This window comes from Palaemon carinicauda, chromosome 5 (assembly GCF_036898095.1).
Source record: "Palaemon carinicauda isolate YSFRI2023 chromosome 5, ASM3689809v2, whole genome shotgun sequence".
NCBI lineage: Eukaryota > Metazoa > Arthropoda > Malacostraca > Decapoda > Palaemonidae > Palaemon > Palaemon carinicauda.
The window spans coordinates 180,200,055-180,342,554 of NC_090729.1; the positions used below are offsets into that span (position 1 = coordinate 180,200,055).

The window sequence follows — 142,500 nt, forward strand, 5'->3', positions numbered from 1 at the left end:
TTCCAAACATCTTATGTACAAAAAACAAAACGCTAATAGTTTCGAAGTAAATAAACCGCAAACCTTTAAAGTTAAGCAATTGCAACAGAACATGAAGGTATAAATCGTGATAAAATTTTGCAAATATTAGTAAAAATGTCTGGGAGAAAAAATAACATACTGCAGCTGTTGGCAACATCATCGCAACAGGATTTTTTTTTCTTTTTTTTTTTTGTAAATCCACGGGAAGGATAAAAACATTTAATGTTATTTAAAATTCACGTGCAATTTAAAAGAGTAAACAGACAATTCACGTGTCTTGTTCTATTACAGTTATTGGTTAATTATCAAAAGGAACTGCGCGTCTCAATGCCATGGTCAATGACATGTGATTTTGTCAAGCAATGCTAAGAATATACTGTATATATATTTACCTTCGAGAGAGAGAGAGAGAGAGAGAGAGAGAGAGAGAGAGAGAGAGAGAGAGAGAGAGAGAGAGAGAGAGAGAGAGAGAGAGAGAGAGAGAGCAGGATGAAAGAAACCATGAAACGATTTTCACTTCGTAAAAACCCAAACTTCTTCAATCGACACGAATATATAAACAAGTTAAATTTCTTTGACACTACTGTCACCCAACTGACGCATCCCTGCACCTGCTTATCCTCGGTCTAACTGACGGAAACACTACCCTTAAATAACAGAATTGTCGCTAATATGTCCAATTCGCTGACGTCAAGTTAATATTTTTTCATAGGGAGCAAATTTTAATGGTACGGGTGACTTAACACACTGTTATTTATCACTCCAGAAATATTATACAGTAGGAAGCAGCCGAAGGGAAGTTCCATCAGGACGACATGGCTATCTCATACGTCAAAATCCCTTTTTTTTTAGCCCAGGTTCGAAGACTTACATGTTCTATAGCTGATGATGTTATTGGCTCTGATGGACTAACCAAATGGGGGTTAGAAGAATATAAGATGATGAAGAGGAGGCGAGAGAACGGGAGATGGAAAGGAAGAACTTAAAGAAAGAATAATTGGATCTGTCTCTTTTAAATTAGACAGGTTATAAAAACAAAATAAAAAATGTCAAAGCAGGGATAGAGTTTAGAAGCTTGACAGCAGAAGGAAAGCCAAAACATAAATGAAAAAAAAAAAATACGAAAGACTAAAGACAGCAGCAGTAGCCCGGGCAAAACACGAAGCTCTATTAACGGGAACAGCTGGTTTCATACAAACGCCAGCCATTATTGCTCACACAGTTTTGTAAATACAAGACAAGTTGACTCTTAGCATTGCTGCCTTTCTCTTACAGATCTTATGTCGTTTCAGAACTTCGTGGTTTGGAAATAAAATTGCTATTTTTATGCCCTTAAACTCATGGATATGTAGGATAACTATGGGGTAAACCATTGATAAATAAAAAAAAAAAAACAATAAATGTGGGCAAAAACAAATCCACTAGAAAAAAAGGCTCACAAATAAAAATTATAATTATGACCAATGCAAACTCATCGGGTTTATCGCCAAAAATTTATAAGTATAATTTTACCTTTCCTAAAAATTGGCGGGAAAACAAAATATCGAAAAAAAATCTATTAAGAACTAAATTTGTGCCGTATGCTAACATATTAGAAGATTTGTTAACTTAACCCATCAGATCAATTGAAATCTCGACAAGACTGAATTCCATAATTGTTCACAGCGCAGTTCCGAGACACGTGCATAAGAAAACAAGTCAACATTATTACCAACTCTGTTAATTCAACAAAACTCTTGTGTCAAAGTCAACCATTACTTTATTCATAAAATGTTCTTTAATATTCTTTGAGAAAAAAAAATATATGGTCTTGGTTCTGGGGTCATTTATAATTTATTTCATCAAATTAAAATTGAACCAGATACTAATTGTTAAGCTATATATGCAACAATATTTTACCATGGAGCAATAAGAAAGACCAGAGAGAGAGAGAGAGAGAGAGAGAGAGAGAGAGAGAGAGAGAGAGAGAGAGAGAGAGAGAGAGAGAGAGAGAGACTATGTTATCATGGGGCAATAAGAAAAACCTGAGAGAGAGAGAGAGAGAGAGAGAGAGAGAGAGAGAGAGAGAGAGAGAGAGAGAGAGACTTCGTGGTTATAACTTATACTTAAATGTCAATGTTTCAATATAAAAAAATAACGCTATGGCATTAATATTTCTAACATCCAAGATTGCGTATCAAAAATCATGATAGCCAGGAGACAAGTAGAGAAAAGTTCAGGATTTTGTGTCTAGAAAAATTCAGGATTTTGTGTCTAACGACTTAACGATGATGTATCAGGTGGTAATCTACAAAGTTGTGTATAAACAATCATATCTTACAGTTGAAAACAATAAATGTCATATGCTCCGGAGTGTCGATATTATACATAACGATCCAGTTATTGAAATATTTTCTTGGGGAAGAAATAAACTCGAAAGCAATATCACACTCGTAGAAACTGTCAGTACTATGTATATATTTCTACCCAGAAGCAACTGCCTTTAATTGCGTTCTAAATACATAATGTATAGTTCACAGACCTTACAAACAAGTCGTCCTTTCAGTCAAAGAATTCGGGTGAGGTTACCAAACGTCCTCAGGAGTCTCGAGCTTGGACGCACACGTCTTTCCTAGAGGAACACTGATCCACAACTAAACTGAAGTCACGTGACTCACGAGTTAAAGTCAGGTCAGGGTTGCCAGGTTTTCTAAGTGAGAAAAGGACAACTTCTGATCAACTGCAGCTTTAAAAGGCCAACCCATTAGTAAAAAAAAAGGCCAAAAGTATAGCATTAAAGGCCAACCTTTTTATAATATTGCTAAATTCTAACCAATTTAAAAAAGGCCAAATTTGAAGTTTTTAGCCTAAAAAAGGCCAACCTGGCAGCCCTGAGTCAGGTTGCAACGCAGTGGCAGGTATGCATGCATACGCCCTTCTGCATTGGGGAGGGTTTTCGAAAATAATAAGTTAGTTTTTATTGCAATTGACATTTTTGAAGGAAGATTATTGAATTTCGCAAACAGCATCGCTTTTGGAATGATTTCGTTATAATTTACTACGAAACCAATGAATCACATGGTAGGCTACAGTAATTGACATAGCCTATTGGTATAACCAAGGCTGTTTATTGCAGAACTAGATATCATATTCATATTATATATATATATATATATATATATATATATATATATATATATATATATATATATATATATATATATATATATATATATATATATATATATATATATATATATATATATATATATATATATACACATATATACATATATATATATATATATATATATATATATATATATACACATATATACATATATATATATATATATATATATATATATATATATATATATATATATATATATATATATATATATATGGTGTGTGTGTTGTTTACATTACTTCAGTAGTCCTATAGAAAGGAATATTCGTAATAGGCCATGAAGTTCGTAATACTCTATGCAAGTTAAGAGGCGATACTAAAATTGGAATACACACACTAAAAAAAAAAAAAAAAAAAAAATCCATACAGAAAAAAACTGTGGTAGATAATTTAGTTTACTTGAACTACCCACTCAACTCCAAAAATACACTTTGGAGAAATATTTTGGTTTCCAACTAAAACTACTGAATCATGAATTTTGAATAAAAAAATATATCTTAAAATTTAGAAAATAAGATCCATATAATGAATTTTGATAGTCTTTTGATATGATTCATTTGCTAAGATTTTTTTTTTTTTTTTTTGCAAATCGGCTTGTAATTTTATACCTAAACTACTTGGTTTTATTTGTTTTAAATACGAAATAAAGTTAAATCCTTAAAATCATATGCTAATTTGCTTCAGTTTTGCTACTGCCCTACAGTTATTATTAACAATAGATTACTATTAAATAACTCCGAAATGTTCGTTATTTAAGATGACTAAGGATGCAGACATGACATTAATTCTGCCTTAAATTTTCACAATAAGAAAAATGCATTTGATATATGAATGTGGACTATATGGCCCAGAGCTTGGAACGGGGAGGTATCTTACTTTTAGATTGCTTTACCTTAAACACGGGCTCTTGCTTTGACAGACCGTAGTAAGCGGAGGTTAATTAGCATTTAGTTAGAATGGAAGTAGAAAACCAGAAAATAAATTTAAAGAGGAGCTGTCTTGATTTCCAAGTATTTTTTTTCAGAATCTACGTCATTTTGCTCATTTATCATCATTGTGCTAAGCTACAACCCTACTTGGAAAAGTAGGATGCTATAAGCCCCAGGACTCCAACAGGGAAAATAGCCCTGTGAGGAAAAGAAATAAGGAAACAGAATAGCGTGCTTAAGTGTAATGTACCCCCAAGCAAGAGAACTCTTACCCCAAGACCGTGGAAGATCATAATACATAAGAGGCTGTGGCAATGGCAGTCATCACGGGTTCATTAGCCTCTGACATATTGAAAAAAAAAATTTAGCTAATGTTTTCATTACTTACCTTGATTAGGCTACATGATTGTGAAGTATCCAATCTTCAGAATTAGCTTAACTGTATTGTAATTGTAGTCATATAGAACATATTTGAATTAATTAATGAAATTGGGCTATATAATCCAGTACTGGGGCCTATGGGGGCATTCTACACCCAGGTGCTACGGGGGGATAACCAAAGTTACTAATGGCACTGGCCTACACACCACCCCACTAGAGAACCGATTTATTCTGCTAAATAGAAGTTTCAAAAGTTCCAAAATAAATGTTTATGTCAGCTTACATTATGGCCCTCCCTGTTTTATCAAAATAGTTTAACTGAAGTGGCTAACCAAATCGATTTCACAACGCAAAGCCAAAAGCACTAAATGTTATCAAAGGTTAACTACACAAGTTGAGAACTTTCTGGCTCCAAAACAGTAGTTCTTCTTCTTGTCAATCTCCTTCACAAAATCACAATAGAGCAGAGGCAAATCTAGAAGTGATAACAGATTTTTCGATTGGAAATACTTGGTTAAATTATATATATACACACACACATTTATATATATATATATGTATATATATATATATATATATATATATATATATATATATATATATATATATATATATACATATATATATATATATATATATATATATATATATATATACATTGTATATATATATATATATATATATATATATATATATATATATATATATATATATATATATATATATTATATATATATATATATATATATATATATATATATATATATATATATGTGTGTAAAAAAATTTCTGCCTCTAACAGAGAAGGAAAATTGACAAATCTTACAAATGATAATTACTGAAAGGAATTGGCAAACTGACTGGTTTCCATCATATGTGGAGTGAGTTCTACCAGACCCATGGCCCATGGGTACTATTAGTGTTAGGGGACGGCTACCGATAGCTTTTCAAATTACATCCCTTTCACAAATATCTTCTCTGTAACTTCACAATCCAATAAAGACGAAGGTTTTGCAAAGATAAAGGTGTTATTGACAGAAGCAACATTAGTTTTTGTTCCTTCTTCATGGTTAATGTTCTATTTTTCTTTTTTCAAAGCTGCCATATTTCTTTTACTCATGAGTTCTTATAGCTAACATGTTCAAAACTCAATTCAACCAACATTCTCTTAAGAGCCTGTTATTCAGCTCTCCAATCACCAGTAGGATCTCCATCTTATATCTTTCCTCTCTCAGAAGTTCAAAAGCTAAGGCCATGTTCACATAGGCTAGCTTTGCTCTGAAAACGCTGATCGGTGTGACGTCAGAAATGGGGAGACTAAAAGGGTTCCCGAATGTACTTACAGCATAACGAGCTATCGTGGCTTTCCCTGACAGCAGTATTTCAACTTGTGTCCCATGAATAACACTCTGCCTACCAGTCAGGAACCATATGGTCACTTTGCACATTTCAGCCAATGTCTGTGTGCACATTATTTTAATTATCTAATTAACCAAATACTTCAACTGGTCTTTGATCTACCATAGCTTGCTGTGCCCGCAATTCAATATTATCTTATTGCTCCTCTGTTCCACGTTGAATCACACAGCCACCTACATTCATCATCTGGTTGATAGTCAGATTTCTGGGACACAAGTTGGAATACTGTTGGCTAGAGAGGCCGGGTCCTTGACGGATAAGGATGTCACCTACAAAAATATTACCGTTTAGAACAATTTCATGTAAAATCTTCAAAAATTATCATCTAAAAAAAGACAAACTAAACAAGTGTTTCCAGTTATTTTACCCTTTATGATAAATACTTTAGGTGAGTATGACTATTATGAGAATTTTGAAGTCCAAATACAGTTTAGTACAGCATATTACTACCCTTCATTGTAGTAGTACAGAAATCTACCAGACTACCCATATGGTTGACAACTTAATGACATTTAACCAATCAGGTGACAAGATTTCTTAGGTTCAAATTTATCAATTTCATTTCATACTCTTTTAGTTACACTAGAAGCAATATGTATAATATACTGTAATAATAATTGAATTATTTAAAAACAATGAACAAGTTCATTGATAAATAGCAGCAAACTTTTGTTTTCATTTTTTCAATGGAAAATACTGATGGTTTTAGACTGGACCAACACCTAACATCTGTTCAAAGCTATCAGACTCTCTTCCATCACTTCTCCAGCAACTGATCGACGCTGAGGGCACATGGATTAAATATTAGTAAAGGACTAATGCACCACTAGGGTAAAAGGATGAGTTTAACTTCTGCCATGAAATAGCGCTGTTGGCCGGGATTGAACTTGTGACTACTGTATAACACCACGAGGCAACTTGTTACCTGTCCGTATCCAAATTTACATTATACCCCATGACGATGGGCTGATGCCCAATTCCCTTACCTTGCACTTGAAAGAATTTTACTTTGGAAACTATACTATGTAAGGCACTATGATCTTAAAGATTACAATGCTGTATATGTGACATGTTACTCACATTCACCTTAATCATTGGCATCTAAATGTTTGTAAATCTAGGATGGCCAAGTTTCTCAGTAAACGTGTCAACTTTCCAAGACACCTGGATAACATAATTGTAATATAAAATCAGAAAAACATGAACATAGTCATAATGCACAGATATTGCACCTCGCCTTTACACTAGAACCCTCATATGACATAATATCAATTAACATTAATTTTAATCTCACTCATTACATATGGATATTCAATGTTCAGTACTGTATGCACGAGCCAACACACAAGTACTTGATTTCCAGACCCACATACAAAACTACTAACAACCCATTCACAGATGTGCAGGAAGTCTTCTTGTTCGAACAGTCTATCTAGTAAGGGCTGTGACATTTCCACCAACTGGTCATGGACTATCAGCCACGGCTGTACCATTCAAGGTATACTGCAGGCACTAGTTCCTAATTAAACTGTGCTATGCTGGATTCTGTTCAACTCAACATATTAGGGAATTCTGCTCCATTTGTTCTCAAACTACTTCTTTATTAGGTATTTTCTCTATTTTCATTGTAAACATCGAGAGGTTTCCCACCAGTCTCGCTTGCATTCTTTCATCAGAATTCTGCTTTATCTTCCAAATTCTTACCACAAAAATTATGTATATTATCGCTGAATCTACATTTATGAATAAAAACCGTGAAAAATTCTCAAACTTCATTAAAAATGGCTTCTTGAATGGGATTTCACAAACTGAGTTCAATGACTCAAAGACAAGGTAATATATCTATGCTTTATCTCAAATTCCCTTGTTTTGAGAGTAAATTAATTGAATTTCACTACCAAAGGCTTAGGTTAATTCAAACTTACCAAAGATACTACAAAGTTAGAATTACTGAATAAACCTGAAAACCCTTAGAATTTAGGTTATGGAGTTCAATATCCTTTTTACTTATCAAAACCGTTTGGCCTCATCTGTCCGTTTAGAATATTGGCTCCATAAATCGAGGTGCTTCATTTCTAGTTCCCCTTTAGTCAAATTATCAAAATATAGCCATGGTCTATCTGTTGGAAGTTCTCTTTTTATCTATAGGTGGCAATGTGTTTGATTAGTGGCCACTTTCAGACGTAATCTTGAGCATCTTTCTCTAAGCTAAAGTGGTTTCTCTTCACTGCAGATATCATTGCAGCAACTGCTTGTCTAATGACGTTATGAGAAAGTGCCCTCTGCTCCCATGCAACCTTGTTGATTTCCATATATTTTCTTTCTTTGTGAAAATTAGTAATCCTAATGCTGCACGGTCCAATGTGTTCCTTTCCCCTTACTGAAAAACTGAATACGACTTCTCACTTTTTTTCTCTTGCCATATTTCCTTCACTTTTGGTAGAAAAGTCAATAACACCTCGTAATTCAAACATAAAAATATCTTTTCAGTAAAGTCAATAACTTGGCCTTTCCAGTGGTCCAAACATCATAATACCTGAAAAGGAAAATTATAAAATAATACAATTACTTTGGGATTTATAGTAGCATTTGCTTCTTTAAGAAATAAACGGAGAAAAAGTGAAAAAAAAATTACCCTCAAATTCCCTAAAATTTCTTCATGTCTACAACCCCCAATGAAACAACTAGAACTGCATTGACTATTTACTTACCCTGAGAAACTGCAGAATATTCATTTCATGTTGATGGTTCATAAAATGCAAAATAAATGGCTTTAATCTTTTTTATATTTATTAAATTTTGAAATTAATGTTCCTCTAGATTTTGAGTCAATATTACAATTTTCACATATGGAGTTATCAACTACCATTTCAATATGATGTTCCTTATTAAAATAGAAAAGTTATATTTCCATACCAAAAAATGTGGTTGTACAATGCTGTACAGTAAATGCTACAGAACATCTTTATACACACACAATTGACATAAGGTAGTAATGACTTCAAGCTGATTGATCGAACATGCATTATGAATGACTTAAAAGTATGAATGCTGTACAATGACTGAGCAGCTGATAGATGAGGGAAACACCAGTGCAAATGAGATTTACAACAAAACACATGAGTATTTATATAATGTTCACAACATCAGCACAACCATGGGTATTTCAAAGGGTTTTGCATTGGCTTATATCTATAATCATTATAAATATATTAAAATCCAATATCATACTGCTACAAATTTAATTTGTTTAGTATACAAGGAAAATGTTATACATTCTATTTTTCAAGTTCAACACACATTTGTATCACTTACAATAATAGCACTACTATCGGATTTCAGGACTGGGGTAGGAGGAGGGGTGATAGGCATTAACCCACAGCTGTCTTCAAAGTCTCTTGGAGATTTAAGATCATCCTCTTCTGTGACAGGATTGAAAAATCTTGAAGCGGGTTGGCTAGATGTTTTAGAAGGGCGTTGGTTTTTTGAGGCTGGAGGAACAGCTTTGCAAGGTGATGATCTGAAGTTAAGATGGGGAGGTTTTGAAGTTCTGGAACCTTTTGATTTTTTTTGCATAGAATGCTCCCCACACTTTACTCTTGGACTTGATACCAATGGAGGGATATGCAAAACAACTCTACTGTCAGCACCATTGCTCAGGCCCAGACTGCCCTGGTTATTCTTCTCGCACGGTTTGCTGTGAATAAAACCCAACCCTGTTTCCTCATTGGACATCTGATCGCTTGCAGGAACTTTGTTATGCAAGGTATACCCACTGCATTCAGGTTCTGTCGACGTGGAAGACACAGATGTTGTCCCGGAATATGTAGGTGAAGTACAATTCACACATGAGGTAGCATAGAAAGACGAGGGAGGTGGCACAGGCCACTGGGTCGACAATGGAGTTGGCAACTGATAGCACGGCATTCCAGCCCTCCAAAAGTGATAGGATGGCACTACCATCCACATATTTTGGTTTGCATATCTATATGAAGACTGACTAACACTATTCACCGGGGAAGAAGTAAAAACAGAACTTGGCCTATACGAATACTGCGATTCATAGTTCACAGGACTACATAAACTGTGTGTGTTACTTAGAACTGTGCTAGTTGTGCTTGTTAAAGTGGCAGTAGTTGTTGTAATACAAGTGGTCACGTTAGTGGAACTTGTGACGTCCACAATTGAAGCCATGGTATCTTTGGTAGAGGTAATTACAACACAAGTCTGGATGGATTTTGAAATTTCTAATGATGCATTGATGGGATTGGTGGGCAAAGGGATAAAAGATACTATCTGTTGATGGGCAGCTGGTAGCGAGGGTGATACCTGAGATCTTACCGCATGATTGGTTTTAAACGTATTAGACTTAGATGTGAGATCATATAATGAAGATGAATTTACAGGCTTACTCTTATTAAGAGATGCTAATGAAGGGATCATAATGAGAGGTGAGGATATGTGTTGAGGAACTACACTTCCTGGTCCTGACACCACCTCCCCAGTGTAATGAAGACTTGAAGAAACATGTCTGGCAGATGGTGAGACACCATAGAAAGGTCCAGAATCTTGACCGAAATGTTCTGCATCAGGAACTTCACTGCTGTACTTTTCTATACCAGGCTTAAGCTCAGGGTGTACAGATATGTGCTTATCACAATCACTGAAGGCCTCTCTTTGAGTTCTGATGGGATCATTTTGAAATACCTGAGGCAAATTATCATTAACACAAACATTATCTTCTTTTCCAATGTGGTTGGTACTGCTGCTGTCTGTAGTGTTGATGGTTGATGTACTAGAAGACATTTTACTTGCACTATCAAAAGACAAATCAAGATCACTTGTCACCGTCAAGGATACTCGTGGGGTGCTGCAAACAGCTTCTTTTTTAACCTGCAAATGTGAAGCACAGTATTAGAAATGCCAGGCACCTTACAAAATTTCAAAGCTCTTTACATAGTTCTTATTACCTCCTATCTTATTTTATTTTTAAATTAAAACCTATCTTTCTTTCTTCTAAAATCAAAACTTTCAAGAAATAAGATGGAACTTCAGAGGTTAAACCTAATTTGGATCAGATGGCTGTTTAAACTCATAGAAGTTCAATTTGCCCCGTGAAAATTAATGTAAATTGGACTAATCCTTTCCGGACCCATAAAATTCACTCTTTATAAATAAAGCAATTTTACAAAATATCTATATGACTTACATGCATAAAATCATAGAGAAAAATACATAGAAATCAAATAGTTAAAATTAAAGAAAATTTTCGAGATGATGGCTTGAGTGGAAGATGGCGAAGGAGAGGTGTCCCTTCTGTAATATCATTAGTAAGTGTCCTAGTGCTTTTCATGTCCCTGTCTTTTTGTTGCTACTGCTTGAGCCACTAGATCTGTCTCACTGAAATCCTGACTCAAGGGGTTTGTTTCTACCTTTCTTTGAGAATATACAAAAGGACTCATTGCATTATTAAAAATGTCAATGACCACCCCTGCTACAGCTTTATTGCATGAAAGCTTTTCTACAAACATCTGCTCTTCCCTTATTTTGCTCATATTTCCATTATTACAGATCTAATATCATCAAATACCTCCTACTCCTCAGAAGATATTTCCTCAGTAGATATCTATTGCCACTCCATATGAAGATTTTGTTCCCTTGCATTGAGTGCTGAGCTTTGTGATGTGGTCGTCCACTAACTCATCAAAACCATTGTCTAAACTCACAGAATTTTGTAAGGAGTGTGTGTTTTCAACCACAAGGCTTAGGCTCCAACCCTTAAGAGTTCCCTCTGTGCTAATGAGTCTGGCAACAACTTCCTACATGACAAGCTCTTTGTTCTGGAAGACACTTTACCCCCGAGCTTTGTCTAGAGACTTTTATACTGAAGAACGTTGAAGGGGGTCTTGCAGCATTTGGCATTAATTTCATATTCGAGAAGACTTCAAAGGACTTCTTGGAAAATGCTGATCCATAGGCTGGATCAGAGGAATCATGTTGGGAGAGGAATTTCAGTTATAAAACTGCTCTCTTTCAATTCATCTTTCTAGCCTTAGGTGGTAATTGTTTTTCCTAGAGATGTTTTTTCACTTAGGGCCTTAAAATTTCAAGAACCTACTCTATGAAAAATTGCTTAATTACCCAGACATAACTGTTTGCCCTCCATATGACATTTAAATTGATCTACACAAGTTATTTTTTCTTGAAAACCACAGGGTTTCTAAAGGGTACACAGGTAGTGGCTTAACCCTTCAAGTTCCCACTTGCATTCCCACAAACCAAGAGTTTGACTTTCACAGACTTGTACCAGTGAGGGCTCCTCCTCCGAGGTTTGTAGGGACTGGCATTTTTCTTCGAGAGAGAGAGAGAGAGAGAGAGAGAGAGAGAGAGAGAGAGAGAGAGAGAGAGAGAGAGAGAGAGAGAGAGAATTCATATAACTAATACAGTAATAATAGCTATAAACAAACTATGAAAACTATATGCTATTAACCAAAAAATGAAATATGACAAATTCGAAGATAATTTGTATTTTTCCTAACCATACAAACCATAGAATAGCGCCAACGTTATCCCTGCGTGTCGTAAGAGGCGACTAAAAGGGACGGGACGAGGGGGCTGGGAACCCCCTCTCCTGTAAAAGTATCCTGTGAGACAGCAACAAAGAGATGGAGCTGGGGGGAGAGTGACTGCTCCCCGCACTCTAGTTTTGGGGTGTTTGAATGTGCGTGGATGTAGTACGATAGAGAGTAAAAGATGTGAGATTGGAAGTATGTTTAGAAGTAGAAGGATGGATGTATTGGCCTTGTGTGAGACAAAGATGAAAGGAAAGGGTGAAGTGATGTTTGGCGAAATGTCTGGTAGAGTGTCTGGGATTGAAAGGGGAAGAGCGAGAGAGGGTGTGGCTTTATTGCTGAGTGAATGGATGACAGGTAAAGTAGTGGAATGGAAGGAGATATCATCTAGGTTAATGTGGGTAAGGGTTAGGTTGGGTAGGGAATGTTGGGCGTTTGTCAGTGCGTATGGGCCAGGTAGTGAGAAAAGTGAAGAAGAGCAGAATGAGTTTTGGAATGAATTGACTAGGTGTGTAGAAGGACTGGGTAGAAGGAATTATGTAGTTGTTATGGGTGACTTAAATGCTAGAGTGGGTGCTGGAGAGGTAGAAGGTGTCATTGGGAAGTATGGCGTACCAGGTGAAAATGAGAGTGGTGAGAGACTGGTAGATATGTGTGTTGAACAAGAGATGGTAATAAGTGCTAGCTTTTTTAAGAAGAAAGATAAAAATAAGTATACATGGGTAAGAGTGGCAAATGGAAGAGTAGTAGAAAGGGCATTAATGGATTATGTGTTGATAACTAAAAGAATGTTTGGAAGATTGAAAGACGTGCACGTGTTTAGGGGTATGGCTAACGGTATGTCTGATCATTTTTTGGTGGAAGGAAAATTGGTTGTAGCAAAAGAGTGGGGGAATAAAGTAGGTGGATGTAAAAGGGAGCTAGTGAGGGTTGAAGAGCTAATAAAACCTGGGGTAAAAAGTAAATATCAGGAAAGGTTGAAAATGGCATATGACGAGGTGAGAGTAAGAGAAACTGGTAATTTAGAGGAGGAGTGGAAGTTAGCAAAAGAAAATTTTGTTGGGATTGCAAGTGATGTATGTGGCAAGAAGGTTGTTGGAGGCAGCATGAGGAAGGGCAGTGAATGGTGGAATGAAGGAGTGAAGGTAAAAGTGGAAGAGAAAAAGAGGGCTTTTGAAGAATGGCTGCAGAGTAATAGTATAGAGAAGTATGAAAAATATAGAGAGAAAAAGGTGGAAGTAAAGCGCAAGGTACGTGAGGCAAAGAGGGCAGCTGACCTGAGGTGGGGTCAGGGACTGGGTCAGTCATATAAAGAGAATAAGAAGAAGTTTTGGAAAGAAGTGAAGAGAGTAAGAAAAGCCGGCACAAGAATTGAAGAGACAGTGAAAGATGGAAATGGAAGGTTGTTAAAAGGAGAAGAGGCAAGGAAAAGGTGGGCGGAATAATTTGAAAGTTTGCTGAATGTTGAGGATGATAGGGAGGCAGAGATAATTGCTGTTCCAGGTGTTGAGGTGCCAGTGATGGGAGATGAGAATGAGAGAGAGATTACAATAGAGGAAGTGAGGAGAGCACTAGATGAAACGAGAGTAGGAAAAGCATCTGGTATGGATGGTGTGAAAGCTGAGATGTTGAAGGAAGGGGGTGTGACTGTAATTGAATGGTTGGTGAGATTGTTTAATGTGTGTTTTGTGTTGTCAATGGTACCAGTAGATTGGGTCTGTGCATGTATTGTACCACTATATAAGGGTAAGGGAGATGTGCATGAGTGTTGTAATTCAAGAGGTATTAGTTTGTTGAGTGTAGTTGGAAAAGTGTATGGTAGAGTACTGATTAATAGGATTAAGGATAAAACAGAGAATGCAATCTGGGAAGTACAGGGGGGTTTTAGAAGAGGTAGGGGTTGTATGAATCAGATTTTTACAGTTAGGCAGATATGCGAGAAATATTTAGCAAAAGGTAAGGAGGTGTATGTTGCGTTTATGGATCTGGAGAAAGCATATGATAGAGTTGATAGGGAAGCAATGTGGAATGTGATGAGGTTATATGGAGTTGGTGGAAGGTTGTTGCAAGCAGTGAAAAGTTTCTACAAAGGTAGTAAAGCATGTGTTAGAATAGGAAATGAAGTGAGCGATTGGTTTCCGGTGAGAGTGGGGCTGAGACAGGGATGTGTGATGTCGCCGTGGTTGTTTAACTTGTATGTTGATGGAGTGGTGAGAGAGGTGAATGCTCGAGTGCTTGGACGAGGATTAAAACTGGTAGACGAGAATGATCATGAATGGGAGGTAAATCAGTTGTTGTTTGCGGATGATACTGTACTGGTAGCAGACACAAAAGAGAAGCTTGACCGACTAGTGACAGAATTTGGAAGGGTGTGTGAGAGAAGGAAGTTGAGAGTTAATGTGGGTAAGAGTAAGGTTATGAGATGTACGAGAAGGGAAGGTGGTGCAAGGTTGAATGTCATGTTGAATGGAGAGTTACTTGAGGAGGTGGATCAGTTTAAGTACTTGGGGTCTGTTGTTGCAGCAAATGGTGGAGTGGAAGCAGATGTATGTCAGAGAGTGAATGAAGGTTGCAAAGTGTTGGGAGCAGTTAAGGGAGTAGTAAAAAATAGAGGGTTGGGCATGAATGTAAAGAGAGTTCTATATGAGAAAGTGATTGTACCAACTGTGATGTATGGATCGGAGTTGTGGGGAATGAAAGTGATGGAGAGACAGAAATTGAATGTGTTTGAGATGAAGTGTCTGAGGAGTATGGCTGGTGTATCTCGAGTAGATAGGGTCAGGAACGAGGTGGTGAGGGTGAGAACGGGTGTAAGAAATGAGTTAGCGGCTAGAGTGGATATGAATGTGTTGAGGTGGTTTGGCCATGTTGAGAGAATGGAGAATGGCTGTCTGCTAAAGAAGGTGATGAATGCAAGAGTTGATGGGAGAAGTACAAGAGGAAGGCCAAGGTTTGGGTGGATGGATGGTGTGAAGAAAGCTCTGGGTGATAGGAGGATAGATGTGAGGGAGGCAAGAGAGCGTGCTAGAAATAGGAATGAATGGCGAGCGATTGTGACGCAGTTCCGGTAGGCCCTGCTGCTTCCTCCGGTGCCTTAGATGACCGCGGAGGTAGCAGCAGTAGGGGACTCAGCAGTATGAAGCTTCATCTGTGGTGGAAATGTGGGAGGTTGGGCTGTGGCACCCTAGCAGTACCAGCTGAACTCGGCTGAGTCCCTGGTTAGGCTGGAGGAACATAGAGAGTAGAGGTCCCCTTTTTTGTTTTGTTCTTGTTGATGTCGGCTACCCCCCAAAATTGGGGGAAGTGCCTTTGGTATATGTATGTATGTATACAAACCTTAGCTATCTACATTGGGTTTATCTTTTAGCGCAGCTGAAATGACGAGCCAATAGTTTTAACGAGGGTTAATTACCCCCCCGCTAGTTAGCGGGGGGTAGGGGAAGGGTAGCTTGCTACCCCCCCCCCCCCCCCACACACACATCGGTGACTTGCTTCACTTCACTTAGAGGTAGGACTTGACTTGGGGGTCAGGGATGACGGGCACATATGTGTAAATAGCTAAGGTTTGTATGGTTAGGAAAAATACAAATTATCTTCGAATTTGTCATTTGTTCCGTAACCGAAATACAAACCACGCTATTTACATTGGGTGACTTACCCCTTAGGAAGGGTGGAAAGTCCCCAGCCTTACTGACTTCGGCTTGCCCGGGGGCTCGATCCCTCAGTGAGCAGCACTAGAGAAAGGGAGCCCCTGTACCTCACAAGTTCCTAGCATCGCTAGGAACGAGTGGCCTACATAAGCAGTGTGTGGAGGAGAGTGTGACTCGTCCTATGAAGTTGACCTTGAGACCTTCAGATAGGAATTCTAGGATAGGACGTTCCCAATACCACCTCGTCAGGGTATGGGAAACGCAACAGTATTAAGCTTAATACTAGGAGCACAAAGAAGCATGGGTTACCTGCAGAGGTCGAGGTCAGCTATGGGAGGACCAGGATGCTGCTTCCCCAAGAGAGGGGAGAATGAAGAAAGAAGTAAGGGTCAGACATACTCTTTCATTCACGCAGACTAATACCGGGTAACAACGCCCTCAACCTACTGCTACTTGTCCATAAAGGAGCCTGAGGTTAGACCAGCTGTTGTGCAGCCACCACAGGGCCGATAGAAAACGTATCGAGGCTCCTGTGGGTCACGTCTTGCAGGTAGTGGGCTGTGAAGGTCGTTTGACGCTTCCAGACCCCAGCTTGAAGTACCTGCGTCACAGAGAAGTTTCTCTTGAAGGCCAGGGATGTAGCAATACCCCTGACATCATGGGCCCGAGGGCGACGTGACGGAGGAGGGTCAGGATTCAAGGCATGGTGGATAACCCTTCGAATCCAAGCTGAGATGGTGTTCCTGGTGACCCTCCTCTTAGTCCTGCCTGTGCTCACAAAGAAAGCTCGCACTTGAGGACGGACTGCAGCCGTTCTCTTCAAGTAGTGCCTCAGACACCTCACTGGACATAGTAGCAGCTGGTCTGGGTCGCTTGTTACAGAACAGAGACTCGCGATCCTGAAAGAGTCGAAGCAAGGATCCGGCACTCCAGGATTCTGAGTCTTGGCAACAAACTCAGGGACGAACCTGAACGTTACCTCCCCCTATCCCCTTGAATGGGCGATGTCGTACGAGAGACCATGAAGTTCACTAACCCGCTTGGCCGAAGCCAAAGTGAGTAGGAAAGCCGTCTTCTAAGACAGGTGGCGATTGGAGGCCTAGCATAATGGTTCGAAGGGAGGTCTCTTAAGAGACCTGAGGACTCGAATCACGTTCCAAGGAGGAGGTCTCACTTCCGACTGGGGGCAGGTAAGCTCATAGCTACGTATGAGTAAAGAGAGTTCTAGCGATGAAGAAATATCCACGCCCTTCAGTCTGAAGGCCAAGCTTAAGGCTGAGCGATAGCCTTTCACTGCCGAGACAGAAAGGCGCATTTCTTCCCGCAGATAAACGAGGAAGTCCGCTATTGCTGGAATAGTGGCATCGAGTGGAGAGATACTCCTTCCACGACACCAACCACAAAAGAGACTCCACTTTGCTTGGTAGACTTCCTCAGAGGACCTTCGCAGGTGCCAAGACATTCTCTCCGCAACCTGTTGTGAAAAGCCTCTCTCCGTGAAGAGACGCTGGATAGTCTCCAGGCGTGAAGCCGAAGCGAGGCTACGGCCCTGTGAGGGACGCCGGAGTGGGGTTGTCTGAGAAGCTCGTGTCGTGGAGGAAGCTCCCTCGGGAGCTCCGTCAGGAGCTGCAGAAGGTCCGGAAACCATTCCGCGTGATGCCATAGCGGAGCTACCAGTTGACCGATAGTCTGGTCTTGTTGAGCACCCTTCTCATCAGACAGAACGGTGGGAAGGCGTACACGTCGATGTTGTCCCACCATTGCTGGAAAGCATCTTGCCAGAGTGCCTCGTTGGGACGGCTGCAGAGAGGACTTCTCGAGGTTTACCACGATCCTCAGATCCTGGCAAAGATCCAGAAGCCTGTCTCGGTGCCGAAGAAGGGTCGACTCCGAGTCTGCTAGGATCAGCCAATCGTCCAGATAACGAAGGAGACGAATGCAGTTCCTGTGCGCCCAAGATGAAATCAGGGTGAACACTCTGGTGAACACCTGAGGAGCTGTGGAGAGACCGAAACAGCACCTTGAACTGGTAGATCTTGTCGTCTAGGCAGAATCTCAGGTACTTCCTGGAAGACGGATGGATTGGGATCTGGAAGTACACGTCCTTTAGATCCAGTGTGCACATAAAGTCTTGTGGTCTCACCGCAAATCTGACCGTGTCTACTCTCTCCATGCTGAACCGGGTTTGCTTGACAAACCCGTTCAGAGCCGAGAGGTCGATGACAGGTCTCCAGCCTCCAGACGCCTTCTTTACAAGAAAGAGTCGACAGAAGAAGCCTGGGGAGCCGTCGACGACCTCCTGGAGAGCACCCTTCTTGAGCATAGTCTCGACTTCGGCCTGAAGGGCCCGCCCCTTTGCTGATCCCGTGGCATAGGAGCTCAACGACACTGGATTTGCTGTCAGGGGAGGTTGAGATGTTGTGAACGGGACGCGATAGCCTTGGCCGATCACTGAGACCGTCCAAGCATCGGCCCCGTGTTGCTGCCACCTGCGGACGCAACGCTGAAGGCATCCCCCCCACAGGTGGACACGCAGGGGGACTGCCACCACTAGGGCTTGCGGCCGCGGCCGCCACCCCTAGGAGTCTTGCCTCCCCTGGAGGACTTACCGCCCCTCTTGACCTTGGCTGGAAAGGGCTGGGGCTTAGACACCACCTTCTTAACTGCCGGTGCCTGCTTCGGAGCCTTACGAGGCTGCTGCTGCTGTTGCGGCGGAGCTGGAGGCTTATAGGGCCGAGCTGTAAGGGCCCTATGGAGGAGGGAGTCCGTGCTGGATTTCCTCCACCTCTCAGCCGTTCGCTCCATGTCCTGAGGCTCAAACAGGTTCTCCCCCAGAAGGGAAGCATGTCGGAGCCTACACACATCCACGGCGGGGACCTTCGGATGGAATCTCTCGGACACAGCATCGCGACGCTTCAACACTGAGCTGGCCCACAGGGTGGTAACCTGGTGCGCCAAAAACTCGATGGAGCGGGTGCCCGAGAGCAAGAAGGTCTCTAGGGCCTTCCTATTGGTCTCCTTGGACAAGTCCTCCGAGCGCAATAGGATGCCCAGAGTTCCTAGCCAAAAGTCCAGCCACGAAGTGGCCTCCATGGCACACTTAGCGACCTTCTCATGGCTAAGGATCTCCGCCGCCGAGAACAACACCTGCCGGGCAGAGAGCTTCTCAAGGGGAACTCCCTTCGCCAGCTCCTCCACAGAGTGATGGAGAGGAAGAGCGAGGCTGGACTCACCCAGAATCTCGAAATACCTCCTCTGCTGAAGACGAGGAGGGATGAGCTTGTTCCCGGCAGAGGAACGACTGGAGGAGGCAAGAATCGCGAGCTGAGCGTTGGCCCTAGCTCTGGCACTCTTCAGACCCCGAGACCAGGGCAGAGCCGCACTGGACTTAGGGGCCTTCCTAACATCAAACACTTCATCTAAAATAGTGTCTTTGCCTTCACGGGGGGGCGATGACGGGATCCATAAGCCCGTTAAGTTGCCTTATCAGGCTTAGGACCTGCCAGAAGGCATGTTCGGATTCCTGCTGATCTCCTCCTTGCGGGCTGGCAGCTAAGTCTCCTGTCCCAGGGATCTCTTCCTGGGGTGAAGCGTGGACGTTCCCCCGGGGAGCCACGGGTTCCTGGCGAATCCTCGAAGATGATTTCGGGACGGTCTTGGAGTCCTTGGATTCCCTCCTGGGAGGGATACAGGATCTCAACAAAGAGGTTCGAGGAGCTCCTTCCTCACGAGACGATTCTCCTCCATGAAGCGAAGTCTCCCCCCTTGGTGCCGAGGGGAAGACTACCGCTTCACTGGACTCACCCGAGGACGGAAAGGCCTCATCCACGGGAGAAGGAGAGAGCACTCGAGCAGGAGAAGGGGGCTTCGCGACAGACCTCTTGGGAATCAACTTCGCCCTGTGGGAAGTCACCACGAAGTCCACTCCTCTCTTTCTCTTCAGCGTAGGAGAGACAGCCGTTGGTTTGTTACCCTGGTCGGCGAGTGCTGGCTTCATAACCCTCACTAACGCCCGCGCCAGAGGACCAAACCAAGTCTGTTGCTCCAAGGACACAGAGTCCGAAATCCTCGCTAAAGGGAAAGAGATCGGGCGATCCTTTGGAGTGGACACCACAGTACCTGCCTGAAAAGTAGGTGGGGAAGAATGATGCACTAACCTCTCCTCAGTATCATCCTTGTCCTGCACTACAATCCTGCGTTTGGGTGGAGGCGATCCCGAGCGCTGTCTAGGAACACGCGTTCCTGCTGCTACCACCGGCTGCGAAATTCGCCGCGAACGATGGTCGCGCGAGGGCGAGCGATCGCGCGGGAGCGCAGGTGAGCGGTCGTGCGGGCGAGTGGTCGCGAGGGTGTACAGGTGAACGAGTGCGTGTCCAAGTCGGCGAACGAAAGCGTTGGCGCGATGGCGAAGAAACGCGTTGCCGCGAGGGCGAGGAAGATCGCTGGCGGTGTAAATCAGCAGGCGATCGGTGGTGAGCTGGCGAGTGCTGACGCGCAGGAAGGCGATGGCGCGTTGTCGCATAGTGACGCGTTGGCGAGCTATAGCGCGCAGCAGAATGATCGCGCGATGGCGAGCTAGTAGATGGCGAACCATGTCCCTTCAGAACCTCTGGTCAACGAAGCGTAGGGGAACGCGTATGCGCAGGTTGTAAATCACGCGGGCGATCCGGAGATCGCCGATAAACAGGTGATCGTTGACGCGTAGGAAAACGCTGATGAATAGGCGATACTAGAATCGCCTGTGAACGCTGGCGAGCAGGAGGGCGACGCGTGAGATCCTGTGAAGGAACAGGTGGCGCGGCGCGTTCACGAACAGGAACATCGTAGGCGCGTGAGCAAACATGTGCTTTTGAAACACGCGCTGGAGAACGCGAACGCTGTTGCGTAGACACGGGATGAGAGAGCTCAGGAGACTGATGGCGCACAGGGAGTCCAACAGGAATTGCAGGATGGTCAGAGACCATAGGGCGATGATCCTCAAAAGAGCGCTGACGCTCAGAAGAGCGCTGGCGAGCAGGAGAGCGCCTGTGCGCTAACACTGCAGGAGGGCGAGCAGAAGAATGCTGGCGTGCTAAGCGTTCCTCAGGAACCACAGGATGTAGCATGTCCTCAGGAGAGCGCTGACGAGGAGGGCGAACATCAGGAGAGCGCTGGCGAACAGGTGAGCGCTGACGAGCAGGAGAGCGCCGACGAGCAGGAGAGCGCTGACGAGCAGGAGAGCGCTGACGAGCAGGAGAGCGCCTGTGCGCTAGCACTGCACGTGGAAGGGAAGAATCCCTTTGCCCCGAAGGGACCGTTGCCCGTCGGGTGACGAGTTCCCCAGAAGGTGAAAGTCTAGCAGGAGTTGGAGAAGAGTCTGCAGAGAGGTCCAAGGGAGCAGGAGCTGTAGGCTGAGTACGATGAGGAGAGTCCCCTTCGGAGGAAGAAGAACCAAAAAGGCGTCTATTAACCCCCTTATAAGGGGAAGGGAAGCCCTTGCGACGCAGCGGACGGTGAGCCTTACGGCGGAGGCGGCCACGGGGAAGATCATCAGGACCATCAGTCCTCCGAAGGGGAGTCTCAGTCAAAGCACTACCCTTAGAAGGAAGCTGAGCAGCAGAAGAGCTCGTAGGACTCACTTCCCCCTTCGAAGGATGTACGGAAGGGGGAGGAGAGCCGTCAGCACCATCATCCTCAAATGCACCTGCAGAGGATTGCCCAGCCACGTCGGAGGCCTCTGCCACCACGACGTCGACGATAGACAGTGGGTCTACCTCTGCTACAGCCGGCGACTGCTTAACGGCGGCCCCCAACGAGACAAGGTCAATCAAGGCGACCCTGGAGGGCAGGCCCTTAAGCCCCAGGGAAGCCCAAATCTGTAAGAGATCATCATTAGACAAGGAGTTATCAATGGCCTCCCCCGGAGGAGGAGGGGGAACCGCCCCGCTATGGGAGGCGACGCCCTCTCCCCCCACCCAAGGTCGGGAAACAGAACTAGGGCCTGCGCTACCACTCGGCCGACTCTCCTTAGGAGCCGGTCGAGGAGGAGCTTCGGAGGAGGTTTGGGCGGCGAAAGAAGAATCCCGAGAACCTTCCTCCTTCAAGGCAACCCACGAAGGAGAACGGTCTCTCTTGGACTTCTTCTTACGCCGGCGGCTAAACCTCTCCCACTGGGAGGCAGACCACTCCCTACACTCACAACACGTTTTCTGGTCACACCGTCGGCCCCGACACCGAGGGCAAAGGGTGTGAGGGTCCGTATCTAAGGCCGACATAAAGGTCCCACAAGGGCGGCCGGCAACACCAGGGCACGTACGCATTGGAAGATAATAATAACGAAAGTCAACCTCAAACCAACACACAAGCTGTAGAAAAGAAAAAGTAGAAAAAAGATTAAAGGCTGTCAACGAGGACGATGAACAGACATGTCTGTTCACCGCCGAGCCAAAAGTGAAGTGAAGCAAGTCACCGGTGTGTGTGTGGGGGGGGGGGGGGGAAGAGGTAGCAAGCTACCCTTCCCCTACCCCCCGCTAACTAGCGCGGGGGTAATTAACCCTCGTTAAAACTATTGGCTCGTCATTTCAGCTGCGCTAAAAGGTAAACCCAATGTAAATAGCGTGGTTTGTATTTCGGTTACGGAACAAATTGATAGTTAGAAAATATTGATAAAATATGACTAAGATAATTACAGTATCATGACACAGCATAATAAATCTGGAAATTTAGCATCATAAGATCAGCTTTCATATAGTTTGATTTACAACCTGTCTCTCAGAACCTTACTCGGTCGTAAGTCAACTACTACCCGTGTACACAAACCTCAGTCATTTAAATAGGAGTAAAGAAAAGCATTGCTGACCTAGATGGGTAAATAAAAAAGGAACCGTGTGGGAGGATAGCTGCAGTATAAGAGAGATGGAGTTTACACTGTTCTCCTACATTCTGCCCTGGGGAGGAAGGTTTTGCTACCTTACTAGGGGAGACGGGAAGGACTTTGTGAACCGAGGTAAACAGCCAACGCTCTTACATGATCGATCGCTGAGGGAGGCTGAACAAGAAGCAGAGGGAAGGGTATCAGGAGTAAGGAAGAAGCTGGGATTTCTTTGACTTTGAGGAAGACACTGAAGGTGAAGAACTCCTTTTAGACTTCTTCCTTCTGCCATATCGCTCCTACTAGGAGGATGGCCACTCCCAACACTCGTCACATAGAGAAGCCTTTGTGCAGGAATGTTCTCTGCATGAAGGGCAAGGCCATTGAGGATCAGTCCCCATAATTCACATAAACGTGCTGCTCTGCTATGCCAGGACAAACCTGCAAGTCAATAACCGTAAGGTTCACACTGATCATGATTGAAAAATAAGGGCTTCCAAGCAAGTCAGTTCCAGGAACAACAAAGAGAACATCCGCTCTCAACCCCGGCTGAAATCAAAGTTAGTGCCTCTCAGTTGTTGGCACCTTGTTAAAAGATTTTATAGCCGTGTTCCAGCTTGCGCTGCTACCTATCTCCTATGAAAAGAACAGGAGTTTGAATTTGTGTCGGAACAATGTAATTTCACTGTATTGCCGTGTCTAGATTTGAAAATAAAAAATTATAAATAAGTCATCTCAATCTGAATTCTGGATATTTGTAAAATTTATTTGAATCTGTGTAGGATATAAACAAGAAAATCTTTTAAATACCTCAGGCAGATTATTTTTAGTGTCTACTGCATTATCGACGAGACTGGAGAGCGACTTGGTTTTACCATTCACCAGTGCAGGCCTTCCATTTACAGTAATGGGCTTTAACAACAGCAGGGAATTGCACACAGTCATATTAACATCAGACAAAGAACTCGTGCTTGTGTTAGCACTTGGTGTGGTGGCTAAAGACATAGTAGTAGTAGTGGTGGTGGTGGTATTAGTGGCATCGCTTATTAAGGACGTGGAAGGAGTGGCAAGGACGTGTTGGGTGGAGGCATTGGGTGCGCTTCCCACAGCTGTCGTGGTATGATCCCTCTGTGCTAAGCTGCTGGGTTCAACCAAACACTGGGAACTACACTCAGGCTGCAAAGAATAAGATTACATCATGAAAAGGTTCAATATATATTACTTATTCCATACAACATCCTAATTAAATGTTTTAGAAAAATATCTATCCAATAAACTGATAAGAAATTATAACACACAAAACAGCAAGAGAAGACTAATTGACTAATGAAAAAAAGAGAATTTAAATAAATTTGTTATATCAATAAACCTCCTCATGTTCATATAGCTTCTCCTCTAGAAGCTCAGTTATACAGTATTGAAATTTACTATCTTTCTATAGTCAATTGCTTCCACCGGGTCCTGACTCTAGCTCTGTATAAATTGCCCAGCTATTAAAATCTCATTTACATCTTCCTGTAAGCTACAACATTTTTCCTTTTTCTTTGCTTTCAATAGGTTTATGCCTCTAGTAATAAGAAAATCAAGAGGTTAATGGCAAGAAACACCACACCACAGAACCTTTGTCTTTGCAGTCCCTGCGTTGCATCAGCCTTACACAGTCGCGTACAGTACTCCAGATTGTTAGGTTTTTAATGTATTCAGAGATATCTTTCTCTGGATTTGCATGTACTGTGACTAATGCAGACATTGTCCAAGGGAATTGTTTATGGGCCTTCATGATCCACATTCTGTCTCTCGTGTCTAGGACAGCGTTGTGATTTAAATAACTTCCGAAAGGAGTGTGAAAAACTCACCGTTCCTCTTATGGAAAAGTATGTTTTTATGGTTCCAGACCAAATTAACGTTCAAAGCACAAAAGGAAACTTGAAAATCCATTGAAGATTAGGGGGGGATGATGATAATAATGACACGCCAGAACCAAACTCTGATACAACACTTAATCAATCAAGTTTTGATAGTAATGAGCTTCAAAATAATTTTCAAAATGTCGTTGGTACTGTAAATCACTTCCTAATACCTAAACTCTTCAAGGTTACAAACGTTCTTGACAATCAAGATGTTATGCATTCACAGATGTTCCAACACGTAAAAGAATTTAATGAAATACTGTACTGGTTCAATTATTGATATCCACATTTCTATTTATGACGGTTTAAAACTCGCTTACAAAAGGCAAGAAAGTGCTATTATACCTACCTTGAGCAATAAAATTCTACCATAGACTAGGCTACAAAGTTCCATCATTACCCCTACAATCACTAATAGTGTAAGTAGCCCTGCATACAATTAATTGTTAGACATTATATCTATGAAAAAGCAAGAAAGACCATGAGAACCCTTCAACTCAAATTATCAAAGACCAAATATACTTAAATCATTCTACTTAAGTTTACAAGTGACAAGTGTAGATTAACCAATACTAATGCTAGCAATATTCTTAAGTAACTTAGCCAATACAATACAATACAATATAAAAAATAATAAAAAGAACAGGTTTTATTTCCAAGATAGCCTTTCATTATTACTAAAAATCTTACACATCCGATGGATGCATTTGTGCAGGGAGAGTATAATTCCGTACAAATCCCTAAATATTTCATGTGATGTAATACTTAATGCAGAACATTTGAAAGAATAACCCAATATTGGACAGTAAATACTAGTAATATTACATACCTGATGTTCTCTATGTCTGATAATCATCTTCAAGCACAGCTGTTCTCCATTTGACAGTTCTTTGGTAGAATTTAATAACATTGTTTAATAGAGCTGTGAGAGTGAGCAGACAACCCCCATTTGTCTTATGAAATTTGCCACATTTTCTGTATTGGAGTAATGCTTCATGTGCTTAGGGTTAAACATCAGGAGGTCTATTTGTACAAAATATATCTACCTTATCAAAAGTGGATTTTAAATTTTCTAACATTAACCACTGAAAAAAAGTAAACTTAATGATAAAAGGGCTACCACATCAACTCAAATTTTACAAGTAAAAAAAAAAAATGATACAATTATGAAAAATCACACAGGTACAAACCTTCACATAATATTACTGCTATCCAGGATTGCAATAAGAGAGGAAATGAACATACTGTGCTAACATGCAATACACAATTTTATCCAACTTTTCTTCAAAAACAATCTTCCAACTTATTCCAAACTACGAATAACGGGGTGGGTTGGGTCAATTGATCAGTAATATAATTGCAACTAATTGACTGCACTACAGCAACATAACAGTCAATAAACACGTGTATCTTGTGTATTAAAAAAAATTGTGAAAATAAACTATGAGTTACAAGAAAGTAGCGAGAACATTTTGACAAGTTTTATAACAAAGGGTTACGTAGTGTAATGAGTATGGTCAACAAGCCTAATGACAAATTTGAAGCATTGTATAATTCAAGGTCAAGTAATATTCTAAATGCATAGAGATTTTGTTACATATTCTAAACAGCGTACAGTGAATTAGTTCATGCCATTTCTTAAAATAACAGCAAAAAGTCAAATATTCAACTTATGTCCAAAATGTTGAATATTTGTACAGCATAACAAGAAGTCGAAGTTGAAAAAAAAAAAAAATTACAAGCACAAGCACTGAAGGCATGGAAATACTCCTTACAATGTTGGGCAAGGTAACTGCTCAATAGGTTCTGTCAGGTACAATGTATGTTGGTGAGGCTTGCGTGTACATCCCATCACTGGAGATGTAGCTACCAGTAGCTTGCTGTGATGCAGAGTAAAAAAAAACAAAAAATTCAATGATTATGATTTTATATTCATGGCCCAGCACAGAAATTATAAGGAAAATAAAAAACAACATATTTCTAAGACAGAAATACTATGACACCAATTCTACTGCTATAATAATCAATAAGATATTAATTTCATACACTTACAGTAACAAGATAAGATATCAACACTTAAACCATATACACAATACACTATTAAACAGGATACTAAAAGTTAAGAGACAATTACTTCATGAAGTTGTTAATATGCCCTCTACATATAACCATAAACTAAAATAAATTAATGAAGTCGTTAATACGCCACCCATCAATTAAAAATTGTAAAATACACTGCTAAGTCCCATTGCTAGAAACTTGGTGTACCTCACTATACAGGTACAACATATTAGCAATTCAGTAAAACTAAATAATCTAAAACAAAATTTCTACAAAATGCCTTGATGTAAAATTGAAACATACGAGTTCCAAAATTCCTTTGTCTCTTAAACAATGTTTCTTTTTTCAAACTCATGTCACTTAGCCTCCAAAAATAAGCATTTGGATCTAAAAATCCTTTTGACTAAATCTCAACAAAAACCTACCATAGACCCAAATTCACAGCAGAGATAAACCCCTGGGATTCCTAGGAACAGAACTGATAGAAATTTTGTGACTTTTACCACAATTATCTTGGAACTTGTTTAAATGCCCTTTTTCATCAATATATGAATATAAGACAGAATATAAGACACACTAATGCAGTCATATTAATATCAAAACGTAGTTTATCTCTTTAAAAAGTCAAATTTAAAATCTCTAAAGACTTGAAAGGCTTAAAGGCCACTCATAAATGGCAGAGGCAATGGACAGTGACCCTGCCCTAGCAAGCAAGACAATGTCCTAGAGACCGACTATATATACATATGACAAGCCCCTCTCCACCCACACTAGGACAGGGAGGGAAGAGTGTTCTTAAAATGAAGTGATACTTTAGAGAAAAAGGTAGTTTAAGAAGTTGGACTGGTAGTAGAAAGAAGTCGTTAAGCACATCTGGGAATCCAAAGGCTAAAGCTATGTATCAGAGAGATAAAGGAATGCAGCAAAGAATCTCAAGTTCCTTGCAGAAGTTAAACCAAAGGAGATAACCTTGTTGAATAACCTAAAAACTTACAAGGGTTCATAAGTGTTTAATGAAGAACGTTAACATGAGACAAATTTTGCTGCAAACATGGGGGGAAAAAACAAACAAAAAAAAAACACACACACCACCCTGTATTTTTTTATATAAAAACAGAACACCAAACTAGGAGAGTAGAGCTCACTAAGCAAGGAACATTATTTGGGTGGTGAAGAAGTATGAATGATAGCTGAAGCCCATATAGCCCCTGGAATCATAGAATATTATTGACTAATGTACATCCACCATGATAATGAGTGACCACAACCTTTCTAATATAATGGGAAGAAAAATTGCTACATGCAGCTGTGTATCCATCAGGAAAGGCCAACTTCTTTACCAAGTACGATCTTGGTACACACCTAATAATAATCATCATTATTACTATTATTATCATTATTATTAATCGTTATTACTACTACTGTACCTATGTTACAACCTTCGTTGGAAAAGCAGGATATTATAAGCCAAAGGGCTCGAACATGGAAAAAATAGCTCACTGAGGAAAGGAAATAAGTACCATGTGTCCGTAAATTCGAGTCTTGGTTTATGTCCTATTATAAAAATATTAAAGACTTCAGTCTAAAGAATTGCTCTAAATTATTTAGAAAATTCACAAGTTTTGCCTTGTACACAATTTGTTTAGTTTGGGGTATGTTTTGGAGGGAATCAGAAGAAACTCGTCTGCAGTCGGTCCCTTTAAATGACAGCTGTGCCGCCATCGATGCGACGGATAAACTTGTAATTAATCAGTGCAACCAAGACACTATCAACAATGGGTCGCTGCAGCCCTTAACATATCATAAAAAAATCTTACAAGGGGGGAATGTTGATGGAGAAGTCTAATTGGTGAGGGATCTATGGTTGTGGTTCAATCACGCCCCAGTTTTCTATACCGACACTCGAAGAGTGAGCGAGCTAGGTTTATTCCTGGCATTCCATGCCTCTCTTTTTTCTCTGGTATATTCAGCAATAACTAAGCCTTAGAAATGGTGCTAAAGGAGCATTTCACGGAGCGACACAGGTCGAGCCCAGAAAAATCTTAAAAGTTTTTAGAAAAGGATAGCAAACTGAATGTGTACGAATAATGTGTTATATTGATACAAAAACAAAATAAAACCAAGATACAAATTTACAGACACCCAGTACATTAATATATAAAAGAATGATCTAATCAAATGGTAGATGACTTCTTCCATAATAGTACATAAAAGATGTAACTCAATAGGTACAGTATTTAATTCAGACATTAAACTAAAGGAGCAAGGTTAACCTAAAGACATAACAGAGACTAGTCTGTCGAAGAAAATAATACTGGATTTAGAGAATTAGGCTTCATTTCACAAATATAAACTTGTAAAAATCTTTCTGATACTTGCAATGCCCAACACTGGAATAGAAACTATGCACAATAGAGATCTAAAAAAAATGGTATCTAAACAAGATTAAAATCAAATGAAAAAATATAACGGAAAATTCTACTGCTTCTCTCATTGGTTATGCAACAAAGTACCAAATATCTTTCACAACAGATTTTGGGCCATTCCAATAAAAGATATAAAAGTTTGTCACTTCATATCTCTAAAATGCATCAATAGGGGTAAATCTTCTGGCAGACTACTATGCTATACTTTTTGGATCTATGGTATCAGCTGGGGATTCTAACATTAATCTGTTCTGGATCCAAATAAGCCACATGAGGTGGAATTTATATAAGAAATTACTTTTCATCAAAATTACCATCTGATAAATTTTTTTTTACATCAAAGCAAAAAATGTCAGTACCACAATCTTACCCATGATTAATTCCAAAGAAAGCATTTACACCTGTAATAAAATTACAAATTCAAACCATTACACAAATATTATAATTCTACTCTGAGTTGAATCTTAATTAACTTGAAATACAGAACACCACAACAATTTCAAGTGCTTTTCTCTACCCTTTTATTTAACACAAATCTCGGGTATTACTTTACAGGTACAGTACAATATTGTACAAGAAAAATCCCCTAAGTCGCTATAAATATTACAGGAATGATAAATATACTTTCAACAACCTTCTGGAACATGCAAGGAATTTACTTAAAAATAAGCTTCAGCTTATAACAAAACACTGACCTGTGGGTACGAGGCTGGGGTTACCCACCTCCACTGTGGCGCTGGCCCCCATTGTGCCTGCATGGTTTGCTAGAATAAAGGAAAACATCATAGTTACATTAAAATTACAACACAGTCCAGTTACACATCCGTCACTGTGTACTGCAACAAACATGAACTTTTACTTCAATTACTTATCATATCTCTGGCAAACCTCAAAAAATGACACTATTGATGGTATAGTACATATAATTTCAAAAAATTACTTCATATGAGACCCAAATATAATTGGCTAAAAAGCTCTTAACAACCAAAAGACCTTGTGAAGATATTTCTACATGTAATACTGATTGTATTCTCAGAGGATCAAGTTTCTCAAAATTACCGTTGGTTGGTACTGGAATTGTTGAGCTGCATAATACATGGGTTGCTGATAAACGATTGTCTGATAAGCTGATGGTGCTGGAGGGGGTGCAGCAGCTGCTGCCGGGGCCTGTGTGAATTGGGGGTGATACTCAGCCGGTCCAATAACCGGTACCGAGTTACCATATGTTGTGTAGGTCGCTCCGTTGTTGAAAAATACAGTTCCACCAGCCCCAACCATGCTACTGTTGCTCTCTACTAACCGAGGAGAGTAGGTCTATATGGAAAGAATATAGAACTATAAATTTCTGACAGTTTAAGATATTTCACTATATATAAAAAGAAGGCTTTTACACTAATTCAGCATAAATAAAGAATTCAAATACTTTAAGAAAACCATTCCTAATTCCAAGACTAACCTTCATATAACCCACGTCGCTGACTTGTTTTTTAATTGCCGGTGCTATGTTAAGTTTTCTGTCTTTGAGCATTATGTTATCAGCCTGCAATGTAGAAAATAAATAAAAGGTTAGGAAACAAAATAGTAAAGCGAACAAATCAAGAGAGTGCTAAATATTCTATGCATGTGTAATAATTTAAATGGATCATTATGGAATCATAATTGTCACGTCTGGGTTGCTATGAGCTTAGTGTATAGTGTATATACCATGACAGTCTGAATCTACTTTATTAATTTCCAGAATTAAATATTAGATTTCAAACAAAAAGAAAATGAATGTATAAAAAGAGGTACTAAATTTAACCAAAGAAATTCATGTCTGAAAGAATAATCTTACAGTACTGGTAACAATGGCTTACCCGGGGACTCAGAATCCGAGTGAGCCGCACTTGAGAAAGGGAGTCCCTGCACCTCACAAGTTCCTTGCTCTGCAAGTAACCTGTGGCCTACATAAGCTTGTGTGTGAAGGAATAAAGTGTGACTCGTCCTAGGCAGTTGACCCGGAGTTCTTAGACGGAACTCTAGGCTAGGACGTTCCCAATACCACCTCGTCAGGGTATGGGGGACGCGACAGTATTATCTTAATACTCGGAACACAAGGAAGCATGGTTTACCTGCAGAGGTTTGAGGTCAGCTATGAAGAGACCAGGATGCTGCTTTCCCCTGGAGAGGGGAGGATGAAGAAAGAAGTAAGGGCCAGACATACAGTACTTCTTCCATTCATGCAGTCTAAAACTCTGTAACAATGCCCTCAACCTTCTGCTACCTGTCCAAAAGGGAGCCTGAGGTTAGACCAGCTGTTGTGTAGCCACCACAGGGTGATAGAAACGTATCGATACTCCTGTGGGTCACGTCCTGCAGGAAGTGGGCTGCGAAGGTCGCCAGACGCTTCTAGACTCCAGCTTGTAGCACCTGCGTCACAGAGTAGTCTCTCTTGAAGGCCAGGGACGTTGCGATGTATCTGACATCGTGGCTGTAGGGCGACGTGATGGGGGAGGGTCTGGATTCAGGTCTTGATGAATGCCCTTGAATCCGGGCTGAAAAGGCATACTTGGTGACCTTCCCTTGCGTCCTTCCTGTGCTCCCAAACTGGGCTTGCACGTGAGGACGAACTGCAGCTGTTCTTAAAGATAACCCCTCCGGTTCCTCACTGGCAAGTAGGAGAAGGTCTGGGTCATCTGTTACAGAACGGGGACTCGAAATCTTGAAGGAGTCGAACCGAAGGTCCGGGACTCAAAGATTCTGAGTCTAGTAACCAACTCAGGAACGAACCTGAATGGTACCTCCCTCTATCCTCTTGAAAGGGCGGAGTTGTACGAGACCATGAAGATTGCTTACACGCTTGGCCGAGGCCAGAGCGAGCCAGAGCATCATCTTCCAAGACGAGCGACGATTAGAAGCCTGACGTAATGGTTCGCAAGAAGATCTCTTAAGGGCCTTAAGAGCCCGAACCATGTTCCATGGAGGAGGACTCACTCCGACTGGGGGCAGGTAAGTTCGTAGCTTCGCATGAGCGAAGAAAGATCCCACGGGGAGGAAATGTCTATTCCCTTTCAGCCTGAAGGTCAGGGTAAGGCTGAGCGATAGGCTTCATTGCCGAGAGCGGAAATCGAATTTCCTCCCGCCGATAACCAATAACTCCGTTATTGCTGGAGTAGATGCATCAAGGGGAGAGGTACCTCTCCCACGACACCAACCACAGAAGACTCTCCACTTCGCCTGGTAGACCCCTGCGGATGACTTTCGCAGGTGACGCGACCTCCGCTACGCGACTGTTGCGGGGTGCCTCTTTGCGAAGTGTCGTATAGTCTCCAGGCGTGAAGCCGAAGCGATGCTACGGCTTGTGATAGATGTTGCAGTGTGGTTGTTTGAGTAGCCTGTGTCGTGGAAGAAGCTCTCCCGGAGTTCCGCCAGGGGATGCAGAAGGTCCAGAAACCGTTCTGCGTAAAGTCGCAGCAGAGCTCTCAGGGTCATCGATAGGTTGATCGAGAATCTGGTCTCGTTGAGCCCCCTTCTCAACAGACACAATGGTGGGAAGACGTAGGCGTCGATGCTGTTCCACCGTTATAGGAAGGCATCTTGCCAAAGAGTCTTGGGGTCTGAGACTGGGGAGTAGTACAGTGGCAGCTCGAAGTTCCAGGCTGTCGTGAGCAGGTCCCCCAGGTCAGGACTTTGCTGGTTACTAGGGGCCAAAGACCCCCAGGTACTCTCTATCCGTGAGTCTCTGCTCAGATTGTCGGAGAGAACATTCCTCTGCCCGGAAGCGAGCCGATAGAGGTATTGAGTGGACTTCGGTTCATCTCAGTATCTCTACTGCAAGATGCGAATGTATGAAAATGTACCTCCCTGCTAGTAGAAACACGTCAGAACCGTGGCTCGGCAGGATCTGTTAGATCTGTTGAAGGGCCAGACTACGGCCTTTAATCCTAGCTGATTGAAGTGGAGGTACCCTTCAGGTCCTGACCATAGGCCTGAACTCTTTTGACGAGTCCGAGAACAGCATCAAATGCGGAGGAAGGACGAGAAGATCCACTCCCTTGCAAGAGGTTTCCATAGGTCAACCCCCATTGCAGGTCTAATCGTGCCGCTGGTCCCATAGGGATCAGAAAGTCCAGTTAATTGTTGCTTTGATTCCACCGGAACTTGGGCCGCCTAACAGGGAACCTATCCTGAGGCGACCGTTCGGAACCTAGACGGGTCAAGGAGGAAAGGAGACCTAGGAACCGTAACCAAGATAGGGCTGAAAGCTCTCCTTGTCTGAGGAAAGGTTCTGCGACTCTCCTCAGCCTTGCCACAGACAACTGATGGGAAGGCTTGGAGGAGTCAATATCATGGCTAGATAACCCAGATGTTGAGGTAGAAGCAGAGAAGGCTTCTCGCAAATTACCATGATCCCTAGATCTTGGTAAAGTCCCGGAAGCTTGTCTCGGTGTCGAAGAAGGTCGATTCCGAGACTACCGGAGTTAGCCCGTCCTCCAGAAAGCGAAGGAGGCGGAAGCTTGCTCCTGAGTGGCCATGAGGATATCAGGGCGAGTCCTCTGGTGAAAACCTGCGATGCTGTGGCGGGATCACAACACAGCATCTTGAACTGGTACATCTGTTGTCTAGGCTGAATTCCAAGTGCTTCCTGGAAGACAGATGGAATGGGACCTGGAAGTACCCCTCCTTCCGATCCAGGGCATACGGAGTCTTGTGGTCTCGCTACAAGCCTGATCGATTCTGCTGTTCCACGCTGAACGAAGTTTGTTCGACAACCTTGACCAGAGCTGAGTGGTCGATGACGGGGACTCCCATCTCAAATGCTTTCCTTACAAGAAAGGATCGACTGAAGAAGTCAGGGGGGAAGCCGTCGACGACCCTTTGGAGGGCATTCTTCTAGAGCATGGCCCCTTCTGCCCGAAGGGCTAACCCCTTGCCGATCCCATGGCATAGAAGCTCAGCGACACTGGATTCGCTGTCAGTGGAGGTAGAGATGTTAAGAGCGAGGCGTGATATCCTTGGCTGATCACATAGATCGTGCAGGAATCGGCACCGGGATGCTGCTATCCGAAAGAGTAACCTTAGGCATCCCCCCACCGGGAAACCTGCAGGGGGGTTGCCAATCCTAGAGTTTGCGAACTCGGCTGCTCCCTCTAGGATTATTGCCTCCCCGGGAGAATTTCCCGTCCTACCTGTCCCTGACAGGAGGGGGCTGCTATTGTACACCTTGTCTTAGCTGCCGGGGCCGGTTCCGATGACCTAGGCTGACGAGGCTGTATGATGAGGCGTCGGAGGTTTGCAGGGTCTGGAAGTAAGCGCCTTTTGGAGGAGTGAATTGAGATTCGACTTCCTCCACACACACCAGATGTCCAATTCCCCGTCCTTGGGCTCAAACAAGCTCTTCCCAAGGATGGAAGTGTCTGAGTTTGCCGATATCCACGGATGGGACTTCCGAGAGGAAGCCCTCGATCACTGCATCTAGATGCTACAACATTGAGTTTGTCCGCATGTTCGAAACTTGGCGACGGAACGCAATGGTGCTTGTGCCTGAGAGAAGGAAAGTTCCCAAGAACTTCCTGGAGCTTCCTTGTACAAATCCTCGGGTCACAATCGGAGAGGGAAATGCCTGGAGAGCCCCTTCCACGGAATGGTGAAGAGGAAGAGCTGGACCAGTCACCCCTGTGCCGGGCGAAGAATTTCTCGAAAGAAAACTTCCTGGTAAGCCCCTTCCACGGAATGGTGGAGAGGAAGAGCTAAACCAGGTTCTGAAAAGAAGGAGAAGAATGTTGCTCAGACCTCTCTGAAGATTCTTCCTGCTCTTGCACGTGCCATGCTCCGCGTTTACGGGGTGAAGATCGTGGTCTGGAAGTACACGCTCCAGAAGACTCGCCAGGTTGCCCGTGTTGCAAAAACCCGACGGGAATCGCAGTCGAAATCGCCCTGGCGCTCGCGCGAAGGTAAATCGTTGGTTCGCGCGAGGGGGAACGTAGGTGCGCCCGTGCGCGCAGGCGCGTGGATTCGAGAGCCCACAGTCGAAAGTGCGCGAGAGAGTGCAAGCAAGTGGGGGCGAGCGTGGTTGGAAGGGCGAGCGCTGGCGGTCGGAATCCGATGGTGCGTAGGCAAGCGACGGCGCATTGGCGAGCGATGGCTCACTGGCAGGAACCACGCTGGTGCTCGCGCGATGGAAACCGTTGGTTCGCGCGCGGGCAAATAGGGGTGCGCATGTGCGCGGGCGAGAGCAGGTGGCCGGGAGACCGATGGCGCGTAGGCGGGCGATGGCGCGACTTGGCGAGCGATGGCCCGTAGGCGAGCGATGGCCCGTAGGCGGGTGAAGGCGCGTTGGCGAGCGATGGCGCATTGGCGAGCGGTGGCGCGTTCAAAACGCTTGCGCGCAGGCGAAGAATTGCGCGAGCGCGTAGGAAATCGCTGGCGCGTAAGAGACTAGAGAAGATCGTCGGCGAGGAGGCGAAGGAAATAATCTTGTCTGCGCCCAGATCTAGTAGATCGTGGGCGTGAGGGTGAACGTTGGCGCGCATCGCGCACGTCACGCGCATTTGCGCACATCAGGAGGCACGAAGGTGCATCAGGAAGGGGAGCGCCGATGTGCGCTGGCAAGCAGGCGATCGTGGGCGTTCAAGAAACCGTTGGCACCCATGGCGCGTAGCAGGAAAGGGCGCGCAGATGTGTGCTGGCGAGCTGAAGAGAGCTGGCTCACAGAAGGTCCGAAGCACAGGTGAGCGCTGGAGCGCAGAAAGAAGATCTACGGCGAGACTAAGCTACCGGAGATCGTGGTCCACAGCAGGCGACCGCTAGAGCGCTAATGCGTGCGAGCGCGCAGGAGATCGCAGGCGCGCAGGTAAAACCTGGCACTTAAGGGACTTACCCACACCGTGGAATAAGCCCCTTAGCCCCGAAGGGACCGGTGCCCGTTGTAAACTGGGTGCGTTGGCGTCCACTGCGCATCTGCGTCCAGGAACGGAGATGAAGACTAAAAGGTCTGGCAGGAGTAGAGCAGCTGCAACAGTCGGTACTTGTCGAGGAGGGTCCTCTGCAGAGAACGTCGAATGAAGATGAAGACTACCTCGGACAGGTGCAACACCCTCCGACCTCCGAAGAGGAGTCTCTGATCCTGAACTCCCCCAGGGGAAGAGTCACTGGCAGGAGAGACCGTTGGCATCAGCTGTCCCCAAAGGGAACTGAGCCCTCAGCAACAACAGCAGGAGGAGTCCTCCGAAGAGGAGTCTCTGTGGTGCCCTCCCGCCCAGGGGAGAAGCACTCGCAGGAGAGACCGTAGGGCTCAGCTGCCCCCCGAAGGGAACTGAGCCTTCAGCAACAACAGCAGACGGAGTCCTCCGAAGAGGAGTCTCTTTGGTGAACTCCCCCCGGGGGGAGAAACACTTGCAGGAGAGACCATAGGGCTCAGCTGCCCCCCGAAGGGGACTGAGCCTTCAGCAACAACAGCAGACGGAGTCCCCCGAAGAGGAGTCTCTGTGGTGAACTCCCCCCCTGGGGGAGAAGCACTCGCAGGAGAGACCGTAGGGCCCAGCTGCCCCCCCGAAGGGGACTGAGCCTTCAGCAAAAACATCAAAAACAACAGCAGAAGGAGTCCTCCGAAGAGGAGTCTCTATGGGTGTCCTCCCTCGTGAACGAGAGAGGAACACTTCGTAGAAGAGACGAGTCAGCAAGTGACCAAAAAGAGCAATCCTCTGAAGAGGGGCTCCTGCAGTTGCTCAGCCCCTTGAGCGTAGCTGCAGGTGCGACCGCTCAGCACCAAGAGCATAGTCGCACGAATTCCATGGCCCGAGCTTGCAACCGCTCAGCCCCTTGAGCAAGGTTACAAAAGCGGTCGCTCAGCACCAAGAGCATAACCGCTGGAGGACCAGAAACAAAATTAAGGTAAGAGAAGTTCCCCCCGAAGGGAAAAAACTCAAGCCTGGACAGGAAACCTTCCCTCGGAAGGGAAGTTACCCACCCAAGGAGGCGAGCCTCCTGAGAGTTATAAGATGAACTGAAGAGCTGTCAGTCGTCATGGGAGCACTTCCAGGAGAAGGAGACACGCCCCTGATGAAGTTCTATAGGGGAGGCAGCAACAGCAGACTCCCCAGGCCCCAACAAGACAGCTCGCTTCGTTGTCACATTATACAAACGAAAACTAGATCGTTAACTGTGAAAAAATAAATAGTAATTAGTTAACATTCATTCCCCCGGGAAGACTCCGAAGAGGAATCCCGAGGGAAAAGTACACAAGACGTACACAACAGGAATGTGCCTTCAACTCCACTTACACTCACGGGGAAGGAAATCTGTAACAAACAGAGTTATAACAATTATAATTATGTAATTAAAAAATGAATGTTCACTAAAGAAAGAACGAAAAACCCCGAAAGGAAGCGTTCTACAAAAACTAAAAAGTTAACAAATACAATTAGATTCATAAAAATAATTGAGATAAAATGTACGGCGTAGTAACCCCACCCGACACGGGAAGGAAGCTACCCAGAACGTAGTAAAGGGTGAACGACCTCAAGAGAGAGAGACCGTAGTCAAACTCGATCGCCACCCATGAAATTACACCGTGGTGGCCTAACTGCCGGCGGGCTCCACGGAGATATCGTACACTACACAGACAAGCACGAACTCTGAAAAGGAAACTTACTGATTTCTATACCCAAATATATACATAAACATGAAAATATGTTTACATATATATATATAGAGTACAGTATAAGAAAAGTAAGTGATTAAGTAAAGACAAAACATAAAATGGCTGCCAAGCGAGGACGAAGACAGACACGTCTGTACATCGTCCAAGCCAAAAGTGAAGCGAGACATTTCACGGGTGTGTGAGGGGGGAGGGGTAGCAAGCTACCCCTCCCCTACCCCCGCTAACTAGCGCAGGGGTAGTAAACCCTCGTTAAAAATCTAATGGCTCGTCAATTTCAGCTACGCCGAAAGTAAACCCTATGTAAATGGCGTGGTTTGTATTTCGGTTACGGAACAATTACCATTTTAAACACTGTTTCACAGATTATTCAAAAACCTCACAATCCTAGCCAAGACATTGCATTTACAGGACATACCTCTTGCGTAAGTCTCCTAGCTTCCTCTTCTGTTTCAAAAGTTACAAAACCATATCCTTTGGAGACCCCTGCTCTGTCACTTATGATCTTTGTTGCCTTAACAGCACCATACTGTGAAAAAAGCTCCAAGAGGTCTTGTTCTGTTGTGCTTGCCGAAATGCCACCCACAAATATTCTGAAAGGAAATCATTCTACTTTTAACATGTCCATATTATCATAGGGGGAATACTGTAAATAACTCTTTTGGCATTTCCTTCATGCAATACTGTACTACAAGTACATAATACTTGGATTCAAGTTCCTAATGTGCATCATCTTTATGGGAGGATTTACAAAAATAATACAGTGCTGTACTTAACGGATTCAAGTTCCTAATGTGCATCATCTTTATGGGAGGATTTACAAAAATAATACAGTGCTGTACTCAACGTAAGGAGATATCGTTAAAGAAAAATAGGCTTCAAAATTCATGTCTACAGATGAAACAATAGTAATCAAGGCCTATAATATTCTAAGCAACAGAATCATGAACATATTGCATCCTACTCGATACTGACTAACGGTATTTATAGTCATTTTTATTCCCACCATTCTATTATCAACAAATACATGTACAGGACCTTTATCATCTGAGACAAAACTCCTCAAGTTGTGTTTTACTTTACAAAAATGACAGTTATGATTTAACAATGGAAAACTCAAGAATTAAATTAAAAACTAAAAGATTGACAATAAAAACCACCAAACCAAATATAGAAAAACTAGAAGAGACAGACGTAAGAAATGCCTATGCCATAAACGTACAAAATAGATTTGAACTACAGTAGGGTCCCGAATTACACGTGTTCTAATTACGCGATTCCTCAATTACGCGATCGATAGTTTTTAAAAATTAATTTTCCTGTATTTGCGAGGAGCATTCTAAATCCGCGAGTCAAGCACCGCGAAGCGTAGGAAATCTATTGTTTTCTTAATTGTATTGGGGGGGGGGGTGATGGTTCCCCGATGTCTGAGAAGGGGGGGGGGAGAATGTGAGAGAAAGATTTCTGTTCAAACATTTTAAGACTAGTTTTGGATGAAAAATGTTAAGGTTTGCCCATCTGTTGTGTGAACTTGTCGCTAGGCCTAGCCTAACTGTCCAACACCTATATGTATAATATTCCATATTTGTACTAATTAATTTTTATACTTACGTTGTGATTATGGTGAAAAATCCTTATTCATTAAACTTTAAATTAAAAACCATCAAAATAAAGACTATTTTATATCATGCTACTGCCAAACATGTCACCACAACCAAACCCATTACTTTGTTTAGTACGTACGTTCCATCGCCGATCATAACGAACTCGCTAACCAATTTTAACATCTGTCTATAGGTTAACTTTTGCGGCAAAAGATATCTTACCAGGTACTATGTAATAATAATGTTATAATTAATGTTTTATTTATCCTTAGAAAATCAAAATATATGAAATATGAGCAATTTTGTTTCGTGTTGTTTTTTTTTTCCTAAAAAAACGCCTTCTTAAAAGGAAAAGGTTTTTTTTTTACGTTTCATCGTCGATCATAAACGCATTTACTCCTGAAAGTGATATTGAAGAGCTTTTACTAAAGATGTTATTATAAATAAAGATTATAAATAGGTGGTAAAATATCTATAATTAAAGTGTAGCAGCATCAAGAAATGTTGGGGTTCGCCCTTTACATAAGAATGTACTGTACATTGGATTAGACAGAACGTAGAAAAAATCAATTAGGGAAAAATCGGTATTCGATATCCTCTTCATCAGCATCGTCAATCGGGCTTTTTATTTTTTTTATTCTCAGTCGCTAACTAGTTATCGCACTGCCAAGATCTGCACACATTCCGATAATTCACATTTGAAGGTTTTCTGGGAGAGGATGGATAGAGAAAATACCGAACTATATAAAATGTTTTTTTAACCTGTTAAGCGTCACCCACGTGATAAACCGTTCACCACGATCTACTCGGTACCGCCTTCAACTGTATATTCCGTTCATGACTTTGCCTTTTACAAGCCGTCAGTCTCGTGATGTTACTTTACTCGTATAGTAAGTATAGGATCACCACTTGGCAACACTCTCAGCATATGGGGACTGTGAATAGAAACTTATATGATGTCTGGCAACTATTTTTCTGAAGGTAGCTTGATGTTACAAAACTCTGGTTTGAACTGGTTTCCTATCAGTGCGCTCGGGCGTTCATGCATAAGTGGTTATTTGTTGTTCCTTTTGTAATGAAAGGTCTAAAGAGGAAGGTTATTTCTTTAGATGAAATAAATGATATTCTTGTTGTGGAATTTGATAATGATAACCTGTTTGATAATGAGAGCACTAGTTCTGAATCCTCCAGTGATGAGTATATTGAAGAAACAAAGTTTTCTTTCGATGTCGAAAGCGAAAATGACTTCTCATTACCGAATGACTGGACAACGAAATTTCACAAAACTATAAAGGGAAAGGAAACGCCGAGAGAGAGAGAGAGAGAGAGAGAGAGAGAGAGAGAGAGAGAGAGAGAGAGAGAGAGAGAGATAAATAATGTACAAATGTATGACGAACATATTTGAAAACTATACAGGAAACGATATGAAGAGAAAGAGAGAGAGAGAGAGACCTATCCCTTTCCTTTTGTTGCTTATCCAGCCGTAAGATTTACGATTGAAGATAAAAAGAACCCATTAGAATATTCAGTATTATGTAGCCATTTGAAATTAAATAATAGTAGTATTAATTGTTTTTTTTACTCAACCATTTAATTAATATCCCTACTTTTAACTATAATTACGAATTATAAGCATAAAGAAATTATATTAACTTTGAAAAATTATCATTAGTGAAATGACCGCTCAGGGCAAAAAAAGCGTGATTATCGTACAGCAGCCTATTGCACACTTGCGCCTAGTGGCCGTGTTTACGTGTGGGAGTGTCATCATGGATATACAGTACTATACTGTAATTTTTAACTATTGCTAGATACGTACTGTATCAAACCTTGAAAACCCTTTTTTGTTTTTTGTATCTATAGGAAATAATTCTACATCATTCGGAAAATACTGAAAACAGTAAGCTATGCATAGTATAGTAGTAAATACTACAGTCATAGAAAATTATCAAAACTTTAACAACTTTTTATTGTTTTATTTATCCATAAAAGAAATTTTGTACAGTATTTTATAAAAAAAATCTATAAGAAGGATTTCTTACAGTATTGTTAAGATAAAAGCTACAGTATATATATATATATATATATATATGTTTTATATATATATATACATACATACATACACACATACATACACACACACAGTGTATATACAGTATATATATAGCTAGAAAGCTAGAAATGGAGTGAAAAAAAATTGACGGGTAGGTTGCTGTTTGCCGCCATGATGTGTTTCGAAATATACGAATTTCCAATTACACGAGGCCTTTCATCGACCAAATTCTCGCATAATTCGGGACCCTACTGTACTAGAAGAGGAGGAAATAATACCGGATTGAGAGACAAATTCAGTAGTGACTGAAGCTGCTATGGAATCTCTAGTACTGTATCGATGCACATAGAAGAAATAATTGGTTTGATGAAGAGTGTAGAAGTGCTGCTGAAAGAAGAAAATGTTGTAGGATGAAATGGATAGAAGCCAGGGCTAACATTGATAAGAGAGAAGATTTAAGTGTCTAGGAATTTAGCAACAAGCACAAACATAAGGAATAAAAGAGAAAAGGTAGGAGAGGAACTGAGAGAAATTGAAGAAAATAGAGCGCATGGAAAACCGAGAAAGCAATTTCAGGGAATTAATAGGATGAGAAATGGATTCCAGGCAAGAACGAAGTTAATCAGAAATAAAGGTAACATAATTATTGGAAATGAAGAAATACAAGGAAGGTGGATAGAACACTTTAAGGAGCTTTTCAATCAGCCACCACCTCATAACACAGTGGATGAAAGGGAGAAAGAGGGAAATATCGATGATGTGGAGGCACCCACCCGACAGGAAATTACATATGCTATAAGAAAATTTAAAATTAATAAAGAAGTTGGGATTGATAATATAGCTGAAAAACTAATCAAGTATGAGGGCCAGGCTCTTCATGATAAGATTATTAGATTAATGTATAGTATATGGGAGGATGAAGTAATGCCATCTGACTGGGAGGAAGGGATTCTGGCAGTACTACATACAAAAGAAGATCGCACTGTATGTGGAAACTACAGCGGCATTTGCATACCTCAAGTTGGTTACAAAATCCTTGCAAATATTCATACAAACGACTATGAGTTTATTGCGAAGATATGATTGGTGACTATCAGGCACGATTTAGACCGAACCGAGCTACAGCTGACCAAATTATCACCATAAGGCAAGTTCTCGAGAAATGAGCGTTAAACAAAAATTCTTATCATCTATTTATAGATTTCAAGCAAGCTTATGACAGTGTGCATCGACCATCATTATGGAACACACTGAAGTTCTTCCACATACAAGAGAAATTGATAAATCTTGTCCAAATGTGCTACCGGAAAACGACATGCAGGATCAAGGTCGGGGGAATACTGACAGAACCCTTTGACATCCATGGAGGACTAAAGCAGGGGTGCGCCCTATCAACGCTTTTGTTCAACTTAGTACTGGAATGGATAATGTGAAATACTGTACACCTTCTACCAGATTACCTATCCCGCTCGATAATACCATTATAGACAGATTTGGATATGCCGATGATGTGGACCTTTGTGGAGAACATCTACCTAGCATCGAAGAAACAAACGTACAGTTTAAAAACAATGCAGAACATCCAGGCATGAAAATAAACAATGCAAAAACTACGATAATGGAGGTTTCAAGAACACCAAATCTAGTTGGAGATGTGGATTTTGGAGGATCACAACTGGAAGCAGTGTCCATATTTAAATATCTTGGCTCCACCATAACATCACACAACATGATTCAGGAAGAAGTTAAGACTAAGGATTGCAGCAGGAACCAGATGCTCATGGGCACTCGATAACACCTAAAGATCCAGGATTTTATCTAGGCCCACAAAAACACAAATATATACCGCCATTATCCGTCCAGTGGTCCTATACAGATGTGAAACATGGGCAATTACTAGGCAGTTGGAAAATAAACTTGAAGGTTTTCAACCCAGTATCCTGAGGCGAATCTGGGGACCGGTTTGGGATGACGAAGGTGGATGGTGGCGCAGGAGCCACAATCATGAATTGATAGCTCTCTCAGGACTACCGCCTATCTCCAATATTATTAGATCGCAGAGACTTCGATATGCAGGACATATTGCTAGAATGGAGGAGAGAAGGCTGACTAGAAGAGTTATGTTAGGTAAACCCATAGGTACCAGACCAAGAGGAAGGCCTAGAAAGAGATGGATGGATAACGTAATTGAAGATTTGGACATCTTGGATACACACCCTAACGAGTAGATGGAGCTTGTGGAGGATAGGGGTCTCTGGAGACGAACAGTCAAAGCGGCAATGGATCAGCCTGGTCTGAGGTCCCTGGAGTAAGTAAGTAATAATTACGATAATGGTCGCAAGTACAATTCATGCCAACAGCTTTAACTTTCCTTTCAGTCACCCTAAAAAGGTTCACATCAAAAGGGAACTTTCACCATCATGTGCGATGCCAGAGCTGCTCAATCTGCTTATTTTTCAGTATTGATATAGTATATTCTTATTTGTTGAGGTGACGTCATATACAGTAATGCATTTCATTTTCTGTATTGTGATGGAGTTAACCTAGTTAGTTTCATAAAAGTTGGTGCAGTCAAGACTCATTTTTTGCGATAGTTAGGTTACAGACACAGGATCGATAAGCGAATTTTTGCGAATAAATACAACACTAGGGTGGGCTAACTCCTAACCTAAAAAGTCACTGCCCCTTGCCACGAGCGGGTGCCCGAGCTGATGAATAACAGTAAATACTGCCTAATATTCTAATATTGTTTTAATTTGGTTTCTATAATAGTTTATCATCATATGTACAGTGTACATCACATGTACACTACGTACTAGACACAGTAAGGTTACGGTAAAGTATTGTGCTAAGGTAAAGTTTACAGAGTTGTCATCATCCCCTAACTGTTTTGTATGACGAAAGTTGTTCTTCTAATAATACCGTACTGTAACCTAATACTCACTGATACTGTAGTGTATATTATTGTAATATATGTACAGTAATATTACAACAGTAGTTTAACTGCACTTACTGTAAGTGTTCGGTGTTTTCGTTCAAGACTTGTCAACTGAAACCGTGGATGGGTCTGCCACTGGGGACCGAGTCTGTGCCTCAGCCTTACTAGCTTCCTGTGCCATGGCGTTCTTCAGTTTCATCCTGTTGTCTTTCAGTTCCCTAGGCACAGGGCATTCCTTCACGGTCTTAGGAGGGGTAACCTGTGAGGTCTTCGAGGACTTAGACAAAGCCTTGGCAGTAGGAGCTGGAGGCTCCTCCTCTGGAAGAGTGACAAACCGGATGCTGATCCGGAGGCACTACCTCAATGTCTTGAGGGCTTGAGGGATGAAGGGATGGATCCCAATCTCCCTGGGCAAGCCTATGTCCCAACTCGTCCTAGGATTGATGAAGTCTGCGCGAGGTGGAGTTACGCCTCTCATCCGTCTCTCCTGCTTCTTAGTAATGACTACCCTTACCTTCACTGGGGTGAAAGGCAAGTTTGCCATAAAAGAGTCAGAAGTGGCTTGGCCTTCAGCACGCGATCGGGGTGGAGGTGATCTGCGAGCTTTGACTACCGTCAATCTCCTTCTGGTGTCTTGACTGAGGGATTCTAGGGATTGCCCTGACTGGAACAGTCGCGGGGGTTGTGGCATTGGAGGTGCCAACTTCAGAGCCTTCAGGATATTGGATATGAAGGTTGATGTCCATGGAGGAAGCTCTAAATCCTAGATACACCCTGGAGGTCCCTAGAAGAGTGTCTTTTGCGTGAAACCCCAGAAGGATTGCCACTCGATGGAGAAGATAACCTCTGAGGCAGAGGAACATATTCCTTCGGACGTGAAGGAAGGTCCGAACTAATAGGCACATTTGCGAACCAATTACAAGGCTTCTTGAACCCTTCTGGGAAAGGTGTCAGTCCTCCGCTGGAGGTGGAAGATGCAGAAAGGCGAGAAGGTGGTGTTGGATCCGCACTTGCTCGCGATTCTGACACATCTACTCGCGAACTTCGTACGTCAACGTACGCGTTTCACGAGCAGAAGTGCTTGCAACAGGAGCACTAGAAGCCACCAAGAAAGAGGAAGGTCTAGCACCTTCCTGCTGCTCCAGACGAAGTCGGCATAGGAGGACTACTCTAGAAGGAGAACGCGCCACAGCGGGACGCGGCTCAGAGCGTTGTGAAGGCGAGTGCTTCGCTAAAACTCCCCATGCTGTGAAAGGCACTGAGAGTTTGGCTGGACGCCTGTCTGAGGAGTGGTCAAGCTCATCATCAGGTTCGGTCCGAGGTCGCTTGGAAGGTTTGATTGAGGGACTACACGCTAATGGACTGCCCGTACACCTACCTACCTCTACCTCTAGAAGAGGAACGTCTACACCTTGATCGCAAACATGCGGTTCGTGATGTTTGTGAACACGAGCATCTAGTTCTCGTTCAAGAACGGCGTCAACGCCGCGAGTGCCTATCTCGTGAACGTATATGTCGGCCTCGCAAACGAGAACGTCACCCACGTGATCGTGTGTCATCCTCACAAGCGAGAGTACCGTGCTCGTGACCTATATCGTGACGATCTAGAACGCGAGCGTCTGGACCTAGGTATAGACTTTGCTTGCGATCGTGAAAAACTCACGAAGCTCCAGAGCGTGAGCATCTTATAGGCGAAGAACGCTCTGATCATTATGATCTTCTGATTGCAGCGATCGGCGATCAGGGAAAGAGGTTCCAGAAGGGCGAGGCGATGGTGATGCTCGTCCCTTAGCACTGCTGGTGGAATGCGCACTGATCCCTGGAAGATCGTCAGCTGCAACCTGAGGGTTCCTGTGGGAAGAAACAGAGGGTTAAGGGACGACGAGGTCCCAGGATGGAGAGAGGGTTTGTCGTCAGCAGGGGGTCGAAGGGGCGAACAATCATCTCGTCCAGGCGTGGAAGGCAACAGATGGACCTCACACAGCTCCAGGGCGAGAGATGTTGACAGCTCTGGAGAAGGATCCCTCGTGGCACCACGCTGAAGAAGGGGCTGCAGCTCCACTTTCGAAGGGGGTCCCGAAATCCCTAAGGACTACCACACCTGAAATAGATCTGAAAGGAAGAAAGGCTCGCCAGCGGCTGGAGGAGTAGATGCTCATCTGGGGAAGCAACAACCTCCCTAGTACTCTGGGGTTGCCAAGGAGATAAGCGATCTGTGCTCCTACTTATACGTCCCTCCTGAGAGCGTGCGCGAGAAGGAGCTTTTGAGAGAGATTTGGGGGTGCAAGAAGAAGAATGCGCACCGCTTGCCCAAGGGAGAACGATCGCACTTAGCCATCACCTTCCTACGCTGCCCAAACTTCTCCCACTTGGAGGCAGACCACTCCCTACACTCTGCACAGGGCGAACATTGCCTGCAACGATACCCTCGGCACGCAGGACACAGAGAGTGCAGATCGGTGTCTAACGACGACATGAAGGTCAAACACGCGGCACCCTCTCACCCTGGGTATGTTCCCATGGTGAAGGCGATCGCAGAAGAACACGCACACCTGTAAAGAGAAAACAAAAATAAAAAGTCACAATGACAGTCAGGAGAGCAGACACGTCCGATCTTTACCGAGCCAAAAGAAAAAGTGGCATCTCACCGCTGTAAAAGTATATAGAGAGGTGGCTGGGTTACCCCCCCAGCCTACCTGCTAAGCGGTTAGGCAAGGTTGCCACCTCGCAAATAAAGTCTAATGGTTACCTCCAGCTGCCGCTGAAAGAATATCCACATAAATATCGGAAGGTTTGTTAGTATGGGAACAATTACTAATACAAGACCTACTGTAGTACAGTATTATTCTTGAAATAAGATAACTTATTTAAGGTGAATTTCTTTCATTGCAATGAAGCACAGGCACAAGCAATAAAATTCATCTCTCTCATCTCAAAAATCAGAAATAATGAAAAACAAACACTCAATGACAAGCAATGCATGAGAAAATTAAAACCATTCACATATTGGAATAAAAAAATATTATCAATATATCCTAGTTGCCCTGAATAAGAAGTAAATCTACTAACCCAAAATGATATTTTCATAATAAAATAAATTTTTGAATATACTTACCCGCTGGTTATATAAAAGAGCTGAAGTCCCTGACGCCAGGGCAGAAAATTCAAATCTCGCGCTATCGAAGATACGCCAGGTGTACCAACCGCACCCTAGCGGTAGAACAGGTGGAACTACACACCAACTCCAGTTCTTCCATGCCTCATAGCCATACCATAGGTAGTCTCTAGAGGGGAGGAGGGAGGGTGTTAAATTTATATAACCAGCGGGTAAGTATATTCAAAAATTTATTTTATTATGAAAATATCATTTTTAAATATAAAACTTACCCGCTGGTTATATAAAAGAGCTGATTGACACCCCTTGGTGGCGGGTCAGAGACAGCTACATACAGAAAATTCACTTAAGGGTTACATACAATAAACTTAAGCAGTTCTCACCTGATAAGGAAGCTGACAGCAATGATACTCTGCCTCATTTCGTCCGCTATCCTTAAGAGATCCAGTAATCCACTCGGGCTGAAAATCTCTAGGAGCTGTCAAACGGTACAAACACCTATAACATGACAGGACCTCAACCAATACCCTTGTTCCGGGTGCACTCAAGGAACAAAATGACCACCTAGCCAAATCAAAGATTGCGGAAGACTGACGCCCAATCTCCACAAACAACCATAAAAAACGAGTTCCAAGAGATAGAAAAGGGGTATTAGGAAAAAAGGGAACGTAGTGGTAGATCATTCACCTACTATCGCATTAGCAGCTATAAAAGGACCCAACGTAAAAAGGTCCTCATAGCGAGTCTGAACATTTTTCAAATAATGGGATGCAAAAACAGACTTACTTCTCCAAAATGTTGTATCCATCAGACTTTGCAGAGAACGGTTCTGTTTAAAGGCCACTGAAGTCGCTACCGCTCTGACTTCATGTGTCTTGACTTTGAGGAGCCTCTGATCCGACTCATCACACTGAGCATGAGCTTCCCGAATCAACAATCTAACGAAAAAAGACAAGGCATTCTTGGACATGGGCATCGAGGGTTTCCGAACTGCACACCACAGAGCGTCTGAGTTACCTCTCAGATTCTTAGTTCTGTCCACATAACAACGTAGAGCTCTAACTGGACAGAGAACCCTTTCCAATTCATCGCCAGCCAAATCCGAAAGGTTAGAAATCTCGAAGGATTTGGGCCATGGTCGAGAAGGGTTTTCGTTCTTGGCCAGAAACCCCAGTTGCAAAGAACAAATGGCTTTCCCATTCCGAAAACCAATGTTCTTGCTTAAAGCGTGAACTTCACTAACTCTTTTCGCAGTGGCGAGGGTAACTAGAAAAAGGGTTTTCAAGGTTAAGTCCTTAAATGAAGCCGAGTGTAAAGGCTCAAATCTGTCACTCATGAGAAATTTAAGGACAACATCCAAATTCCAGGCGATGGGAGCCGTTTGAATCATCTTGGTCGTATCAAAAGACCTAAGTAAATCTCGTAGATCCTTATTATCAGAAAGGTCTAGGTTCCTGTGTCGAAAAACCGTCGCCAACATACTCCTGTAACCTTTAATAGTTGATGACGAGAAGTTATGCTTAGTTTTAAGGTCCAAGAAAAAATCTGCTATTTGGGAAAGCGATGTACTGGAAGAGGAAATCGCGTTAGATCTACACCATTCCCTGAACAACTCCCACTTGGACTGATACACCTTGATGGTTGAAGACCTTCTTGCCCTTGCAATTGCCTTGGCTGCCTTCTTCGAAAATCCTCTAGCTCTAGCGAGTTTTTCGATAGTCTGAAGGCAGTCAGACGTAGAGCTCGGAGGTTTTGATGATTTCGGGCCAAGTGAGGTTGTCTGAGAAGATCGGGTCTCATGGGAAGGCTTCTCGGGACATCCACCATCCATTCCAGTACCTCTGGAAACCAGCTTCTTGACGGCCAGAACGGAGCTATCAGAGTCATTCTGGTCTCCTCGTGTGAAACGAACTTCTGAATCACTTTGTAAAGGATCTTGAATGGAGGAAAGGCATAAACCTCCATGTGTGACCAGTTCATCAGAAAAGCGTCTATGTGAAAAGCTTCGGGATCTGGAACCGGAGAGCAATAACACTCTAGTCGTTTGGTCTTCGCGGTGGCAAAGAGATCCACGAGAGGTCGACCCCATAACCGCCACAGACTCTTGCAGATGTCCGGGTGCAGAATCCATTCTGTGGAGAGAACCTGACCCTTCCTGCTGAGTCTGTCTGCGCTCACATTGTTGACTCCCTGGATGAACCGCGTCAAAAGAGTCACCTTCCTTTCCTCCGCCCAGATGAGGAGCAGTCTTGCAATCTCGAACAGAGGCCAAGAGTGGGTCCCGCCTTGTTTCGCAATATAGGCCAGAGCTGTCGTGTTGTCCGAATTGACTTGGACTACCTTGCCCCTGATCTGCTTTTCGAAGCCGATGAGAGCCAGATGAATAGCTAAAAGCTCTTTTTGATTGATGTGGAGAGAGGTTTGCTCTACCGTCCAAGTCCCCGAAAGTTCCTGCTTCTCTAGAGTGGCTCCCCACCCCGAGTTGGAGGCGTTGCAACACAACACGAGGTTTGGGTTCCTCTGAAGTAAAGACAAGCCTTCTTTCAGTCTGGGCTCGTTGTTCCACCATTGAAGATGAGACTTGATGGAAGTCGAGATGGGAATGCAATCCCTGTCGAGGCTGTCCCCTTTCTTCCAATGGCGGTTGAGATGAAACTGAAGAGGACGCAAGAACAACTTCCCCAGGGTCACGAACTTCTCTAACGACGAGAGAGTCCCCAGAAGGCTCATCCAATCTCTGACGGAGCAAAGATCTCTCTTCAGGAACGTTTGTACTTTTAGGAGGGCTGCTTGGATTCTCACCGACGACGGAAAAGCCCGAAAACTCCGACTGTGAATCTCCATCCCCAAATAAAGAATCTCCTGGGATGGAATGAGTTGTGATTTTTTCGAGCTCACCAGGAGACCCAGTTCTCTGGAGAGATCCAAAGTCATCTTGAGGTCCTTCAAACAACAATCGGCTGAGGAGGCTCTTATCAGCCAATCGTCCAGATACAGAGAGGCCCTGATTCCCCTCGAATGCAGCATGCTTGCCACGTTCAGCATGATCTTGGTGAACAATAGAGGAGCCGTGCAAAGTCCGAAACAAAGAGCCCTGAACTGGAAGACCTTGTTTCCGTCCATGAACCTCAGATAACGTCTGCAGCTGGGATGAATCGGAAGGTGGAAATAGGCATCCTGAAGATCTAAAGAGACCATCCAATCGTCCTTCCTCACAGCTGCCAGAACTGTTTTCTGAGTCTCCATGGTGAACGTCGAGTTTTGGACGTAACCATTGAGCACACTTACGTCCAGAACCGGTCTCCACCCCCCGGAACTCTTGGGTACTAGAAAAAGGCGGTTGTAAAACCCCGGAGACGTAACATCTTGCACTTCCTCTATTGCTCGTTTCTCTAATAAAAGAGACATCTGTAGAAGCATGGCTTGTTTCTTGGGACCCTCTCTGTATTTGGGCGAAAGATCCACTGGATCTGTGACTAAAGGAGGATTGGTCAGGAAGGGGATCTTGTAGCCTTCCTTTAACACCTGGACGGACCAGGGGTCCGCTCCATTCCTCTCCCAAGCCTCCCAAAAGTGAGTCAACCTGGCCCCCACTGCTGTCTGAAGGAGAGGGCAGTCAGACTTTACCTCGGCCGGACTTGCCCCCTCTGCCTCTAGGTTTCCTTCCTTCTGGTTTAAAAGAGCCTCTCCCAGAGGGCTTCCCACGAAAGGACTGAGGACGAAACCCAGAAGAAGATTCCTTAGGTTTTCGAGAGGAGAAAGACGGAGGCAAAACTTTCCTAGTCGAATGAGTAACTAAGTCATGTGTGGCCTTCTGAGTGAGAGCAGTAGCCACCTCGCCCACTAATTCCTGAGGAAATAAAGAATTAGACAAAGGTGCGAAAAGAAGGCCTGTCTTCTGATAGGGAGACACTCCTGCGGAGAGGAAGGAGCACATCGTGGCCCTTTTCTTGAGAATTCCAGCTGTAAACAAGGCAGCAAGTTCGTTGGAGCCATCTCTCACACCTTTGTCCAAGCAGGACATCAAATGAACCAAACCACTAGTGTCCGTTTCCGTCATATCAGAGACCCTCTTACTCAAAGCCCCCAAAGCCCAGTCCAAAAAATTAAAAACTTCGAAGGCCCTGAAAAGACCTTTAAGCAAATGGTCGAACTCTGGAATGGACCACCAAATCTTCGTCTTCCTTAAGGCAAGACGACGAGAAGCATCTACCAAACTTGAAAAATCCCCTTGGGCAGACGAAGGAAAACTCAAGCCCAACACTTCACCAGTCTCATACCACACACTAGATTTAGAGGCTAACCTAGCGGGAGGAAAGGCAAAGGCCGTCTTGCCAAAAGCTTTCTTGGAGTCCAACCAAGAACCCATTAACTTCAAGGCCCGCTTAGAAGATCGAGAAAGAACCATCTTGGTGTAAACTGGAACCTTAGTAGCTTTACCTAAGATGAATTCAGAAGGCGGAGAACGAGGGGCCACAGGGGTAAAAGAATCCGGGAAAATTCCAGTCAAAATAAGCATAAACTTGCGAAGGTCCACAGCATGCTGATAATGCTTCTCCTCTTCATTCTCAGAGACTTCCTCAATAGGATTATCCTCATCCGACTTTTCCTCTGGTTCGTCTTCTGGCAGCTGTTGCTGCAGCCTGAACCGAAGGAACAACGTCTGGATGGGACTGCCTGTCAAGGCCAACATCTGAGTCAATTTGGTGGGGAGAAGTAGAAGTAGATTGATGCGAAACACGGACATGTAGACGATCATCCTCAACCAACAACTGCTTAGACCGCTTAGAATTCAACTGTTGTTGAACAGAAGAACGCTTGAAATCAGAAGGTAACTGTTGAAGATCGCCGCGAGGTCGCGTAAAGTCCGAGGACTGTTGCTGCGAGCGATCAAAGGAGTCAGGATGTCGCCGCTGTAAACCAATGTTTTGACGCGCCGCGTCCAAAAGTTGTTGCCGCGGGCGATCCACTACTTCAAATTGTTGCCGCGTCTCGTCCACTTGTCGACGCCGACGCTCTTCCCCGCGACCAGAAAACGCAAACTGGTCAACCAAAACTCTCTGACGCGACTCATCAAAATCAACCTGGCGTTGAACACTGTGAATGGGAGACCGTCTAAGTGATAACTCGTCAAGGCCATATACCATCGAACGTTTGTGCGATAACTGGTCTGACATCGAACGCCCAGACACAACGCCAACACTTGGTTGATAAGAATCCATCAACGAAGAGAGTTGTTCCTTCATAGACAAAAGCGCAGTCCATTTCGGATCAACAGAACTCCTAGAAGGAAGATTCGCACTAATGTCACCACGCATTTCAGGGGAAGAAAGCCAATCCGATGGAAGAGGAGGTGCATGAATAGTTACAAGGTCCGAATCGGAAGGAATCATATCCGCACGAACACGGTGATCTGAACGTTTGGCCGGAGTGCAAGCGCTGGGAGAACGGAAACGTTCCGGTGAACCCCACGAACTACATCCTGGCCGCACAGGCGATTCCCGACGCTGTGTGTTTTGACGCGCCGCGTCCAAATCAACATGGGAGCGTTTAAGCGGTCTCGACGCTCGCCGCCAGATCTCACTCCCCGACCCTTCATCGGAAGACGGGGATAACGTATGAACCTCACCTTTCCTACGATGAGGGTGAACGACCTGAGCTACGGCAACAGGAACATTCGAGGGGACGTCTGCACGATTGATGATGCTTCTCGTTCCCTTAAGCCGTTCGACATTACTTCTCCCATGGGTTCGAGAGCTCGAAAGAGGTCTAAGGCTAGGTGAACGACAAGATCGTGCCGACGCACCCTCCGCAACACTAAACACATTATCAACACTTGTCACAACACCGAGAGAGTCACGATTCTTCGGTACCACATCAGACACTCGAGTCGACGCACCTTCCGCAACACTAACCACATTATCAACACTTGTCACAACACCGAGAGAGTCACGATTCTTCGGTACCACATCAGATACTGAAACACTTTCCACAGTTCCGATAGGATCACGGTTTTTCAATACCTTTAACTCTGAAAAGATAGTATTTCTATCGGCTGCTAAGGACTCAACTTTCTCACCAAGAGACAAAATAGCAGTAAACATGTCCTTCATAGTAGGTTCCTGATCTACCACCACAGGGGAAGGAACAGGATTAGGAACAGGTAAATTAGGTAAGGTTCTATCCACAGATCGGGAAGAACTACGCCTAAGTCTATCTCTCTCTAGTCTCCTAACATAACGATCGTAAGTACCAAAATCATCATCAGTTAAGGAAAGACACTCATTACACCTATCATCTAATGAACAAAATTTACCCCTACATTTTACACAAATAGAATGAGGATCAATAGATCCCTTAGGAAGTCGTGTACGACAACCCTCACTAACACACCTACGCTGAGCAGGGGAGGAGTCGGCCATTTTAAAGTTAACGTGAGAGACCGACAAGCAAAAAGTAAGGGAAAAAACAATAAAGAAAATCTCAAACAAAAAGATTTCAAGATAAGAACCAAGGAAAATTAATCAACGATAGCTTAAACTCAAAAAAGAACGTTGTACATCACCAAACAACTTCCCAAGAGAGTAAAAACACGAGAGCGAACTTCTGTATGTCAGTCAGCTATGACGGCAGAGAGAAGAACTGAAGTTGGTGTGTAGTTCCACCTGTTCTACCGCTAGGGTGCGGTTGGTACACCTGGCGTATCTTCGATAGCGCGAGATTTGAATTTTCTGCCCTGGCGTCAGGGACTTCAGCTCTTTTATATAACCAGCGGGTAAGTTTTATATTTAAAAATAATAATGATCTATATAATTTTGAGTATAGGCGCCTAGTTATGCCAAAAAGATTTATCCTATATTCCTAACAATTCATGTATCTGTGAAATTTCCTGCTGCTCTTATTCTTCATGACAAACTAGTACGGTATACAGTACTGTACAGTTATCCATTAACGTGGTTAAGAAATAGTGTGACTACAAGTAACAAGATAAATAAAAATTTAAAACCTTGACCTACCTATTTGGTACCAGTGTTCCATATTTGGGCGCATTGTTCCCTATACTACTTGGAGCAGGGGATGGTGAGCCAGAAATTTCAGCACTATTTGGGCTAGACTGTAATGGAAAAAAAAGGTAAAAAAATAAACATCATTGATTAGACTTAGGCATGATTAAATTTTTTATTTGTATGCTCACATGATGTTCATATTGCTAATTCATTTCTCAACGGAAGGTCTTTTATGGATTTTCCCCAAAAAAATTTATCAGAAATGTTCCCATTTTCTTTCTCTTTTGAAAGATACACGAACCCTGTAAATTAACGAGACAATCTAGCAGTTAAAGGTCGATAGCGCAAGCGCTAGGAGTTTCTCTTTCTTCACTTTCAAAGTCACAAGTGGGAATGTCGGAGGGAGGGCATGTACTGTACATGAATATCAAGCGAGAATAGAAAAAAAAAAAAAAAAAACATGAAAAATTTCAAATAATTTAGAATTTTTTCAACTTTACAAACCTGAGTCCTTTACATAGTAGAACAACAAAAGTGAAGCTGAAATGCAGCAGTTAAAGATTATAATGAGGTGTTAATCTTAAAAAGTAGACTAGTTTTCTAAGGAAAGATGGCCACGGGAGAACCTACAGTACTGTATACCATTGTACTGTATGTAAATACTGTACAGTACTGTCAATGTAAGGCCAATATAAAGTAATAGGTACAACATACAAACCCTCCTCTCCCTCACAAGGAGGATGGAGAGAGACTTCTACATCCTTACAGAGAGAACACTGCTCAGCATGAATGCTTACCTGCATCAAAATCTGCTCCCGCAAATAACGGGACAACCGAGGCACCCCAAGAGAAGTGAAGGAAGAGAGGAAGATAGAGAATTTAGAGATGAAAAAAGTGGCCGACACTAACACTACCTCTCATCACAGTCTAATATCACGACCGTTTCTTGTCCAGGAAGGACCCTGACACGCTACACAACCTACTGAGCAGCTACCACAGTCCCAATGAAAACGTGTCCATAAACTTGTGGGTATACTACTGCAGAAGGTCGACTTTTCCAGATTCAAGCCTTTAATAATTGTGCCACAAACAGGTTCTTTTAAAAAGCTAACGTTGAGCCAATTTGTGTGACTTCTTGGTCCCATAATGGAGCCAAGGCATCAGGATTTTTCTGCTACATTACTTGGGGATGCGTTTACTTGATGGTTTCACGAAAATGGAGTTTCTTGAAATTTTTTTTTTTTTGTCCTGCCAGCAAATAGGTTTTGAATCCGAGGACTGAAGGGTTATGTATAACTTCTTCCGCCAGTTCTGACCAGGGAAGATCTAACAATGTCTTTGATCCTCGAGGGCCACCAAAGTTCCTGTTAATGGAAGTCTGCATCATTTTACAGGGATTTTTGATACTGTACTTGAGTTGTTCTGCTTCATGATCAGGGCTAAAACCTTCACAAAATGAATTCAGTCTCAGAGTTCTCCACCTCTGCAGGTGTGGGCCCTTGGTCAGGGCTTGTATGCTCTATTGTTTTCCCATCAAAGACCATCTTTCACATTTCTGTCTCTCCCATCCTATTTCACTAGTCCAAAGGGCTTCCCTAGGTCCATTATGGGCCTTAGGTGACTGTGCTACTCCCTGTACATCAGAAGGGCCTATGCTATCCCGTCAAAAGGACCCTCAGACACTCAGTACTGTACCAGGATTTGGAGAACATACGCGAGGTGGTGGCCAGAGGAGAATTGTGACACAGACGAAGATCACCTCTTGCGGCAACTGCCTACTTCATGAAAATGATATTTTGATTATAAAATAAATTTTTGAATATACTTACCCGGTGAATATATAGCTGCAACTCTGTTGCTCGACAGACAACTCTACGGAAAAACTCGCCAGCGATCGCTACACAGGCTGCGGGTGTGCCCAACAGCGCCATCTGTCGACCAGATACCCAGCTCTCAATGTAAACAAAGACTCAATTTTCTCCTCGTCCCACTGCGTCTCTATTGGGGAGGAAGGGAGGGTCATTTAATTTATATTCACCGGGTAAGTATATTCAAAAATTTATTTTATAATCAAAATATCATTTTTAAATATTTAACTTAGCCTGTGAATATATAGCTGATTCACACCCAGGAGGTGGGTAGAGACCAGTAATATATGTTTACACTTTTATGAGCTAAGAGTTTTTTATTTCATTTTAGAAGTTATCAAAATAACAAAAACAAAATAAATAGGTACCTGGTAAGGAAGTCGACTTGAACAATTACTCTGCCTTTTAAGTACGTCTTCCTTACGGAGCCTCGCGATCCTCTTAGGATGCTGATCGACCCCTAGGAGCTGAAGTATCAAGGGTTGCAACCCATACAACAGGACCTCATCAAACCCCTAATCTAGGCGCTCTCAAGAAATGACTTTGACCACCCGCCAAATCAACCAGGATGCGAAAGGCTTCTTAGCCTTCCGGACAACCCAAAAAACAACAATAAAAACATTTCAAGAGAAAGATTAAAAAGGGTATGGAATTAGGGAATTGTAGTGGTTGAGCCCTCACCCACTACTGCACTCGCTGCTACGAATGGTCCCAGTGTGTAGCAGTCCTCGTAAAGAGACTGGACATCCTTTAGATAAAAAGACGCAAACACTGACTTGCTTCTCCAATAGGTTGCGTCCATTATACTTCGCAGAGATCTATTTTGCTTAAAGGCCACGGAAGTTGCGACAGCTCTAACTTCGTGTGTCCTCACCTTAAGCAATGCTTGGTCTTCCTCACTCAGATGTGAATGAGCTTCTCATATTAACAGTCTGATAAAGTAGGATAAAGCATTCTTTGACATAGGCAAAGATGGTTTCTTAACTGAACACCATAAAGCTTCAGATTGGCCTCGTAAAGGTTTAGTGCGCTTTAAATAGAACTTAAGAGCTCTCACAGGGCATAAGACTCTTTCTAGTTCATTGCCTACAATCTTCGATAAGCTGGGAATATCGAACGATTTAGGCCAAGGTCGAGAAGGCAGCTCATTTTGGCTAGAAAACCAAGTTGTAGCGAACATGTGGCTTTTTCTGACGAAAATCCGATGTTCTTGTTGAAGGCATGAATCTCACTGACTCTTTTAGCTGAGGCTAAGCATACCAGGAAAAGTGTCTTTAAAGTGAGATCTTTCAGGGAGGCTGATTGTAGCGGCTCAAACCTGTCTGACATGAGGAATCTTAGTACCACGTCTAAATTCCAACCAGGTGTAACCAAACGACGCTCCTTAGTGGTCTCAAAAGACTTAAGGAGGTCCTGAAGATCTTTATTGTTGGAAAGATCTAAGCCTCTATGCCGGAAGACCAATGCCAACATGCTTCTGTAGCCCTTGATAGTGGGAGCTGAAAGGGATCGTCCTTTTCTCAGGTATAAGAGAAAGTCAGCTATTTGAGCTACAGAGGTACTGGTCGAGGATACAGAGACTGACTTGCACCAGTCTCGGAAGACTTCCCACTTCGATTGGTAGACTCTAAGGGTGGATGCTCTCCTTGCTCTAGCAATCGCACTGGCTGCCTCCTTCGAAAAGCCTCTAGCTCTCGAGAGTCTTTCGATAGTCTGAAGGCAGTCAGACGAAGAGCGAGGAGGCTTTGGTGTACCTTCTTTACGTGTGGCTGACGTAGAAGGTCCACCCTTAGAGGAAGACTTCTGGGAACGTCTACTAGCCATCGAAGTACCTCGGTGAACCATTCTCTCGCGGGCCAGAGGGGAGCAACTAGCGTCAACCTTGTCCCTTCGTGAGAGGCGAACTTCTGCAGTACCTTGTTGACAATCTTGAACGGTGGGAATGCGTAGAGATCTAGATGTGACCAATCTAGGAGAAAGGCATCTACATGTATTGCTGCTGGGTCCGGGACTGGTGAGTAATAGATTGGGAGCCTCTTGGTCAGCGAGGTCGCAAAGAGATCTATGGTTGGTTGGCCCCAAGTGGCCCAAAGTCTCTTGCATACATCCTTGTGAAGGGTCCATTCTGTTGGAATTACTTGCCCTCTCCGACTGAGACAATCTGCCATGACATTCAAGTTGCCTTGGATGAACCTCGTTACTAGTGATATGTCTTGACCTTTTGACCAGATGAGCAGGTCCCTTGCGATCTCGTACAACGTCAGTGAGTGGGTCCCTCCTTGCTTGGAGATGTACGCCAAGGCAGTGGTGTTGTCCGAGTTCACTTCCACCACTTTGCCTCGAAGGAGAGACCTGAAGCTTTTCAAGGCCAGATGTACTGCCAGCAGCTCCTTGCAGTTGATATGCATTATCCTCTGACTCGAGTTCCACAGTCCTGAACATTCCCGACCGTCTAATGTCGCGCCCCATCCCACGTCCGAAGCGTCCGAGAAGAGAACGTGGTTGGGAGTCTGAACAGCCAGGGGAAGACCCTCTCTTAGGTTGATACTGTCCTTCCAGCAAGTCAGACAAGACTTCATCTTTTCGGAAATGGGGATCGAGACCGCTTCTAGCGTCTTGTCCTTTTTCCAGTGAAAAGCTAGATGGTATTGAAGCGGACGGAGGTGTAGTCTTCCTAATGACACAAATTGTTCCAGGGATGATAGCGTCCCTACCAGACTCATCCACAGCCTGACTGAGCAGCGTTCCTTCTTCAGCATGTTCTGGATGCATAACAGGGCTTGACTTATTGTGGGGGCCGACGGAAAAGCCCGAAAAGCTAGACTGTGAATCTCCATCCCTAAATACACAATAGTTTGGGATGTGACCAGTTGCGACTTTTCTATATTGACAAGGAGACCCAATTCCTTGGTCAGATCTAGAGTCCACTTTAGATCCTTCAGACAGCGACGACTGGAAGAGGCTCTGAGAAGCCAGTCGTCCAAATAAAGGGAGGCTCGGATGTCCGATAAATGGAGGAATTTGGCTACATTCCTCATCAGCTTCGTAAATACGAGAGGAGCTGTGCTTAGGCCAAAGCACAGGGCCCGAAACTGGTAGACCACCTTTTCGAAAACGAATCTCAGAAAAGGTTGGGAGTCTGGGTGGATGGGGACGTGGAAGTAGGCGTCCCTTAGGTCTAAAGAGACCATCCAGTCTTCCCTTCTGACCGCTGCTAAGACTGACTTTGTGGTCTCCATGGAGAACGTCGTCTTTGTGACAAAGACATTCAGCGCACTGACGTCTAGCACCGGCCTCCACCCTCCTGTCTTCTTTGAAACCAAGAAGAGGCGGTTGTAGAATCCCGGAGATTGAAGGTCCGAGACTTTGACCACCGCTCCCTTCTCTAGCAAAAGAGACACTTCCCGTTTCAAGGCTCGTCTCTTTTCTTCCTCTCTGTACCTGGGAGAGAGATCGATGGGAGACGTTGCTAGAGGGGGTTTCCGTACAAAAGGGATCTTGTACCCCTCTCTGAGCAACTTCACAGATTGTGCATCTGCGCCTCTCTTCTCCCAGGCCTGCCAGAAGTTCTTGAGTCTGGCTCCCACTGCTGTCTGAAGTTGCGGGCAGTCAGACTCTGCCCTTAAAGGACTTGGATCCTTTCTTCTTCCCTCGCTTCCCTTCGGCACGAGCACCTCCTCTGCTGGAGGCTCTGCCACGAAAGGGCGGAATAAAGCGAGACGCTGGAGTGTCCATCCTTGGTCTAGCTGACAAGGTAGGCAAAGGGGGAGCTTTGCGAGCTGAGGACGCAACAAGATCGTGAGTGTCCTTCTGCACTAACGAAGCGGCTATTTCCTTAATCAGGACTTCTGGAAAAAGGCACTTGGAAAGAGGAGCAAAGAGAAGCTCAGATCTCTGGCACGGTGTAACTCCAGCAGAAAGGAATGAGCAGAGATTTTCTCGCTTTTTAAGGACTCCGGACACAAAAGATGCAGCAAGCTCATTAGACCCATCACGGACGGCCTTGTCCATGCAGGACATAATGAGCAAGGAAGTCTCTTTATCTGTCGAAGAGATCTTCCTGCTTAGGGCTCCTAGACACCAGTCTAAGAAGTTAAAAACTTCGAAGGCCCTAAAGATTCCTTTCAAAAGGTCAGGTCCGATGATGACCAACAAATCTTAGAGCGTCTCATGGCAAGGCGGCGGGGAGAGTCTACAAGACTTGAGAAGTCGCCCTGGGCAGAGGCAGGAACTCCCAAGCCGAGAACTTCTCCCGTGGCATAACAGACGCTCGATCTAGAAGAGTCTAGCAGGGGGAAAAGCAAATGCTGTCTTCCCTAAACTCTTCTTGGACTGCAACCATTCTCCTATCACCCGCAAAGCTCTCTTGGACGAGCGTGCGAGGACGAGTCTAGTAAAGGCAGGAGTGGTAGACGGTATGCCTAAAACAAACTCTGAAGGCGGAGAACGAGGAGCCACAGAAACAAACAGGTCAGGAAACAGCTCTTTGAAAGTGGCCAAAACTTTTCTAAAGTCCAAAGAGGGTTAAGTAGACTTAGGCTCGTCCAATTCTGATTGTGGTTCATCTATATGTGCAGCAACATCATCATCAGAAAGTTCCTCATCCGACAACTGATGAGGAAACGGCAACGGAGTGGGTAACGGCTGGTTCGCTGAGTCCGGTCGCACTGGTGCATGCGTGACTGAGCCGGACGCAACGTCATGGACCTACTGCCCAGTCTGTGAGCTGGCAACAACCATGGTAGCGCGGGGAGGCACAGCGTCTACCCCAGACTGTCTAGACTGATAGGGTTGCGCAGTGGAAACCACACTGGGTTGCGGAGGTTGACGCACCGCGTCAAAACAAGGCAACTCTGACGGTTGTTGAACATCCAGAACGTCAAAGGCAACCTCCGTGCGTCGCTTAACGTCAACATGCGGCTGGCAGATCACACTGGAACGCATGGGTGGAGGAACTCTCTCAACTGGTGTGCGTGAGAAGGTTACCTCAGCGTCCACAGGACGCACAACCGATCGCTTGGAGGGTTGTAGGCTAGGTACTGCACTAGCTGGTACGGCAGCAACCTTCTCCGCATGAAAGTCCTGCATCAGAGACGTAAGTTTAGACTGCATGTCTTGCAGTAGAGACCACTTAGGGTCTACGGGAGCAGGTGCAGGTGCGGCGACAGACGGTGTTAGTGTCTGAAGCGGTACCGCTTTGCCTCTCAAGTGGTGAGCAGTCATTGGATGACGGCAACGAGTCCGAACTGACCCAGTGGCTACAACCGGGCCGTTGGACTTGTGCTGAAGGGACCGATTTACGTTTTAACGGTCGCGAGACCTTGGTCCAAAGTTTCTTGCGAGAAACACCTTCAGAAGACGAGGTATAAATGGGCTCTCTCGTCTTAGGTAGGTAGGAGCGATCTTGGGGAGATACGCCCGATACCACGGAGGGAACGTCTGTTCGCTGATTAAAGCCTCTCGAACCCATACGTCGTACGACATTGCTTCTCCCCTGGACTTGGGAGCTTGCAAGAGGTCCCGTACTAGGAGGACGACAGGCACGAACAGACGAACCCTCAAGCGCAACACTGTCCACAACACTATCACTTGGCACTTTAGCACTTAAGCTCCTTAACATCCGCCATGAGCTGATTACGGTCACTAGCAAGGGACTCAACTCTCTCACCCAGAGCCTGGATGGCACGCATCATGTCAGCCATCGATGGTTCCTGAGTGCCAGGAGGGGGGTTAGGAGCAACCACTACAGGGGAAGGAATAGGTTGTGGGGCATGAGGAGAGGATACATCAATAGAACGAGAAGAACTTCTCCTAACTCTATCTCTCTCTAGCCTACGTGTGTACTTTTGAAATTCGATAAAATCGAATTCCGAAAGACCAACGCACTCCTCACACCGATCTTCCAATTGACAGGTTTTATCCCGACAATTGGAACAAACAGTGTGAGGGTCGATAGAAGCCTTCGGAAGACGCCTAGAACAGTCCCTAGCATTGCATTTCCTAAATTTGGGAACTTGTGAAAGGTCAGCCATTTTGAATTGGTCAAGGGAAAATCCAAAAAAACGATCAAAAAGTCATCAACAAAGAATCCGATATAAAAAAGAGTTCAAGGATTTGTGTGAAGAAAAACCCTGCACAGCGAAAGCTCAAAACTAGAATATAGTACTTCACCAATTAGATGTGAAAAACTCCAGTTTAGCAACAGCGAGTAAAGTACGTCTTGTCGACACGTCGACAGAGAGAAAATTGAGTCTTTGTTTACATTGAGAGCTGGGTATCTGGTCGACAGATGGCGCTGATGGGCACACCCGCAACCTGTGTAGCGATCGCTGGCGAGTTTTTCCGTAGAGTTGTCTGTCGAGCAACAGAGTTGCAGCTATATATTCACCGGCTAAGTTAAATATTTAAAAATATCCCTAATGAAACCTCCTCTTACGAGGGTATTACAGTACATTACTTCGATCAAGGCATGCACATATCTTTGGGAATGAGCTGGTGACTAGTTGCTACTAGGTGAATGCCTACTCTTTCTTTGGTACAAGAATGTGTGTGCTCATAACATAAGAGTGTGTTCGAGCAGATGTGTCCTTTCTTATAAAACAAACTAGTGATTGACCGTGTATATGAGGGAGGCTAAAGGACACAACGTATATTGATGTACAGAATCCTCATGTACTGGAGAATGACTGCAGGGAGTTGTGTTCATCCAAACTAGAGGGTAGGCTGCACGTGAAGAGTGCCTGGGTACCTTCAAGCTCATCTTAAGATAAGTGCTTGTCCCCAAAGGAGATTGTCCTATAACAGAAGGGCACATGTGTGCCAGGGAGCGTACTTTAATAGAAAGGTACGAGTGCATACAACAGGTGAGCGCGTATTATTATTATTATTATCACTTGTAAAGCTACAACCCTAGTTGGAAAAGCAGGATGCTATAAGCCCAAGGGCTCCAACAGGGAAAATAGCCCAGTGAGGAGAGGAAATAAGGAAAATCTACAAGGAGTCTAAGAATAAAATAACATTAAAATACTGTAAATATTTCATATACAGTACTATATAAACTATAAAAACTTGAAAATAACAACAGGAATAGAAACAAGATAGAATAGTGTGCCCGAGTCTACCCTCAAGCAAGAGAACTCTAACCCAAGACAGTGGAAGACCATGGTACAGATGCTATGGCACTACCCAAGACTAGAGAACAATGGTTTAATTTTGGAGCATCCTTCTCCTAGAAGAGCTGGTTAACATTGCTAAAGAGCCTCTCCTACCCTTAAAAAACGCAAACACGCAGAACATAGCCTATATGCATTGTAGAACGCAACTGACATGGAGAAATCTCCTCAATTGAAAGAGGGCAAATACTTCTCGAGTGCATGCGTGCCAACAGATGAACGTAAAATTGCTCTCTTAGGAGAGTGGGCACCAATTGAAGGAGTTTGACAGGTAGAGCATTACATGTGAGTGAATACTATATATCCAGGTGAGCAGAAAAGGGGAGGGCCAATATAAATGCGAGTACGATAGGTGTGAAGGCCAGAGCGACAGCACGCATATCTTGGCGAGCGCCCTGCATGTGATGAATGTGCACAGATAGCATAATAGTGTGTTCGCTATCAACCTTTTAAAGAGTTGCACGTCATCAATCAACTGGCAGTGCGGACAATGCGCATATCGATGAGCTTGATGCTCATGAAGTGTGGACGCAAATAGAAGTGTGGGATGGCACAAAAATGGGAGAAAACTATCTTATATGATATGGTTGAATTCTAGAAACAAAGAGCCAACTGGCAGGGCTTAAGGGTTGAGTGTAGTACTGTAGTCAGAATTTTGATAGCCTCTGCATGTATTTTATGCAGCACCCACAGTTTTAATGACCATGACTTCCCTTATTTGTAAAACTTCATATAAAACACGATTTGTGAATTTAGTGAAACCTTACTTGGTGGCATTAATACATTCAATTATTATAACTAATTTACATAAAAGTCTTTAATAACTATCACTGTAGTAATAGCAAAAAACTTTAATGAAAAGAGAATAGGGTATTAAAAGTTGTACAAGAACAGACAACACTAAGAAGGAATGAGAAAGCAATTAATCATCTAGAGGCCATATAAAACCACAAAACAACTTTATATCCACCAAAAAATCACACACTTTTCAATCAATTTGTATTTTTCCTAACCATAAAAACCTGACTTGAAATAGTAGTATGACTTCAGTGAAGCTGGAACAACCGTTGAGCTTCTTACTGAGGTAAACACAGCTGCAGCCGACCTGACGTAGTGCTACCTTTGCTTTGACCTTGTCCTACAACTTGTGGGGTGGCTGAGGCAGGCAGTGTTACTCAAAAGTCTCGAGGTTTGTATGGTTAGGAAAAATACAATACAAACCTTCAACCTTTAATGGGAGACTCGTCACTGGTTCCAAGGAGAATGTCCACGGACTGCGACTTATCTGGCACCTACAAATTCCTGCCTTCAGTACTTGCACCACGGTCAGATTTTTCCCGAAGGAGAGAGAGAGAGAGAGAGAGAGAGAGAGAGAGAGAGAGAGAGAGAGAGAGAGAGTGAGTCACTGGTTTCAAGGAGAATGTCCACGGACAGCGACTTATCTGGCACCTACAAATTCCTGCCTTCAGTACTTGCGCCACGGTCAGATTTTTCCCAAAGGAGGGGGAGAGAGAGAGAGAGAGAGAGAGAGAGGAGAGAGAGAGAGAGAGAGAGAGAGAGAGAGAGAGAGAGAGAGTGAGTCACTGGTTTCAAGGAGAATGTCCACGGACAGCGACTTATCTGGCACCTACAAATTCCTGCCTTCAGTACTTGCGCCTCGGTCAGATTTTTCCCGAAGGAAGGAAGGAGAAGAGAGAGAGAGAGAGAGAGAGAGAGAGAGAGAGAGAGAGAGAGAGAGAGAGAGAGAGAGAGAGAGAGAGATTTTTTAAACTTTTACCACTAAAAAGGTTCAGGAAGGCATAAGCCCCCACTGGTTACGTAAGGAAGAAATACTATAAAGTAAATACATTATATGATTGACCTTATTCCTGCAGGATAACACTAATACCCACCACACAATAAAAACAAAGAATAAATTCTTTAAAAAAGACGACGAAGAGAAACCACAATAAGTGAAGAGCAATTTAGGTTTGTGCCAGGGAAAGCATCTAATTAAATTTTTGTATTAAGGCACACAATGGAGAGAGAGAGATGAACAGAAATGACTACACCCGGTATTTATTTCAAGGTAAAAAAAAAAGGAGCATTTCTGAAAGTAAAGTATGTCAAAAGAGATGACAGAATATACAGTATATGCCATAGTAACAACACAATAAGCATTAATAGGACTTCAGAAAAGTATAAGGTAAATATTGGAGATCATTAGGAATCTTGAGTGACAAGATGATCAGTGCTAAGGTCAAAAGAAAATATCCATACTAAAGCATAATTAGACCAGCAATGGTTTTCAGGACTTACGCGTAGGGGATAACGGTCTATTAAAAAAAAAACCGAAGTGGTAAAACTGAGGATGCTGAGATGTATATGTGAAGTAACGAGAAGTAATAGGATCAAAAATCCTTTTATAAGAGACACTATCCAATTATTGCAAGTATCTGAAGAAACTCCATCAAAGACTACTACAATATAGGGTTTGGTTATGTTACACAAGGACAAGAGGACAATGTTTGTAAAAGTGATTAATGTGAAGGTGGATGAAAGGAGAAGGGGAAGGCCTAAGTTCTATTGGAGTCAAGATGTACCTCTACTGTGAGCTCTAAGGGTTTCAAATATACAATCCAAAGACTACATAACAAGGTCCCACTAGTCATCAGAAGGACTGAAGATATTAAGGCCTGCAAGAAGTTGAAGACTTTCTTGTTTTCTGTGCTTCAATAATACAGGGAGCCTTTGTAGGGTGATGGCCATATCCGTTTTCATTCATAGAAAATGGGAATATTATAAAGTGGGGTGGACTGTGGCCTTCATTCTAAAATCGAGTTCGTAGAAAACTGGAATATTCTGAACCGTGGCCGTCGTTCTAAAAATGATTTTGCCGGGAGAAGCCAACTTAAAAAACCCACCTAACCTATGCTAAAAGCCGTATCCTTACCCAGGGGGGCTTCGCCCCCCCGGACCCCCCCCTTACCTACTACGGGAGCGAGAAGATTCGTGGCCAGAGTAAGAACTCGAGCCTCATACATTTTCGGGTAATTTAGGGTTTTCGGCAAAAAATATAAAAGTATGTGTTTAAGCACACATTTAAGATCAGTAGACCATTTCCAAACGTTTTTATTCTATACAAGATAACAGTCGGAGCGATAATAAGAAAATTAGGACGCTTGGCCGTAGCGCTACAAACTACCCTAATACAGATTTGACAATAAACGTGGAATACGCTGTGTGATACTCTAAATACCTAAGAATGTATACAACAAACAAATCTCGTAGGTCATGTAGCTCACAGGGTTTCCACGAGTGACAGGACCAGGAAAAGTCCTTAAAGCAAAGTGCAGCAAGATAAACATTATAAATATGGGGCAAAAATGAACAAGAGAACCGAAGAAGGTGGAGAATGCTCATACAAAGTTGCGATTGAAGACGAGGAAATATTTCTAAGGAAGGTTACAAGCTATCCTCTTTCTTTCAAAGAAATTCTACCTACTGTATGTCCTATGAAGGTTACAAAGAAATCTTTCTCAATGAAATTTTGCAGTGTAATTCATTTCCATTGAAAGTTTTTAATGAATGTCTTAAATTCTATAGGGAAGGTTGCAAATCTACTTTTCCAGAGATGTTTAAAAAGGCTGATAAGAAACAGAAAACCCATTCAAAATGGGAAAATCTGAAGACATTGAAGGTTAGGCAAGGACCCGTCATACAAGGTTAGACTAGGCTAGGTTAGGTTTGAATGGTTTCCTGTATTTTCTGACTTCTGGCACTTTAGGGCAGGTTAGGTAGGTAGTTCTTCGTGGCAGTTAACCAAACCCCCGAGCCATGTATGGACCAAGATTATTGGGTTAGGATATAACACCATTGTAACAGCCCAAGCTACATTTTATAAGTATTTTCTGGGTTGCTACTGATGACATAATTCATGTACATTATTTTTTTCACTAGTTAACCTGGTTTTCCACAAGGAAGATGTTGAACCATAAAAAGTGCTACAATAAAGGTCAGATATACATAAAACACAAAAGAACCACTTATCAAAATATAGTCTAAAACATAATGATCAATTTTGAGACAGGATGCAGAAAACTAGCTCACTTTCTAAAAACAACCTTAATCTGGCTACTTAAACTTCATAAACATAAATATTATGACCACCAATTACAAGGTAACAATCTCATCTCTACTTATAATGAATTAACAAAATCTTGGCAGTAATAACCAGACCTTCTCTACCCCAAAACAGTTTTACACTATAGAAACTCGTCCTCTTAAACTGCTATGGACGGTTTCATTTCATTAACACAAAATGATTTTAATCAGCATATCTTATTAATCCCTACTATCACATAAGTTTGAACCCCATAACTATACTTAGCCAACAGTAGCCATTAAAAACCTTCTTTCCCCCTTTACCTAAACTTTCCTAAGACGGTGCACGGATAAAGTTTTACCTAAAGATCATAAGAACTTTTTCCCCATTTAGACAATACATTAACTAATAGTGCTAAAATAGTATTGTAGGTATTGTAAAGGACAATACGGTTGATTGTAGAGCCTGTTAATTTAGATAGTATTGTAGGTATTGTAAAGGGCAGTAAATCCTGTTAACTTAGATAGTATTGTAGGTATTGTAAAGGGCAGTAAATCCTGTTAACTTAGATAGTATTGTAGGTATTGTAAAGGACACTACGGTTGATTGTAGATCCTGTTAACTTAAGATAGTATTGTAGGTATTGTAAAGGGCACTACGGTTGATTGTAGCGCCTGTTAATTTACATAAGGCAAATAAGATATTCTATAGCACGAGTATATCGTATCATAAACGACTTAAATCACCCAACAGAGAAGTCAAGTTAGAAGGTGACACGGTCGAACGGCCACGGTCATCCAGAAGGAAATATACATCGCAAATCATATGGGAATTGAACTGAATATATAAAAATGTAGGCAAATGTCCCCTCACTTTTATGGTATCAAATCCTGTGACACGGAAACTCATTTAGCTAACGGTGGCTAACTCAATCAAGCCTGACTACCTTCTATTTCAAATAGGGCGGTAATGAGGGTTAGCTTACCATATTTGCATTTTCCGGTTAATTATTAATAAGGGAACGTCAATACACTTAGAATTGTTTCACTTTTCACAAACCACAACACCACCACACCATCTTTTACGTTCTGGTCGGCGCAATGCGCACTCTCCACTTTCTCAGGAGCGACTATTTTTAGCGGAGGTGGGTACCTTCTTTTTAACCTATGAGTCATTCGTTAACCAATACCTGTAGCTCGTTATTTTCTATTATAATTATTATATTATTATATATTTTTATATTTGTATTAAGTTATGTATTGTTAAGAGCGAGTTTGCGTTATTAAGAACGTAAAAGAATGAGGGACGGATAATGAAGCGTTTTGATTGGTGGATCAGCCACACTTGGTTAGATTACGAGCAGGGTTGCCAGATATGGGGATTTATCCCCTAGATTTGGAGACTTATCCCTAGATTTGGGAATTTATCCTTAGGTTTGGGGATTTTGGATGACTAGTGACGATATTATCTACATGTATCTATGAAGAAGAAACAGAGATGAGTAAACCTTTATATTGTTGCAATTAGTTTATTTACAATTACGTGAAGTATAGCGAGTAATTTCTGTATTAGAAGAAAATATATTTCTGGAAATGGGGATTTTTTATCAAGAGTTTTGGGGAATTTTACACTAACCCACCTGGCAACACTGATTACGAGGGACTGGCGAAGCGTTTTGATTGGTCGACGACCATACACGGTTATATTACGATGTAAGCAACATGTGGTAGACATTTATTCTTTTTTCTCTCACTCCTATAGAATATCACTGCTACTACCTGTACAATTATTTTCCTGTTACACAAAGGCGTAGTTTGGTAGAATCATTATTTACTGAAAGCCTTACATAAACAACTATACGAGACTTCTGTTACTACTTTGTGAGATTGTACACACACTGCATTGCAAGTCTTGAAGATTCGAAAGTTTATCAGACTTAATTTTATATTTCTGAACAGCTGACGCCAAAGCCTTAGGCATTAAAAAAAAATTAAAAAAAAGCTAAACAACATCATGTCACTTCGTGTGTGAAAGGTGAGGACAGGAAAGGGGTGCGCCGTGATAATGCTAATGGCAATTAACAGTTGCCGATGCAGAATCGTGAACCCTTATAGAGAAGAGTTTTATTTTATGATAAGTGTGCTTTCAATAGAGATAAAATACAACATTTAAACGGTTATGAAGTGTGCATAGGCGATTATCTTGTTTTTATATTGGTGTACAGTACTTTATAGCCTATCATTGAACAGAAGTAAAATATTCCTGCTAATTAATGCATAATTAAATAATGTTGATAATGAGAGACAATTATTGCATACCTGCATTCCGAATATGAAAGGCGAAATAAGGAAGACCGTTCGTTCGTTTGAGAATTATTCTAATATACTAATTAATCATTTTGACGTGAAACAATGAAAATACAAATTAATATCAGAATCGACATTCTTTAATATGGATATTTTCAGCACCTCTAAACTACTTTTCAGTATTCTTAAATATGACATTTTTTTCAGTATAATCTAAACGCTTTATTTTCATTATAAGTAATGAGCTAATGAAGTTATTTTGGAATAGTGGCTATAAAATATCGTTAGTTGATATACCAGTGAAGGAATTTACACGGGAAAGTAAGACACCTAACGGAAGGACCGTAACAGCGGCGGTTTAGACAAGGACCAATTTGTGAGTACAAAATATATATATATATATATATATATATATATATATATATATACACACACACACACACACGCAGTAGAGAGAGAGAGAGAGAGAGAGAGAGAGAGAGAGGCATTGTGGAGGGTATTGGTGTTGTATGACATAGTAGGTAAGTCGAGAGCAATGACTAGTTTTCATTCTGGAGTCTTTTGGAGATTAGGACTTTCTTGAAAAATATAGAAAGGGGAGTAACTGGTTTAGTATCAAAGTAGGTTCAGTACAGTGGTAACGTGTTCGCCTAGCATTCGCATGGCACCAGATCGATCACAGCCTGGGTCCGTTCATTTAAGCTATTTGCTGGGGCGACCACTGTTGTGGTGGGGCACCACAGCAGGGTGGTTGGGCTTACCAGGCTGATGTTCTGGTGAGTATTCTGATGAAACTGGAATTGAAACCAGACACCTTTAACCTGTCCAATACCTTCATGAATAAATTAATGCAAAGCGTCAAAGATATGGCAGGTGAAGTTAGAGCAGAGATATGGGGTAGTACTAAATCGTGAGTGGAGTACTGAATTATTCTTCTTAGTAACTGATACTATAATGATTGGCAATAGTAAAGAGGAACTGCAGAAGGTAGTAGAAGTATTTCAAAGTCTCTGCAAGAGGAGAAAGTTGATATAAAATATTGAAGATGTTAAGAGTAATGTACATGTGGTGATAGAAGAATTGAAATTTTGAGATATGTTTTTTAGATTACACGCACACACCCATACACAGATTCAACCCTTTACACCCGATACCCTTTTCCTTTTTGGGAGCAACCCCTCTAACAAGGGTATGACTACTCTCTCTCTCCCAAAACAAGGGACGGGAAGAGACCGATTAGTTATATGTCTGGCAATCCCAGACATGGTATATATATATATATATATATGTATATATATATATATATACGCCACATATTTTTGATACATTAATGTCTGGATTCTCTTACCGACCTCGGGGTCAGAGCCCCAGGTGAAATCACACAAAGACAATAGCTTCTGACTGGCCGGGAATCGAACCCTGGTCCAGAAAACTTGCATGACCAGTGACATACCACTTGGCCAAGAAGAAATAAAAAATATATGGCTTATTTGAATACGCAAAACATGTCTAAATGTGCAAAATTTATCATATATATATATATATATATATATATGCAGTGATAACTCGCCACACTGCTCGATCTACCACAAAATTTTCCAAGTCAATCACCCCACTTATTGCTTAACCCTATGTTTTGGAAAAGATTTATGAATAAAATCCCCCTGAATAGAAAAACAAACAGGTGCTAAAAATCACAAAACAGTTGAGAAAAATAAAAATTAAAAATTTTTACATTAAATATACACGTTTTCAAATAAAACTGTTAATTTGATACTCACCTAGTCAATTGTATTTGACGTCTGACTCATTAATACATAGTCAGCAGCAATATATGAATGTAACATTTCGCGTGTCATCTGCATAGCTGTCGGTCACTGCTCATAAATTTCCAGAATATCCTCTATATGTAAATTTCCTATTCATTACTTGTATGCGACCCATCAAAAAGGGCAGTTAAATATTTAGCTAGATATGGACACACAGGTTCAACCATTCCCACCCTTTCCTAACTACAACACAGAAGTTTTAGTTCCAAGTGTACCTCTCAGGGTAACCCCCCCCCCTCTCATCAGGGTATGACTACTTTCTGTCCCCCTACCCAACGATCAGGGAGAGATTGAGAGTTTATAAGTCTGGCAATGCCTCGTAGTGTTACTGTAAAGAAATTCAATTATATATTTATATATATAGCTAGATACTTGCTCTTTATTATATAGGGGAGATATTTCTAGTTTTGATTCAAAATATATTTCGTAGAGATAGGATAAATAGAACGAAATAACTTTTACATAAATATAACGCCTACATCCTGCCTATTTACTTTCGTTTCCTATACTGACTCCTACGGTTGGGCTTTCCTCTCTCATATATATTCCTCATCTGGGGAACCCTCGAGTGGTCTACCTAATAAGCAAGCCTTCAAATTTAGATGAATCCGCTCCACCCTCGCCTTCAGGAAGAATCTGTCCGTGGCGCAAGTACTGAAGGTGCCAGACAACCATCACTGTCCACTACATTCTCCTTGGGACCAGTGATGGATACTCACCAGGTTGTGTAGTAAGCCAATTTTCTTCAGGAGACAAGAAGCATCTCGTCTAAGATAGCAGTTGCAACAGAAGTCCAACAATGAAAGGTAAGATTGCCTGGCCCTTTTTATTTTCTTCTTCCCCTCCTTTGGCATTCGGCAGTTGTGCCGTTATGGAGCCGACCAAATGATCAATGCAGGTAAGCTACTCAACATTTTCTTTACATTTCATTTGTATTGAAGTATCTCTTCTATCCTTCTGCACGAGGGGAAGGATGGATAGAATGTATACACACCCATTTCTCATACACGAGGGGAAGGATGAATAGAATGTACACACACCCATTTTTCATATGCTCATACATTCGGACACTCATATCCAGAGGGATAGTACAGTAGGTGTTTCCCCAGGACATGAGACCGAAATTTAAAAAAGGATAAACATGAGATAAAGAGCTTTTGGTAAACAAAAGGATATGAAAAGTAAAATGCTGTTTTCTCTAAAAACAAAAGTATTCAATTAGATGATCCTATCAGTATTAACTGATGCATCAGAAACTTGGAGCCTTACTAAAGCCTTAGAACATAAGCTAGTTACAACCCAAAGAACCATGGAAAGAAAGAATATTGATGGGGTAGAGACAGGAAAAGAACAACATGGATAGGCTACAAGAGCAAACTAAAGTAGAGGATATTCTAAAAAAACATGTAAGAAAAAAGAAATGGACATATAATGAGAATGATAAATAACAGATGGACATTAAGAATAACAGAATGGTTCCCTAGAAATTGCAAAAGAATCAGGGGAAGGAAAAGAAGGCAACGGATTGATGAACTAAGAAAAATTGTGGGTATAAACTGGCATAAATAAAAACCCTAAAAAGATGCGAGTGGCAGGACATGTCTGATGCCTTTCTTCTGAAATGAATGATATATGTATAAAAGCAATGGAACAGTTTCTAGTCCACTGCAGGACAAAGGCCTCAGATATGTCAATCCATGTCTAGGATTTGGCCAGTTCTTGTCCTTATGTTAGCCAGTGCAGATTGGTGATGGTGGGAGACTTTCATCTGACCTTTCAGAGCAAACCAACCTAGTATGGGTAGCCCTGGCTGATACAGCTTTGGTGATCATGGTGATACGAAACCCTCTCACTACGTCAAGGCATCCTCACTCAGAAAGTATATATATATATATATATATATATATACTGCAGAGTAATAGTGTAGAGAAGTATGAAGAATATAGAGAGAAAAATGTGGAAGTAAAGTGCAAGGTAAGTGAGGCAAAGAGGGTAGCTGACCTGAGGTGGGATCAGGGATTGGGTCATTCATATGAAGGGAATAAGAAGTTTTGGAAAGAAGTGAAGAGAGTAAGGAAAGCTGGCTCAAGAATTGAAGAGACAGTGAAAGATGGAAATGGAAGGTTGTTAAAAGGAGAGGAGGCAAGGAAAAGGTGGGCGGAATATTTTGAAAGTGTACTGAATGTTCAGGATAATAGGGAGGTAGATGTTGAGGTGCCGGTGATGGGAGATGAGAATGAGAGAGAGATTACAATAGAGGAAGTGAGGAGAGCACTAAATGAAACGAGAGTAGAAAAAGCATCTGATATGGATATGTGAGAGCTGAGATGTTGAAGGAAGAGGGTGTGACTGTACTTGAATGGTTGGTGAGATTGTTTAATATGTGTTTTGTGTTGTCAATGGTACCAGTAGATTGGGTTTGTGCATGTATTGTACCACTATATAAGAGTAAGGGAGATGTGCATGAGTGTTGTTATTCAAGAGGTATTAGTTTGTTGAGTGTACAGTAGTTGGAAAAGTGTATGGTAGAGTACTGATTAATAGGATTAAGGATAAAACAGAGAATGCGATCTTAGAAGTACAGGGTGGTTTTAGAAGAGGTAGGGTTTGTATGAATCAGATTTCTACAGTTAGGCAGATATGCGAGAAATATTTAGCAAAAGGTAAGGAGGTGTATGTTGCGTTTATGGTTCTGAGAAAGCGTATGATAGAGTTGATAAGGAAGCAATGTGGAATGTGATGAGGTTATATGGAGTTGGTGGAAGGTTGTTGCAAGCAGTGAAAAGTTTCTACAAAGGTAGTAAAGCATGTGTTAAGATAGGAAATGAAGTGAGTGATTGGTTTCCGGTGAGAGTGGGGCTGTGACAGGAATGTGTGATGTCGCCGTGGTTGTTTAACTTGTATGTTGATGGACTGGTGAGAGAGGTGAATGCTCGAGTGCTTGGACGAGGATTAAAATTGGTAGACGAGAATGACCATGAATGGGAGGTAAATCAGTTGTTGTTTGCAGATGATACTGTACTGGTTGCAGACGTGGAAGAGAAGCTTGGCCGATTATTGACAGAATTTGGAAGGGTGTGTGAGAGAAGGAAGTTGAGAGTTAATGTGGGTAAGAGTAAGGTTATGAGATGCACGAGAAGGGAAGGTGTTGCAAGGTTGAATTTCACGTTGAATGGAGAGTTACTTGAGGAGGTGGATCAGTTTAAGTACTTGGGGTCTGTTGTTGCAGCAAATGGTGGAATGGAAGCAGATGTACGTCAGAGAGTGAATGAAGGGTGGAAAGTGTTGGGGGCAGTTAAGGGGGTAGTAAAAAATAGAGGGTAGGGCATGAATGTAAAGAGAGTTCTATATGAGAAAGTGATTGTACCAACTGTGTTGTATGGATCGGAGTTGTGGGGAATGAAAGTGATGGAGAGACAGAAATTGAATGTGTTTGAGATGAAGTGTCTAAGGCGTATGGATGGTGTATCTGGAGTAGATAGGGTTAGGAACGAAGTGGTGAGGGTGAGAACGGGTGTTAGAAATGAGTTAGCAGCTAGAGTGGATATGAATGTGTTGAGGTGGTTAGGCCATGTTGAGAGAATGGAAAATGGCTGTCTGCTAAAGGTGATGAATGCAAAAGTTGATGGGAGAAGTACAAGAGGAAGGCCAAGGTTTGGGTGGATGGATGGAGTGAAGAAAGCTCGGTGATAGGAGGATAGATGTGAGAGAGGCAAGAGTGTGCGCTAGAAATAGGAATGAATGGCGAGCGATTGTGACGCAGCTCTGGTAGGCCCTGCTGCTTCCTCCGGTGCCTTAGATGACCGTGGAGGTAGCAGCAGAGGGGATTCAGCGTTATGAAGTTTCATCTGTGGTGGATAACGGGGAAGGGTGGGCTGTGGCACCCTAGCAGTACCCACCGAACTCGGTTGAGTCCCTTGTCAGGCTGGGAGGAACGTAGAGAGAAGAGGTCCCTTTTTTTGTTTCATTTATTTGATGTCGGCTAACCCCCAAAATTGGGGGAAGTGCCTTGGTGTGTGTGTGTGTGTGTATATATATACACACATATATATATATATATATATATATATATATATATATATATATATATATATATATATATATATATATATATATATATATATATATATATATATATTGTAATGTAAGGAGTGAAAGTATACCAGTATAAAAATATACATTGCGAGATCAATGACATTGCAGAGTAATAATGATTATATTGATCCCAAGTACTGCGTGGTATTTTCACAGTTATTCTGTTTCAAAGGAGTATTTATATTAAAATATGGGGGGCGGGGTTTCTTTCTGTTTATGAAAGTGGCGAAACTTTTTTTTTTCCTTAGAAATAATTACTTATTTGTAGCTAGCATAAGGTTTTTCATGTTGCATATAATTTATATTAAAACTCTTATCGTGTATCTATGTTCATAGACGAGATCTCTTTCTATGAAAATTTTTTTAAGTTTATTGTCATTTGTATTTAAAGCTTTGGTTAATTCAATATTTGCATCTAACTGGCATTAAATAGATGCCAGTTTAATTTTTTTCTAATGATCAAATTGATGTCTGACTGTCTCAAAATAAATTCAATGAAAATTTTCTTGAAGTTATTGGAATTTATCGCACATCATATGATGGAATGGAAATTGTCCAACATTGTTATCCTATTGGTCGGCATGTGTGTTGCTATTCTATCACTCTTGTGTGTGGCCTTATAATGACAATGACATCGTGCATCTGAGGAAATTGGTTTAATTTAGATATTGCTGGAGCTCTCGTCGTAGAAAGAGTTCCGCCGCTGCAGAGTGTGAAGGGGAAAGGCACTGCTTTTCTTCTACCATTCAGTGTCTGCTGGAAGGTGCTAAGGACGCATTACCTGGTGATGCTATTGTGGTCTCTTTCCCTGTGAGTGTGTCATCATTAACCCTCGCATCTCCAGAGCGGAGGAACCTCAAGTTCTTCCTTCCCTTCTGCCCACTCTCTGTTAGTCATTGCTGCATCTTCATGAAGAACACGTAGAAGACATCTTCACTGCAGCTTCCAGAAGAACTAAGTAGAAGACAGCTTGGAAGACGTCTAGGAAGACCGTTTGCTAACACTGGTGACTTGTACTATTTTTCTCCCCAGAGGAGAGAGATTGTATTACCAGGAACCTCCCTTCACTAGTGAGTGCTAAGAGTTATCGCATTGTGGGAAGAAACATTGGTGGACAAAAAATTACAAAATTGTATGAGTATTCACACCTTTTCCCTGTGCCCAGTCATGCCAGGAGGATTAAGGGTCAAAAGTTATCTTATAGCATGAAGAAACATCGGTACAGTACTTACAACTCTCGTATGAGCTGAGCATACAGTACTGTACATATACTGTACTGTATTACAGTAACATACACCACATCAACGAGTATTGTTAGATATGAACAGCACGTTTGTTGTTACGGTACTGTTTATACATATTACTTGTACTTATAAGTGCGGCAATAACCGTGTACATATCACACATACTGAAATGTGTTCATTCATTAACACAATACATATGCTGTGATAGAAACCAAGTAAAAACAATATTAGATAGTACAGTGGGTTACTCATGCTCAGGTAGTTAGGAGGTTAAGGAGAGTCATGACTTTCGCTCCTTTCCAGGACCAAAGTACCATTTGGTTACAGAGACTTCCACCCTTTAAGGATGAATCTCCCATTGAAGGACGATGGTTTGTATTCGTGTAGGGAAAAAATCAAAAATATTTTAAAAATAATTTATGTTTGTCCTAACTAATGGATACAAACCTGAGTCCTTTGAGTCACACTGCCAGCCTCAACCATCCCACAAGTCTAAGGTTATATGTCATAATGAGGTTGCTATGTATGTCGGGTGGGCGGGGACTTCCCCCAGCCAACAGGCAACTTGGCCATAAATCATAATACATTACTTATACTTTATAAAAATTTCTTCTGTTTTTAATGCTCTTACCCAAGTTAGTGCTGCATAGAGTTATAGGCTTTATGTATCAAATGCTAAATCGTAGCTCTCCTTACTAATTGGGCATTTTGATTTACCAGTAGTCTTGATTTCTTTTAAGATTAAATGCAATTTTGGTCATTTGGCCCAGTACTTGGAGACCATTCAGCACTGAATTGCAGCTGATGTTCCATTATGAGGTAAAAGTTAAGAGAAGTTGGACAGAAGGACAAAAGCAGGCATGGAGACTTAAAAGGGGTTCTGATAAAGATAAAAAGTTCCTGTGTACAGTACATTCTTTGGAAGTGCTTATATTGTACATGAGATGCACATTAATGGCATTAACTGCCTGTGGAGGCTTTCTCTTTATTTCAACTATGTTGTATCTACTCTCTTACTGTCCTCCCAACTCTTGTTTTATAGTCCCATTCAAGATCTAGCCTTCTATCATATTCCTCTCCGTGTGTATCCCATAGCAAAGAATGATAATGCTGTTAATGTTCTGTTCTGCATTATAGGCATTACTGAATGATGTTCAGTGTCCTCTTTCAGCCGCCTATTTTATATGAGTTTCATTTGCCTTTTTTCCATCCTTCTTTTACTTCAAAGTGCCACTGCAGGTTTTTACCTCAGTTGTACTTTAGTATGGATAGCTAACCTGGTTGTATGATCCAAATTCCCTCTCTTCCTGGTTATTCATTTTGGAAATCAGAGCATCTTTGTAACAACATCTGTTACATTTACTACATGGTACAGAGTTCACTGCTATTTGGCCACTTTCTGATTGTGCATATTCATTTGCTTCTTTTCAAGTTACCTCATAAACAGGTTCACCACTTCCTCAGACTTGGCTATCAACAATGTTCACATTACATTGAATTCCATAAGGTTTGGAGTTATAGGTACAGGTGGCAAATTTATCGAGTTACTTCATTAAATTTTATTTTTCATCTAAGAATGAATATACAGTACCGTGGCAGTACTTTGATATGCATTTGCTATCGCTACAACAAAAAAGCTGCCTAAGGAAAGTTTTGGGTTTTTTTAATTATTTTTGGATTCTGCCGTGTGCAATGTGACATTTTCTGCTGCAGATATTTAATAATCTGAAATGAAATATATATAAATAGTAATAAAATAAAATCAACTTCACAATTTTTTAAGACAAGTGATTCCTAGGAATTTTAGACTAAAAATATGTTTAAACTACATAGAATTGGGTGGATAGGATTGTTTGCCGTGTATGTGAATTAAAAACTGCAATCATTTGCTCTAAAAGGAAACTGGAAATATGCCCATTTCATGAACCAAAGGTACTCCCTTGGATGTTGTAGTCATACCTTCAAACTGTATAAAATAGGTTATTAGTCTTATTGCTAACTAAATTTGAAAAAAATACAGTGCTTTAATGCAATTATTTATACAAGAAAATTGCATTAATTTGTCATTATGACCCATTTTTAAATAGAAAAAAAAGGAGGCTAATAATGAAGCTGAGGTCCTTGAGGGTCAGCTAGTGGCCTCAGGGTCCTTATAAGCTTCTAAGTAATTCACAGATAGTACAAAATGGTCCTGAGCTTATTGTAATGGACAGAAAGGCCATATAGAACAGTTTTAAATCTGGTAAAATTTGATGTATCTAAGGGCAATGAAATGGAATTAGATTGTGATATTGACATTTTTTTCATAAGGAAACCGTTGTCATAACCAACTTCACTAAGATACCTAAGCTATAACTGTTTTTGCTACTCGTTGCTAAAAAGGTTTTAATCTTCCTACTTGCTAATAGGGGATATTTTTGTTGTTAATCTAGAATCTGTCTAATTTTGGCGTATGAGGAAACTGGAGTATTTTTAGGTTTATTTATTTTTTAACAAAACTATAGAATGGGGTAGTGTTTCTTCCTAATCTTGAATCTCTATGTGATAATATTCTTATAAGGAATTTGCAATCAAACTCAACATCACCAAAACTATCAACTTAACAATAATTAGGCTTAAGTTTTATTTTTTACCCGAGATTGTAAAAATTTTGTAGTTTCATATTAATCCAGAATAACAACACATCCTTGATCATTTGCAATACAAGGAAATTACATTTACTTCTCATTTCACCAAAGACGGGATATGAGCATCAAGGATTTTTTTTCCATAAATCTTCAAACTATTTTTGTTACACTGCAATTTTGTTATGCTTATTTGTTCTGAAAACAATATTGCAATATTTTATCCTACACGACATTGGTTTTAATGCAATGAAAGAAAATTTCTCTCAATTTTTGCAATTACTTAAAGATTGATGTATCAAGTAAGGGTAATATGTTTGATTCAATTGTTTGCTATTTTTTTTACTCAAGAACTAAGATTTTCATTTGTATTTAGAATTTTGATTGAAAATTGGAATTTTTTACATTCATAGTATTGCATTTTGAAAATATTTGCCGCTCACATAATTTCATGGAACCATTTATCAATTACAGGACTTTTCATCGAAGTTTCAACTCGTAACCAGGTTGGTGTGGTCCGTGCACTTCATGTGATACACTGTAATCATTATTGAAAGGTCTTTGCAAATTCCTTTCAGCCCCTAAAGCCCTGTCCACACGATCGAGCATGCCTGCCCGACGGGCAAACAGTGATACCAGACCGCAGTAGGTAGTGAGAATGAGGGTTGATGACGTCAGAAGCGGTAAAACCACGGGCAAGGATCTGGCAACCAATATTGTTGCCAGATCTCTGCTGTGGTTTTCCCGTTTCTGACGTCATTAACCCTCATTCTCACTACCTACTGTGGTCTGGTATCACTGTTTGCCCGTCGGGCATGCTTGATTGTGTGGACAGGGCTTAACTGCATCCACCTCTTAGCTCTACTTTAGCCCTTCCTCCCACATCCTTATTTATCTTGCTTTGCAAACTCTTAAACTTTTACATCAGAGTGCAATTGCAGTTTTCATCCAGTTGGATCTGAATTAAATAGCTTCTCTAGCCTCAACACTGGCCCATAAAGCCCATATTCTACACATCTATCACATAAGCTTGAGATTATTCTTGGTACAGTATAACTTAAAAATATTGCACTTAGAATTTTGTATTTTCAGGAGTGCAATGTGTTGTGAATAGTGTTAATATCCGGACATTTTGTGCTGAACACGTGCTTCCATGAGACGTGCCACCTGCTGGATGCCCAGTTATCAGTATTGTTGGTTTGGAGAGTTGAGTAAGCTTTGATTAAATTTTTTTTTTTAATTCAGGAATACGTTTGAGATTCAAGCTATTAACTCTTTCTAGGAAAATTCTTCTCGCATTTTTATTAGTACAGTAACTTTACGTAATGAGAAAGAGACAAATTCTCTTCTCACATTTTTTCCTTATGACTGGAATGGTAATCTTACTTTTTCATGCACTGTACACTAATACTTTATTCAACACCATTAGGTCTAGCTTACAAACATGCTACTTTTATTATTTCACTAGAAAATTTTTCTTAAATATACTTGTAATGATTTAGAAAACTAGCAAGGGGACAAAAACATACTGCTACTTTTATTCTCGTATATTAATTAAGATTGGAAAACTAAATGGATACAGTACCTAACATGATGGGAAAGGAAGTAATACACATTAAAAAAAATCTTCCAAAATATCAGTTCTCTTACTCAAAGTTCTCAATCATATGCAAGTATGTCATACTATTGATGGCTGAAAATGGCAAAAGACAACTAATTAGTTATTCAATAAAGGGATTTTGACGAAGGAAAAATCTATTTCTGGGAAGAGACCTGTGACGCCCGGTGAAACCCTTCGAAGATTTATATCAGAAAAGTGTAAAGAAGGACCCTTTTCACCGGCCGTCACAGGTCGCCCCAGAAAAAGAAAAATTAGAATGATATAATTTGCTATTTCTATACTCGCCTGATCATGTTGCTTCTCTCTCGAAGCTTGGCTTGTATCAACATTTTCCCCAAACTTAAAATTTCCCATTCTTCATACTTTCAATAGATTTAAGCCTCCAGTACAGTATAACACAACCTAGTGGTAAATGACAACATCCTCATCTTTTGTACTCTGAAAGTATGTCTTTCAGTCTTGAAGTTGAAACTGCCTATCCTCTTGACGTCACTAGTCGGGGGGGGGGGGGGGGGAGGTGGGCATGTACAGTATTGTATAGGAATATTATTAGAGTACAGAAATAAAAAATATTTATTAAAATTCTATTAATTTCAATGGACTGCCCCTGATGTTCATATTGCGAACTCTCACTTTTTGATGAAGGTGATTGTGAAGGAAAGATACCAAATTTCAAGTCCTAAAATAACTAATTCTAGAGATGTAGTAAGTACAGGTTTATATGGATAAACAGGCTTTTCTAGAAAGGAACCCCAAAGCATCATGTCTTGGCGCCCACTTGTACATTTACCTTTTCAATTTATTTACATCTAAGACAGGACTCAAAATATGTGAAGAATTAAGGAAATTTTCTGTGCATAAGGTACTTTCCTAACTCGCTTGTTCCCTGCGCTTGAAACATCCAGAACTGTTTTCTAACCTCCCGATGCTTTGAGGGCTAAGAATAACCAGTTGTAAGAACCTGTACAAGTAGATAGATTCGTGAACTCTAATATAAAATTTTCCTTTAAGAGTTTTAGAATTCACTTTCAAAACCTTGGATGAATTGGAGGGCATCAGAAATTTGATAGTCCACTCAGACCACAGACAGCACCCACCGTTTGGGATAGCTCTCCCTGACCACGGACAGCAACCTTGGTTTGGGATGAAAGTTTCCTCAAAATTTGATAAAGTGTGAAAGTCTTGCTACTTCAGTACAGGGATTATTATTACTTGCTAAGCTACAACCCTAGTTGGAAAAGCGGGATGCTATAAGCCCAGGGGCCCCAACAGGGAAAAAAGCTCACTGAGGAAAAGAAAAATTGAAAAATAAAATATTTTAATAACAACAACATTAAAATAAATATATCTTATATAAACTTTAACAAAACAAGAGAAAGAGAAATTGGATAGAATCTGTTGGGAAAGACCATGATAGTATTTCCCTATAAGTATTGCAAGTCCAGTCTGCTGGATCAAATCCTGATGGTCTACCACTGTTACAAAACGAATTTCTAGGAGGAAAAACTTCCAGATTTCATAGAAGGTATGGATTTATAGGAAGACAGGTGAAGGGTCCTCGCAGCATCACTGTGCTGGTATCCACTTATGGAGTCACCTTATCTATTTTTGAATAATCTAATACCGAACCCAAAATTGGGGAAGAAAGTAAGAAATATTTCTGCACATCAGATAGTGTCCCAACAACAGTATTTCTCTTCTATATAAGACTTGAAATAAGTCCTTATATGGAATTGAAAAAGAGAATTTCAAGAACAATCCCCACTTTATTACTAACAAACAACATTTCTATAGTAAACTTGTTTGCAAACCCAGCATTTAAAGATCTCCTTTTATTAACATCAATGACATGTTCAAGAGAAGTAATTAGATCTGAAACAATAACAAGGATAGGCAATTGATTTGTTTTACAGATCTCAAAACTTTTGTGGAAGAGGAGACTGACACTAAATGGGAATCATAATAGGAGCTATTCTTGTTCAGTTCAATTCCAGAGATTGAAGTACTGATTCTATTAAAAAAGAAATAGAAAATTAATGGGTATAAATTGTCTTGGACTTGGTAACATCCTATTACTTAAAAGAATAAAAGGAATGAGAGCTTAAGTCACATATTTGGATACATTTGAGAAATAAGTACCCTAAACAAATGAAAATGAGATACCTGATCTGAGTCAGGCTCTTCCTCCATCTTATCTTAATCTTCCTGGACAGGTGAATACTGTACTCTAGAATTAACAACAGGTCTTCTCTTTTGTTTACTTTGGCAGGAACCTCAGCATCTGCACTTGGCACTGGAGTCATTTTGGCAGTTAAGGTACTAGCACCTACATTCACACTGTAAAACAGAGCTTCGCTTGTGGCTGAGCCTACTCGAGACTAATGCGCACTGCCATCTGAAACCTGAAGCAATCAATCTGCTTGCGCTATAACTTTAAAACATTTATCTGATACAGCGTATGGATACTGTACTCTGTTCCACAAGAATCATACAATATGCCACACACTAATGTAGGAAAATAAGAGGTTACTCACAACCACAGGGATATTAGGATCCAGTCTACCAGCTTAGTCCTCTACCTTGGAATTCAGTAGTCGAAATGAGCAAATCAGATTGAGGCTCTAAGAGAGCTGACCGACTGTCATGTGCTGTGTGCCATTAGAATCGTTACTGATGGGTGCGCTAGAAATTGGGCAGGTTATGCTAGAATCTCTACCTTTGCCCAAAGACTTATTGGGCTTAGATTTAACAAATGAGGCCAAAGATGACAAGAGTTTATGAAGCTCATTACCATCAAAGTCCGAGCACTAGTTAATTTCTGGAGTGGCATCTTTATCACCAGACTGTAATCAATGAGCCTAGCCTTATTTTATAATCATTAATAACCTAACTAACATTTTATAATGCTTTAAGACTTGGAGGAGGTAAACAAAGTGTTGACATAAAGCACAAGTCAATGAGAAGACTTAAAGAGAAAGCATCTTCGGAGTACCCAAGCAGAGGTTATTGCCATTAACCTCTATTTTGTCTCTTTACTAGAGTCCTATGCTTACTGAAAGGAAAGAAAACTGGAAATATGTTATTTTGATAATAAAATAAATTTTTGAATATACTTACCCAGTGATTATAATAGCTGCAGCTCTGCTGCTCGACAGAAAACTCTACGGAAAAAATCCGCCAGCGATCGCTATGCAGGTAGGGGGTGTACTTCAACAGCGCCATCTGTCGTCCAGATACCCAGTACTCATTGTAAACAAAGAACTCAATTTTCTCCTCGGTCCACTGCGTCTCTATTGGGGAGGAAGGGAGGGTCCTTTAATTTATAATCACCGGGTAAGTATATTCAAAAATTTATTTTATTATCAAAATAACATTTTTCAATATTTAACTTAGCCGGTGATTATAATAGCTGATTCACACCCAGGGGGGTGGGTAGAGACCAGCAATATATGTTTACATTATTATGAGCTAAGGATTTTTTATTTCATTTTAGAAGTTATCAATATAACAAAAATAAAATAAATAGGTACCTGGTAAGGAAGTCGACTTGAACAATTACTCTGCCTTTTTAAGTACGTCTTCCTTACGGAGCCTCGCGATCCTCTTAGGATGCTGAGCGACCCCTAGGATCTGAAGTATGAAGGGTTGCAACCCATACCACAGGACCTCATCAAAACCTCTAATCTAGGCGCTTCTCAAGAAAAGAATTTGACCACCCGCCAAATCAACCAGGATGCGAAAGGCTTCTTAGCCTTACGGACAACCCAAAAACAACAATAAAAAACATTTCAAGAGAAAGATTAAAAAGGTTATGGAATTAGGGGATTGTAGTGGTTGAGCCCTCACCCACTACTGCACTCGCTGCTACGAATGGTCCCAGAGTGTAGCAGTTCTCGTAAAGAGACTGGACATCCTTAAGATAAAAAGACGCGAACACTGACTTGCTTCTCCAATAGGTTGTGTCCATTATACTTCGCAGAGATCTATTTTGTTTAAAGGCCACTGAAGTTGCAACAGCTCTAACTTCATGTGTCCTTACCTTCAGCAAAGCTTGGTCTTCCTCACTCAGATGTGAATGAGCTTCTCGTATCAACAGTCTGATAAAATAGGATAAAACATTCTTTGACATAGGCAAAGATGGTTTCTTAACTGAACACCATAAAGCTTCTGACTGTCCTCGTAAAGGTTTAGTTCGTCTTAGATAGAACTTAAGAGCTCTCACAGGGCATAAGACTCTTTCTAGTTCATTTCCAACCAGATTCGATAGGCTTGGAATATCGAACGATTTCGGCCAAGGACGAGAAGGTAGCTCGTTTTTGGCTAGAAAACCAAGTTGTAGAGAACATGTAGCCGTTTCAGATGAAAATCCGATGTTCCTGCTGAAGGCGTGAATCTCACTGACTCTTTTAGCTGTGGCTAAGCAAACCAGGAAAAGAGTCTTTAAGGTGAGATCTTTAAATGAGGCTGATTGAAGCGGCTCGAACCTTTCTGACATGAGGAATCTTAGTACCACGTCTAAATTCCAACCAGGTGTAGCCAAACGACGCTCCTTCGTGGTCTCAAAAGACTTAAGGAGGTCCTGTAGATCTTTATTGTTGGAAAGATCTAAGCCTCTGTGACGGAAGACTGATGCCAACATGCTTCTGTAACCCTTGATAGTGGGAGCTGAAAGAGATCGTTCTTTCCTCAGGTATAAAAGGAAGTCAGCTATTTGAGTTACAGAGGCACTGGTCGAGGATACAGATACTGACTTGCACCAGTTTCGGAAGACTTCCCACTTCGATTGGTAGACTCTAAGGGTGGATGTCCTCCTTGCTCTAGCAATCGCCCTGGCTGCCTCCTTCGAAAAGCCTCTAGCTCTCGAGAGTCTTTCGATAGTCTGAAGGCAGTCAGACGAAGAGCGTGGAGGCCTTGGTGTACCTTCTTTACATGTGGCTGACGTAGAAGGTCCATCCTTAGAGGAAGCGTTCTGGGAACGTCCACTAGCCATCGAAGTACCTCGGTGAACCATTCTCTCGCGGGCCAGAGGGGAGCAACTAACGTCAACCTTGTCCCTTCGTGAGAGGCGAACTTCTGCAGTACCTTGTTGACAATCTTGAACGGGGGGAATGCATATAGGTCTAGATGTGACCAATCTAGGAGAAAGGCATCTATATGAACTGCTGCTGGGTCCGGGATTGGTGAGCAATATATTGGGAGCCTCTTGGTCATCGAGGTTGCGAAGAGATCTATGGTTGGCTGGCCCCATGTGGCCCAAAGTCTCTTGCACACATCCTTGTGTAGGGTCCATTCTGTTGGAATGATTTGTCCCTTGCGACTGAGGCAATCTGCCATGACATTCAAGTTGCCTTGGATGAACCTCGTTACTAGTGAAATGTTTTGACCTTTTGACCAGGTGAGGAGGTCCCTTGCGATCTCGTACAACGTCATAGAGTGGGTCCCTCCTTGGTTGGAGATGTACGCCAAAGCCGTGGTGTTGTCCGAGTTCACCTCCACCACTTTGCCTTGAAGGAGAGACTTGAAGCTTTTCAAGGCCAGATGAACTGCCAGTAGCTCCTTGCAGTTGATATGCATTGTCCTTTGACTCGAGTTCCAAGTTCCCGAGCATTCCCGACCGTCTAATGTCGCGCCCCAGCCTGTGTCCGATGCGTCCGAGAAGAGAACGTGGTTGGGAGTCTGAACAGCCAGGGGCAGACCCTCTCTGAGGCTGATACTGTCCTTCCACCAAGTCAGGCAAGACTTCATCTTCTCGGAAATGGGGATCGAGACCGCTTCTAGCGTCTTGTCCTTTTTCCAGTAAACAGCTAGGTGATATTGAAGAGGACGGAGGTGTAGTCTTCCTAACGATACGAACTGTTCCAGGGATGATAGTGTCCCTATCAGACTCATCCACTGCCTGACTGAACATCGTTCCTTCTTCAGCATGTTCTGGATACATAACTGGGCTTGGCTTGTTCTGGGGGCCGACGGAAAAGCCCGAAAAGCTAGACTGTGAATCTCCATCCCAAAATACTCAATAGTTTGGGATGGGACCACTTGAGACTTTTCCATATTGACAAGGAGACCCAATTCCTTGGTCAGATCTAGAGTCCACTTTAGATCCTTCAGACAGCGACGACTGGAAGAAGCTCTTAGAAGCCAGTCGTCCAAATAGAGGGAGGCTCGGATGTCCGCTAAATGAAGGAATTTGGCTACATTCCTCATCAGCCTCGTAAACACAAGAGGAGCTGTGCTTAGGCCAAAGCACAGGGCTTGAAACTGGTAGACAACCTTTTCGTGAACAAATCTCAGAAAAGGTTGGGAGTCTGGGTGGATGGGGACGTGGAAGTATGCGTCCCTTAGGTCTAAAGAGACCATCCAGTCTTCCCTTCTGACCGCTGCTAGAACGGACTTTGTGGTCTCCATGGAGAACGTCTGCTTTGTGACAAAGACATTCAGCGCACTGACGTCTAGCACCGGCCTCCACCCTCCTGTCTTCTTTGCCACTAAGAAGAGACGGTTGTAGAAGCCCGGGGTTTGATGGTCCAGGACTTTGACTACCGCTCCCTTTTCTAGTAAGAGAGACACCTCCTGTTTCAATGCTCGTCTCTTGTCTTCCTCTCTGTACCTGGGAGAGAGATCGATGGGAGACGTTGCTAGAGGGGGTTTTCGTACAAACGGGATCTTGTACCCCTCTCTGAGCAACTTCACAGATTGTGCATCTGCGCCTCTCTTCTCCCAGGTCTGCCAGAAGTTCTTGAGTCTGGCTCCCACTGCTATCTGAAGAAGCTGGCAGTCAGACTCTGCCTTTAAAGGACTTGGTTCCTTTCTTCTTTCCACGTCTCCCTTCAGCACGAGCACCTCCTCTGCTGGAGGCTCTGCCACGAAAGGGCGGAATAAATCGAGACGCTGGAGTGTCCATCCTTGGTCTAGCTGACAAGGTAGGCAAAGGGGTGGCTTTGCGAGCAGAGGACGCAACCAGGTCATGAGTGTCCTTCTGTATCAAAGAAGCAGCAATCTCCTTAATCAAGTCCTCTGGAAAGAGGCACTTAAAAAGAGGAGCAAACAGAAGTTCGGATCTTTGACAAGGTTGCACTCCAGCTGACAGGAAAGAGCAAAGGTTCTCACGCTTCTTGAGGACTCCGGATACGAACGATGCAGCAAGCTCATTAGACCCGTCACGTATGGCCTTGTCCATGCAGGACATGATGAGCAAGGAAGTTTCCTTCTCTGTCGGAGAGATCTTCCTGCTTAAAGCTCCCAGACACCAGTCTAGAAAGTTGAAGACCTCAAAGGCTCTAAATATCCCTTTCAAAAGGTGGTCTAGGTCCGAAGATGACCAACATATTTTCGAGCGTCTCATGGCTAGCCTGCGGGGAGAGTCTACAAGACTTGAGAAGTCGCCCTGGGCAGAGGCAGGAACTCCCAAGCCGAGAACTTCTCCCGTGGCATACCAGACGCTCGATCTAGAAGAGAGTCTAGCAGGGGGAAACGTAAAGGCTGTCTTCCCTAGACTCTTTTTGGACTGCATCCATTCTCCTATCACTCGTAAAGCTCTCTTGGACGAGCGTGCGAGGACGAGTCTAGTAAAGGCAGGCGAGGATGACGGCATACCTAAAACAAACTCTGACGGAGGAGAGCGCGGAGCCACAGACACAAACTGGTCCGGAAACATCTCTTTGAACAGAGCTAAAACTTTTCTAAAGTCCAAAGAGGGTTGCGTGGACTTAAGCTCGTCAAGATCCGAATGTGGTTCATCAACGTGAGCAGCACCATCATCATCCGAAAGTCCATCATCCGAGTATTGAGGAGGAAGCGGCAATGGAGTAGGTAACGGCTGGATAGCTGAGTCCGGTCGCACGGGTGCATGCGTGACTGAGCCGGACGCAACGTCATGGAACTGTTGCCCAGTCTGTGAGCTGGCAACAACCATAGCAGCGCGGGGACGCACAGCGTCTACTCCAGACTGTCTAGCCTGATGTGGGTGAGCAGAGGCAACCACACTGGGTCGCGGAGGTTAACGCACCGCGTCAAAACAAAACAACTCTGACGGTTGTTGTGCCTCGCGAACGTCAACGGAAGGCTCCGTGCGTCGCTGAACGTCAACATGCGGCTGGCAGGGTACACTGGAACGCATGGGTGGCGGAACTCTCTCAACTGGAGTGCGCAAGAAGGTTGCCTCAGCGTCCACAGGACGCACAACCGAGTGTGTGGTTGGTTGTAGGCAAGAGGCTGGTGCAGCAGCAACCTTCTCCGCACGAAAGTCCTGCATCAGAGACGTTAATTGTGACTGCATGTTCTGCAGCAAAGACCACTTAGGGTCTGCAGGAGCAGGTGCGGCGACAGACGGTGTAACTGTCTGAGGCGGTACCGCTTTGCCTCTCTTAGGAGGTGAGCAGTCATCGGAAGACTGCAGCGAGTCCGAACTGACCCAGTGGCTACAGCTGGGCCGTTGGACTTGCGCGGAAGGGACCGACTTGCGCTTTAACGGTCGTGAGACCTTGGTCCATGGTTTCTTGCGAGAAACCTCTTCCGCAGACGAGGTATAAATGGGCTCTCTCGTCTTTGTGCGGCAGGGGCGATCTAGGGAAGATGCGCCCGGTACCACGGAGGGAACGTCTGTTCGCTGATTAAAGCCTCTCGAACCCATTGGTCGTACGACATTGCTTCTCCCCTGGACTTGGGAGCTTGCAAGAGGTCCCGGACTAGGAGGACGACAGGCACGAACAGACGAACCCTCAAGCGCAACACTATCCACAACACTATCACTCACTTTACTACTTCCCACTGCACTTTTACACTTCAGCTCCTTGACGTCCGCCATGAGCTGGTTACGGTCACTAGCCAGGGACTCAACTCTCTCACCCAGAGCTTGGATGGCACGCATCATATCAGCCATCGAAGGTTCCTGAGTGCCAGAAGGGGGATTAGGAGCAACCACTACAGGGGAAGGAATAGGTTGTGGGGCATGAGGAGAGGAAAATTCAACAGAACGAGAGGAACTTCTCCTGACTCTATCTCTCTCTAGCCTACGTGTATATTTCTGGAATTCGATAAAATCGAATTCCGAAAGCCCAACGCATTCCTCACATCGATCTTCCAATTGACAGGTTTTATCCCGACAATTGGAACAAACAGTGTGAGGATCGATAGAGGCCTTCGGAAGACGCCTTGAACAGTCCCTAGCATTACACTTCCTGAATTTTGGGACTTGAGAAGGGTCAGCCATTTTGAATTGGTCAAAGGGGAATTCAAAAACTATCCAAAGTCATCAACAAATAATCCGTAATCAAAAAAAGAATGCAAGGATTTATTGAAGAGAAAGCCTGCACAGCGAAAGCTCAAAACTAGAATAGTGTACTTCACCAAATAGTTGTGAAAACAAATCCAGTTAGCAACAGCGAATTAGTAGGTCTTGCCGGTAGCACGACAGAGAGAAAATTGAGTTCTTTGTTTACAATGAGTACTGGGTATCTGGACGACAGATGGCGCTGTTGAAGTACACCCCCTACCTGCATAGCGATCGCTGGCGGATTTTTTCCGTAGAGTTTTCTGTCGAGCAGCAGAGCTGCAGCTATTATAATCACCGGCTAAGTTAAATATTGAAAAATTAGTTTTGGGGTAAATATCAATATAAACAAAGCTTTGATAGAGATAGGGTGTGTTAATACAAATATTATGAAGAGCTTCAAATGAATTTCCTACATTTTCATACAATAATGATTGGGAAAATTTCTCAAAGAAACTTCTTAAATGGCTTGTGTAACATCGATACTAGAACAGATAAGGGTACAACATAATAGTTTATAAAAGATATATATATATTTGTAAGTTCACAAAGATTTGTTAGGCTACATGATACAACCTAGCTGTGAACTGCATGCAGTATATTTTCTAAAAAGTTACAAAATCAATTTCAAGCAGTGCTATCACTTTTGAGCAAAAATTATCCAACAAAAGAATCATTTTTATAAACCAAAAAAGCCTCTACTAACCTTTCCCTTCAGTTAATTCAAGTGCAAAGAACTCTATTTTTCATGAGTTAATACAAATGATACCAAGGAACTTGAATCTCTAGAAATAAATAAAATATCATACATATGTATTAAAGTGAACCTCACAGACCTGACTTTGCATAAAACTAACCCTAATTAAGTAAGGGATAAAAAACCTCTTGAATAAAGATTATGTACTGAATTTCTACTCAAAACTTATTAAGTAAATTGAATCTATATACGTTTCCCACTCTTCTTAAGATTTCTTAATTGAAATTTAAAATTTCCTGAAATTTCATTGAGGTTCACAAAACTAAGAATATAAGTATTTTAAACTAATAGAACAATAATTACAATTGATTAAAGACAAATTCCTTCTTTAAAAGAACAATGATCAATTATCACTGTATATCAGTAATGTACTGTATATCTCTTTACCTTTTATTAATAAAATATAGTTATCCAATTTAATGACATTTCTATTAATCCCTAACCAAATTAGTCTATTTTAGATCTTACACTAAAGATTATTAAATCAAATCTCTTAAATATAATGGCTGTTGTTAAAATTTGATTGAGTATTTATACCTATCATAGGAGAAGCACCATTCTAAATAAAGCATTGATAAACCAAAAACTCCAAGGAAAAAAAAAAATTTCCCAGGTTCATTAAAAGTTCTACTTACCCCATCTAGCCTCATGCTTAAAGTTATTCACCCACAGTTCCTTTAAAAACCCACTATATCTTATATATCTTAACTACAACATATGGGCAAAATATTCCCTTGCATTAATCAAATGTCTATTCATCTTTTCCTGCATTACTGAGGAGTTAAGACTTATCTAAGAATATTACAAGGTATCACAATGTTGCTTAGACGAAAAATCTTGTTTTTTGGTTCTTTCCAATCAGTTACTGGTATCACAGATCGTTACATACGCAGTGTGTTAAACTCATATATTTTACACTAAAACAAGATACTGTAAGATGATACCTATATATGAAATAAAAGTAATACATTCTATATCAAGAGCTTAAATTCTCCTTAATGGTTTTGTTAAATTACAGCAATATGTAGAAGATCGAACACCCCAGAACTCCTAACAATTTGGTGATTGAACAAGTTTAAAACATTTTTCTACCTTGGTGATAAAACAAAAATTGAGTTATTTCTTTTTTGGTATGCTTTTATGTACTGAACTATATATCAATATTGTAAAGGTTGTGTAAAATTAGCCCATAACAGGAGCATCTTTGGGTGGGGAATTATCTAATGCTATTTCCTTTCATTCTTGTGGGAAATATTTTGTATTTGAAAACTGTTTTGGGATTTATGTTCGATCTTCGAGGTACCTTTGTTTTTACTAAGATTGATAATAACAGCCTTTCATATTGTTTACCCTTCTGCATATATCACCATTGTATTGAAAAAAAAAAAAAAAAAAAAAAAAAAAAAAAAAAAAAACAATCAAATCATCCCTAACATCAAGCTTGAAAAATGAACTTGATAATGCAGCAATGCCCCATTAAAAAAAATGACAATCTAACAGTAATGGTAGCACTACTGAAATCTGATAATATACAGTATATATAGGTACATATGGTAAGAAGAGTCATAGCTACAATATCTACATTACATGGAAATTGAGAAATTATAATACTGGTTTTTGCCTAACCTAAACATTCTTATTTGTGAACTAAGATTTCATTAAAGATAATTTTTTAACAAATTTTAACACTTAATACTGTGATTCATTTACTACCTGCTAATATTGTCATTTAAAAGGCAAGAAAAAAATTACCCTGAACCCTTTCAACACTGATACACATGAGGTTAATCTAATTGTGTGTGCCCAAAAATATGAGTTTGATAAACTAATTATTTCTTGGATGTTTACATCACATTAGATAAAAAGTCTTGAAGAATGTATCGATAAACCATCCATTTGGATGTACAGTATACATAAAGATTTGATAACACTTAACATTAACACGTATAACTGGAATATATACTGGTAATATAAGCAAATACATGATGAAATTCTAATCTTTGTAATGATATCAATGTTTACTAACAGTCAATTTCCTTAAATATGAAACAACAACATACACAGGGGTTCTAGGTATTGAACATAATGTACAGTACTTGGCAATATTTCCCTTTCATTAAAAATAAGAAAATCTGACATGGGTATACATCATCCTCCAAATCCACCCTGAAACCAGGATAATAACAAAAAACTTTATATACTGAAGAATTCCCTGACATTTACTTATCCCATTCTCCTGAACAGAAATGCTATTCCTGGTATATTAAAGCATAATAAAAAAAACTATAATACTGTACTTCAGCAGATTTCATTTTTGTTTTGGAATTGTTAGAACTATTACTGGGATAACAGGTTAAACTATTTTGATGGTCATACTATGGTAACATTTCTTTATTTAGTGAAACTTACTAGATGTATTGACTCAAAACAATGTACAGTATGTAAAAATGCACATTACAGTACAGATAATGGAAAAATGAAAAGGCTCAAATATGTAAAAAAATTTACAGAATATGATGAAAAAAGGTTGGATTATTACAGTAAATCAGTTTAAAGAGACCTAAAAATTAGAAAAGCAATTTGTAAAGGTTTTACTCAAAGTATGTATATTGGTAACTGCCTTACTTGTATGTTTAAATTTTAATTGTCAGCCAAGAAGCTTTTGACTAGCCAATGGAGTATTAAATGATTTATTGGTCTAATTTTACTACTTTATAATGATGATAAGCAGCTACTGTATGTTTGCAGTTTTCTGATATAGTACTATTAAACTGCTACACAAAATAAATAAAAAAAATTGTACAGTACATGAAATATTAATTATATGTCACAATACATCTTGGCCAATTGGCAAATACCTTTGTTGATCCAAAAAAGGTTTACCATGAGTATGAGTTTAATCTAAACTCTAAGAAATTGTGAAAATAACAACACATCATGTACAGCATGCTTTCAAACAATGGGAAAATCTTATCATCCAATAAACCTGTACTACTATATTCTGTAATTTGGCCACAACTTCTACTCATTCATGAATCTACTATAGTACAGTGCTTATGAACATTCCCCTAAGTAAAAACTTTTGTTGGTATAAACAAACATTGCCTAATGTCATAAAGATAATAAATTTTGAGGATAGCTGCAGCATTTATATAGACATCTCAGTATTAAAATTATGTAATACAATGTGATGATTTCAAGGTGGATGGAGCTCTTAATTCTAAGATAATTAAATTTGACTGTATACCACATATCAATCAATAAATTATTTACAATATTCTGATGACTTCTCAGAAGCATAGCAAACTGAACGAAATCAGAAAGCGAGTTCTACTAGAATGAGCTGTTCATAATATCGATAATGCAAAATGAAATGAGTGGTTATATTCCTTATACCTGTACCACAATAATTTTCTTATGATTTCCTAATTTATGACATCATACCACATACTCTAGTTATGAGAAATTAATGACTTCAGACAGAAGATATAAACTGTACTCTAGGTATCAAAGTTTGTAAAGTATACAGTACCATCAAACTTATGTATGCATCTTTCTCAAGAAAATTAAAGTAATACTTTGTAAAACCTTGTCATCTATCTTACAAGATTTTACACACAAAATTTCAAGACTGAAGAAATGTCTAAGTATGCTGAGATCAGTTCTGATATTAATCATGTTATTAATAATATGAGTATAGAAAATGCAAATTTATCGCACAATAATATAAACTATGAAAATTTACAAGACAACCAATTTAGTAACATTACCAAATTTGAAGAAAATGTATTACGGTTTGTGGTATTTGCATGTTCACCTAAAATCTTCATTTGCCTTGAGTTTTTTTTTTTTTTTTTTTTTTCAATTATCAAATAACATCTATTTAACCCTTTTACCCCCAAAGGACTTACTGGTACGTTTCACAAAACTCATCCCTTTACCGCCATGGACGTACCGGTACGTCTTTGCAAAAACCTGCTATTTACATTTTATTTTGCATATTTTTGATAATTTTTTGAGAAACTTCAGACATTTTCCAAGAGAATGAGACCAACCTGACCTCTCTATGACGAAAATTAAGGCTGTTAGAGCAATTAAAAAAAAATATACTGCAAAATGTGCTGGGAAAAAAATAACCCCTGGGGGTTAAGGGTTGGAAATTTCCAAATAGCCTGGGGGTAAAAGGGTTAACCCACCAACTTAGGAAATGAAAATGACAGTTATTTCACATAACATAAAAGTACATTCTTAGTAGATTACAAGTTCTGCTCGAAGAAGCAACCACCTGCTTAATCCGTATAAAGTACAGTACTGTCCTTATTTCTTTGGAAATTTATCCCTAACCATCATAAAATTGAAGCAAAAGATATCAAAGTGCCAAGAAAGACTTCACTGTAGTTTATGGACAGATCAGAATTAACATTCCCCATCTTTCACTATTCTATTAAGCCCAACAACGCTAGATGGGGTCTTCAAAAGTTTTACATCAAGACAATACAGCTTCTGTCCTTAATACCTAAAGCCAATCAAAATATTTTTCGCTACAAATACTGCTATTATATCTAGACTGATCCCAAATTATGATTATAACAAGTTAGAACTTAATTTATATCGAGACCTAAACATTACATCAATCTAATGGCCATAAAAGATGGCTGATCTAACAGCTTACCATAAACAGAATTAAGGAATCTAATAAGTGAAAGACAGTGCAAAGATTAAGAGGACATTAGTCTAATAAAATTTTGAACTGTCATTTTGCTTTGTGTATTCAACTATTTGTACTTTCATACCATTACCGATAGTGTATTAAAAGTATGAGAATAAAAGGAGGCAAACGGAAATATACAATACAGTCTACCAGACACACAAGGTAAATATGAAATAAGTGAAAATAAAGAGAAATCACATACTTCAAATAAAAACTATTGGATCAAAGCTAGTGGGATATAATAAAGCAAGGAAGACCAGACAGTCAAAGTTTTGAGGAGTAGAATAAAAATGTATTGGATAAACGGAAATAAATGTAGGAAAAGCAGAAAGAAATAAAGACATTAAATTCACTAAATGGGATATACATTAAAAGAATTCCACAAACGAATATTAGTCTTGTATATTGCTGCTTCCTCCGGTGCCTTAGATGACCGCGGAGGTAGCAGCAGTAGGGGACTCAGCAGTATGAAGCTTCATCTGTGGTGGAAATGTGGGAGGTTGGGCTGTGGCACCCTAGCAGTACCAGCTGAACTCGGCTGAGTCCCTGGTTAGGCTGGAGGAACATAGAGAGTAGAGGTCCCCTTTTTTGTTTTGTTCTTGTTGATGTCGGCTACCCCCCAAAATTGGGGGAAGTGCCTTTGGTATATGTATGTATATTGTGAATAGATTCAGATCTATATTAAAGGCCCAAGTGGTGGCCTAAATGTGCATATGCACTGGTCACTTGAGGTGAAATTGAGACACTTTTAAGGATGAATGGAAATTTTTCCTGATAAATTTACCTTGACAAGTAATCAAGATAATTGGGATTTGTATGCCTTTCTTGTTTGTTGAAGGAGAATGCCATATTTTAGCCCCACTTTTCCATCATTGTCTTCAAATATCCCTTTACTTGTCATTTACTACTCATTCCCTGTCCTGGCATAATGTTTACGTATTACAGTACAAGGTAGCCTTATTCCCGTTAAAACAATATGCTTGGAATTTAGAAATGAGTAATTCAGTATTTATTATCCTTGCTTTAATTACAACTTCACATGAAGTGCATATATGTATGGAGAGAAAACTTTTCTTTATTGCAGTGACATGCCCAAACTATACTTGACCACCATGAAAAATAGCTGTAGTGAAAGTTACTGTTGAGCATTTAGGACATCAATGTAGGACAGGATGAAACATATAGTAAATTAAGTTAATTTCTCCTTCCTTCATACACAATACAAATTTACTGTAATTTTAGTCATGATAAAAGTGCTTTAAGCACAAACAATCTATCAGTGGTATTCTATAGCTATGTCCACTGATACCATACAAGAGGCTGCAAATCTCAAAATGAACACTAAACAGCAAAGGTGATTTGGTAGAACACTCACCATATGTAAGCTAGATGAACTTTTCAACTTATCAAGTATGAGGCTAAGTTTTGACTCACTAAAGTAAATCTAAAGCATAATGACAGCTTAAGTAAAGGTGAACCATGAAGAGGAGATGGTAACAGGGAAGAAATCAATTGAATTATCCACTTAACTGTCATCATATGCCTTAAGAGAATATATCATTGCCAGATGGAATTAATGAAGATTTGTTTGCAAGTACAGAAACAAACTCATACAGGGAAAATGAGAGTAGAAATTAAAAAAAAGCAAGGCATCACCAACTTTACCTCGGATAAGACTTTGCCCTTAAGTGTACAGAAACGAAAGACCCCACGAAAAATTGTGAAGTACAGTACCTATGATGGAAGACCATGGCATTTCCCAACTCATTTTGGTACTTTTAAGTTTATTTGGAATACAGTATTGTCATATACATATACTTTTAATGACAGTCCATTAAAGGATTTAAATATACAGTACCATGGTGAACCTTTCTTTTTCAAAATTTATAACAAATTCACCAAGTTCAAGGAAATTTTAAAAGCCATTGGATCTATCTAACATGGACCTAACAACTTGAAATTTCCAATATCCTGTGTGCAACACTGGAGTCTAGAATGCTTGTTTATAAAATTAAATCAATCTAGCAGCTCCCAAGATTGCCTAAATAATAGTTTGTATTTTGTTCCAATTTACTATACCTTAAAGGAAGTACCAATTATAGAGAACGGTCTAAATATTCCCAGCATCATCTCCTGGACTCCCTAACTGTAATCCTCTTCCCATTTTACTCTTCATCTACAGTATTGTCTTTGCTGAATTAATCATCCAACTTCTGTTGCTTTACCTTGTTCAAATTTCAATCTCTAAGAAATTTTCATTGGATGAGATTTACAAGTCTAGGAATGTGACTCACTAGACTTGCTAAACTGTCCAACAGTATGTCCTCGGCCATGGCTTACAATGCAGTACTATACAATACGTGGGTCGAAGAGAAAATAAGGGTAAGTACTGTATATGATACTTAAATTTCTAGCCAAATAAACAAACCATATATTTTTCCTACTCTTAATCTTGTATTTTATTCATTTCGAAAAATGAATATTAAGGGGAACCACATGTTCATGAATTTTCCTAACCCCCTATATGATTGTAATTGTAGGGGATCCCAATGGGAAGCTTGAGATTTGGGTCTGGAGGCACCCCCAAAAATAGTTATTTTTAGAAATAGTAACGGTCAGAATTACATAATAAACACAAGATAACCAGTTAGAAAAACATATGGTTCATTAAGTGGAGTGAAATTAAAAGTATCATACAGTAATTACTTATATAATTACTTTATGGCAAGCGGTACTTGGATGTGTTGCGCATTCTATCCGTGTGGGTTACAAATAAAGTATCATAATTACCTATAATTTATATAACATTTGTGAAATGGTCTTTGCTCAGCCATGGCTCGCTCGCAAATAAACAATCTCTCATTGCTCCTCTCTTATGGCAAGTGGTACATGGATGAGCTACGCCCAAAAATCCTGTGTCATTATTTTTGGGATATTTTTCATTTTAAGATGAGAAACAATAGGTATATACTGAATGGAGAGTGTTTTAAATATAACAATCAATTACCAAAATAGATGAAATTACAGTAAACTAAATTTCAAAATATATTGAACTTCCCTCTGGGAGACGTCTTCTTGTGACCGTAGTCATGCTGGAACTGAAGTGGAGGGGGGAAGGAAATGGCTCTTGTAAAACACTATCTCAGAAATTATGCATACATTTTTGGAAGCTCTTAATGGGTTCAAAAAGCCAGCAAAAGATTAGGTCACACAAAAAACCACAACTGTCAAAGGGAAATACAAACAATGCATATGCAGTAGCCCATAATCGGTCTCCCAAAAGGAAACAATGGACTTAGACAATGAAAATGTTCACATTTTAGTTGATCGATACATATTATTGTGTCTCGGTCACCATTAGTCATACAGAGAAAAATGCAAAAAGACCCAGCACTCATCCATTTCTTTTAGCGAATTCCACTTTCGCTAGAAATTAAAGAACCATGCTGTAAATTAACCAAGCAAAATCTAAGGCGCAGTCACATTTCCTATCTGTACTGTACATGTATTAAAGGGAGAAAATGCTGCATTATCTGAGGTTACCTTCAAATGTGTAAAGCACTAAGTAATTCCTGTTTTCCCAATTTTTCAAAGGGAGCCATTCACATCTAAATTTCAACTGCTTCAGTTTTTCAGTGGCATAATTTTCTAGAAAACAGTAAGGTACCTCTTGAGAGCAATCATTATTACAACAGCAAAAAGATTTCAACCTTTTAACTCTTTATGAAGACCTTGTCCTGTGGGAGAATAATCTTAAGAGGACAAATGCAATAAAGCAACAAAAATGGTTTGTTTCCGGATATCACCAAAGTTTTTCATTAGATGTAAAGTAATGCAGGTAAGAAGTAATAAATGTTGGGATGAATCCAACTGAACACCAGCATTTATACAAAATTTTTTCATACACAAGCGCTGAAAACATTCATTCCTTCCGGTAAAAACATAAACATGGTATGAAGAAGTGTTTCCAAGAAATAAACTGCACTAAGTAAAAAGGATAAACAACCTTTGAGTTTCTTTAAGAATTAGCATACTGGATATTCCACTATGAAAGCATTCAATTTTGCATATAAACTTCATGAACTTTAATATCTATCAATGTACAATTAGAAAATATCTCTCCTATTAGCAGTGCAAAGTTGAAACTATCATTTTAAATACTGTACTGTACTTTAAATAACCAAATTACATGACAAAATGCATCTTAAAAATAGATACCTATACCATATTGAAGCTGCACTTTTAAGCGTAATATTTTGAGTTAGCACCTGAAATTCAACAAATGTAGTTTCCTAAGACACTCATGAATGTCTAACTATAAAGCTTTATTTTGATTCTAATCAATGGTTAACTTAAAGACACACAAAATACAGTATTTAGTAACATCTAGATATTGTCCAGTAGAAATTCAAAATTTTTCATATAGGTCTTGTTGTATAAATATTCTAAAACATTCTAGAGGTGATGGCAACAATAATTTAAAACAAAATGGTCACTTACAGCACATTCCTTCCGATTCCAATAAGTATAGAGTGAACTATGATAACGGTTTAATTAATTTGTATAAAATGTAGGTGATACAATGGATTTGATTTATGGAATTGGGCAAGAACCCCAGAACTGGGGCCTGGGAGGCCACTCAGTGGCCATATTGGTGATTAAACCCCACAATTGTAGTATGAAGGACCAGTTTTTACTACAGAGAACAGAGATACACTAGTAAATCCACAATACAGATACAGTACTCATGAAACTCGAAACCATTTCCCTACAAATCCACCAGCATGTCTCAGCTTGACTTCTATTCTATCAAAATTTACTACAAATTTCATAAATTTCATATAAAATATAAAAGATGAACCACTATCCACATATTATATACCTAACTACATTCCGAAGACGTTCCTACCAATCCAAGGGTACGGTATTCTGAAAGACCCATTTTATTCACTCAACAGAAATAGGATTTACTATCATCATCAGATAAACAATAAAAGAAAACTCATTGTAAATTTTATATATATATATATATATATATATATATATATATATATATATATATATATATATATATATATATATATATATATATATATATATATAAATATATATATATATATATATATATTTATATATATATATATATATATATATATATATATATATATATATATATTTATATATATTTATATATATATATATATATATATATATATATATATATATATATATATATGTATATTTATATATATATATATATATATATATATATATATATATATATATATATATATATATATATATATATATATATAAAATATATAAATATATATTCATATATATATATATATATATATATATATATATATATATATATATATATATATATATTTGTATGTAAAGGTTTTAATATCGATTAAATAAAAGTTAAAAGCTTGTTTTCTAGGTGTATGGGGAGTTTATGGTTAACAGGAAAACAGTTTGCAATACTTGTATTGTGGAAAATATATTTTCTTATTGTTGTAATAATCAGTTTCTCATCGCTGATTAACATTTTTCCTATTTGCAACAAAAAATTTCAAGTGTACAAATTTAGTAAGCTTCCTTCATAACCCAATAACCAAAATGCTTCTGCGAACTGAATGGTAAAGCAAAATATATTTAAAGCCATGCAGTAGTATACTTAAATGATTTGCTTTAAGTAAAAGCTAAATTAAATATAAGAAAATTAGATTTTTTTTGTACTAATGAGCACAAAGTCCTCGGTAAATCTTAAATGAAGTAGGAAAAGCTGCTGTGATTACCAAGACTTATAATGGCTATTATTGTTGCTGAATAGAATTCCATCAATAATGCAAGAAAAATAAGCTGATACAGTTTTCTCAATTTTTTTGTATAACATGTATTCTATTATTATTACTATTTAGTATTCAACAATCACTAGAATTGCAAGGCTAATCAGAAAGGTATTCTTTAGAAGAAAATAAGTTAAAAAAAAAATAACCAGAGCATATTTGTTTCATTAGTAGGGAATAGTAAAAGAAAAATGGAATTCAGAAATCCAGGAACATCAACCAAAAATAATAGATTTTAAAAATAATTTGTATTATTTCTAGATATACTGTACAAACTTGAGACCTTTAAAATAGGGAGATGTCTTCAGTAAAGCTAGTGCTGAACGGCCATTGAATTAAATAATGAGGTATTTAATGACAGGTAGTGAGGGTGGTTGAGTAGCTCGGTTGATTAGCGTATGGCTCAGGCTCAACGGCGGAAAGGCGTAAGAATCCAGGTGATCCAGTCCTTCCAACAAGGCCCATAGGTCTGGAACTGGAAAAGAAAAATACAGTGAACTTCCTGTTTAGCCCTAGGTGAAAAGGTGTAGCCCATTAAAACTCCATAGAGCAAGAAGACCCTCTGCTACACAAGGATGTACATTCCACTCTGACCCTACAACCTGTTCTTGGCATTTGATTATCTGCTAATAGATTCCTCTACCCTGGAATGTACCTGCTTGACAAACCTGGCAAGGAATGTTGCCCAGATGTGCGCTCGTTTTGTCAGCGCATGAAGAGGGTGCAATTGTCGCTCATCAACAGTACTGAGTGCCTCCTCCAACGTTCTCGGAATGGTTGCAGCACTAGGAAGATTGCTTGCATTTCCAAGATGTTGATGTGCATATGCTTTTCTTCTTCTGACCACTCTCCTGAGATGATCAAGTCGTTCAGTTGTGGTGAAGTTCTCCTTGTTCAGCCACCAGGTAAGATCGTCCCAAGCCTCCTACACCACTGGAGAGATCTCTGGTGGATGCAGCCATGAGGAACAAGCTTCTCCTGTGAGGAGAGGTGGTCGAGAAGACTGCCAGTGCCGAAATGGGATTTCTCTCTGACAGAAACGATCGCTCTACCTTCTTGAGCTTACTGATGTGATCGATTGACACTAAGACTCTAGCTGTTACCATGAGTATCGGCATGGTCAAGTAATTCAATCTCAACTCGGGTATGATATTCAACTTCTCCAAGTTTTTCACAATCCCAGATTGTAACAAAAAGCAAGAAGCTGATCTTGATCATGTAGCAACTGCTCCACTGAGGAGACCAGGATCAGCCAATTGTCGAGATATATCCACTGAAAGCATGAAGTCTCCCTTTCTGATGGAACTCAAGCACAGGATATACAATTTTCACCCTGAACTTTGATGTACAAACTTGTTCAGTGGAGAGACGAGCATGACTGGTCTCCAGCCACACAGTTGACTTCTTCACTAGGAAGAGTCGACTAAAGAAGCCCAGACACTCGTCTTGAATGACTTTGACCGCATTCTCCAATATCCAGGGCTTCTGGTGATGTTGAAGGATCGGATGAGAACTCTATCAGTAAGTGAGAAGGAGGAGGGGGGTTGATGGTCCGGAAATAGTAGTAAGTAAACTGTCCCGAAGGACAATCATTATCCAAGGTTCAGCCCAATGTCTCTGACAGGTTGCCTAACAGCTTGCCAAGCATCCCAATACTCTCAGCAGCAGGACAGGGGGAACACTGGCATCAGCACCTTCCTTTCCCTTCCTTCTTCTTACAAGCCCTCTTCCTGCAAAGAACAGGTTGGGTGGCTCAATAGAACTCTGCATGTACTGGCTCCTTTTCAAAGAAGTTGCAGGAGGTCCTGATCAGGGTTTAGGAAAGACTTCAAAGGCCTTCTTTGTACCCGATGCTGCAGGCATGGCTCAACCAAATAGAGTGGCTATTGCTCTTTTCAAAGGGCCAGGACTACAGAAGGGAACTGAGAGCTGGATCAGAGTTCTTTACGCATCCATCAACACCTGTATGTGACTCCTCTGAAGGATAGACGTGGCTGTCCGCACTGATGGTGAGACAATTGTTTTGAGAATTGGGAGACCAAAGTATCTCTCCTCTTCAAAACCCAGTTGAACCAATAGTTTGATACCTGGTGTGCTAGGAAGGTCATATTCTTCCCACCAGACAGCAGGACACTCCTGTACTTCTTCAAAGACTCTGGGATTGATAACCACTGGTCAAGCCGAGAGACTACTTGGAAGAAGTTCTTTGCTACAAGCATTCCTTGGGCCAACCTTGTCGACGGCAAACTGCATAGTAACGGAAGACCCTCCAGCTTCTAATGAGGTGCAGTGAGCCCTGTGAGAACTCCATGTTACCAGAACCTGAAAAGCACACAGATGTAGATCTGAGGTTTCCTCGCTCCTAATGCATACTACCCTCAAACCAAACCTAGGACATATGTCTTGAAGCAGTCCCACTCAAATGAAAGAACAAAAAAGGTAAAAGACTTCCTTGGTGTATTCTTGGGCATTGCCAAAACAGACACCAGAAGAGGCTTAGCTCTTTTCCTCCCCTGCAAAGCATATGCCTGCCACTGCACAAAAGGCTACAATCTACACTCGACACAAGACGACGACTGCAAACAATCATGCCCCATACAAGCACAGAGTGTTAATCTAGCCATAAACCAGATGCCATGTCCACCCTTTCCCCCACTAAGTACGAATCTCTTTGACATCTATACCAAACAACAACAACCAACATTTGCTTTCTGCAAGAAAAAGAAAAAGATAGAAAAAATTTGGTTTGAGCGCAATGGTACGTCTGCACTCGTTGCGGACAAAGACAAAAGTGAAGTGCTTCTGTCAGGTGTGGGAGCGGGGCTGCTCGCCTGTATTACCACCTATCATTACCCAACTTGTTAACAAATTTGATGGCCATTCAACAACAGCTCCGCTGAAAACATACCCCCATTTTAAAGGTTGAAAGTTTTGTATATGCATAGGAACAATAAAAGATTTGTTTGAGGACTCGGTACATACTCCAGAGGGGTAAAATAAGCAAATAAATCCTATAATATGAACAAAAAAATGCTATGATAAAACAAACTACAGCAATCAGTTACAAGTATCCTATCAGCAACATAAATTTTGAGATTAATGTTTGCTGCCACCATTCGTACTGAATAAAAGTAGAAGTGCTTGTGATCAGGTTAAACTATAAGCCAATTCCCTGCAAAGCCTATATGTCGACAATTAAATTATTTGTAGTATCAAAGAAGTATCCATAATGTATTGTGAGTTGAACTGAATAGGAGCCACCACAATATATTTATGTAGTTAAAATCAAATTATGGTACTGAAATAAAACTGAAACTGTAGCACACAAAGGAAAATCAAAGAGAAAATTCATTAGTCACTTATAAATAGATATACAGTCCTGTAGTTCACAGCATTCCTTTGTTATCACTCAGTGTAATATTGAAATAAACACCATAATAAGAATAAAATACTGTATTGGCGCAATTTGTAGTTGTCAAAGTACTGAACGTTAGCAATGGTGAATTCGACATAAGAGTACATTCTTGCCAGACTACAGTGTTTACTAATGCCGCTGGTTTACGATTTTATTAAAAAAATAACTTTGCTCATCGAGTATAGTTCGGGATGGCAGAGCTAAGGAAATTTATGCTAATATCTATCAGTTAGTTATTACAAAAACTATATTTTCTAAATCCAACAAAAAACTTTAACTTCCTTGTCTGTAATAAGTGCTAATTACAACCAGACTCGTCTAACGTTAGAAAAATCTTACAAAGTTTGTCATGGGAGCTATAGCTTGTTAAGGATCAGATACATAAGACATTAAAAAGCTTCTTAAAATTTCTATATTTGGCACTCACACTGTGCACACTTATGACAGAATGAACTGTCAGAATTTAAAAATGGCTGATACAATTACATAGGAGAAAAATATATACTATGAAATAAAAAAGAAAAATAATACATAATCTCCAGGAGGGAGTGAAACACTTACCTGACATTGCTTGTTTTACATCATTCTTTGACAATACATTACTGGCATATGCAAGAAATACTGACTATGTAATTATGCATGTTACCAAATGACTCAATGTAAAATCATTCACAACTATCCACATTTGTCTTTTTGTCGATCTGTAGACTGATGAAAAAATTCTAGTGTTTGAGTACTCACTGTCAGGTGAAAATCTTAAAAAGAAATAATTATGTCCATCTGGATCACATGACATACCACATAACACATTTAGATGAACAAATTCAATCATTTTCTCCTGCTCTATGAAAATGTTATTCGTACATTTTCTCCTGCTTGATGAAAATTTTATTCATACAAGGTATTTACATCTTTACATAAAACAAAATAAAAAAGTAACCTCATACACACTTTCTTTATTGCTTAAAATAATAAATTTTATACAGTATTGAAAAGTTAAGCAACAAAAAATAGATCATAGGTATGCATTTATATCTTTGCTTATGAGATACACTAATATTAAAAACCTGTTGGTAAACCAAAACATTACACTCTTTTGGTTACTCAACTCAGCACTGTATCTGGAAAATCATGTTAGCCCATGTTTAGAGCAACCTTTGAAAAAATTGGTTTGTCTTTTCATGCTATCTTTAACTTCATTGCTTATAAAATAGGGAAGCTATTCATTTATCAAGAAATAAAACCCAAAACTGAAGGAAAGTACCTAACCACAGGAACTATATGGGGAATGTGATGGTAGTGATAGAAATAACATCAATACTCAAAGGCACTACTAATAGAGAAAACACTCAGAGGTAGGTTTCAAAAGGGTCAACAATATGGAATAAAACCCACTACTGGAATAGAGAAATATAGTATGATAAAAATTACTTCGAATTTATGTATGACAAACTTGAGGTTTTACAACTGCAATTTATATTAGAAGTATAATGGATGATAAAAATTTCTACGGTAGCAGTTGACTTTCCAAATTCTTTGATGTGAAATGAATATTTCCATCATCCCACTTAATTATTACCCTAATTTCTTTCAGAAAGTAATACATATATATGTCCTTCTACTGTATATATTAAGCAACAAATTTAATTACATATAATGAAAAGAATGGCAGACTATTAAATACTATCCAAAACAATTACACAATACTTTTTTCATAGTTTTAATGTTTGTACTGTAATGGAGTACAGGGAAAAGATTCACTTTGCTCTTCTAGTGGGCAACGGCTGGTTTGATTCTCAAGTCAAGGAAATTTAATGCTTTCAAATCTTACTGAGCTAAACTGCTGCAGCACATGCATATAGTAAATGTGCATTTGCTTATAATGACTTGATATAGGTGTAAGTCCTTTTCCGAGACGGAACCTTAGTATACTAGATTTAATTAAGTTCTAATACCAAAGGAAAATACTGGCATATGTTATTCTATTACTTTCAAGAATATGTTATATAAGAAAATACAGCAACAGTAACCCCTACTGCAGTTTAAATACAGTATTAAGTTTATTAACAAACTACATAAATAGTAGTGATGGTAAGAATACATACTTCCAAATGATGAGTGTTCATTCATAAAAAACCATGCGTGAAGGTTGTTAAATGGAAAATTACTCTCTCTAGGTCATTAAGAAAAGCCTTGCCAATCTGATGCCTCCGACTCATCATCAGCCTCAACACCAACGCACTTTATATTATCACGGAGCATTGGGGTACCTTTTCCCTTACCTGCAATACAAAGATACTATACTGTGTTCAAAGATAATATACATGTTCTTAAGGATAGTTTTAGAACCTGTATTTGAAGTAATGGATAATTGGGTACAAAATGTTCCAAACGAAATAGCTAGGTGAAAGTTAACTTTTATTTGAGAAATGATAAATTTTTAAAGTAATTTGTATTTTTCTTAACTGTACAAACCAGAGTCCTTTACATAGGAAAATGACAACCACCAAACTGGAATATGGCAATTAAAAATTATAACGGAGGTAGCAGCAGTAGGGGATTCAGTGTTATGAAGCTTCATCTGTGGTGGATACCGGGGGAGGGTGGGCTGTGGCCCCCTAGCAGTACCAGCCAAACTCGGTTGAATCCCCTGTCAGGCTGGGAGGAACGTAGAGAGGAGAGGTGCCCTTTTTTGTTTCATTGGTTTGATGTCGGCTACCTCCCAAAATTGGGGGAAGTGCCTTGGTATATGTATGTATGTCACAAATTAGTCAGTAGTTACCTGTCGGTAGCAGGGAGGCAAAAGCTCCCTTTGCTGGCCATTACCCTAAATGGTAATTCAAGAAAGAATCTATATCCTACAGGATATGCTGTGTAGGGTATTGGGAGATTACTGAATGGGTAAACAACAGGTCCTTCACCTGCCTTGCTCTGAGGATGGGAGAAATACTTTAAATACAATTCATAACAGTAAAGAAAAGTCGCTCTAGTACATAGCTTACCTGCACCTAGCGTTCGGTTCAGCTACATAATGGTATGACTGCCGTATCCCAAGAGAGGAGAAGAAAGGAAGAATTTCCAGTCATTCTTACCTTTCACTCCAGACTTACGTTGCAACTGCTATCCGAGATGAGAGGCTACTTATCCAGTAAGGGAGCTGGGTATGCTACACCAACTGCTGAGCGGCTACCCAGAGTCCCAAGGAACGGTATCCAGAGACCTGTGGTACAGTATATTCCTAGAGGTAGTGAGCAGTGAAGGTTATCTGGCATTTCAAAACTCTGGCCTCCATGACCTGTACCACAGACAGATTCTTCCTGAAGGCTCCATGACCTGCATCACAGAGAGATTCTTCCTGAAGGCTGAGGTAGGGCTGATACTCCCGACTTTGTGAGCCCTCGTACTCGAGGGTCCGCCTCTGTAAGCATCATCCTGAGGTTGGTTTCTTTATCATCCCAAAGCTTAGTAACAGTTTCTGGCGTTTAATCTGAAGCGTCAAGTTCTTTTGAGGTAGCTTCCCAACACCCTCACAGGACAAGCAGCAGATCGTCTTGATTGCTAGTGTTTCTTTAAGAGAGGAAATGGAGGTCTTGAATCTGGGATCCTGGATTGCTAGATTTTGTGTTTTCACCACGAACTGTAGAATGAACGAAAAGGAGACCTCCTTCCACTCTCATCATGCCAAACAGCTACTCACAAACTCTCTTCGCCGAAGCCAGGGCAATCAAAAATACAGTCTTCAATGTCAGGTCGTTACCTCATGCCTCCTCCAGAGCTTTATAAGGGACTCAATTGAGAGACCTAAGGATCATCATACGGTCCCATTTAGAAGGTCGAAGTTCCTTCGAAGGGTAATGATGTTCAAAACTCCTCATGAGCATGGACAGTTCCCACGATGCAGAAATGTTCAAGTCCTTCAGTCTGAGAACTTGGCTCAGGGCTGAGCAATAGCACTATATTGCAGCGACTTAACAAGCGAATCTCCCGGCAAATAGAGATGACAAAATCAGCAATTATTTGCAGAGGCTAAGACACCAATCGAAGAAGATGGCAGATATCTAAAGCCTTTCGCTCATAGATGCCAGATAACCGCCATGCAAGAAGTGAAGATCAATAATGCAATGGATGGTCTCGCCTAGATTGTTCAAGTTGTGATGGAGCTTTTAGATATTGTAGGTAAACTAGAACGTAAGACTTGGAACATTAGAGCTAGGAAATTATGTTCTTGATGATTGTTGGCGCAGGTGATTGTACCTATGGATGATTGTTTACTTAAATCATTCTGTTAGTGGTGACTCTCATGCACATGGGAGGCAATTGCGTTCATGCTAATGCGTGTCCATGGAGAAGATCGTTATTGTGCTGGCTCTTGTGCATGGGAAGACGATTGTGTTCGCACCATCTCTCTTGCACATGGAGATATGTGGTGGAAATTATGAAATTAACCAAGTTCCAGATTATGACTATACCCGTGGACCTTCATCTCGTGGAGACTGGAAGGACGAACATTTCTCACGCATATCCATGAAAACCAGAATACTGGCCTTAGAAGTCAACAATCTCCAGAGAAATTGTCAGCAGCTCCTGTTCGTCTGAGAGTTCGTGCGTGTGAAGAGATCTTCTAAGTGTCCGTGGAGTGTCCCTGGCAGCAGAGGGACTAGAGAGTAGCTCCCCATCTTGATCGGTAGTGAGTGTGACAGGTATCTTGCAAGAATTAGCACCTGAGGCAAGGGCCAAAGCCCTTTAATCTTGTACCTCGATGCTTCCCAAGGGGAAGGTTTTGGTACAATGATACTCCTTCCACAAAACCATGCAGAGGTACCAGAAAAACTCCAGAGTTAGACTGATCGGTAGTTCTGTGCTTTGGTTTCGTTTCTGGAACTCTGCAAAAGACTTATACACCTGAAGATTCGGTTGTTGTCTCTGGAAATCTGTACCAATAGACAGCAGTAACAGATCTTGTCAATATCATCAGCACATGCTGCTTCTCTCTATCTCCCGAAAGAGAGGTGTCTCGTTCAGGAAGGGGAATGGAGAGCAATGCCTTTCATCCAGACCAAAAGCAAATACAGCACTGTCTCTCCCGCAGGTAGAGAAATGATAAAAGTTACGCAAACATAACTCCTGTCAATTGGAATTCCTGGACTTCACAATGACGTCTATACTTAAACTTTATCAGAAGTTGCAGCACAGATAAAAAAAGAAATACATTGAAGTTCATCTTGTGCGGAGTTGTGTAGGCCGATGAACGATACTCGTAGGGCAAAACACAACAGCCAGGTGATACGTCATTAGTGCCTTCCAAGATTGAAAGACAATGAAAGGAAGAAGGGAGGTGCCCCTCCCCTTACACTTGGAGGTGAACTGCCGACAGAGTACCAGTGAAGTTCAAGAAAAACCTTCTTTAGGCTCATGTTGTCAACCACACACATAAGATAGGGGGCCAACAGACATGCCGCTCGACATGAACAAGTACAGGGTATATTGGATAGTGAAAAACAACAGAAACTGTAACAGAATTGCAGTTTTCGGGGAAACACTGCAGTCGTAATATCCCTCGGACATGACTGCAAGAACAAAAGTTCAACCTAAAAGAAAAAACAAAAAATTAAAATAGCCAGACGAAGATTGAAAAGTATATTTGTACGATACAGCAACCAAAGTTAAAGTGAAGGTTGCTCTACCTGTCAATTGGGCGGTGCTTCCCCCAACTTGTTTATCTTCGTTACAAATCTTATGGCCTTTTCAGCTTAGCTGACGTCACTCCTATTAAAAGTAGATGGTTTGTATTACATGGAAGAACAAATGGTAAATTAAGTGTTTAGAAAAATTTTATTAAGGAAACTATCTTGCACACTGGTTAATAATTCAACATGTTCACCTGACTCTCCAAAAAGTATGTTCGATGATATATTACATCCACAATAAATGTACTCTGTATCATATACTCACCTAACACTCTTGCAAGGACATTTAAAATTAGTTGACCTTTAGTGGGTTTCAGAAGGTGAATCTTTTCACGAAGCAATTTTTCTTTATGGGCCAGCAACTCAAAAGTTACCAGAAGTTCTCCACCTTTAGTGACCTACAAAAATAATATTTATACAAAAAGGTTTACTATACTCTATGTGGTAACTTATACATATTGTATATTGAACCAAATATAAAAGTTGGCTTGAAGAAAACAAAATTTACATACTGGTAGAAAGAACTTGTAACAATCAAGATATGTACAGGGGAAGAGTTTACGCTAAATGCGAGAAATGGATAATAGGGTAAGGCACCTAGCTTGAAACTGATTCTCCCACTGTTGCCCCCTCTCCACAGATCACTGGTCTGTTCTCGGCCTCTTACCCTTAATCTCTGTCTCACTCTCTCTCCTTCTGTTTCTAGATTATTTGGGGTATTTCCAAAATTATTTCTCTCTTGCTCTCTCTCCTGGCTTTGAAAGTGGCTAAATGGCAAACGAAGCAGGAGAATGATCCATCGCCATAGTGTGTGTATTGGCAATGTCTAACATATGAGTGTGGGAGGGACCCTGCTCATATGCCACATTTAGGATGAGGAAAACCTTCATACAGAAAACTGGCCTTGAATTTTACCTCAATAGTGGTGTGGAACAAAAGTTGAAATACTTTGGGAAACAATGAGAGAAATCCACCAACTTACATAGAAAGAGAGAGAGAGAGAGAGAGAGAGAGAGAGAGAGAGAGAGAGAGAGAGAGAGAGAGAGAGAGAGAGAGAGAGAGAGAGCCAGAAGAAAAGGAGGTGGAGCAGGGTTGGAGAAAGAAGGCAAGCTGGTGATCTGTGATGTGGTAACAGTGGGGGAAATCCATTTAAAACCAGTTGTCCTACCCTACTGTCCATTTCTCGTCGAGTTGAATAGAGTTGATCATGTATATGCATTACATCCAGGTTGCCATATATTCTGGTGCCTACTATCTTCAATTAGTGAATATGTTTAATACTTTAGCGTACTGTACTCATATTAATTGTGAGGTAGAGTAATAATGATTGTAATTGACTAAAGTAAGACAACCATGATGACCCGAATAATTACTACGCACTTGACAGGGCCAGGTTAGGGTTTGCAACACATGATGGACTAGTGTTAATCATGTGTTACTGTATATTTATTTTTCACATGTAACTACCACCCCTCACTGTAAGAGCACTTTTATAAAAAAGTGGCATATCGTATGCCATGTAACATGCTAGGTGAAAATAAATACAGTATCCAGAAATAAAAGAAACCTTTTACACAGGTGGCATGACACATTGCTACATGCAATGTGTCACACCATTTCAGGCCTTTTCCATCATGAGGCTCAATACTACACAGTATTCTAGAAGTTTGACTCCAGCTGTAACCAAGTTGTGAAATGATCTCCCTAATCGGGTAGTTGAATCAGTAGAACTTCAAAAGTTCAAACTTGCACAGAATGTTTTTATGTTGAACAGGCTAACATAAGTTTTTTTTATAGTTTATATATCAAATATCTGTTTTAATGTGGTTAATGTTTTCAAAATATTTTATTTTAATTGTTCATTACTTTTTATAGTTTATATATTCCTTTATTTCCTTTCCTCGCTTGGTTATTTTTCTCTGTTGGAGCCCTTGGGCTTATAGCATCTTGCTTTTCCAACTAGGGTTGTAGCTTAGCTAATAATAATAATAATAATAATAATAATAATAATAATAATAATAATAATAATAATAAAAAAATGTTTCTTATATTTTTGGATGTTCATTTTCAACTAGCATGCCATAAGTGCTGTGCAACTTTGGGCCCTAAATGATCAGATCTAAGAGTTTACGTACTACAGTACATTGCACTTTACACACTAAACATACTATATAGTAAAAATGGCAAAAGAAAAAAAAAGTAATTTGAAATGTATCTATCAAATCCCCTCTATAATTTCCAAGATCATTTACGAGTTTCCAGATTTAGATCCATATATACTGAACACTGTGATACTCTGATTATTGTATATGCTGTACAATAACCTCTTGAAAAACTTCACAATTATCATCTAATATGAGAGAGAGAGAGAGAGAGAGAGAGAGAGAGAGAGAGAGAGAGAGAGAGAGAGAGAGAGAGAGAGAGAGAGAGAGAGAGAGAGAGAGAGAGAGAGCTAATTATAAAATAATGAATGAAACGTGACCAAACGCACACTTACATGAACACACAAACCTAATCTACCAATGAATTTTCAATGCAATGTACATGTATTGGTTTTATCATAAATACATAAAAGATATATTATCAACACTACCTGAAGTTCCAGTGCATGGCAATAAACACCATGCGGCTCGGCTATCTTGTATCCATTATCAGCGTCCTTCACAGGCACAGTAACATCTATGTGGTAGCGATGGTTTATCTGGAATGTATACTGTAGTCAGCAAGGTATAGGTAAATCTCTATACTTCTTATATAAGCTAAATTGAAAGGGAAAATTTTGAAGACAACAGAAAATGTATAGAGCATGACAAACTTTCAAGTAATTTGGAAATTTGTAATTATACAAACCTGAGTCCTTTAAATAAGAGAATGATAACAGATAAGCAGGAATATGGCAGCTAAAAATCATAACGATGTGACAACAACCGGCTGGTAGTTACCTGCTAGTAATAAGAAAGGCAACAGCTCTCCCTGGCTGGGTCACTGACAAACCTCTTTGATATCAGCTGGGATTCCCCAGAAGGTTGGTGCTGTCAGGAAAGTATGAGTAATGGACTTGGGTTTGTAGTTAGGAAAAATCCAAATTACTTCAAAATTTCTCATTAGTTCCTACACAAATACAAGCCATCGTCCTTTACATAAAAGACTCATCCTTAGGTGGGAAACTGCTTGAAATCTTAACCCAGCATATTCAGAACTCTTGCATCTGGGATGCTGAAAGAGTTAAGGATCCTAACACCACGTGTAAAAGTGGTTTAGCGATACCAACAGGTCCACGGCCCTGTCTTCTAAAGGGATGTTCATAGCCCAAAATCTCTGTGTTGTACAACTGACATAAATATGTGATGTGTTTGCATGAATTATTTTTTGTAGAATACACAGTGTATGATTACAGTATAGGTTTGCCTGGTTACATCACACTCCCACTTTGTAAGGAGTGTGGGGATAAGACCTCTGTACCTGAATACATAGTCACACGCTGATTGGGGCTTACCTTTAACAAGATCAAGTCCAGCTGGTAAGGTCATTAGAAGCTGTACCCTAAGAAAGGGGAAGACTGAAGAAAAAAAGAAAGTTATTGTTCACTTTAATCTCAGATTTCCACACAATATGTTATTTTCATTAGTAAAATAAATTTTTGAATATACTTACCCGGTGATCATGTAGCTGCAGCTCTGCTGCCCGACAGAAAAAACCTACGGGCGGGATACGCCAGCGATCGCTATACAGGTGGGGGTGTACAACAACAGCGCCATCTGTCGAGTAGGTACTCAGGTACTTCTTGTCAACAAGAACCAATTTTCTCCTCGGTCCACTGGGTCTCTATGGGGAGGAAGGGAGGGTCCTTTAATTCATGATCACCGGGTAAGTATATTCAAAAATTTATTTTACTAATGAAAATAAAATTTTTCAATATTAATCTTACCCGGTGATCATGTAGCTGATTCACACCCAGGGGGGTGGGTGGAGACCAGCATACATGTTAACAAAAGAAGCTAAGTATCCCGTATTTCATTTTAGCAGTTATTCAAAATAACAAACATAAAATTAATAAGTACCTGGTAAGGAAGTCGACTTGAACTATTACTCTGCCTTTTTTAAGTACGTCTTCCTTACTGAGCCTCGCGATCCTCTTAGGATGCTGAGCGACTCCTAGGTGCTGAAGTATGAAGGGCTGCAACCCATACTAAAGGACCTCATCACAACCTCTAATCTCGGCGCTTCTCAAGAAAGAATTTGACCACCCGCCAAATCAACCAGGATGCGAAAGGCTTCTTAGCCTTCCGTACAACCCAAAAACAACAATAAAAAGCATTTCAAGAGAAAGATTAAAAAAAGGTTATGGGATTATGGGAATGTAGTGGTTGAGCCCTCACCTACTACTGCACTCGCTGCTACGAATGGTCCCAGGGTGTAGCAGTTCTCGTAAAGAGACTGGACATCTTTAAGGTAAAATGATGCGAACACTGACTTGCTTCTCCAATAGGTTGCATCCATTACACTCTGCAGAGATCTGTTTTGTTTGAAGGCCACTGAAGTAGCGACAGCTCTAACTTCATGTGTCCTTACCTTCAGCAAAGCATGGTCCTCCTCATTCAGATGAGAATGGGCTTCTCTAATCAAAAGTCTGATGTAATAAGACACTGCGTTCTTCGACATCGGTAAAGCAGGTTTCTTAATAGAACACCATAAAGCTTCTGATTGTCCTCGTAATGGCTTCGTACGTCTTAAATAGTACTTAAGAGCTCTTACTAGGCATAGTACTCTCTCTTGTTCGTTTCCAACCAAACTGGACAGACTTGGAATCTCGAACGATTTGGGCCAAGGACGAGAAGGGAGTTCGTTTTTAGCTAAAAAACCAAGCTGTAAGGAACATGTGGCCGTTTCAGATGTAAATCCTATGTTCCTGCTGAAGGCGTGTATCTCACTGACTCTTTTAGCTGTTGCTAAGCAAACGAGGAACAGAGTCTTCAAAGTGAGATCTTTAAAGAGGCTGATTGAAGCGGTTCGAACCTTGCTGACATCAGGAACCTTAAGACCACGTCTAAGTTCCAACCTGGTGTGGCTAACCGACGCTCCTTTGAGGTCTCAAAAGACTTAAGGAGGTCCTGTAGATCTTTGTTGTTGGAAAGATCTAAGCCTCTGTGGCGGAAGACTGCTGCCAACATGCTTCTGTAACCTTTGATCGTAGGAGCTGATAGGGATCTTACCTTCCTTAGGTGTAAAAGGAAGTCAGCTATCTGCGTTACAGAGGTACTGGTTGAGGATACTGAATTCGCCTTGCACCAGCTTCGGAAGACTTCCCATTTTGACTGGTAGACCTTGAGAGTGGATGTCCTCCTTGCTCTGGCAATCGCTCTGGCAATCGCTCTGGCTGCCTCCTTCGAAAAGCCTCTAGCTCTTGAGAGTCTTTCGATAGTCTGAAGGCAGTCAGACGAAGAGCGTGGAGGCTTGGGTGTACCTTCTTTACGTGCGGCTGACGCAGAAGGTCCACTCTTAGAGGAAGAGTCCTGGGAACGTCTACTAGCCATTGCAGTACCTCGGTGAACCATTCTCTCGCGGGCCAGAGGGGAGCAACCAACGTCAACCTTGTCCCTTCGTGAGAGGCGAACTTCTGCAGTACCTTGTTGACAATCTTGAACGGGGGGAACGCATAAAGGTCTAGATGGGACCAATCCAGAAGAAAGGCATCTACGTGAACTGCTGCTGGGTCCGGAATCGGTGAGCAATAATTTGGGAGCCTCTTGGTCATCGAGGTAGCGAACAGATCTATGGTGGGCTGACCCCACAGGGTCCATAGTTTGTTGCAAACATTCTTGTGAAGGGTCCATTCTGTAGGGATGATCTGACCCTTCCGGCTGAGGCGGTCTGCCATGACATTCATGTCGCCTTGAATGAACCTCGTTACAAGCGATATGTTTCGATCTCTTGACCAGGTGAGGAGGTCCCTTGCGATCTCGAACAACGTCATCAAATGAGTCCCTCCTTGCTTGGAGATGTACGCCAAGGCTGTAGTGTTGTCGGAGTTCACCTCCACCACCTTGCCTAGAAGGAGGGACTTGAAGCTTCGCAAGGCCAGATGAACTGCCAGTAGCTCCTTGCAGTTGATGTGTAGTGCTCTTTGATCCGGATTCCACATGCCCGAGCATTCCCGACCGTCCAGTGTCGCACCCCAGCCCGTGTCCGATGCGTCCGAGAAGAGAAGGTGGTCGGGGGTCTGAACAGCCAGTGGTAGACCTTCCCTGAGAAGAATGTTGTTCTTCCACCAAGTCAGTGCAGACTTCATCTTCTCAGAGATAGGAACTGAGACCGCTTCTAGCGTCATGTCCTTTCTCCAGTGAGCAGCTAGGTGATACTGAAGGGGTCGGAGGTGGAGTCTCCCTAACGCGATGAACTGGTCCAGCGATGAAAGCGTCCCTATTAGACTCATCCACTGTCTGACTGAACATCGGTTCCTTTTCAGCATGCTCTGGATGCATCCTTGGGCTTGACTGATTCTGGGGGCCGACGGAAAAGCCCGAAAAGCTTGACTCTGAATCTCCATACCTAGATAGACTATAGTTTGGGATGGGACGAGTTGGGACTTTTCTATATTGACCAGGAGACCCAATTCCTTGGTCAGATCCATAGTCCATTTGAGATTCTCCAGACAGCGACGACTTGACGCAGCTCTTAACAGCCAGTCGTCCAAATAGAGGGAGGCTCTGATGTCTGCTAAATGCAGGAATTTGGCAATATTCCTCATCAGTTTGGTAAAAACTAGAGGTGCCGTGCTTAGGCCAAAGCACAGGGCTTGGAACTGGTAAACCACCTTCCCAAAGACGAACCTTAGGAAAGGTTGGGAATCTGGGTGGATGGGGACGTGAAAGTACGCGTCCTTTAGGTCTAACGAGACCATCCAGTCTTCCTCCCTGACCGATGCTAGCACTGACTTCGTCGTCTCCATAGTGAACGTCTGCTTGGTGACAAAGACATTCAGAGCACTGACGTCTAGCACCGGTCTCCACCCTCCTGTCTTCTTCGCTACTAAGAAGAGACGGTTGTAGAAGCCCGGGGATTGATGGTCCCGGACTATGACTACCGCTCCCTTTTGTAGCAAGAGAGACACCTCTTGCTGTAAAGCTAGCCTCTTGTCCTCCTCTCTGTACCTGGGAGAGAGGTCGATGGGAGTTGTTGCTAGAGGGGGCTTGCGCAAGAATGGAATCTTGTACCCCTCTCTGAGTAACTTCACAGACTGTGCGTCTGCACCCCTGTTCTCCCAGGCCTGCCAGTAGTTCTTGAGCCTGGCTCCCACTGCTGTCTGGAGACGATGGCAGTCAGACTCTGCCTTTTGAGGACTTGGAACCCTTCTTCTTTTTGCCACGTTGACTATCGGCACGGGTACCTCCTCTGCTGGAGGTTCTGCCACGAAAGGGCGGAATGAACCTAGACGCTGGTGTGTCCATCCTAGGTCTAGGCACGGAAGGTAAAGCTGTGACTTTACGTGCGGATGACGCCACCAGGTCATGGGTGTCTTTCTGGATCAACGAGGCTGCAATCCCCTTGATCAGCTCTTCAGGAAAGAGACTCTTGGATAGCGGAGCAAACATCAGTTCTGACTTCTGACATGGAGTGACCCCTGCCGACAAGAAGGAGCAAAGGTGATCTCGCTTCTTAAGAACTCCAGATACGCAAGAAGCCGCAAGCTCGCCAGACCCATCCCGAATGGCTTTGTCCATGCAGGACATGATGAGCATGGCAGAGTCCTTATCCGAAGGGGAGGTCTTTCTGCTCAATGCTCCCAAACACCAGTCCAGGAAGTTGAAGATCTCAAAAGCACGGAAAACTCCCTTCAAAAGATGGTCCATGTCCGAAGAGGTCCAGCAAATCTTAGACCGTCTCATAGCCAGTCTGCGGGGAGAGTCTACCAGACTTGAGAAGTCGCCCTGGGCAGAGGCAGGAACTCCCAAGCCTAGAACCTCTCCTGTGGCATACCAAACGCTAGATCTGGAAGCAAGCTTGGCCGGGGGAAACAAGAAGGTTGTCTTCCCAAGTTGCTTCTTGGCCTGCAGCCACTCTCCCAGTACCCTTAAAGCTCTCTTGGATGAGCGAGCGAGTACGAGCTTCGTAAAGGCAGGAGCTGCTGACTGCATGCCTAAAGCGAACTCAGAAGGAGGTGAGCGTGGAGCTGCAGACACAAACTGCTCCGGATACAACTCCTTAAACAGGACAAGGACTTTCCTAAAGTCTAAGGAGGGAGGCGTAGTCTTGGGTTTATCTATGTCGGAATGTTGATCGTCCAAATGCGCAGCTTCGTCGTCATCAGAGATTCCTTCATCCGAATGCTGAGGAGGAAGCGGCAAAGGAGGAGAAGAAAGCTGAACGGCTGAATCCGGCAGCACGAGTGCATGCGTAGCTGCACTGGATCCAACATCATGCCGCTGCTGGTCAGTCTGAGAGCTGGCAACAACAAAAGCGGAGTGGTGGTGCGTGGTGGGGACTGCCGTGGGTTGCGGAGACTGCCGCATTGCGTCAAAACACGGCAGCTTGACTGCACCTTCCCACTGCTGATGCGGTAGCTCACGCATGTCAACGGAGGGTGCCGCACGTCGGCTAACGTCAACATGCGTCTGGCAGGGTCGACTGCGCATCGGTGGTGGAGCTCTCACAGCCGGAGTGTGGGAGCAGGCAGCCGCAGTGTCAGCTGAGCGCACAACCGTGGCAGGTTGTAGGTTAACGGGTGCAGCGTCAACCTTCTCAGCACGATACTCCTGCATAAAGGAAGCTAGCTGAGTCTGCATAGACTGCAGCAAAGACCACTTAGGGTCTACAGCGGTTGGTGCAGCAACAGACGGAGCGATTGCCTGCTGCGGAACCACTCTACCTCTCTTGGGAGGTGTGCAGTCTTCGGAAGACTGCGGCGAGTCCGAACTGACCCAGTGGCTACACCTGGGCCGTTGGACTCGCTCGGAAGGGACCTTGCGCTTGAGAGGTCGTGAGACCTTGGTCCAGCGTTTCTGACGAGAAACTTCTTCCGCAGACGAGGAATGAATGGGCTCACTCGTCTGTTTGTGGGTGGGACGATCTCTGCAAGATACGTCCTCAACCACTGAGGGTACATCTGTACGCTGATCAAGGCCTGTCGAACCCTTTGGTCCTTCGACATTGCTTCTCCCCTGGGCTTGGGAGCTTGCAAGAGGTCCCGGACTGGGAGGACGACTGGCACGAACAGATGCACCCTCATGCGTAACACTGACACTTTTCACTACACTTGCACTCACTACACTTCCCACTGCACTTTTCTCCTTCAACTCTTTGACGTCGGCCAAGAGTTGATTGCGGTCATTCGCTAATGACTCCACTCTGTCACCAAGAGCCTGAATGGCACGCATCATATCCGCCATCGAGGTTTGATGAGAGCTAGTAGAAGGGTCGGGCGTAACCACTACAGGGGAAGGAATAGGTTGAGGGGCATGGGGAGAGGAAAAATCAAAAGAGCGAGACGAACTCCTCCTGATCCTATCCTTCTCTAGCCTACGTGCATTCTTAAGGAATTCTTGAAAATCGAATTCCGAAAGCCCAGCGCATTCCTCACATCGATCTTCCAATTGACAGGCTTTACCCCTACAATTGGAACAAACGGTGTGAGGATCTATAGAGGCCTTCGGAAGACGCCTAGAACAGTCCCTAGCGCTACACTGCCTGTACTTGGGGACTTGAGTAGGGTCAGACATCTTGAATTAGTCAAAGGGGGAAAACCAAAATCTATCCAAGTCGTCAACAAATAATCCAAAAACTAATCAATGAAAGCTCTATAAAGTATTGATGATAACTTCTGTACAGCGAAAGCTAATAACTAGAGAGAATACATCACCAAAAAGCGTGAAAATCAACTCCAGAAACAACAGCGTATCAAGTAGGTCTTGCCGGTGGCACGACAGAGAGAAAATTGGTTCTTGTTGACAAGAAGTACCCGAGTACCTACTCGACAGATGGCGCTGTTGTTGTACACCCCCACCTGTATAGCGATCGCTGGCGTATCCCGCCCGTAGGTTTTTTCTGTCGGGCAGCAGAGCTGCAGCTACATGATCACCGGGTAAGATTAATATTGAAAACTTTGCCCTTGATTTGACATTATGTTCCTTTACGAAAGTTTTCCCTCAGGAAGAAAGGGACGACAATGTGATTACTTCTCTTAGTCAGAACAAAATTATGCTCTTTGTTATCTTTATCCTTCAAGTGCTGACGAAAAGACGTTGCAGATGAGATATATCAGCACGTATGCTTGAGATAGCACCTCAGCATTCTCACAGGACACAATAACAGCCGATTAAAGTCATCACTTACTCTTCCAAGGCTCATGATCTGAAAGGATAAAAACCTGGAATCAGAGAATGGAGGATTCTTAGATTTGGCTATAAACTCTGGGACGAAGGAAAGTGGAATTTGCATCCACCACCTTGAATGGATGATGCTAAAGGAGAGACCATGAAATTCACTAACTTCTTTAGCTGAAGCTAAACCAAGCAGGAAAACTCTTTTAAGGGTAAGGGCAAGATCATTATCCGAGGATAGCCTCAATGGTTTGTAGGGTGGTCCCTTCAAGGAACGAAACACATTGACGATGTTCCAGGGAGAGGGTCTTATTTCAACTGGAAGGTAGGTCTGCTCAAAGCTTCGTATGAGCATAAACATCTCCTCCTCCGAAGAAATATCTACTCCTTTTAGTCTAAAGACTTAGGTTACGGCTGTAACAGCCTTTTAATGCTGAAATGGAGCAGAGTTTCTCCTTATGGAGGTAAAGTAAAAAGTCAGCAATTATTAGAATAAACACTCCAAGAGGAGAGACACCACTTCCACAACACCAACAACAGAAGATGGCCCACTTGGCTGGATAGACCGCTGTTCAAGGTGTTGCACAGTTTTGCACAAAAAAATAAAAAACTCTATAAGATGCTGAATAACCTCCACGAGTGAAGCTGAAGTGATTCCCCTGTATTGTGAAATATCTGGGTGTATAGTTGACACAACAGGTCAGGAAAAGGAGGCAATTCTCTTGGAGTTTCCACCAGTAGAAGTAGAAGGTCCACGTACTGGACTACCAGGAATTAAGCTCATACCGTCCTATTTCAAATCTATCCTTTGTCTCAAAAGTGCTTGAATATGTAATTCTTGAACAACTAGTCAGCCACTTAGAAGTAATAGAAGCTTTGCCTGACAACCAATCTGCTTACAGAAAACTATACTCTACGGAGACAGCCATCTGCTCTGTTGTAAATGATATGCTAGAAATGACGGATGAAAATAAATGTGGTATTTTAATATTGCTCGATCTCAGTGCTGCTTTTGATACAGTTGTGCATGAACTGCTACTAAATGATCTAAGGTCCATCGGCGTTGAAGAACAAGCTTTCGAATACCTAAAAGACTACTTGGTTGGTAGAAATTACTGTGTACAAATTGGAAACTCTTGTTCATCATATGAACCCTTAAACAGAGGGGTACCCCAGGGGAGTGTACTTGGCCCAATCTTATTCTGCATCTGAACTATTGGTCTATCAAAAATGCTACAAAGGCATGGCGTGAAGATTAAATTATTTGCAGATAACACACAATTTTACTTCTCCATAAATGATATACATGACACTACTGAAACTCTAAACCGAATCCTTGATAGTGTTAGAGAATGGATAACATTTAAACAACTAAAATTAAATGAGAACAAAACTGAATTCATGGTGGTGGGCAAGAGAAACAGCGTGAGAAACTTAGGTGATATTCAAATGAACATAGATAATGACTCGGTGCCGATATCTAGTAAAGTTCGAGATCTAGGTGTATTTCTTGACTGTAACCTGTCTCTAAATGCCCAAATAAATAATGTAATAAAAAGTGCTGATTATCATCTAAGAAATATTGCGTTTATAAAAAAAGTACCTGGATGAAAATTCTGTTAAGAAACTTGGGATAAACTGTGTTATTACCAGGATTGACTACTGCAACTCTATCTACTACAATTTACCAAAAGTCCAACTTAAGAAATTACAAAACATAATAAACAAAGGAGCAAGACTAATAAAAGGTGTCCCACCTAGAGAAAGGTTCACCCCTATACTAATTGATTTACACTGGCTGCCGATTAAAGCGAGAATTGAATTTAAAATATGTACAATAACCCACCAAGTTATCAGAACCGGGCATCCAAAATACTCAAGAGAATTGCTACATATTGCGCAGCCAACAAATCGAGTCGAAACGAGAATAGTTACAGATGGCTTCGAACTGTTGGAACCTAGATTTATGTCCACTTTGGGCTCCAGAGCTTTTAAATATGCGGCCCCGAGACTATATAATAAGCTCCCACGAAACATTCGAATGATTGAAGACATTAAGGCTTTCAAGAGGAAACTGGAGACTTTCTTATTTCATGAGTCTTTTGACAGTGACAATTTAACAGTAAATGAACAATATGTGACTTGAAAAGATAAATACTGTGAACGAACAAGGTAAAACGACAGTGGAGGTCCTGTAGAGAGTGGCGTTCTCCTGCAGTATGGGACCGGAAAAGCAGCCATCAAAGTAAAGTAAGTAAGTACCATTGTACTTCAAGGCCACTTCAATGTTACAAGAGTGATGTTGAGATTGGGCGTCGCTCAAACTCAATTTGGGACGCTCCTTACAAAGCAGAAGGGTGGAAAATCAAAGATGTTGAGGCCGTCTCACGGGTGTTGGAATGCGTCCTCGAATGCCGTCTTTGGATCTGGAACTGGAGTAGTAGAAGATATGGAGCTTGTGGTTTAGGGAGGCTGTAAGTACTGTAGGTCTACTGTCGGCGAACCCCACAAAATTAGGATCTCCATCGCTATCCGAGGTCATAAAGACCATTTGGAGCCAACCACTTGCGTTTTCCAGCTCAACTTGACCACCACTATGTTCCTCCTGCCTGGAATGAAGCGGGCTGTCAGGGAAATATAGAGGTCTGCCCATTCAAAAGTCTTTACTGCAAGATGGCAGTGCTGCAGTGGCATGGTACCTCCTTGTTTGTTTATGTAAGCCACTACAGTAGTGTTGTCATTGATCACACGCATGAGTGACCCACTAGAAAAGGGTATGAAGGCTGGAGAGCTGTAAGGGATGCTCTGCCTTGAAAACAGTCATGTGGTCTTAGCACTCCTGCTTGGGCCAGAACCCTGACACCATATGTTGCAGAGTGAGCACCCCAACATTCCTTAAACGCATCTGTGAATATCGGAGGACGTGTCAAGAGAGTGCAACCTTTTCGGAGGTTTGACTCATCTAACCACCATTGTAAGTCCCTTATGGCCTCTTCCCCTATTGGCACCAGTGAGAGAGGATGGTTGAGATGTTGAGACCAATTCCTTTTTAGCTCCCACTGAAGTGACGGAAGGTGAAGGTACCCTCCTATTACTACCCGCTCCAAGGATATCAGGTGCTCTAGTAGCGTCTGCCACTGATGTGCCTGCTGATGTAGTTGTCGAAAGGAGGGGAGAACTAACATTCTTAGTTGGGATATCTTGTCTTGATATGGATAAATATTCCCGAGGACCGTGTACTGTATGTCCATAGGTATATGAACCTTTGCACGGGCACAATTACAGACTTCTTTCAATTCACCACAATCCCTAGATCGTAAAAAAAACCATAGGAACCTGTCTAGGTATCAGAGGAGACTAATGTCGTTGGCGTGTGCCCATGCTGAAAACAGAGTGAAGACTTGTAAAGACTTCAGGAGCAGTTGAAAGGCCGAAGCAAAGTACCCTGAACTAGAATACTGTACTTTGTCAGCTCCTACCATCCATAGGTACTTCCTGGAGGTTGGAAGGATAGGGATCTGTAAGTACTTGTCCCTTAGATCTATGATTATTATGAAGTCCAAAGGTCTGATTGGCTTGCCTGACCGTGGCTGTCTCCATCTTGAATGGAGTTTATCAAATAAATTCGTTCAGGGCTGAAAGGTCGATAACTGGTCTCCAGCCTCCAGAAGCCTTTTCTACTAGAAAGTTAAAATGCTGCCAATATTCCTTCCAGAGAGAACGTCAAAGGTCGATAATTGGTCTCCAGCATCCAAAAGCCTTTTCTACATTAAAGTGAAAATGCTGCCAATATTCTAGCCAGATAGAACGTCTGTTTTCACTAACGGCTGCTATCAAAGTGGTTTGTCAGTGAGCCAGCGGGGAGGATAGTGACTGTTGGTTCCCCACTACTGACAGCCAACTACTATCTAGTTGACAACTCGTTAAAATTCTTAACTGCTATTACTGAATTGCTGTTATCATTCTTCTAAGTACAGGATGTTGGCTTATACAGTACTGTATTCATATTAAAACAAATATGACTTCTATATTTTCATAAAATTGTTACTTTACATCAAATCATAGTATATATAAAATATCTACGTAACCATACATAAGTAGTGCTAAACATCTATATATAAAAAATGACTTTCAACTTTTATGTTCCAAACTCGGCATAGCCATAAACTTTACACGTGTCTGATCTTCCAGAAACTGAGAAAGCAGATAATTTAAAACAAGGAAACCACTAGTAGTGACTTCTGGTAAAGGGTGGACTGAACAAGACTGATGAACAGACCAAAAGCAGGACTAAACTTTATACAAAATTAATAAAAAAATGACAAAGTAGATTTACAGTATTTGCTAAGATACAAGTGTGCTCGAGTATAACCTAAGAAAATTGACAGCAATTTCACCAACTGACACAACAACAGGAAACTGTGACTCAAATAATCAATTTTAAAATAACAGGATGGAAATTCTAGTACCCTTTACCATTAATGGATATGAATAAAAATAAGAAACAATCAAAACGATGCATTTTGCCCCAAAACATACAGGATTCATGCAAGTACACTCAAATATCAAATACACAGATTTTGTATCAATGAAACCCTATCTAGTCTTTCATTCATTTGCTGGCTTGCCAAGTGTAACACAACCACATTTAAAGACATGCTATTACCTAAAAGCTAAAATAAAACCATACCTGTAAAAATCCAACATGTGCTTCAAATTCTTGGCCTTCTGCTTTCTCCTTCACAGTTATTGCAGTGTTGCCCATAGCATCTGTGTCTTCAGAAAAGTGTACATGATGTCCTGTACGGTAAAAATAACAAATTTAACATTTAGAATTTAGAAGGCTTAACAATTGTAGTTGATGCACAGATAACAAGTAGCATTTCAAAATGAGTCATTAAACATTGAAAATATAAAAAAGAATGATAGATGTAGGGAGTCTCTATTCAATTCAGTAGTATCAAAAGCAAATCGAGTACATGAGATAAAAAATGATAAAATACCAAAATGGAAAAAACAAGACTTAAAAAAATTCTTTATGTAAAAACACTTTATTCTACTTATGATATATGGAACTACAGTGCATATAGAATGGTAAGTTAGCCACGAATAAAGTCATTAATAAAGGATAGACATCCTAATCTTTAAAATTTGGTGGACATCCCGCACATGAGGGTGCCCCCTCACTCACTATACTATGCAATATCTCAGTCATCTAGCATCCTCAATGGGCTAAGGCAGCTGCACGGAAGAAACAACTTCTTCCAATGGAAATATATAAAGGTAAAAAAATGCTCTGGATAAGAATGAGCAATGACAACCACAACAAAGTGGTTCTTCACTATGAACATAATCTCAGTAAAAAACTGGACTGAAGTATTCTGATATTTAAAGCAAATAGAACAGCTTGCTGTCGTTACAAGGGGAAACAAGGTCTATCAAAAGAAGGATCTGAATGATTGTACGACTTAATAAATTCGAGAATAATGTCCTTTAATCTTCATACGAGTTGTAGGGAAATTTCTACAATGTACATTAGAGGAACATGTTAAGGGTCAGCAAGTAGCTACAGTACATTAAATAGTTTCCAATCTCAAACGACAGTATGAAATTCCCCCAGATGATCTTCAAGAATTTTAATTGCTATCAAAACATTAAACAAAAATGAATATCACCAAAAAAGTAATCAATCAACCACGATACCAAGACATCTCAACGGCACATCTGTGATAAACTCATGAAGGGGAGGTAATGCATGTGGTAACTGTTAAAAAAAAGTCATATGAACAGGGGAATAAAGTATACTAACCCTTTTCCTTAGTCTCCATTTTATATGTAGGCATTTTACTGCATAGAAAAGGGGCATCCAGTAAGCCAAAGTTTAATTTCAGTTGTAGGCTACATTCAAGATCATACACTGGGAATGCAGATAGCTAATTTCAACTATAGGGTATGTTTGAAATAAAAAAAAACCAAATACTCTATCTCTTTAAAATTCATAATTCACAGATGTACATATAAAGATCAACGATAACTAGAGAGAAAAGGGGTACCAAATTTTAGACCTAACACCGAAGCTTTCATATTTTATTTTAAGGCAGCTAAAAAATACTGTTATGTGCTCCTTAAAAAGTCATACTCCCTCTTTTAAATGATACCTGCAAGCAAATAAGACTGTACTGTACTTTTGTCTACTGACAACTACATTCTCTGATAATGTAGGTGATGGAGTACCTGCAATAAGATATGTTTTCCCATGGCGGGCAGGCGCCAAGTGAGTGTGCCGGTTGCAGAGAGCAACCGAGTCAGTCTGTATCTGAGGACGCATTAAACTACATGTCTCCACCATCGTGTGTCTCTTGTCCTACCTTGACATCCAATATGGCGCAGTGATTCTCAAGGACCAACGTGACCCTCACCATGCCCTTCCAGCGCCGCTCAATGCAGTCCACCCCAAGGGCCGCACGCCCCGTCGTCCCCCGTGGGCTTGTCCCTGCCCTGCAAGAAGCCAGGCAAGCCATGGCGGCACAGCAACAAATGATCAACGTTCTCCGTGACCGGCTTACGACACATGCTACCCCTGCACCTCGTGTCCCCGCGTCTGCAGCCCCGGAGAAGTGCGAAATTGAGCTGAAGCCCGCCGCATTCAGGTCCTGGAGGAGGTCGATGGAATGCTGGATCGAACTGTGCAGACTACCGCCCCACGAGGTCGTCCACCACATCAGGCTATACTGCACACCCCCTCTGCAACGGGCGCTGGACGCCAGATTCACATCACAGGAATGGAGCAACCTCACCGCTACGGAAGCCATGGACTTTATTCGCGATATTGTGTTGCGTTCTACAAACCGTGCTGTGTTATGGTCGGAGTTTTTTAACGCGGTACAAGGCCCAGGAGAAAGTGTCAGTGATTACTTTTTAAAGTGTTCTCAAAAGGCCACCGATTGCAATTTCCAGTGCCCTCAGTGTCAGTGTAATCTGGCTGAATATATGTTATTACCCAAGTTAATGGTGGGCCTAAGCGATGAGGCTATGCGTCGCCATGTATACCAGTGTAGCAATAACATCAATAGTGTTAGTGCCCTTAGGGCCCGGTGCTGTGCCTACGAGGCAACCCACGTCGACGCCGCTGCGCGCCAATGCAACTGGAGGGAATCTGCTTGTGCAGCTGGCAGCGAAACACCCGAGGCAGATCATCCGAGTGCAACCGTCGCTGGCACAGGTAGGGGTCCCCCACCCCCTCCCTGCGGGAACTGCGGTGGGCGCCATGCCTCTGGTAGAGCTTCATGCCCCGCTAAATCCGTCATATGCAACGGGTGCCACAAGCAGGGCCACTACTACAGATGCTCCAGGAAGTCACAGGCAAAATTGGCAGGATCCCCGACAGATGTGTCTAGTGCTACGTCTAGCGCTGTGCTTGCTGCAGGCGCCAACCTCGCCCGCCACCCAGTAGTGGAGGTGACAGTCGTTCACAACGATACAGGAGTACGAGTGCCAGTCACCGCCGTGGCGGACACTGGGGCACAGGTATGTGTGGCTGGGCCCTCCTTGCTATCGCACCTCCAAGTCCGCCCAGCAGCTCTTACACCCCGGGCTGGTTTGCGGGATGTGGCAAACCTCCCCCTGAAGTGCCTTGGATCTGCCGTGTGCCACGTCACCCTGCAAGGTCGCACCACGGAGCATGACGTGTACTTCGTGCAGTCGGCAAAGCACCTCTTCCTGTCGTTGGACGCTTGCAAGGATTTAACGCTGATACCCAAGGAGTTCCCCCATCCCTCCCCCACGGTGGCACACGTGAGCCTGTTCGATGGCACAGCCAGACGGGCCGCCCAGGTACCACCCCGACCTGCCGAGGTGCCCATTCCGCCCCAGGAGGAACATGCGGCCAGGTTGGAAGCCTGGCTCCTGCAACATTTCGCTACGACGACATTCAACACAGCCAGGAAGCCACTGCCAGTGATGCAGGGGAAACCGCACCGTATCCACCTGCTCCCAGGTACTACGCCTTACGCATGCCATACCCCAGCATCAGTGCCGAAACACTGGGAAGAGGAAGTGAAGGCCCAGCTCGAAGAAGATGTCGCCCGTGGCGTCATAGAACCGGTACCCGCTGGGCAGCCAACCGAATGGTGCGCCCGTATGGTGGTCGTCGCCAAGAAGTCAGGACAGTCACGCCATACAGTCGACTATCAGCACCTCAACGCATCTTGCCTACGGGAGACACATCACACCCCCGCCCCATTCGACATGGTGTCCGGGGTTCCTAAGCACACGTTCAAGACCGTGGCGGACGCGTACTGGGGATACCACCAGATGGAGTTAGACGAAGAAAGTCGCGATCTAACCACATTCATTACCCCCTGGGGAAGGTTTCGTTACCGTCGTACACCCATGGGGCACTGCTCTGCCGGCGATACGTATACTAGACGATTTGACGACGCCATCCAGGACATCTAGAGGAAATACAAGTGCGTAGACGACACCTTACTCTACGACGACAACATCGAAGGGGCCTTCTGGCATGCCTACGACTTCCTCGAAACATGCGCAGCCAAGGGTATTAAGCTTAAGCCGGAGAAATTCCAATTCGCAACAAGAGAAGTAGACTTCGTGGGCTTCAACCTGGGCTGGGAGGCCTACAAGCCAACAGAGGAACGTTTGGCGGCCATCAAGAACTTCCCGATGCCACGTCAGCCCTCTATCACCGACATAAGGGCTTGGTACGGATTTGTCAACCAGCTGGCGCCATTCCTCGCAACAGCCCCTATCATGAACCCATTCAGGGAGCTCCTCAAAAAACCAACTGGGAAGGCAGTGTACTGGGACGAGGCACTCCGCACCAAATTTCATCACGCCCAAGACATGATATGCCAATTAGCGAAGGACGGACTGGCCTACTACGACAGGAGCCGCCCCACAGCAGCGATCACCGACTGGAGCAAAGAAGGCATAGGGTTTGTAATCCTTCAACAGTACTGCTCATGCAGCTCCGCCAATACGCCCTTTTGCTGCACGGGTGGGTGGCGCCTGGCACTATGCGGCAGCCGCCATCTCACCGCCGCTGAAGCTGGCTACGCTGCCGTGGAGGGGGAGGCCCTTGCGGTAGCCTGGTGTCTCCAGAAGGCGAGGCTGTTCTTGCTGGGGTGCCCCAACCTCACCGTTGTGACGGACCACCGCCCGTTAACCAAGTTACTGGGGGATCGTGCCCTCACGGAAATCTCGAACCCCCGCCTCTTCAGGCTGAAGGAGAGAACTCTGCAGTACCGATTCAGGGTCAAGTACCTGCCGGGGAAGCGTAACAGCGCGGCGGACTTCCTGTCCCGATACCCCGCCTTAAAAGCCGATCCCAGCGCCTACGACATGGACCTCGACGAAGACCTCACCGACACCATGGCGGCCGCCGTCGTGGCAGCAGTGGAGCACGACAGCTGTATCGTGGACGAGGCGAGAGTTAGGCACGCCGCTGTCATCGACCCCGTGTACCAGCTGCTCATGGCCAGGGTCCTGGCCGGGGACTGGGCTGATAGGAAGTCCCAGGAAGTTGCGTGCCTTCGGCCCTTCTACAGTGTCAGGGAGAGGCTGGCCGTTATCCAAGACTTGGTGACATATACGTTCGAACAGGGCAACGTTCGCCTAGTTATCCCGGAGCCTCTCCGTCAGCAGGTGGCTGCCAACCTACACGCGGGGCACCAAGGCCTGGATTCGATGCAACGACGAGTGCGCCAGACGGTGTACTGGCCTGGACTCGAGGGGGACCTGCAGTATCACCGATCCTCGTGTGAAGAATGCGATGTACACGCACCATCTCAGGCCGCGGAGGAACTCATTATCACGCCGCCCCCAGAGTACCCCTTCCTGATGACGGTTGCAGATATGTTCCAGCACGACGGACACTCGTACATGGCCTACGCAGACAGGCTCACAGGGTGGCTGGAGCTGGCCCACTTCCCCCACGGAACCTCCTCCTCCCACATCAAGACTACGTCGCTATTTCGCCAGATGGGGGGCCCCGGAGCAAATTTCCACGGACGGTGGCACCAATCTGGCAAGTGAGGAAATGGGGGAATTTTTCAAGTTATGGGGCGTGTCTGTGCGTCTATCATCCGCCCAGTACCCGCAGTCCAATGGCAGGGCAGAGGCCGCAGTCAAGATCGGGAAGCGGATAATAATGGCGAACACGGGCAGCAGCGGCACCCTTGACACGGACAAGTCCTCTATGGCTATCCTGTAGTACCTTAACATCCCCCTCCGCGGAATAAACAAGTCACCCACCCAGATGGCAGCGGGCAGGCAGCTCCGAGATGGCGTACCTACGGCTCGCTGGCACCTCACGGTAGACAAACACTGGGGGGCAACCTTACGGCAGAGAGAACGTCAGATGGCTGACAGTGGTGCCGCCCTCACCAGGACCGGACCGTCCAGAAAGCTTCTAGCCATCAACCCGGGATCCCAAGTACGAGTGCAAAATCAGGCCACTAAGCTGTGGGACCGCACCGGTACCGTGGCGGAAACGCTCCCATACCGACAGTACTTAGTCAAACTAGACGGCAGCGGGCGCCTCTCCCTCCGTAACAGGAAGCACCTGCGTCTTACATCATCGGGGCCCCAGCCTGGGCGGGCCACACCTGCTACGCATCCAGCCACGCCCACGCCCGAGCAGCTACCAGGCAATCACCCTACATGCAGCACGGGAGCCACGCCCATCACGGCGCACTAGAAAGCCTGCGTGGATGGATGACTACATGTGATCATCGTACATTGCAGCGGCACCTGCATATATTTTTTTCTTTTATTGCCTTTGCTTTTCATATTATTTTATGAACATGTATTACCTGCACATTGTGTTTTGCATTCCTGACAGCTATGTACCTGTCTTCCTATTCTCGCACATGCACCCAATTTAATCCATGTAGGCTATATCCATGCATTATTTTTTATCATTGCCTCTCCATGTATACCCATGTATTAATCTCGGGGGGGGGGGGGGGGATGATGGAGTACCTGCAATAAGATATGTTTTCCCATGGCGGGCAGGCGCCAAGTGAGTGTGCCGGTTGCAGAGAGCAACTAAGTCAGTCTGTATCTGAGGACGCATTAAACTACATGTCTCCACCATCGTGTGTCTCTTGTCCTACCTTGACATCCAATAGTAGGTAAAATTTTAGGGGTATGTACATTGTAAAAATATGCTACACATAAAACTAATAAACTACAATACAGTGTACTTGCCTTTTTCTTCCTCCATATTTGTGAGATTTTAGATGAAAGACAACTGCCAGTTTCCAAACTATACAATTCAACTTATTGGATGAGTACTGTACTACTGAAGTTTGTTCCTTCCCATCTGCAATATAAAAAAAAGTCTTTTAAACATTCTATATTTCTTGATACAAAACGCTATTTTACGTAAGCACACCTTCAGAGATTGAGAGTACCACAGCAATACAGTGACCTAAATCTGATACAATTTACAGCAGTATATACACCGTCAAACCATCACCAATTAGGAAAAGACAGTGAAATATTTTCTTTAAATTAATCAGTTGTATACAGTCATGGACTATAACTTTATTATTAAAATATGCTTTATTTCGATGATAATCCTCTAATGTTTATAGTGCTGACTCCCACACTTTAATGGAGGTGGGCCAGTGAGGGAAAGATAGAAAATACAGTCTTTTATCTTCTAACAATTAACTAGCATCTGAGACCCTTCTTGTTCTAGTACCATGGTAACCAACCATCATCACACAAAACTAAACTTGTTATAACTTGAGCCTCCAGATTATGTTCCAAAATACATTAAAAAATGCACTCATTAACACGACATACTGTATTCTCAAAAAGGAAAAAACTGATAGAGATCTACAACTTAATCAAATTTACACAAATAAAGTAGAAAATGCTTCTTTGTACTACAGCACCTAAAGCCTAGCAATCTTTTTCTAACTATGCTGACCTGAGACCTTTAATTGGAGTATGACTTCAGTGAAGCTAGGAACTGTCGTTAAACTTTAAACAAGGTAAACAGGTTGACTGTTAGGTGGGAGGTGAGTCCCGCCCACCCAACAAGCAGAGAAAACCTCACTTTGACCTTTAACCTAGTACTTGCGGGGGTGATTGAGACAGGTAGTGAAACTTGAAAGGTCTCTGGTTTGTATAGTTAGGAAAATTATAAATTACATGTATTTTCAAATGAGATTTGTACCTTCACGTAATACAAACCATCAACCTTTGATAGGAGACATCCTGCGAAGGGCTGAAGTCCCCTATAACCAAACTGACTTGGTTAACTAACCCGGTAAATGTTAATGTAAAGGAGTGAAAGTCATGAATCCTATAAACCTATTACCTACCTGCGCATGAGGACGTTGCTGGTTTTAGGATATGTTATTACCAGAGAACTGGTAGACTGTCACTGAAGAATCTACACTACTGTATTCCTTTTGGATATGAAGTCCAAACGAATATGCACTTTATGAGAAATAAGGGTGCATACAATCTTGTCCAACTTCCCTGTCGATATAACTCTGTGAAACCTTTCCAACGTCCTTGAACTCCATGATGAGTACAAGGACCTTAAGGCAGGTGGACTGCGTCTCAGCATTCTCCATCTCCGCTGGCATGGAACCAGAGTCGGGTGAAGAAGGGTTAACAACCTCCTGGGACTCCCCCCCTCAACATGAACCATAGTAAGTTAGTCCTTCCCTATGGAGTACCAGTTCGAGAACGGAACACGGCTGATACTTTGAAGAGGAAGAAGGAACTGAAGATCATTGGTTGGATTCCACAGTTGAACTGCCTCACACTCTCTTTCTCTCCGAGACTGAAGCCTCAAAGTCCCACCAATCTAAAACCAAGGTTTAGGTGGGGAGTCAAGTTGGGGATATCCCCTCATACGGTGTTGCCATGTTTCAGCCTAAACTATGAGACCGAGGCGCCAAATTTGTATGTTGTGTCGTCAGGTATGAAATATGTGGATATGTCTCAGTGCGATCACCACATATTATTATAAAGTACATGAAATGAGAGAGATATTTACAGCATGGGCATCAACAATAATTTCCACTGCTTTTTCTCCTGTAGACGTTCAATTAATGGCTTTTGAAATATCATCAAAAATTTCTCCATACTACTTACATCGAAGGCAATTTTTTGGCTTGGCTATGTAGATGCGAGCGAGTTGCTGAACTATCATTGTATCTGTGTCAACAAAGAAAATTAACTGTAGAATATAATAGCAGCCTGTCACCAGTACATGAAAATATTCAAAATATTTAGTCGTGTTGCTTGTCTATTCTTAAATCTTACTGAAATGTTTTTTGCCTAAACTAGATTATTGGCACCTGGCTTGTTTATAAAGTAACGCAACGCTGTACTTGGGTATATCCCCAGCTCAACTCCCCCCAAAAACCTTGATTTGAGAATGGTCGGATTATATGAACTTTAGACTCAGAGAGGCAGGAGTGAGAGTGTGGCAATGAATGGCCCAAGGGAAAGTTGAAAGAGCATCTCTCCTTGGATGAGAAAGCGCTCGGACAAGAACCACACTGAAGGGAAAAAGTCTCTCTGTGATCTGGAGGATGACCAGAGTAGTCTCGAGATGTCACTTGTTCCTGAATCCTGTCATGATGGCATGTAGAAAAATCCTGCCAGGAGGCATGATCTCTATGCTCTGGTGGATCACTATAGACAGATGGGTCCCGTCACTCGGACTGGTCTCAGCGCGATGTACATTCCATGCGAGTAAGAAGACGGTGTGATGTCTGTCGTCGACGAGGAAGAAAAGGCGACTGAGGACCGGACTCCCTAGAGAATCTGGAATCCAGGTCTCGAGAATTTGAAGCATAAGGGGTTCTGTCACTCAGTGTCTTCCGGGTCAGTGTCCTGAAATGTGATGTCTTCCCAAGAGAAGACTGAACACAATGATCAGTCATGTGATGAAGAACTGGATTGTGAAGGCCTGGAACTTCAAGGAAACAGAGCGTGGAGACCGAATGCGAGGATTATGTGCCTGAGAATACCAGGAATGTAAAGATCTGTTACCTGTAGATCTTGTGCATGAAGAAGAGTCTCAGGGAGAATATTCTTATGAAGGTGATAGATGAGAGGAACTCAATCTAAGAAAACCTATCGGGGTGGTCACCACCTTTTATAGATCTCTTCAGGGCCATTTTCTAAGGCAGGGTCATCAAAGGCAGGAGCAGGGTGAGGGTAGCACCCTACATCTTGACCATTAGCCTTTGTGCTCAGTGTCGCATAAGACCTTGCACGGCCTCTACCTCATACTTAACACTTTCCTGAGGGTAAGGTATAGGTACAGGACTGTTCTCACTAAACCACATAGAGGAATCGGTCGATGACTCAAGAGACATGGTCTGATTGTTTGTCATGTGCTTTTCTGACCTTTTCTCCTTCCTCTTCGGATGGCAGGCGTCACGTCGGAAGGGTCTGCATCAAGCAAAAGATTGAGCAGGAGCGCGTGTGCTTCTGTTCCCTCGACACACTTCACAGATGTTGAGGACTTCCAGGCTGGCAGAAATCTCTCTACTGTAGACAAAAAAGGAGGCTCCTCTGCTGCAGCATGCAAGGACATATCAAGGGGGAATGTATCACAAATTTCTTCTGAAGGTAATACGGCAAAAGAGGAAGTCACAACACGGGCCTAGCAGCAGTTAACATCTCAAGAAGTTTCTCCACAGATAGAGCCAATGTCAATAACTAGCAAAGGCCACAACTTTATGGTACACAGATCCAGGTCCTTGTGAGAGTCATCATTATTAAGCACAGCAATAGGATTACTTTGAGAGAGAGGCAGGAGGGTATGCTGCGAGAAAGCAATACTCCTGTCTCATTCAAAGCACTCCCTAAGTACAAGGCGGGGTCCTTCCCCCTTGCGAATTTCTTTGGAGGACCGAGTTCGGGAGGAAGTCAAAGGATACACATTAGGTTTCAGATTCAAAGCTGAGAAGAAGGCAGTAAAGGTTTTCTTTAGTAAAACCCTGGGCGATGTCAGTCCAATAGCAATGAATCCCTCCTAAGACTTCTTTTTCCTGTTCTTTACAAACTCCACCTACTGAAGAGAAGTGCCACTCCCTGCAAATGTTATAGGGAGATGACTGTGTGCAGTCATGCCCCTACAAAAAGCATCAAATTTGGGATGACTGCGAGCACTCGCGCCCCTACAAAAAGTATTAAGTTGAAGGGGATCATCATCTGGATTATTCATACACTGGCCATAATTAAAGCCAGACTTGCCAGGACAGAGACGCATGTCTGCTCCTGGAGTCCCCATCAGAAACAAGCAGCACAAGTAACACAAAGAGAAAACGCACAAAGTACTGTATTAATGAGCCAGTAATAAGGGGGTATGGAAATACGTCAGAACAGCAATGCGGACAAAGTCAAAGTGAGCGTGGCCTACCAGCCACCCGATGGCAATTATGTTTACTGTACTTAGTTAAAAGTTCAACAGCCTTTCGGGTACTCCTATTGGAGGACGATGGTTTGTATTACATGTGAGAACAAATGTTAACCCTTTTACCCCCAAAGGACGTACTGGTACGTTTCACAAAACTCATCCCTTTACCCCCATGGACGTACCGGTATGTCCTTGCAAAAAACTGCTATTTAAATTTTTTTTTGCATATTTTTGATACTTTTTTGAGAAACTTCAGGCATTTTTCAAGGGAATGAGACCAACCTGACCTCTCTATGACGAAAATTAAGGCTGATAGAGCAATTTGAAAAAAAATATACTGCAAAATGTGCTTGAAATTAAATAACCCCTGGGGGTTAAGGGTTGGAAATTTCCAAATAGGCTAGCCTGGGTGTAAAAGGGTTAAAGCCCTTCTAGGGATATATAATACGGAAATCACTAAGATGTCAAAAAGCATAAACAAATATAGAATACTGAAGCTAAGATACAGTAAAAATAATCTTTGAATATACAACACCAAGGGTATTCAATGCCATGTCCCAAGAAGTGAAAGGTTGACCCGAGATATTTCCAAATAATTTAAACCATAAGAGTATCATACAACTGTTAGGACTTGAAAGAAGAAAATCATAAAATGTATATAATCAATATATACCGGTATGTGTAAATGATTTACTATAACTTTACATACAGTAAATGCTGTGGATCTAAAGTGTCAAAATAAAAATATGAAAGCAAACAGGATATACAGTAGATCCTGGCTAAACACTGCACAGTAAGGCTGGTGTACTGACAAATGCATGGACTAGAAGAAGAAGAAGAAGAAGAAGAAAAAAAATATATATGTATATATATATATATATATATATATATATATATATATATATATATATATATATATATATATATATATATGTGTATATATATATATATATATATATATATATATATATATATATATATATATATATATATATATATATATATATATATATATATATAGAACATCCTAAGCTAACTATTCTCAGGATAGTTTCACATGTGTACCTTATGGTTTACAATACTGTATTTGTGAAACTGGTCCACTTTTGACAAAAGCCTACTCTAGGTTAAGCTACATAAAAACTAGTATTAATACAAAAGACAGGATACTTTGCTGTAATCTACTTTTACCTCTCTACAGACGCTTGGCAGTGACTTCATATGCTTGTGTAGTTGTTTAACTTACATCTACATCCATAGAACCTAACTTAAGTCAACATCATCCATGGTATATACCCAATTTAAATCAACAGAGGCATACCAGATTTGAGAGAGAGAGAGAGAGAGAGAGAGAGAGAGAGAGAGAGAGAGAGAGAGAGAGAGAGAGAGAGAGAGAGAGAGAGAGAGAGAGAGAGAGAGAGAATGATTCAGATAGTCTGGGCCTTACAGCCAGGCACAGTCTCTTGCACACTTGCAGCCCATAGAGAGAGAGAGAGAGAGAGAGAGATTTGCAAAACTATGTTATTAGGGATAAAATATCCTTCCCTGTAAGTCACTAAGGTAGCTGTATAACAAGCCTAATCCGTCGCAGCAAAATCCCGAGTATAATATATTGTTGGTATATCACATAAAAGTCCTAAAACTAAATGACAGATTGTGAACATCGAAAATCAAAGCAGTAACAGAATTAAAATCCGCTCGTAAAGGAAATATTCGCTCTCTCAAGACGATTATGCAAAACCAGATATAGTTAGATAAGACACCTGCAACATCTATACTCAATTTTTCTTAATGAGGCGCATTTGCACCGACTCGCAGTAATGCCCGTTTAGCTCAGAAAAGTTTCCTGCTATCGGATTGGTTTGAATTATCTTGTCCAACCAATCAGCGACCTGGAAACTTTTCCAACCTAAAAGGGCACCAATGCGAGTCAGTGCAAATCTGCCTCACTAAAACGAATTGACTATAGGGCTAGAAATTCAATGCAACACAGTTTCATAGGATGGGTTAGGTTAGGATAAGAAGGGTAGAGAATTTCACAGTTGAAGAACTTAATCTTGATATATTTAGGGCATAACACTTAACGTTTTATTAGGCCTGTTCAATGACAGTTACTATAAAACCATTCCCAAGTGTGGATGGGTTTCATACAACATTAAATTAGGAATGCATGGGGTAAATGATAAGAACTATAGCATAACTTGACCGGAAAATCTGGCTTAAGCCTAGGTCTACGTTATAAGTAAGAGCAATTCTAGCAATTTTAGATCAACGTAATGGTACGTAAATAACTAAATATCATATGCATCAAAATTACTATTGTAAATATATGATACTAGAGAGAACCAAAAGGTATGTTCTACGATCTAACCTAGGCCTACTCAATTGACATTTAAATTATCATCTCAAGGTACAATGCAATTCTTTGCTAATAAATCCAATACATTCAACTTTCGCATTCTTAAAACACTAATTGTGATATACTGACAACATGGGAGACATACCGGACATTTAAAATTCAACAAATAAACAAACAAATATCACATTACATCTACGGAACATCACCAACAAACGGGAGCGTTTGGTTAACGATTTCGCTCACTCAAAAATAGACGCTTCTTGCAAGATCTTTGCTTTTCGTTAATTCCTTCTTGTAATCTCCGTTACTTCTATATTTTCTTCTAATGTTAATGAAGAACTGACATAAATATTCAACAAATAAACAAACAAATATCACATTACATCTACGGAATGACAACAAACGGGAGCGTTTGGTAAACGATTTCGCACACTCAAAAAACAGACTTTTCTTACAAGATCTTTGCTTTTCGTAATTCCTTCTTGTAATCTCCGTTACTTCTATATTTTCTTCTAATGTTAATGAAGAACTGACATAGACTAGAGCACAACAAAAGCCAGCCACGCACTGAAGCCAACTCTGTCAGTAAGCGTCGGGCTCAACTAGCACTTCCTTCCTCGCTCGGATTATCACCTCGAGACCCGGAGTCTCTCAAAATGACCTTCAACCAACAAATGCATCTAATCTCAATAAAATGTCTATTTTTCCTCCAATGTTAAAGGTAGAATTAATCCAATCTGTAGGACAAGCTTCCCCGTTGCTTGTTCACTGATAGAACTCGCGGCCAGAACTTGGCCTGGTAAAATGTCATAAGTCACATTTGATTTCACTCAGACTAGGAAGTGGTGCGCCTGTCAGGTTTAAAGGTTTAAAGGTTTAAAGGTCGCTCATGAATGGCAGAGGCAAGGGACAGTGACATTGCTCTAGCTATTGGGACAATGCCCTAGAGACTGACCATATATTATATGATCAGCGCCCAAGCCTCCTCTCCACCCAAGTTAGGATCAGGGAAGGCCAGGCAGTGGCTGCTAATGACTCAGCAGAAAGACCTATAAGCTCCCCAACCTTAGCTCACAAGGATGGTAAGATTGCAGAAACTAATGGAACTAACGAGTCTGAGCGGAACTCGAACCCCCGACTGGCAAACACCAAGCAGAGACGTTACCAATCAGGCCACAGCAACTCTTGAATTGTTATTTAAATGAAATACGTGATGATGATCCTATCAATTGTTATTGATTACCAAGCAGATCATGGGGACAACATAAATGTGACTATATCGCAGGGAAACTGCACGCTTATATTACGTTTATCATGTATATTAATATTGTAGATTGGGCGATTTTGTGTCGCAACCCCATTTAAATTTGTCGTGCTGATACATGTAAATCCGGCGTGGAAAGGTCATCATTTAGGAAATGGGAGCACAGGAAATGCATTGATGTTGTAGTGCAATTTCCACTCTCTTGGACAACATCATGCGTTTGTTTCTTTTACATCTGTTGGGGAATAGTCAATACTAAAGTCGTAAAAATCACAATGATTGATCCAACCTCTGAAATAACACATTGAAATATATATAATAATATATATATATATATATATATATATATATATATATATATATATATATATATATATATATATACATATATATATATATATATATAATATATATATATATATATTATTTATATAGATAGATAGATAGATAGATATCAAACGAATATTGACAATACTTCTGTTCCTAACAAGTTTGTTTAAATGTTTCAAGTGTAAATTGCATTTTTTAATTATTCTATTTGTCAAATGCCACTGCAACTTTAAAAGAACATATACTAAAATACCCTGATTCGTTATCTTTAAAGTGAACAGTTCTATTCCAAGATTCATAATTAAAGGAAAGATTATGGCAAAATAAATCGATCGAACAGTGCTCGTTCTATGAAACGAGTATGAATAACGTTTATCTATAAAATCAACATTAACGAAATAAACATTGATTGAGATATCCTTCCAAACTTTCTCTAAATTAAATCAAATTGAATGTTTACATTGGAATAAAAAGTCATTAAAAATTATATGATGGGTACAATGTCATAAATATAATAAACAAAATATCATATAAAATAATAATGCTTACCGGAAAAAAAAAGAATACATACATAGTAAAAGATAATGAACTTAGGAGAAAGATCATACGAGTTCAGATAACCATTATTCTGTAGAAAACAAAAAGTTCAAGAGGACGTTGACATAAACTAATTTGTTGGATGAAATGAAACAGGAGAAATAAACTTAAACAGACGAATGTCATGAAGATAAATTGTCCTTCTAGGAGAAGGGCACTCCAAAATCAAACCTATGTTCTCTAGTCTTGGGTAGTGCCCTAGCCTCTGTACCATGACCTTCCATTACGTTGGGTTACAGTTCTCTTCCTTGAGGGTACACTCGGGCACACTATTCTATCTTATTTCTCTTCCTCTTGTTTTGTTAAAGTTTTTAAAGTTTATTTAGGAAATACTTATTTTAATGTTGTTACTGCTCTATTTTTTTCCTTGTTTCCTTTCCTCACAGGGCTATTTTTCCTGTTGGGGCCCCTAGGCTTATAGCATCCTACTTTTCCAACTAGGGTTGTGGCTTAGCAAGTAATAATAGTAATAGATTCATTGAGCAGATTTGTACTTGAAGAGAATATTTGTTTACTACATAAGCGCTGGAGCGTAACAAAACAAAAACTAGAACAATCCAGTAAAACCACTTTACTATTTGGGGTACACACTTCCGACTTCCGCTACAAAATAGGAATGAAGAGGCACCAGATGATGAAGTGTTTAGTAAACAGTTAAACACGCATATATTAAAATCTAGAAGTGTCAATCTATAAATCATAAAAGGAAAACAAAAACGCACACACAATGTCGACTTGTAGTTAAGAAGTTGAATTCTTAATTTCTCGTTTTTTTTTTTTTTTTTTTTTTTTTTTTTTTTTTTTTTTTTTTTTTTTTTTTTTTTTTTTTTTTTTTGTCAAGGCCAAAGTGAGACACTCTCATCTCGTCAAACAACTTTCACTCTAGAATCCAAACTAAGGAAATTTGAATATGAAAAGTGACGCAAACGGTTGT

The 142,500-nt window shown here is 41.6% G+C and overlaps 3 protein-coding genes across 5 annotated transcripts in view; all 3 read right to left on the reverse strand.

Annotated features, from left to right (window-relative positions):
- Positions 1-4,810, reverse strand: part of LOC137641657 (uncharacterized) — an 83,002-nt gene extending 78,192 nt beyond the window's left edge. The window contains exon 1 of one of the 2 annotated variants that reach the window (XM_068374412.1): positions 4,508-4,810. The gene's annotated coding sequence lies outside the window, so the exon portion shown is untranslated. Of the gene's footprint in view, positions 1-2,542; positions 2,650-4,507 lie in introns of those variants that run through there. The other variant, XM_068374411.1, reaches the window with a different exon arrangement.
- Positions 4,811-8,691: 3,881 nt separating this feature from the next.
- On the reverse strand, positions 8,692-69,010 carry LOC137641659 (uncharacterized). The gene is made up of 8 exons (XM_068374415.1): positions 68,853-69,010; positions 54,753-54,850; positions 38,445-38,619; positions 30,845-30,928; positions 30,448-30,702; positions 30,084-30,152; positions 23,802-24,167; positions 8,692-10,812 (listed from the first exon to the last, which is right to left on the reverse strand). The coding sequence occupies exons 1-8, from the start codon at positions 68,853-68,855 to the stop codon at positions 9,211-9,213; spliced, it is 2,652 nt and encodes an 883-aa protein (XP_068230516.1). The 5' UTR covers positions 68,856-69,010; the 3' UTR covers positions 8,692-9,210.
- A 38,606-nt stretch (positions 69,011-107,616) lies between these two features.
- LOC137641660 (adipose-secreted signaling protein) lies at positions 107,617-140,122 on the reverse strand. 2 transcript variants are annotated; one of them, XM_068374416.1, is made up of 6 exons: positions 139,831-140,122; positions 132,825-132,941; positions 126,286-126,395; positions 113,873-113,980; positions 111,545-111,677; positions 107,617-107,874 (listed from the first exon to the last, which is right to left on the reverse strand). In XM_068374416.1, exons 2-6 carry the CDS (start codon positions 132,838-132,840, stop codon positions 107,774-107,776), a joined length of 468 nt encoding a protein of 155 aa, XP_068230517.1. In that variant the 5' UTR covers positions 132,841-132,941; positions 139,831-140,122; the 3' UTR covers positions 107,617-107,773. The 2 variants fall into 2 exon arrangements, with proteins under 2 accessions (XP_068230517.1, XP_068230518.1); XM_068374417.1 differs by lacking the exon at positions 139,831-140,122 and adding an exon at positions 139,521-139,589.
- Positions 140,123-142,500: the final 2,378 nt, after the last annotated feature.

Excerpts from the sequence above, each read along its gene's own strand:
- LOC137641659 (XM_068374415.1), bottom strand. Across the intron at positions 30,929-38,444 it reads CTAGGAGACTTACGCAAGAG|GCTGATAACATAATGCTCAA; the intron begins GTATGTCCTGTA and ends TCTACATTGCAG. Across the intron at positions 10,813-23,801 it reads CTAAAAATAATCTGCCTGAG|GTTAAAAAAGAAGCTGTTTG; the intron begins GTATTTAAAAGA and ends TCACATTTGCAG.
- LOC137641660 (XM_068374416.1), bottom strand. Across the intron at positions 113,981-126,285 it reads CACATGTTGGATTTTTACAG|ATAAACCATCGCTACCACAT; the intron begins GTATGGTTTTAT and ends TATACATTCCAG. Across the intron at positions 107,875-111,544 it reads TGTCCTTGCAAGAGTGTTAG|GTAAGGGAAAAGGTACCCCA; the intron begins GTGAGTATATGA and ends TTTGTATTGCAG.